Source organism: Fundulus heteroclitus, chromosome 2 (assembly GCF_011125445.2).
Source record: "Fundulus heteroclitus isolate FHET01 chromosome 2, MU-UCD_Fhet_4.1, whole genome shotgun sequence".
Taxonomy (NCBI): Eukaryota; Metazoa; Chordata; class Actinopteri; order Cyprinodontiformes; family Fundulidae; genus Fundulus; species Fundulus heteroclitus.
The window spans coordinates 13,539,035-13,671,956 of record NC_046362.1 but is presented as its reverse complement, the minus strand read 5'-3'; the positions used below and the strand labels follow the sequence as shown (position 1 = coordinate 13,671,956).

Below are 132,922 nucleotides of genomic sequence, written 5' to 3'. Positions count from 1 at the left end.
ACCGTGCGGAGCGTATTCCAGTTCTGAAGGAATGGACTGCTGTCAGACCTTAAAAAAACCAGGAGTGCGACGCCCTGTACAACATGCTGTTAACTCTGAGCAGAAAGGACTTCGGTGTCGGCGTCAACCTCTATAGCCAAAAACAGAAAACTCCACCAGAATTTGAGGGCAAAGCAGAAATAAGGCAGAAGGAGCCCTCCAGCTTCAATGATAGGCCTGTCAAAACGCATCCTCTTACTAATCATTCACACGTCTTCCTGCGTGACCGGCTTGAGCCGCCGATCTTCTTTCAACAACACGGAGCATTTTGATTTTATAACACTTCATAAGTTCGACCATAGCCGAGGGGTAGAGAGAGGAGTGGGTCGTCTCGGTTTTAAGATGCGCTTCCAACATCTGAAATTTGCTCTCTTTTGTCTACGATGTTCAAATAATGAAAAAAAAATGTCTAAACAAATATTTGCATTATGTACCTGTTATTTCCAAAAGAAAAAGCCTAATCAACAGTCAATTTCAAAACGGGTGCAATGAGATGCCACTTCAAGAGCTTCGGTTTGATCTTTTTTTTTTTTAAAGAAAAACAAACAAACATCATTTAGACAGAGAGGGTAATTTGACTGTGGGGGGTCCCACTTTGACAGAGCAGCTAAAAATGTATTTCCCCACATCTAAAGGAAGAAAAACCTAATTTTCTCCTTCTCCCCCCAAAAAAAGAGAACATTTAGAAAACTGGACAAGTGTTACCCTCACATTCTCCTCCTCACTGAGACCTGGTTGGGCGAGGGGGGCAATAAGAGACCAGAGTGTTAGTCTTTTCCGCAGCAGGGCGAGAGAATACTTGTCAGATGAGGTCAGCGAGATGGTTTCTCTGAGAAAGATGATATATTCCCAGTAAGTCAGAGAGGGAAAATATTCTGAATCAAACAAGAATGACCCAAAGAAATGTTCCCATGCATAGTGGTGGCCGCTCCTTATCCGTCCTCTTTAGGGTGGGTGTGTACCAGCCTGGAACCACAAAAAAAAAAAAAAAAAAAAAAAACGTTGTTGATGGATTTTTGCAAAAGCTAATTAAGACTCCAATTTATTTTTTTTAAACATTTACACACCGTTCTTTTCATGAATCTGCACGAGGGATTTGTACGACTGTTGTGCTCTGGCAAGATTGTACTGGTTCTAAAAACACAAACGACAACCGTAAGAGACAAAAAAATTAACAAACTTCTTTGCAAATACTTCGCCTTCAGTCTTGGAGGTACACTAGGTTCAGCTATTCTCACATGCAGCGCCGTGCAAGAATATCTGCACCGCTTATCCATCAGAGAACTACAAACTGGGCTCTATTGTGGTGGACCAACACAAAGTACATCGAGGTGCGCTGGTATTTTTCGTACGCCGTAAGGTTTTCCTCTCCCGTCGGATCGGAGGACCCTCTCCCATGTGTCTGCTGTGCCACTCTTACGTAGAGGGTCAGATTCGTGGAGCAGTAGTTGATAGTTCATAGTTGTTAAGACACAGACGGACATTTTACCAGTGCACAAGTTAAAAAGTCGGGATATCATTTTGTAACCTAACCTATCCCTGACCGGCCTTTATGACGCCGTTTGCTTCGCGGGTGTTGTCAAAACAAAACTCAGAGGACACAATACCTTATTGGCTCCAAACTGGACTCTGGCTTTGCCTTTAACCAGAGTTGCATTTATCTGCATAATGACAGACTCTATTGAGTAGGCACTGCTCCAGCCCTGAAAACACACACAGACGAACAAATGAACGGAGCTCCCTGGCTACTAGGGATGAGCCAAGCTTAAAAAATGTGAGCGATTCAGGCACATACCTGTTTTGTGAGAAGTTCCATGCACAGCGCTCCTCCTCCCAGGACATAACTAAAACAAACAATGTTATTAATTAATGAAGGCACAGCAACAGCTTAAATATAACAATAGTAAAAGGTCTGAGCTCCAGTAATATGACAAGTGGTGGCATTTCATACCCTCCGGAGAGCACAGGAGAGACAACCCGTACAAAAGGGGGGTCAAAAGGAAAGTTATCCTGTCAGATGGCAGAAAGAAAAAAAAACATGAGTTAAGGAAAGAATGTCCAGCTTTCTCCCTAAAACAACATAAAAACATTTCCACTTGACTCACTTTATAAGAGAAATTGAGCAGAATGAATTCCACTCCTTCCTTTTCTTTTAAAACCTGCAAGTCGCTATGCAATGGACTATCTGGATCTACCCTGAAAGGAAACACAAGTCAGACCCAACAGATTAGACAATAGCTTCAGAGGCAGGTCATTAAAAACACAAAAAAAAAAAAAAAAAAAAGCCACAAGCAGAACTTACTTCCTTAACTTGACGTGCCATTCATAAAGGCTGTCATTGACTAGTTCGACCGAATAAATACCTGAAAAACGAGCGGGGGAAAAAAAAAAAAAAAGCTTTTTATTTCACCTTTTGTAACATGTCAGAATAATAAGCGCCACAATTAAAGGATAACCCCCGTACTCACCTGTCTTGTAACTCTGCGACCTGTAGATCTCCCTGAGTTCCTTCATTAAGCGATCCGAAGCTTGCACTGAACCAGAGACTGCACCCTGCAATGTTAACGAGGAGGTTAATTAAAGGGCTTCCATACGGACGGGTAAGTCGTTCCAAGACATTAACCCCAAAAAAGGAGCCCACCGTTAAGCACAATAAGGAGTATAAATAAAAACACACAAGATAACAACCTCTCCACTCTGTTACCGCTCTAAGCCTATTATAGAGCAGCATTAACAGAAGAGGCGCTTACATTCAAGTGATCTTGTCTCTGGTTTTTACGTATTTTTTCCAAGATGGCCAGATTTTCTTTTTCTATCCCATCGTCTTCTGACTTTTTGCCCTCTGGGGGCTCCTCTTCTTTCATCTCATAATGGTCCAGGTCTTGGTCCAGGTCTATGTCCTGCTGCAACACACCGACACCAAGTTAGAACGTCAACCGGATGAGTGAGCCTTTCGTAAGGCGACTAGGCTAGAAAGACAGAAACGTTTGTAGGAACCTCTCCCATTTCCTCCTCCTCTTCCTCCTCAGATGTCACCTCGTCCGTCGGGCCATGCTGTCGGAGCGTAAAACATCACAAGTTAATGAAGAGTGAACGTGTGACGGGGACGAACGCGCACAGAGCTCCTGTTTTCTGGGCCTACCTTACGCTCCTGTGTGATGGGGCAAGCAGGCAGAGGCTGGTCCAGCATTTCCACATCTGGATGTTGTGGCAGATTGTAAAGCCGACAGAGATCACAAATAAGCCGCTTCAACTGCTGAAGAAGCTAGAAGGTGGAGCGAGATAACCGATTGTTACTAAATGGGAAATAACCAGTGTTTTTTTTTATTATTAGATGTACAAGATAGGTCACCAACGTACCAACGTGCTGCCTTTCCTCACATCCTCCAAGCGCTCCAACACCTCAGTCAGGCTAGGATCATCGGAGTCAACAAACCATATTGGGGATGTCGAGGGGTAGGACTCCTGTAACAGAGGTAATAATGGATGCATTTAGTGACAGCTGGTCATTTTTTACCCGTCACGTTTGAAGGTTTGGTCATGTCGTGACAAAAAGCAGCCACCTGCCGAGGGACTCTTCACGCCCGTTCTGACAAATGCAGTGAAAGTAATTATCCTATTAGCTACTCGGTGATTACAGGGTTTCCCTAAAAACCAACAAGCAGCAGGCCTGTCATTGTGGATCGACCAGGAGTCATAATCTGTCCCATTTCGTAAGAGTCGCCAGGCCCAAATCAATAAAAAACAAAACAAAAAAACACAATCAATAAAAACAGGCCATATTATAGTTTCACATTAATATACGATTCAATTACAATTAAACATAAAGTTGAAGCATTTTAGCAACCACCTCCTTCCTTAATCAAACTAATGATCTATCACGTATATACGACGATGCACAATGCACTGCAAAAATAGAACTAAAAATAAGTCTCTTTTTTTTAAACTAGTGTATTTGTCCTTGATTTCAGCAGATAAATAAGATTATCTGCCAATGGAAAGAGTAATTTTAACCCTAAAATAAGATAATTAGACATACTGCATTTGAAATAAGTTAATGAAGATGAGTTCTTCCCATTTTAAGTGCAAAAACCTTATTCCACTGGCAGATTATCTTATTTACCTACTCAAATAAAGTACTAATACACTAATTTCAAGAAAAATTTTACTTATTTTAGTTCTGTTTTTGCAGTGTGGTTGCGTAAAGGGAGACAAAATTCAATTAAATTTTATTTATATAGCGCCAATTCATGAAACATGTCATCTCAAGGCACTTTCCAAAGTCAAATTCAATCAGATTACACAGATTGGGTCAGATTATACAAATTGGTCAAAAAAAGTTTCCTATTTTAGGAATCCCAGCAGTTTGCATCAAAGTCTTGACAAGCAGCATTCACTCCTGGAGAAGCGTAGAGCCACAGGGAGAGTCGTCTGCATTGTTGATGGCTTTGCAGCAATCCCTCATACTGAGCAAGCATGAAGCGACAGTGGGGAGGAAAACTACCCATTAACGGGAACGAAAAACCTCCAAAAATGGTTTGTTTACAAGCACAAAATGTAATTAGGTAGAGACACGATGGCAGCAGATGAGTAGAAAACACAAGTATGACAACATTTAAATGACACATTGAAGCTTCTGTGATACTGCTCCTTTTCCTGCCATTTATATGTGGGGTGAAAAAAAAAAAATGTTACAATAGCATAAAATGTGATAAAATAAAGAGCCGTGTCTTTGAAGTTTGGGTGTCGCTCATTATGGGCCCCGGTTTTTCATAACGCATGTACACTGGGATAAAAGGTCTGAAATTCAGTGTCAGGAACAGGGGAGTTACGTTTATCAGGAAGTCATCATTTTTACAATAATTCAGGTTCAACTGACAGTTAGGAAATTAAAGTTCAATGTTTTGAGAGTTTCCCTCAGGGGGAGAAATCCTTGGCTAAATTAGGTCCAACTGGGGTGAACGGCTGGAGTTACGCTGCGTTCGAGTCGTGCTGGGCGCTGATCTGCGGGTTGCTCAGTGTGAATGCACCTTCAGGGACCGTTGCTTTTCTGACTCGGAACTGGGAAAACGTGACTTCTGAGCACAACCAGAACACACCGACCGACGGTCACCCTTCAGGTGAGTAAAGGGTCTGCATAGCATAGCAGAAGATTACAGATGGAAATATGGGCTCATTGCTGCGGAGCTTTAGTACGGCTGCTGGGAATTGGGCAACAGCAGCAGCATATACATGTTTAGGGCTGGGCGATGTGGCTTGAGAATAAAATTATGCCAAATCCAATTAATAGACTTTTTCCCCCTGCTTTTCATTTCACTAAAAATAAATTATTTTAAAAACTCGCTTTTATGCCAAGCATCTCGTCGACCTGAATTCAAAGTGCAGCTAAATACAAGCAGTGAAACAAGATGGCGACCCTGCCATTGTAAACATTGAAAATATGCCCAGCCCTAACGTGTAGTTAGTATGTTGCGATGCTTATAGCGAGGGGATTTTCCATTGTCTACCAAAAAAAAAAAAAAACACACAAAAAAACAAAAGAAAAACGAACAAAGAGAAAACATTCTGGGGCAGCACGGCACCGCCGGAAATTACACTGGCCCATTTACCTTAAAGGTAGTTATTTCCCTAACCCTCCGAAACACATGGCAGATATGCAATACAGTCACAGGGGTACGGACTGGCCCTTTATTTTTAATAGTGACGAATTTTCTTCAAATGTGGCACTCAGTTTCAGTTTTATTGTGTTCAGAGTGACACAATTATTAAGTAAAAGTGGCTAAAGAGTTTTTTTTTTCCTTTCTTTTCTTCTGGCTCCGAGTTGTTTCAAACCAAATGTCTCAGCACAGACAGCCGCCCACTGAACAAGATGATGCGTCGTCAGCGTGCCGAGGAGAAATAGCACCTCCAGCATGAATGATAAGTGGCTCTGAAGCGTCGATTAGACCCGAGGCTTCAGTCAACCTCCGTTTATCCTCTTCAAGACTTAAAAAAAAAAATCCTTGTGCTTTAACTTGAATGTGATGACTGTCACCTTAAACACGGTGACAAACTCCATCTCTTATTTGTTCGTACGTGGCTCTGACTTTATACACAGTACATATAACGTTAAATGTCCACCACAGAGCTAAAGATGGCAGATCACTGCTCTTTTAGCTTGACTTTGACGGCAGCGAGATTTTTCCTTGGACGGCACCCTTAAAAAAAAAAAATAATAATTGTGCATACTGTTGTTCCCAGCTGGCTTTTTAAAATGATGCGGCCAGATGCTGGACAGCCGCTCCGTTTAAATCCGTTCTCGATGGGTGACAACTTGCTTTGAGCCACTCGGGCATAACCTCGATAGCCTGTCCATTGCTGCGAGGCATCTGTGTTCAGCCTACGGTTTCCACAATTGCTCACACATTTGTCTGACTTCAAAGCACGCCGCTGAAAGAGCTGGTGGCGAGGAACGGAAAAAAAACGAAAAGCTGAGAGCGCAGAGCGGGCCGAGGCTGTTGAGGTAGGGCTACATGAAGAAAATAGGTCACAACATGCCTGCTATAACCAAAAGCAGATTGAGTAAGCCTGTGTTTACCTATGTTTAGAAAATAAGAACACCCTCCCTGTTGATCTGGAGGCAGTGAGTCAACCCCATCAGTTGCAAACACACATGAAATCAGGAGGATTTGTCAAGCTATATATGATGAAAATCACCCAGTGAATCATCCCAGAAAGTATTAAGTTACATTTCTGCTATATTACCCTCTGCTTTACATCTATTACACAAAGCAGACGATAACACCTATCTTAGTAAACTCTTAGTGCATTGCATCCTCTCAGTGGGCAGACCAGTCATAACTATGTTCAGTGTTAGCAGAGTGTGGTCACTATTGTGGCAGCCCACCTATCTGAGCCCCTCACTGGGTTCTGATCTTCTCACTTTAGGTCAGATCTTTGACAGTTTGCTTTTTGGGGATAAACATGTGAAATCTTGGCAAGAACGTTTGACGTGTTTAAAACCTGCACTGCTTAGTCGACGGCATTAAATTGGCCGTCCAAACTTGGTGTTGTTTTACCACATTACTTTTAAATACCAACAGGTTTTAGGGTTTCCTCTTTTTCACCTCCGGAATATTGGCTAAATCCGTAATATCCTGTCCAGGAGTGACACTGAAAAGCTAGTCCATGCATCGGTTACCTCAAAGCTGGATTATTGTAGTTTATTTTACTGCCAGGAGGTCCACAAAATACAGCTCAAAGCCTCCAGCTGATCTAAAACGCTACGGCAAGAGTTAGGGCTGGGCGATATGGATTAAAAAATAAATCTCCGATTTTATCATACCAAATCCGATAAATCGATTTTTTCCTCCTTTTTGTTTCATAAAAAGAAATTAAAGAAATTATTTTAAAACCTTGCTTTTTATGTCAAGCATTTAATCAGGGAGTTGACCTGAATTCAAAGTGCAACTAAAAACAAGCTGTGAAACATGCTTGTAAAACAAGATGGCAGCCGTTGCCATTATAAACAATGAAAATATAACAAAACATTTGCTGCTAGTGGTATTACACATTGAGCTAAGAACAGGCTTCACTGCACTTGTGAACTTCAAACTAAGTTAAAAAAAAAAGTAAATAAGTGAATGAAGTACCTCGTATTTCCACTTAACAATATTTTGACAATAATTTTGCCTAAACATATATTCAGCATCACATTCTCTTCATGGAAACCCAATGAGTGTATTGGCAAAATAAAATCCAGATTTTCCAAAAACGAAATCTTAAAGAATTGTAAATTCGAATTAATCGATTAAATCGATTTATCGCCCAGCCCTAGCAAGAGTTCTGATGAAAATTAAAAAGAGATTTCTCCTAACATAGCTTCCCTTCATTGGCTTTTTGTTAAATCAAGAATAGAATTTAAAATTCTTCTAACGTATAAAGCCCTTAATAATCAAGCTCCATCATATATCAGAGCTCTGATTACCCCGTATGTTCCTAACAGAGCACTTTGCTCTCAGACTGCAGGTCTGCTGGTGGTTCCTAGAGTCTCTAAAAGTAGAATGGGAGGCAGATCCTTTAGCTATCAGGCTCCTCTCCTGTGGAACCAACTCCCAATTTTGGTCTGTGAGGCAGACACCCTGTCTACTTTTAAGACTAGGCTTAAAACTTTCCTTTGTGACAAAGCTTATAGTTAGAGTGGCTCATGTTACCCTGAGCTACTTCTATAGTTATGCTGCTATAGGCTTAGGCTACTGGAGGAAATAATGGCCACTTTCCCCTAACCTGCTACTTTCTCCTACTACTCTCTAATGTTGTATTGTTTACGGTTATTTCAATCCTTGACTTTATGTTCTCCATCTCTGTTTTTCTTCCTTATAGGAGCTACACCTGGCTGTTTAGCGGTGACACCATCCTGCTGAGCTACTGTTTGTGTTCTCCAATAGATAATACACTTGGCCCCATTATTTCAGAGTTTAGCCCCATTTCTCTCATGAACATCACAATTGGCTGAGCTTTTATTACAACTAACTTTCATCCTCTGGATCTGAAAACTTACTCAAAGTTTATCTACTGAGCTGTGTTTGGTTCTTAGATATAACCACCTACGGAGCTGGAACTGCCCCCTTACTTTCCTCCCACATAGAAAGTAGCCCTAGATCAGTGCTTCTGTGCTCCTTGTTTGTGTCATGACAGACTTGTACAACATTAGGTTTGTGCAATACATTGCAAATCTATTATCCCAATATCTCCTTGTGCAGAAGCAATGCTGCAAAGAACTGCTTGGACAGTAATAAGCCTAATAGGTAGCAACAAAGCAATCAATCAGCAAGTGTTTGAAATCAGCCAATCTAACCTAGATCAGGACTGACTGGCCCCTGGTAGGGAAGACCTAAATTAAAAATGGAAGTCGGTACACAACTGCACTGCATCGTGGGATGCCTGGGCATCGTGAAACTGGCTTCTACTTGTTTACATATCCTTCATAAACAACGCTCTCTTTGTTTTCTGGTTGTAAAACGTTAAAAACACGCTTAAAATGTGCAGTGTCGTTAACTGTCACTTGTTCACAAGATCGCTTCGGGAAAAACAATGATGGATTGACATTGGGGATTTGAGCCAAGGAGCTCGGATCTCTGAAATAATATTTCCAAATCGCAGAGGTCTGCAATTTTTGGCTATGTAACTTAAGAATTAGTGAATCAGACGCATCCTTTAGCTGTCAGTAATATGTTTAAAGTGGGTTTGCCTCCACATGGAAGGGAAGACAGTTGCAGCAGTGAAATAATCTAATTTTATAACTTGTTTTAGAGTTTATATAATCATACTTTTTAAACCAGAAACTTTCAGGAAGCTCACCATAGCAGTAAGTACAGGTCAATCAGTTTACATAAACTTGTTTGTTGATTGCACTTTATAATCAACAAGGATTGATGTCCAAATCAATTAAAAGCTGTTCTCTTGAATAATATTCTGATTAATAAAAACATTAAGAGTTCTTGCTTTAATAGACCTTGTTTACAGACATATTTATCTAGAGGCCATTTTTGTTGCTTGTGGTTAATGCAGAGAAAAGTCAAAATCAAATCATAATTTTGGTTGAAATATATCGTAGGCAAAATGCAATCATTTCTGCTCCGAGTTGAGACACAGTGGCTCTTTTAGCACCTTATCTGCACACAGATGAAACAGATTGATTTGTTGTTTGTATATGTTTAAAAAGAAATGATAAATTAAACTTTTTAGCAGCCTGCTAGCGCTAGCCTAGCCAGCTGAGGCTAGCAAAAATAACAGTAGTAAAGGAGAGACATTAGACATTACATCATAAATTGTCCCTCACTCCCTGGAGGTTATCGGTGATATTTCATTATAACTAAAGTAATTTAAATGTAATAATAGGCATGTGTGTTTCTCAAAGCTTGTTATACTGTTTCACACGTAGCTTTTAGCAGGCTACGCTAAAGCCAGCTAGCAATAGCCTAGCCAGCTAAGAGTAGTAAACAAAGTGAAAGCAAAGGATTGGTTTTGTGAATATTCCCTGCTTCATAGATAAATTAACCGGTAAGCCCCTAAATATTTACAAATGCAGAGCGGATGCCGGGCTTTAAATCATTTTAAACACATTTGTCCGGCAGACACCAGAGCTGAGGAAGAGCACTGTGAGGTGAAGATGTCGCTCATGTACATCTGAAGTGACGAGTTTTCTCTTTAAGATGGAAAATTCGGAGACCTTGGACCCGCTCAAAGCTGCTTTATCCGTGAACATTTCTGAATTATTCGCTGGTATGAAAGCTAACTCTAATAACGAGATAGAGAGCAAGCTTGGCTTGTGGGTGTGCGGTGGTAGGTCAGGTAAATCCTCTGTCCATTTAACACGCACACACGGCTCAATCCCACAGATCCAAGAGATTTTTTCGTGATAACGAGCCTTCTGAACAGGGTCTAGCTTATCTCTTTAGCATGGTCCATTTTTTTAAGCACTTTGTGTCTATCTCTCACAGCACAGTATCCAGATCAGCAATGTAAACAAAAACCAAGATGCCCTGGAAAATAGCGACCGCATCCCACAATGCATTGCAAAAATCAGGTGCCCTTTCGAGCCCCATTCATACATGTTTCTACAAGACATGGTTGGATTGTTGCAAAATGGATGGAGAAACTTGAGACCCTAAATTGTGTTACTAAATATTATTTCATTAATCTACTGTTTTTTTCCCCTTTCATTTTCTTATTTTTTTTTTTGCATGTTGAGTTGACAGGTTTTGGGTCATCTTATGTTGCTTTTTCCAAAGACCTATATATTAATTAAATTACATTTACAGAGCCACACACCTTTGAGAACTCAATATCAGACATAGTTTTAGTTCTGATAGATTCTAACTAAAATGGTACAAAGATTCCTGCAATTGTCTTAATTAGAAAAAAAATATAATTTCCTGCTATTTATAGCTCCCTCCCTAACACATCCAATTGTCTAAACCCCTAAATTCTGTCTGCCACGTTTTACCGCTACAGTAACACAACTCCACACTTGTTATGTTACTGTGCAAACAATAACCTCTGGGAGCTCCCAGTAAACCTGGTCTAATACAAGCCAAGGCTCCACCTTTTTCCTTTCAGCAGCCTTCTTCTTTAACACCACCATTGTGCCACTGCTTCAGTGTACTAATGCAACACCGGGGCCACGCAAAAAAATAAATAAAAAATAAAAATGAGTTGATTCTAACCCGAGAACTCATTTTTAAGGAAAAAAAAACCCCGAGAGAAAGCTGAAATGTGTGTTTGTGCAGCGAGAGACGGATGTGGTCAGGGTGTCAGAGAGCTTCTTCATCTGTGCTACCTGAAGAAGCAAAACAAAAAACAACTGCTGTGACAATGGGGACATTCAGTTCTTAAATCTGTCGTCAGCACTTTTGGGATTTGAAGCTCGCTTAGTGTGAAAGTGACTAAAACACCCTAATAATAAAGAAAAAAAAATGATATTAAAAAAAATGGCGATGTGCTAAGAAACCATCTCTTTGTGTCATCAATTACATACATCCAGAAGAACAAGTCCCGTATCCCCCCCCCCCCGCGTTGCGTACGCGGAGCATCTAATCGTTTCCGAGTATCAGGATAACATAGCCGCTGTATTACGTGTCCAAAAGTTGGCTAACGGGATCGGTCTATTTACTGGAAAGGTAGAAAACAACATTCCATTAAACCGCGTCCAGTCTGATTACGACGACGCATTCATTAAAATGTTTCACAAAACAACTGCGACGAGGCGAGAGGCCTCCGTGTTTAAAACAACCCGTCCATTAAGAGCGGTAAATTAATTCAGTAGAAAAATAAAGGGGTATGTTGAAGCGGTAACGCAGTTATTTTTTTGGCTAACAGAAGAGCTAGTTACTTTCGGTTGATATGCTAGCGAAAGCTACCGCGGCGTCGTTACTACCAGACGTTTTGGTGGCATTCCCTGAATGTAACAAGCGAATTCAACCACTTCGCGGCATTATCTTTTCACAACGCAATCTATATATTTTTTTAATTACATATCAGTAAATGTTAAAAAGACACAAAAGCGAGCACTTAGCTCGCAGTTGCGGTTGTAAACACGGTGGATTCGGTGGAGTGATTTAGTTTCAGATGATAGTCAGATCGCTAGCTTGTGCGCAGAGCTGGCCTCAAACTCACCGTGATGTTGCAGTGGATGATCAGCAGCTTCTCTCTCGTTACGTTGAATTGGCAGCTCAGTTCGTCGGGTTTCCAGTCAATTATTCGGAACCGCTCGTGATTTGGGTCAAAAATCGACTCCAGGAACTTCAGCTCGGCCTTCAGCCCCGAAACCGACATCTTCTGTTCATCTCAAAGCACCAGGCCGCTGGCGGAGGGGAAGTCAGGGCGGAATGCGACCGCGCAGTGGAGTCGCCTCTTCGGATCTCGCATGTTAGCGTGAGAACAACAACAAAGAGCCGGAGACTGAGCTTTAGCCATCAATAAGTTGCGCATTTTACAGTGGCGTTTCACAAAAATGACGCATTTAAAAATAAAAATAAAAAAAGATCATTAGAATAATCTCTACTTTCCGGGATTCCCATTCACATGACAGTGAAGATAATAATAATAGTAAAAGAAAAAAAAATAAACTTTAGAGATGGGGTAAAAACTGTTGGTTAATGTACTCTGATGTACTCAACACAGACACTAATATATATATATATATATATATATATATATATATATATATATATATATATATATATATATATATATATATATATATATATATATATAATTAGTCAGCCAATACATATACATACATATACATATATATATATATATATATATATATATATATATATATATATATATATATATATATATATATATATAATGTCAATACACACACGTATAAGTCGCCGTGAATGTACATATGACATCCTCTGCCTTATTTCTTTTTGTATTTTCTTTTTTTTACTTTTTCTTACCTACTCCTTTTGATCCATGGTATATAACGAGGACACACTGTATATATATGATGCACCTCGTCCTACTTGACACCTTCCTCCTATGATTACTGATTACTGAGCCGATGTGACATGTGAATTTCTCCAATGTGAGATTAATAAAGCCTATCTTATCTTATCTTTTATATATATATATATATAACGTCAAGTATAGACTTGACGTTATTATGTACTAGCCACATCATCCACAATTACCTCTTATAGTAATTAAATTAAAACTCACCCATTATATAGATACATCACACACACAGTCATACTTAAAATGTTTATTTCAGGTTACATAATGGTCATCATTTACAAATAAAATACACCCCAGGCATAATTGAGTTTCTCGGGAACTTACAGTATTGTTTAAAGCCCATTTAAACAACTATTTTTTAACACATGACATGGAGGCAATCAGTCTGTGGCTCTTCTGTTCCATTAAGGAAGCCAAGGTAGCTTAAATTGTGGCCTTCGACTTGTCTGTGTTGTTGGCTTGGTGATCTCTGATCTTCCTCTTGACATTGTTATGGGGTTTAGCACAGGCGAGTTGGCTGGCCATTGAAACTTTTATCATTAAAAAAAAGGTAGTGGTAAGTGTGGGCAGGTGTGTTGACATTCTGTTGTGCTGTTGCTATCCCAATTGCTTAAACATCTTTTCTACTACATGTTTTTCTTCCACTTAACTTTCCATGGATATGCTTGTATATGGCACCCCGTGAACAGTCAGCTTCTTTAGCAATTTACATTTAACATGCCCTCTTTTTGGAGGATCTCGATGACTTTCTGATTGTCCCTGAATGCTCATTCCATAATTTCTGTAGTAAAGATCTTTTTTCTATCAATGTTATGTCATCAAATGTTCTGAGAGACTGAACCATGTCTTTCCATTAGTTGTAAGCCAATTTCTGAAATATATCACTTTGTATATGAAGAATGTCAACACAATATTTCCAATGGTATTGCCTACAGTATTTATCTGAATTATGATGATGCAGCCATTTCCTTGGCCACAGGTCTACACAATCCAGCTTCTAGGCTTGTAGACTGTTTTACAAACACAAAACTCAAAAGCATGAGTTGCTCGCAGGAGCCTGGTACCATGATCAAGAGTCAGAATCTTTATTGTAATTATGTAACCATTATGACATGTTGGTGAGAAACCGGCTCACAATTCACACATAATCCGCTGGCACAAAACAATACATAAAGGATAGGATGCCACCTGTACAATAAGTCCAGTGGTAAAATTTTCTCACTGATTATTCCAGTCAACTGTTGCATTGTAATGAAGATGCAACGATTGGGAATGACAACTTAGCCACAATGTGCTACATAAATCACAGAGCGGGCTCTATGGCTAATAGTGGGCAGATGGTGCAACATTATGCAGAGTCAGTAGCTACAAACCTCCAAATTTCATGTGGCCTTTATGTTAGCTAAACTGCTCCTATAGCGGAGCAGTTCTACTCAAACATTGCAACACTAAGACCAGAACGAAGTGTTAGATGCAGTGGTGTAAAGCATGACATTCCTGGACTGTAGAGTAGTGAAGGGTTGTTGTTTGATTTGACACATCTTAAATGTCTCTCTGGCAATCCAGTCGAGAGGTTTTGTGAATGACAGTTGCCAGGAGAGCCTGATCCAACTGGGCTGAACACCTGTGGAAAAAAATATAGTGGAGTGAGAAAGCCTGACTTTACAAATACTCTCCTTGAAGAATGGTCAGAAATCCTGATGAACACATTCCAAAACCTAGTGGAAAGCCTTCCCAAAGTAGTTGAAGCTGTTATAGCTGCAGAAGGTCGGCCGACATATTAAGCGGATCAAGAATGGGCTGTTAATCAAGTTTTTATGTCTGTAAAGGTAGACAAGCGAATATGGCAATATAGTGTATGAGTTTCCCAAGGCAAAGAAGAGGAGGGAGATATGCCTGTATGCAGATAGGGAAGATGAAAGCCAAGAGTCTAGGGTAGACAAAAGAGGAGATTTATGGATGGAGGTAAAGTGGACATGAAGGTAATTGGTGTGAGAGAAGATGCAGAAGATAGGGTTAGATGGAAACAAATGACTCGCTGTGGTGACCCCTGTAAAGAAAAGTTGAAAGAAGAAAAAGTGTGAGTTTCCCATTTTGCAATAAATTACTGAAGTGAGTAAACTTTTTGATAAGATGAAGTTGTTAAAATGAACATATTTAGATAAAGGCATAACATGCATAGCTGCTTCTCGAACTTTCCCCTCTTCAAATGAGCAAAAATGTCTAGTGTTATTCAAATAGTGTGTTGACGATAAAGAGGAGCTGATTTTTTGACCATTTGATAAATAAGATTGACAGAGGGAACGGGGTTATGTCCAGTGTGGCAATTTTATAGTTAGAAACTCTCGGGGTGAAAACAAACAGAAATGTTAAAATCCCAATAGCAGTGCCGGTGTTATCATAAAGATGATTAAACCAACTTATATCTAGTTTTGAATAAATTTGAATGCTTATACTACTAATACAATATAATTGACATTAGCTGATTAACATTAACTATTACTTTAACTTATATATCGAATACTATTTTAGAAATTCTTTCATTTGTTTCAGGTCATTGTTTCTTTAAGTGACCCTTCAATTCAGTAGGCTCTGTGCACAATATGGCGTCTGTCAACTTCCAGATGATGCGTGTTACCTTGAGCACCGTCGGTGTTATTATCCTACAAATAACTTTTAGCAGGCGAGCATTGGCGTTATTAGTGAACAAAAAAGGTTCAACCAAGGCATTTAACTTATCAAAAGTTTCAGGGCTATACTGCTACTGTAATGATCGGAGTCAGAGGACCCAGAATTCAGCCAGACCAGCAGAGGTTAAATTAAAAAGAAGCTCTTTAATAACAAAATCAAAAAACAGGGGAAAAAGACAAAAAGACCGTCAAACCAAAAAACGGTACAAAAATAAACAGACTAGCTGGACAGGCAGGACAGGAACAGACAGAAACAGGATGGATCAGATCACTGGAGACAAGGGGTCAAAAATCCAGACAAACAACTAAGGTAGGCTTAAATAAGAGGACGGAACAGGTGAGCAGGGCGGGACCAATTAACCAAAACAGATGAAAGCAATTAAGGGAACATACAGACTAATAAAGAATAAACCTAGGATAGAAAGCAAGACAAAGACTAACGAACACGAGCTGACATAAAATAATAAGACCAGATAACTTAAAACAGACTAAGCATAAATCCAAAACAATACAAAAACAGAAATAAATCCTTAGACAGAAAAGTTGGCTAACTGAAACAATAACCTAAACCACAACAGAACGTTACTGCTGTGTACCTTGCTGTACCAAATTGTCGCTCTATAATCGGAATATAAGGTTCCATTCGTTCCCGGTTGTTAATGCTGTGTGTTTGCAGTGGTTCACTCCCAAAAAAAAGGTACCCGAGTATGTAGCCGGCATTTCCTCCTCCTGGAGAATCGAGGAGCCTGAAGAAAGGGGCTGTACCTGTTCTTTTTCAGTGGAAGAACAACTCATTGCCCCCTCCAAGGCTCAGTGTGTGGCAAGGCTGTCCTCCGGTGGATAGCCCTCCCGCAGACCCAGCAGAGGACCCAGACACAGAGATGGATGTGACCGTGGCTCCAGATCATGACTATTGTGTCTGCGTGATGACGGGACAATTTGCCAATGAGTTGGTAAATGAAACTGAGGGGCTGCGCAGAATCATTGAACAACTTCGAGTCCAGGCTGAGGAGCTACAGCTACGAAGCCGCTTTTGTTTGCAGCGCATTGCAGGCTCAGATGATGACATCTGCTTTTACACCAGGCGCATTTTTACAATTTTTATAAGTAGTTTTTATTCTTAAAAGTTTAGTTTTGCAAGATAAAAGAAGTGTAAGCGACGCACTTCCTAGTAAAGGCTAACCTAGCGTGTTATTAGCATCAGCTGTCTCTGTCTGCTGCTCCAAACAGCTTCTGCTTCGTCCTTCAATCGCAGCATGGACAGTAGTAAAGATTTCACTAATCACTGTCAGTCAAACATAAAACTATAAAGTGCATTGTTGAAATGCAGTTACGAGGTGTGTTGTTGAGGCTTAATGCACAGAAAACTGGGACAGAAGTAGGGCAAACAGTCCATTGTTTACCTTCAGGGTACATACAAGTCTTCATATTGGCATATTGGTGTACGTCGTTGATATTGACTTTAGGCAAGTCTTGGAGGCAGCAAGTGTAAAAAAGTACCATTGTTTCTCTACCACGGAGACAAGGACAGGAAGCCAGCAAGTGGAAACTAAGAAGGAAAGAGCATGAACACTGCCATTAGGTGAGCGCGTCAGAATGATTGGCATGAGGGACAACCAGTAGATAAGACGACACCCCTGGAACTTGAGGGACAGAGAGAGGTGAGTATGGGTGAGAGCAGGAACAAAACTATGACAAATACATGCCCTTTGGACAGAACGGCAAAGATCGGTTAGAGTTTTTATAGGCCTGCATATTCTTCTAATAAAATCACCCCTTAATTTATCACTTTTAATAAACTGTCATTTCCAAAACCAAAAAAGCATGCCCCAAAAGGGGGTCACCAGTCTGTGTTAATTTTGGGGCAGCAGGTTTAAAAGTTTGGGAACCCCTGGTCTAGATAACACAAAAAAATAATTAAATTATTTTCAGAAGGAAATATGTTGTTTGTTGAATGTATTCTGAAAGGTTCTCTCCGGGTACTCCAGCTTCCTCCCACAGTCCAAAAACATGACTGTTAGGTTAATTGGCCTCTCTAAATCTTCCTTAGGTGTGAGTGTGTGTGTGAATGGTTGTTTGTCCTGTTTGTCTCTGTGTTGTCCTGCGACAGACTGGTGACCTGTCCAGGGTGAACCCCGCCTCTCGCCCAGTGAACGCTGGAGATAGGCACCAGCAACCCCCGCGACCCCATGAGGGATTAAGTGGGTTGGAAAATGGATGGATGGATGTATTCTGAAGCCAATTTTAAAGATACGGAGCATGAAAGAAAATGTCTATATTCCTAATTCTGAGTGCACTATAGGAGCATTTTAGTAAATAATTATCACAACTGTCATGTATAAAGATGCAGTTTATCCAATAAAGCCATAAATATATAAAAAATAAAGATACAACTATTGTTGATTGTGAGATTATTTACTTGGAAGAAACCTGGAGAACTTTCTTCAATTTAGTTTTTCAGCATAATGCAAAAGGCTGTATAAAAGAAACAAGTTATTAAAAGTAACAGATTAAAAGAGTGTTTTCGCAACCGTAGGCTACTTCTTTAAAATTGTTTTATTAATGCAATGGCGTACTTTTAGCTCAGTTCAACAGACAGAAACTGTTCTGTCGTGTCCCGACTTAACACTAGGTGGCGCCGCAGATGAATCTGTGGTGAACCTAACTTGAACTGCTTTGACAGTTCAACGACCACTGCATGCGTTTTACAACACAACTATTGTCAGTCTGTGACCTGCACCACAAACAAGGAGGAGCATTCAGCAGAGGACAGTGTGCTTTCCAGCAACTCTACAGCTGCTGAAGCTGAGAACCAGATTCAGGTAAGAGCATTTAATATTGCAAAATAAAAAACTGAGTGAAAAACCATGAAATGTGCGTCAGCTTTGCGTCTTATGTAAGTGTCAAAGTCCGATATGTCATAAAACACTTCACAGAAATACTTTTTGATTTGTGCCTTCAAAACGGCTTAAGTTTGTTAACCATATCAGATGCGATATTTCTTCTGTTGAAATTTGGAGAAGTTATTGTTCTCAGATAGCGTGTTGTTTTTGAACAAGTAATGATACAGTGGGTGTATTACAATGAAAATGTCAGTAAAATGTCAATGAATGCCCTTTGTTAAAGGAGAGTATTAACGGAGAGAAAGATTTTAAGGCGAATTCGTAAAAAGTAAAGTGGACATATATAGAGCATAAAATATAGTAAAAGAACAAAAATAAATGAATAAAAAAATGGGACTTTGTATAGTTTAACCATTTAAATAAAAAAAAAACAGTTTTCAAGATAATGTATTTTACTTGTGAAATAAAGAAAAGCTAAAAACCTTAATTCTGGGAGAAAAACGCATAACAGGCAGCAATGACAACAATGCAACAAATGTCCTTGTTTTTAAAGCATGAATCGCTTTATTATTATTATTATTATTATTTTCTGGTATGTTTTGTTCTGTTACACAATATAAAATAATAGCACACAGTTGTGTATTTGCTATGTTATAAATGTGAAAACATTCAAGGGATATGAACAGTTTTCAAGACAATGTATTTTACTCATCTTTAAGGTGGTTATTTTGGACATTTTGGCCCATCTGCGTCCAGAACAGAGGATTTCAGACCTCTTTAGCTCATGAACTCGAGGCTGATTTGATTTATAATGTAATATTTATTTTATTCGTAATTAACTGTCAATAAATTGAAGTGTTTCTAAAAAAGGGTTTGTTACATGACAGAAGTTCACATTCACTATTTGTTTTATATGTTAATTTCTACCAAGGTATAGATAGAAGATAAATCACATCTAAGAATTAGAGAGAAAGGGGGAAAATATAAAATAGTCCCCCTATCCAAAAACAAACAGAAGTTGCTTCACTGACTTGAATGTCTGTATTTTCAAGGTATCCTGTGATCAGCATGAAGATGCCTCATCCCTCGTTTATCACCTTAACTCTGCTGGCAATGCAACTATCGAGCACATCAGGAGGAAAAATTCTGGTGTTCCCATTGGATGGAAGCCACTGGATAAATATGAAAGTGATCATAGAGGAACTGCATGCCAGGGGCCACGAGATCACCGTGCTTCGGCCCTCTGACAGCTGGTACATCGAAGAAAAGTCCCCCCTCTACACCTCCATAACTCTCTCCTGCCGTGGCGGATTTAAGGAAAACTTTGACACTAATTTATCTCAACAGCTGGAGATTCGGCTTCAGATGAAGCCGGGGCATTTTTGGTCCAACTTTTGGGCTCAGATGCAAATGCGGGGGGTGCTGCTAGACCAGTTCTTCCAGTTTCATAAGGGATTGGGTGATGTAATTACGCACGTTTTTGAAAATGAAGATCTGATGCAGTCTTTGCATGCAGACAAATATGACATGGTCCTGACGGACCCTGGCATTGGCGGCGGGGCGATGCTGGCACGCAGACTCCATCTTCCTCTGGTGTTTAATGTCAGATGGACCATTCAGGGTGAAGCTCACTTCCTCATTGCTCCCTCACCTCTCTCATACATTCCCTTTACTGCAACTCAGCTCACAGATAAGATGACTTTCCCTCAGAGGTTAAAGAACGTCTTGAGTTACTTTATGGGGATGTTTACACTGTCATACATCACAGAACCTGCCTACAAACCAATTGTCCGGCGCTTCTTTGGCCCCGATGTGGATTACTCAACCTTTTTCCTCGACGCCGATATCTGGCTTATGAGAAACGACTTTGTGTTTGAATTCCCTCGTCCTACAGTGCCAAATGTTGTCTACATGGGAGGGTTTCAGTGCAAGCCCCCTAAACCCCTCCCTGCTGATCTGGAGGAGTTTGTCCAGAGCTCTGGAGAGCATGGGGTTGTCATAATGACTCTAGGAACATTAATGAGCAACTTGCCTCAGGGCATCTCTGAAGAGATAGCTGCAGCGTTTACTCAGCTGCCTCAGAAGGTCATTTGGAGGTATACAGGACAAAGACCAAACAACCTGGGCAACAACACGCTACTGGTCAAGTGGCTGCCACAAAATGACCTCCTAGGTCATCCCAAAACTCGAGCATTCATCACCCACGGAGGCACCAATGGAGTTCAGGAGGCGATCTACCACGGCGTTCCAGTTGTTGGACTTCCTTTGTTCTTCGATCAGCCCGATAATCTATCCAGGGTCAGGGCAAAGGGAGCAGCTGTGATCGTAGATATCGCCATGCTCGACAGGCATATATTCAAAGAGGCTCTGATGGCAGTTATCTACAACTCCACCTATGGCAATACCATGCGGACTCTCTCGAAGCTGCATAAAGATCAGCCAATGAAACCTCTGGATCAGGCTGTGTTTTGGATCGAGTACGTCATGAGACACAAAGGAGCCCGTCATCTCCAGACACACTCCCATAAAATGTCCTGGTTTGTTTACAGCTCTGTGGATGTCTTTGCAGCTTTGCTAGCAGCAGCCCTGCTTGCAACGCTCATCTGGATTGCAGTTGTCAGGTTTCTGTGGAGGACGATTTTCAGTGGAAGAAAAACTAAACTTCACTAATGTAACAATAAAAATGTGGATTTCTTTGTGAGGAATAATAAACAGTGTTTTGAAGCGGAAAATCAGCATTTGTTATTTTTTAGCTACTTATATAAAATAATTCAAGTCAAGGATATAACCCCAATTCAAATGCAATTGGGATGTTGCGTAAAACATAAATTAAAACAGAAAATAATTATGTGCAAATCGTTTTCAATCAATATGCAATTGAATACCTAGAAGGATTAGGCATTTAATGTTCAAACTGATAGACCTATTTTTGTGTGTGTGCAAATATTCACTTATTTTAAATTTGATGCCTTCAACATATTAAAAAAAAAAAGCTGGAACAGGGTATGTTGACCACTGGTTACATCATATATGTATAGGTTAGCCATGCCATGGGCACTAACACACCCCCATGCTGTCACAGATGCTGGCTTTTGAACACTGTGTTCCTGACCCCACGTGTTAATATCCTTCACACAAGAATGTTGGCTTTTATTGCCATGCTGCCTGAGGGATCGAAGGTCACAGGCATTCATTGTTGGTTTTCTGCTTTGCCACATAATATATGTGCAATTCAATTCAATTCAATTTTATTTATATAGCGCCAATTCATGAAACATGTCATCTCAAGGCACTTTACAAATTTAAATTCAATCATATTATACAAATTGGTCAAAAATGTCCTATATAAGGGAACCCAGTTGAGCAAGAGAACATATAGTGCGATATCTGTTTCAACGTGAAAAAGTACTCACAGCTATCTGTGATGATCTACAAAATAGGTTAAGATGAAACAACTTACGTGTAATCCAGATACCGGAAGGGAAGGAAGAAGGAGAATTTGTTGCTTCCCAAAGTTCTGAAGCTACCCCCAACATGGAAATCAAAATCGAAAGACTCCACCCTTCGTTCCAGTCCAGACCGGTAGATCCAACGGCACCCCTCAGATTGATTATTGTGAGATTCATTATGGTCATTGGGACAATTGCTGGACTAAAAAAAAAATTTTTTGTTTGTTTATGCACCAATCAGTGTGTGGACTCTCCTAATGAGGCTGATTGAAAAACACCAGTTCCTTGTCAGCACCGCTCCAATGACAACACATGACCAGGTGACCTCAAAGAAAAGGACAGAGTGATGAGAACAAGAAAATATTAAACTTAAACTAATAAACCGATCACTGTAAACCTACCCAAAATACTACATTTAAGAATTTGGACAACAGTTTAGAATATGGAAAATTAATAAATACAGCACCTGCTAGTGAGGGGGTAAATCCCTCACAGACACTTATGAGGAACTGAAGCACTTCAGACTCAAGAAAGGAAACCCTGCTGCTATTATAAAGGAAAACACATTTATTTGGAGCAACATACATATTGCAAAATAATTTTTACCATTTTCTCTTATCTGTCTGATTCTGACTCTAGAGGGCGCTGTTTCACCGACCCTTCCATAACTCCTGAAACAGTGGAGCAGAAGAGAGGGATGAAACTTTTTCAACTTGTTCACCTCATATCAGATTTTTACGGAGCCCCTAAAGGGACATGGAGGGGAAAAAAAACTATTGCGAGATCTCGCAATAGTTATTGCGAGATCTCGCAATAGTTTTTTTTCCCCTCCATGTCCCTTTAGGGGCTCCGTAGATTTTAATAGTGACGTTAATTATTTATACAAATATTGTTTCCTTTTAAAACACCAAGCATAGACTAAAACAAATCGCAGGAAGTTAATGTAGGATATCTGATTTGCAATTAAATGACCTATTCCTGATTTAAAAACTGTATATCAAATAACATAATATTCCTCCTATTAACAGTTGTTAGGTCATTGAGCCTTATGGTTTGTATATTTTTCCCTCCATTTGGGACTGTGTAGTTTGTGCACTTGAGGGGAAATATGTTTTTACTGGAGGAGTCAGCAAAACAGCGGTCCCTAGAGTTGCAGAATTTCATGCAAAATGGTTTAACACAGGACTTTGACAACACCTTTGCTTCTTCATCAGCCATTTTCATTTCCTCAGCACATACAACAGTCTATTACAGGCTTTTCTGTCAAACTCAGAACAACAGCAGTCTTCAAAAATACAACAGAACAGTAACAATAATAAAGCTAATAAATGTTTAGGCTACAATCATCGTTTTATAATAATTATATTACTTTAGTGAATACCAATGTATATCAGTGGTATTTTAATGCAGGCTGATGAAACAACCAATACACTCAGATAAGGAAACAGAATCACTCATAAAACTTATTGATTTCTGATCATTGTGACCAATGACTGAACAGAGAAGGCACTAGGATTAACTAAGTTGACCTGGTCAGGAGCAGACTAGCTGCACAGAATAAATTGCCACAGCAACTTGTGTCACTGCTTTTGTGAAATCGAGTCTAGGCTTTATTCAGACAAGATATGTAGAAAATCCCGGCTTGATCCTCTATCCTGGTTTTTTGAAATCGGCCTCAGCTCTGCACTACAGAGCACTATTTCCAAAAACCAGCCACCACAGAGACGGCTTTTTCCTCCCGGCCGCCAGTCTGATGAACACTCAACAGTCAGAGTGCCCAGATTGACACAATACTTATTTGCACCAATCTAACAATGTCTTCCTTTTTTTTTTTTGTAAATGAACTCTAAACACAGATGTTGACCAAAAAATAGTTTTATTTTCCCTTTTATATATTCATATCTTTTTTTTTTTTTTTTTTTTTTTTTTTTCCCCAGTGTCCTGTCTAGCAATGTGGAAATAAAAATTGATATCTTAATGCCAAATAGAGCTCGACAGATTTTACTTTCACAAGTGGAGCAAACAGCTTTCGCCATAATGCTCCGTTTGATTTGTGCGTGTAAATAGCTTTATTGTGATTCCTGCAGGGAGAATTTCAAATTATATGGACACTACAATGGGAAAGTAGGAGAGTAAAAGAAAAACAAGAAGAGAAAAAAAAAGAGAAAGAAGAGGTGAAAGAAAGAAGAGATAAAAGGAAGAGAATGATAAAACGTCCTCTGTCTGCTCCATCACCTGGAAAGAGACACAAAAAGAACAGCACAACCAACAGACATAAAGCAACAGATACAATCGTGTAACACCTTGATACCATTGCTAAATCATATATATTATTATTTAAGCTGACATGTGTAATGTGATACCTAAAAAAGAAAGTGAAAGAAAATAAATAAATAAATTATAGCCTTTCTGTATATAAGTGAGCATTTAATACCTGGGACCCAGCACCTGTGGGAGATTGTGAGAGTGCACTAGTTTAGGTGAAAGTTATACAAAAGGAAATAGCTTGATAGTGATTGTGGAGAACCGAAGACCCACCTTCCCCGAGCACAGAGGCAGGCGTCAGGGGACCCGTAACCCCGGACTTCCAAAGGGGCCCCCAAAGCAGTGCGCCTGAGAGGGGCCCTCACAGGAAATCTGCAACCCCCCCGAGGAAAGAGGAGAGACGACCCCGAGGAAATCCCCCAGCCACCGCAATGCTGACGCCCCCAAGAGCCGCGGGGACGAGCCCGTGGGCTCTGCCGGCAGCCGGCCGCGCTGAAGTGGTCCTGGCCATGGGCCCTGGGGGCCAGAGGCCCCAGGGGCGCCCCGCCCCCGCGGCAGGGGCCCCGGCCACCCCCCAGGGGGCCAGGCCCCGCGAAGCCACCGCCGGGAATGGGCCGGCGCCCACCCGGGAACCCGCCCCAAACCCGAGGACCGTCAACGCGCCAGAGGGTCAAGGCGCCCGCCAACGCAGCGGAGGAGGGCAGGACGTGGGGGGATGGGCTCCGCACCTAGCGGAGACTTGAGATGATCTTGGGAGAGGGAGCGGACCGAACCCGAACCTGGGGGAAAAATACAAAAAAAACCAAAAAAAAAACTAATTCACACCATCCCTCCCTTGTGCCCCACTCGCCACACACAGACACACACAAAAAAAAGGGACACACATTCCCACATAGCATTCACATCCAAAAATCCCAAGTGGGGGGGTCACCACAATTCAACAATACGACTGCCTGTGCCCGACCCCCGGCCCCGCCCCCGGACCAGACGCCCCCCGGACCAGGTCCCCCAAAGAGGGGGGGCCGACACGACCCGTACGGGCCATCCGACCAGAGCCCCCCATCACCCACTATATACCTAATAAACCCCCTCCCCGACCTTACCCTATATATTCATATCTAAAATGTCTTCATTGAGAACAAAGTGGAAGCAAAAACAAATACCTTGTTTATATGCACAAACTTGGCAAATAAAGCTTATTCTGATTTTATATCTAAAGGACCACTATCAGCTGACTTGGGTTTATTTTTTCAGTAATTTCTTTTGTAGAAAACATAATATTCACTAAACATAATGTCACCCTCGCCCAATAACGACTGCACATGTGCCCCACACCCCTAGCAACCCTGCACTGATAAGCAGGTCTAAGCAATGGATTAATGGATGTCTCATGTTAACTAGGAAATCATAACAATACAATTTATGAATTTTTGTTGTTACATGAAATCCTACCAATCTGTATCTATTAATCTTCAGTTTGTTCATTCGAGCTTAGAGTCTTTGATTAATAATTCTATTTGGGTCTGTTTTTATGATTAGCATTTTGTTATGTTCAGTAGTAGCAGCAGTAGTGAAGGTTAGTAATTTTCTGCTTGTAGTTGTGTTGTATGATTAAGTGAAACACAAGCAATTGTGTGTTGTGATGGCAGCCTATGCAAAGTGTAGCTTAGAGAAAGGTTAAGTCACCACGTGACCTATCACCTATGATCTGTCACACTGTGACCAATGACCACATGACCTGTGTCCTAAGATTTACGACATGTGACTTAAACCTATGATTTATCCCCCCAGATCAAAAACCCTAGGTTGATTTTGCGTGGATGCGCTGCTCACTTGGGCGGATTGTACAGGGACGAACCTACATGTGTTCATGATGTTGTCTGCATGTTTCTTTTTTTGTTTTTTTTTAGTTTAATTTTTTTGCATTCTCACACTGTGTCCTGTAGAGAGACAATGCGAGATATGCATTTTTTCCCCTTAACTCTCCTAATGTATTTTTGTACTCTGCAAATGGTAAATGGACTGAACTTATATAGCGGTTTTCCAGTCATGCTGTGCACTATAACCACATTCACCCAATCGCTCTCACTAACGCACAGACATTTATACACCAAGACTCAGTAGGCAACTTAGGGTTGCCTTGCAACATCGGGTAGACAAAGTAAAGTAAAGGCAGACAAATAAAGCAATTCAGTTGAATTAAAACTTTTATTTATAAAAAGGAAGCTGAATTTAAAATCAATATCATAAAGTTTGTTCAGTGTTTTTATTTTTATTTTCATACTTTTGCAAATGATTATTTGGATTATTAACAAGTTTATAAGGAAGTTGACAAATGGCAGTCCAGTAAAATTTCTTTCTGTTGATTATAATAACAGGGCAATATGGAAAAACTATGGACAAAAAAATTAAAACACATTGAAATCTGAAAACAATTGAACATAAAGTATAGTGCTGTTAAAAATGTTACTTTTATATGAATACATAATTGCAAAGCATTTAGAAAATATAACTGAAATTAACATTTGGGATAGTATGGTTATGAATACTTAATCATCTTATTAATCTTAAGGCACACAATTACATTGTTTTAATCAAAATACTTTCTTATTTCTTTTAAGGTTGTTGGTTTAGTTCCATTTGCTCATTCTCCTCATTTCTTGGATCTTCCGGGTTTTGTTCATTTTTACAGCAGCTGCAACGTTTGGAGGCACACACACATAGCAAATAAATCGCGGTCAGCCCAAGTACTGTCCAGAATCCAATGAACTAAAAAAAACAAACAAATAAAACAATTAACATTCAAAAAAGTGAAACACTTAAAAAACAGATTTCATTAGCTTACAAAAACCATTCACCTAAATTGTTGGCTAGTAAAAATCTTTTGAATTGCCATTGCTTCTTACCTGTGATTCACTATACAATAGCTGGGTTTTGGCCAGGAATTCCTGAGATGAGTTGGCTGGTTTACACCACTGCTGTGATGAAGCACTTTGAATAACTTCATACGTTCCTGACCAATCCGTACGTAAACAGGCATAATAACGACCATCAATGAACAATATGAACAGCCATGTCGCTGTTGGAACAATGGTGACATTTATGCGATCAGCGATTGATTTACATGGTTTACAGAATGGGCTAATTGCCAATGCTAGTAAAAAGAATATAAATGGTGGAACAATGAAAAATACTAAAGTGAACATTATGTTGTATTTAGGGTCGCAAGGACAAGCAAACTCCAATCCCACTAGTATCTCAGCTATCGACTGTAATATTGCTAAAATAAATAAAGTTGCCAGTGGGCTGTTTTTAATTCCTTTTGTCGCCTGAGACAGCCATTCCCTCGTCAGCTCCATATTTAATGCCATAACTGGGGAAACAAAAGGAGAAAAAGTGAAATTAGGAGAAGCAATAAAAATACTGTTTTGGAATGCGAAACTAATTGCGGTTAAAAATTATTTTAACACTTGCTGTCAATTTTTTTTTCATGGGAAATGTACTCTAAGCAACTTCATTGACAAACAAGGGTGTGCATGTTCTTGTACTTGCAGCTGAGTGAGAGCAAATATTTTTAAATTTCACTAGTAAAGTGATGAAAGAAAAAAGGTCCTCACTTTTTTTCTTGGCTAGGGTTTTTCAAGGTGTCAATTAGGTTTAGCTTAGGTATAAACCGGTGAAGGTTAGGTTTAGGGTTAGGGTCAGGGTTAGGCCACAGAAAGGCTTAAAGATGAATGGAAGTCTATGGACAGCAAGGTCCTCACTATCTAATTATACAAGGATGTGTGTGTGTGTGTGTGTGTGTGTGTGTGTGTTAGAGACAGAAGCGAAGAGGGGCGATGAGACTGATCTTCTGTAAAGTTTGCCTTATGTAGCTACATTTTGAGCTTTATGAGAAGGTTTTTTGCCCCAGTCATGGCAGAAATGACGAGAAGGACTTTAATAGTGTGAAAACGTTGACTTTTGATCACAGTGAAGTTATTTTATAAGCTTGATATTGGATATTTATGCTCTGCTGATACAATGGCGTGTTCTCTAGATTTTAGTGTCTGTAAAATGAGAGAAAGCCTTGGTAAATCCGTTGATGTGGTACAGCGCGTCTGCATATAGAAAGCTGACGTATCCCTCAGGCGTGGTTCATGCGTGTAAATAGTAAAATTATATTCTGGTTTGACCCTCTCCGCTCATAGTGTTTTTGACATAAATGTCGCTTGTCGGTTTTCCTGGACTATATCGGAAGAAAACTTCTCGTTTCCCTTTGCCCAATTATTGAAGAACTGCATGTTCACATCAAAACTCCGCTCGAGTGTACTCAGTTTGACCCTAGCCTTGAGCAGGGCAGGAGAAACTCGGGCTGGCTCTGATAAAAAATTAGATGCTTAAATGCTCACAAGCGGGTGGGGCCGAGTAAAGCCCGGCCAAACCAAACCGGTGCAAAAGGGGCTTTAGCTCGACACCTTAACCTAGATGTTGAATACGTTCACCCTATTAAATAGGCTAATCTTACATGTCATAATGTCCTAAAAATTAGTGGATCGTTTCCAGGTTCTACAACAAAATCTTACTTCAAATGTATGAACAGTTACAACAGATTCTGACAGATTAAAATCAAATACATTAATTTACCAGCTAGTAGAAATGACCGAAATCCTATTATTGTGTTGGCATTTTGACCCTTTTGTCCTAGACTGAATTCTCTGTCCTAGTGTTATCCCTGCCCCAAATTCAATGCCATTTGCTCTTCTATTTACAGATACAAACATCACTGAGGATCCTAAAGATTAACCAGTTTAAATTAAATAAGTATTTTTACCTGATGGCCTGAGTCACGATAAATATCAGGAACAACAGAGAACTTTCAGAAGTTTCCGTTTCTTCTGAAGACAGGCGTGCATTTCCTTTTGTAAGTAGGAGAGTGGAGGAGGAGTTATGTAACTAACCAATCGACTGCTATTTCGAGGAAGAAAATGTGTTTAAATGCTACTTGTTTGACATATTGACATATATTCCTAAGTAATTAATTAATTAGTAATTAATTTGTTAATAATTAATATTTAATGCTAACAAACACACAAAGATCATCAACCTACCAGGTGACAGTAGTTCAGGGCAAAGCTGCCCCAGAGCTTTTAAGATGGAAGTCAAGTATTATGTTATGGTCCCCATTAACTTTTAGATTTGTATTTGTAAGGTCAGGTGAATGCTTGGTCATCAATCTAAGGCCTGTAAATATTTAACAGCGTTACATGGAATAAAGATAGCATTTAAATATGTTTTAAAGGTATGTTTCTCTGGATAATGATAGGAACACCTGAAACTTTCCTTGAAAACATTTAGATATATTTTGTCTGCTCAGCTGCGATGCTCTTTAATATGAATCTCTTGAAGGAACATCAGCTGCAAGGTTTAGCAGAGAAAGCAGCTGCTTGTTCCGTACCCTTGTAGACCACCTTTGCAGAACAGTTCATTTCCTGGAGAGGAAATGAACTGTTCTACATAAACTTGCAACTCTCCAGAATGTTGCTGCTACTGATGTGAAACTTCTGTAGACTTCTGTATAGGTGTAAGATGCACTGGTGGTTTGTGGGTCCACATACCCATCCACCCCCACAAAAAAACAAAAACATTTTGACGATTTAATTATAGATTATATTGAGGTTACACCAGCAGAAAAGAAAGAAAATGCTCTGGTTATGGTAGAGATGTTTAGTCATGTACCCTCCGAACTAGGGCTGTCAATGTTGACAGATAAATGTGCATTAACACAGTATTTTGTTTAACGGCATGAATAACGCAATGCTTCTGTGCTTTTTGGACCTCGTCTATGTTGTAGTTTAAATGTTATTTTATTTTCTGTTTTAGCTGTTTGTCTAATTTCTTAAAAGGTTGTGGAGACACTCCACTCTATCCACTCTTGTTCTCTTATACTCTATGTTGAGAACAGCTTTGGTAGCGACTGATGGGGAGAGAAACAAGGAGAACCTTTGGAGTTTTTCACTGTAGTACACAAAAAGGAATGAAGCAAAGTGTCACGGTTTAGGTTGTTGTTTATTTGTTTTGGACTTTTCTGGACTAACTAGTTTTCACCCCCCACAGCCATCTGTACCCATCCAGTCATCTCAGTCCACTCCTCAGTCTCCAGTCAATCAGATCAGCTCCACCTGCTGCCACTAATTACTGTCAACTCTGCTCACCTGTTCACCTTCCAACATATTCCAACATTGAATTGTGGTTAGAGCAGTGTGCTTGCGCTTTGAGAAGGTTGTAAGTACCCGGTTTGATCCCCACAGCTGGCACTCTGGGTCCCTGAGCAAGAATCTTAGCCCCCGATTGTGCCACACAGTGGCAGCCCACTGCTCCCCAAGGGGATGGGTTGAGATGCAGAAGTGAATTTCTCCATTGTGAGATCAATCAAGTTCAATTATTATTATATACATGCCTCTTTCATCCACTCTGCTAGAACGTCTCCTCTTGCCTCCTGTGCACTGTCACAGTGTTTCTACCAGTTCCTGTGCTCTGGTGACTGAACTCTATTCCCCTGCTCAGCTCAGATGTGTGCTTCTAGTGCATGTGTGTTGCTCAAAGTCTGCCTTGTTCCCTATGAGTTCCAGCTGCTTGTTTAGCCAGTTCTGGTGGTTCCTCGGTCCGCATCGTCTGTTCTGGTCATCTCCTGTATAAATCTTTTTTGATTTGTCACTGCCTGCAACCCCCGGTCAGTCTGGGCCTGCTTGCCTCACCTGCTTACTCCTGCCTGCCTGTTTTGTCTGCTACTACTCATCTTTTCAATAAACTTTTTAAAATGTGACTCTATGTCTGGCTGATACCGAGTTCTCTGAACCCTACTCATAATAGCAAAACATCTTTTCATATGTGGTTATTCACTAAAGAAGTTGCACAAAACTTCTTTGATTAAGTAAAAAACGTGGAAAAGGTAAATTTTCAAAATGAAAAGACATGAAATGATTCCATGTTCAGCCTGTTACAACTGTCCTGATTAAAAAAGGATTTATTATGAATAATAGTAGGAAAGTCTGTTAATCTAGAGGTTCTACAGAGTTTGAGAATTTTTGGTTTTGAAAAACTCCTCCCAAAAACATTACCTCAGTAAAAAAAACTTGTCATCATAGTGTAAGTCAGTTTTTAAAACCTTTTTGTTGTTTTTAGGGATTTGCATGTGTGAAAACCTCACAAAAATAAGTCTTATCACTTAGCACTTTATAATATGAGTCGTAGTTCAACACCCCATTGTTGCATTTTGTTCATTATACTTTATTTATTTCCTCATTTTAATCCCACTTAAAATCTTTCGTTTTCGTTTTTTTTTTACCTTTCCTCCATGAAAGGATAGGTGTGGAGTTTATGCACCACAAACAAAGACAGAGAGAGATCCTGAAGGAAATTTGAATATTTAGTAGCATTAAATACATACATACATACATACATACATACATACATACATACATACATACATACATACATACATACATACATAAATAATCAGAATCAGAATCAGACATACTTTAATAATCCCAGGGGGACATTGTTGTTTCAGTACAATCGGCATAACATGAACAAACAAACATCACAAACCTTGCTGCCAAGGTCAACCGCCTTACGCGGTGCCCACAGGGCGCAGCCATTACTCTGTGAAAAGATAGAGGCCACAAAAAAAGGGAAGGTGAGAAGGTAAAAAACATAACTCAAACTTTATCCTATAACAGGATACAATTTGAGATATCAAAAAACCTCTTGCACAAAAAGCACAAATAATACGAGACACATATAGCAGAAGGAATCAAAGATAGATCTCTCACTTCTGCTCAAAACAGATGCCGAAGTGAATGAATCCGTCTATGCCGCGGACTCCAGACTAGGGTGACCAGACGTCCCCGATTTCTGGGGACAGTCCCCGTTTTGGACCACCTGTCCCTGGCTAAAGCTGTCCCCGGAAATGTCCCCGATTTTACAGAGGGGGAAAATGTTGCATGTAGACTGTTATTACGGTAGAGCTGTTGCACGCCGAAACCGGTGTTAAGGTAACTGGTTACGCTGCGGTTAACATAAAGATGAGGAGCAGAGCGCACCACTAGAGAGGCGGTAATGATGCTTTTGGATGTCAGCTGCTATTAAAACATTAAGAAGAAGAAGAAGAAGAGCGCACCACTTTTAAAACAGAAGAAGAAGAAGTGGAAGTTCGTTGTCACAACCGGTGGCAACTGCTGGGGAGCTGCCCAGTGTTATGTAAGTGCGTTAATTGATTTTATTTGGATCGGACTGATCCTGTGATAAATGTTTTGTTTGTGTCCAGGTTAAAAAATAATCAATAAAAAGTAAGACAAGACCACGAGTTGCTGCTCACAAGAGTAAAAGACACTTGGATAAAATGTAACAGAATTATTGAAAACTCTTTCTAAGGCACTAATCTGGTATGCTGGTTCTCCAGGGATCAACAAGGGTTCGTCTAAAGATGTTTTAGAACTGATTGGTGACCTTTAGTTTATATTTCAGATAGTCATTATAAGTAGAGTTATTACAAGTTGTTTCGCTGATTTATGGTTGTGATTTATGAGAATAGACTTACAGTTTTAGGTTTGGCTTTTCTACTGCTCAGTTTGGATATATGAAAGTTTCTCATGAAAAAATAGGAGTCAGTAACTGAATGAGATAAGATCTGCATGATCTGAGAACGATGGAGTAAGAGATAACCACCTGTTTAATGTCCATTCATTATGTTGTTTTTGCTTGTAGCTCCAAATATTGTGGTAATTTTTAGTATTTAATCAGATGAGATAATAATAAAAATAATAATTGGAAATTTTCATGTTTTACATTCTAATGTTTTTGGAAGTGATTTTAATTATATAATGTCTCTGTTTTAGAACAATGGAAGATTGATACAAGAGGAGAGAGGCAGAAGTTAGGAAGACAGAAGATTAAATGGGAGCGGAGAAAAATAGGAACACTGACGGAAAGAACTGTTTACAAGAAGGGAGAAAAGTTTACTTACAAGAGTATTAATAAAGTTCAAGTGATAAACTATTGACATGATTTGAGTGATAAACTAACATACTGAGTAATGTAGTGTACAAAGTATGCTATGTAAAACAGAGTGACTCAGGTTTGAGTTGAGAAGCCCAATGTCTGAGGATATAGCCTCTTTCTGAGTCTCTGCACTGAACATGAGTTTCAATGCACTACCCTAGCTGTGGCAGAATAGATAGGTTATTTAGTTGTATTTTTTCTTGTATTTTACAAATTTCTGTTCTGCACATAATACTTCCTCTTCTCCTCTTATTTTATCCAGACCTCTCAGGCCACAGTGCCTGATTACCGTGGCTGATGGCTCTTCAGAGCATGAGTAAAAGACCAGAAGAAACCAGAGATGATCTCATGTTAGCTGACTCACTGACCGGAGTTAGCTCACCTTATAGGAGCAAACAGTAAACTTGCACATCAACTACTACCATACGCATACACATAATATAGTTATACACACTTTATGTAAATGTATACATGCTCATGCTGCACTACACACATACAACACAATCACTTGCATTCATGTCAAGGGTATTTTCAAGTCTGTGCTTCTTTGAACGTGTTTAACACCTTTTTACCTTACATCACCACAATGCATTTTCTCGTCCCAAACGGGCTCTATGCACAGCTCCACTTCTTCCTGAACTTCATAAATGGTAAATGGACTGAATTTATATAGCGCTTTTCCAGTCATGCTGTACACCCAAAGCAAACTTCAGCAAACCTCCTTTGTTTCCTGTCTTTAATTACTGGACAGACTGATTAATCCAGGTGTGTCTAACCTCAGTAACCAGCCAGACACACCTGGATTAATCAGCTTGTCCAGTCATGTACCGCGGAACGCATTTCAAATTGGTCGGGCCCATCAGTCCGGCGCGCATGCGCGAAAAACCCGGATGAAAGTGAACTACCCATTTATTTAACTTTTTTTCTGACGTTCCAGCACACACGCCCCAGATTTATTTCCACTTACAATCATTATATTACAGCTAACACAATATTTACAGAATAAAAATACTTTAAAAAGAAAAGTCAAACTCACCCCTGCTCTAAATATTCCTGAAAATGTGTCTCCGTCTGCCATTATGCTGGATGAAGTCCTATCCTCAAAGCAACCACTATGGTCAAAAAAGATCCCTGTGTGTGGGCGCACATCAAGCTATTTAGTCTTTTCTGGGTCATTGTTGATCTCAGATAGGTCTTGATACGACGGAGGGACGAGAAACACCTCTCAGCACTTGCAGTGGACACCATAGACATCATATTCATGTCTGTGGTGGACACAGCCTTAAAGCTAACTAAGCTAACGAAGCAAACGAAGTAGCGGTCATTTTGTTTACATCACATGACACAATCAGCCAATAGGGTAGTTCACGCGTGACGTCAGCGCTACGTCCAGTCCAGGTCCGGCGTGTAGGCACAAACAGTACTGTTCTCGTCTACTACATGACAAAACGGGTGATTTAGAGCGTACTTTTACTTCGTTTATTTTTGGAATCTAAGCAATGCCCACGACTTGTTGCACAGAGAGGCATTCCAAATCATTGGATGTACGTTTCTGTTGTTTACCGAAGGAGGAAGGACGAAGAAAGAAATGGATATTTTCAATGAAAAGAGCGCAGGCAGACACTCCCAATGGACTGGGGGAGCCATCATATTACGACAGAATTTGCAGTCTACACTTCATCTCCGGTAAATACAACTTAATTCTGCTCTAGTCATTGTTCTACTTAAATAGCGGCGGAGGGGAGGTGGCGATCGCTACACGGGCCGCTGTCTGGAGCAGTTTTTCTGTTTGCGTCCGCCATTGTGTTCGCCTTTTGCCTACCAGTCGCGCATGCGCGAAAAACCCAGATGAAAACAATAGCAGTGAACTACCCTATACATTTTTAGATGGGATGATTTATCGCTTTCTCATTGGAGAATGATGCTGCTGCCATAGACTATTGTGCATTTGAAAAAATAGCTATTGAATAATTTTATTTTATTTATATATATTATTTTACATGTTTGATCATCAAAAGTAGGTAGGGCCGCGGCCCTACCGGTTCCGCGGTCCTTGCTGTCCAGTAATGAAAGACAGGAAACAAAGGAGCTGCTGAAGTTCAGGAAATAGTGGAGCTGTGCTTATAGCCCATTAGTAGGAGAAATTAATCTGCTTCTTTGAGATTCACAGGCTCCTGATGCGGCCAGTTGACAGTAAGAAACATATATCATCCTTTACATGCAGGCTTCACCGCTACTTGTTTTTGATGTTAAGGCTATTTTTCATAGGTACGTAGATGTGAACAAAATAAGTACTTGTTGCACTTTTTTGAAAAGGTGGGGGAGCTCTGTCTCCACAGACAGCCACAGGCACAGGCTATATCAGGGGTGTCAAACATATGGCCCGCGGGCAGGATCCGGCCCGCCGAACAATTTAGTCCGGCCCTGTGGCTAAATGCATTATCATTATATATATATATATATATATATATATATATATATATATATATATATATATATATATATATATATATATATATATATATATATTAGGGCTGGGCAACGATTAAAATATTTAATCGCGATTAATCGCACTGATTAATCGCGATTAATCGCGATTAATCGCATTGTATTTACAAACTCCAAGAATGAATTCAAAAGTAGTGTAAAGAGCATTTTTATTTTAATGTTCTGCTGCCATATGAACAAAAGTGTTGTAACATTTGTAGCACTTATCAGTAACACATATTTAGTGTAAAGCTCAACTTAAACATGTAAAACAAAAAATAGCAATAATAATAAATTAAAGCTAATTGCCACTGACAGGGAATTCTCTTTATGGGGAAAAAATCTACCAAAAACAGGCAATTTCTGAGGTAACAGCAGGGAGCAGCATTACCATTTTATGTTCAATACCAAAGTTTAACTTGGCAGTGGTTACAACTAACTTGTTTCTGTCATATTCCATGCTGGAAGAACTTTAAACTGAAATGCTTGCTAACTCGATATGCTTGCGTTTATTTGACGTTGACACGCGGTTTTTTGTTGTTGCTTTCTCGCGCGCATATAGTGAATGGCAGGGGGAAAACAGGCAAAAACACATGGATACTTTGAAACGAGAAGCGACTTCACCGACGGCGTCGATGCAGACCCCCCCGCTCCGCTCCGCACAAAACTTGTTCCGGCCGCCAACTCACCGCCTCGCCTCGCCTAAGCTCGCTCGCGGTACCTGCGGGAAACACCGCCTTCCGCATGTCGGCTTTGTTTTTTTACCCAGCACCTTTCTTCCTCTTTGAATCTGAGGCTGGGCTGACAGCGAGGTTATTGGCGCATTATCGCCACCTACTGTTCTGATTCAAACCCCTACACCGCAGCAACAGACCTTCACAAAATAAAAGCATGTGATCAACATGCGTTAACGCGCGTTAAAGAAAATATCGCCGTTAATAGTCTAACGAGTTAACGCGAAATTAACGCGTTAACTTGCCCAGCCCTAATATATATATATATATATATATATATATTTTTTTTTTTTTTCCAGTGTCTGTCTGGCAATGTGGCAATAAGATGCCACAAAGAGCTCATCAGATTTGACTTTCACAAGTGGACAAGATAAAAGGAAGAGAATGATAAAACATTTATTGAAAAAAACATGTACTTCGTTTAATTGAAAATATGCAGTTCCTATATTGTCCACGAGGGGCACTGTGTTTTAATTAGCAGATAAAGCTTCAGGTGTGGAAAAATTCAAATCATTTCTTAATTTTTATCTGTTTGATGTATTTTATCACGCAGACAGTGTTTTTAAGTTCCAAAAAATGTGAATAAATGTTTTTCAACATTGTATAATCACTGTGAACAGTTCTTATGCATAATGCACAAGTAAATGTTTAACTGAGTAAAAGTATTGTTGAAATTGCACATACTTTTCTTAAAAATGCTGAGATTATTCATAATATATTGTGTAAAAGTGAAATTAACTTAATATAAAAATCAACAACAGACCCACATTTATTAGTTCTATTTAATCTTGTAATGAGTTTACTCGTGTGGCCCTCTTGAGATCAGATTAAGCTGTATGCGGCCCCTAAACCAAAATGAGTTTGACACCCCTGGGCTAAATGTTTGTATTTACTGTTTTTTCTTTTCCTCATGCTCTTTGGGCCCCACAAAATTGGAAAGCCCTGCTAACCACCCTTGACCCCTCCACTCCCACCCCCACCACTTTGCCCCAGCCCAGAGACACAGTTCTAGTTTTCTATTAATAACACAATCGATTTATTCATTTTATTAATCTTAGGATATACTAAAAGTGTGGAGAGGCACATTCCTAGCTTTTACACTTGATTTGTGTTGTTTAAATATTAATAAATATGTAAAAATAAATGAAACCATTACTGTCCCCGTTTCCTAATTTCATCTTGATGAGATGTATTGATTTTTATGTACGAGCTATAAATGTCCCCAGATTTGATTTTAGAAATCTGGCACAGGACCCACTTTCCCAAACTGAGGGCCAAATCTGGACTGAAATCGCCGCTGCAGGGCCTCAGACTGGCCGATCCCAACCACGTTGCGGCTGGCCGCATGTCTGCTGCTGCTAAGCAGGTAGCTCGCTGCTGAAAGAACCATCATATCCCCTGCTTTCCACTGCTCTCTTCCTTGGATGGCCAAAGTGAACCAAGTTCACACTGAGGTACCGACAGGTTTGGCAGAGGATGAGCAGGGAGAGTTAAATGGTTTGTTTGGAAAGCTTGTGTAATGCATCCACATGGTGTTTTAAACACAAAGGGGCTGAGCGACATAGCTCCCGTGGCATGTTGATACCATGCTATTGCTGATGTGATTCAAATGTGTTTTTATGGTTATAACAAACGTTATATCCACAAGGGTTTCATACATTGATGGGATATTAATGTTTATGTTATCCGGCTCACTCATTATGGCTAAAAATAAAGCCGAAGTTCTTAAAGTTAGCGCCAAAAGTCTGCTAGCCTGAATGCTATTTAGCGCCCGGTGACTTCAGGTTTCCGGATATTCAATTACGGTCGTTTCAAGCTTAAGGCTTGTTCGTTTGGCTCCACCGTCGTTAGATAGTGCTATGAGCATTATTATCACATTAATATTGAATATTAATGTTGATTTAAAGGCGTTTTATTTAACTTTAGGATTATCCAATTTTAGCGACAGATCGCTACAGCAATCCCTAGCCTTCCGGAGGTATAATCGCATTAATAAAATTGTGCGTCCCTAAGGTTAAGGATTTTACTGAGCAAATCATTCTTTAAAATGTTATTTCATCAAATAATGTTTTGTGTAACTCGGGATTTGCATTGCGAATGGGTTGAAACACATGCCAAATGTTGTTCAAAATTAGTTAAGCTAATTTAACTCCATTCCATGTTCTGGATTTACAGAATTATCCTGATGATGACCAACCACTTTGTTTTGTCTTTTGTGTCTTTTTGCATGTACATAGTTCCATAGCTTGGCTTCCTTTTTATCTTCATTTTGCTCATTAGTTTTAGTTAAATTTCACTAGCCTAGTGGAGAGGATTTGTTGATTGAAATATAGTGTTACTTCAGATAAACAGCGATGTATAGTGATGTTCTCTGGATGTTTATTTTATTTAATACATTTTTGAGCTTGGAGAGAAGTTGTCACTCGTTTATTATATATGAGTGCAGAGTTTGCTGTTAAAAGTGTTAAAGTGCTCAAATCATCCCTTTCAACCATTGTCCTGATGTCAGCTCTCAGGTTGATATCCACCAGACAATACCTAACAGACAGAGAGTTATTTATTAAACATTAAATAACTTTAAACAGTGTATAATTGCACAACAAGTTTCAGGTCCTGTTTAGATGAAGAACCCAGTGAAATGTTAACATCTCATGGCCTCCGGGGAGAAACCATCTTCCGAATGATTTTATGAATCAATAAGTGATGTGGATGCTTCTAATGCACTTCTGCGGGGTTCATAATACAATAAAATGATGCATCCCTTTAGCTTATTAACCCATAAATAACCCCCCCCCCCTCCCCCCACTAATTTATGTTAAATTGCCTTACATATTAAAATCCTTACATGTAGTCTATATAAATATGTGCTGTATTAACTTGGGATCTACTACTAGAATAAAAACAGAAATTAGTGGTTTATTGACCTTGAATATATTCTGCTATTTTTAAAAAAGTTTTTGGTTTCCATTGTAGGAAGCTGACTAGGCACTCTGTCATTTCCCTTCAACCCTAATAATTTTGTTGGGTCTCTATTCAACAACTCAGCTACAGCCGAGAAGACAGATCATTTTATAAAGCCAGAACCAGGGTTAGTGTAGATGATGATAATAATAAATGATGGTGGAACCAGTAGTGTAGATCATAATAATAACTGAGCCTATAGAGGGTGAGGATGATGAGAACTGAGCCCGGAGTGTTGATAGCCATAACCTCCTCAACTCTTCATTTCTGAGGAGAGTTGTTTGGGTGAACCCTGAGTTTTTCCTACTTCTAAGCTGAGATCTGCATAAGGACACGTTGGAAAAGGCATGTCGTTTTCTGGAGGAGCCTGTATGCTGGAGCACAAATACTCTGTCGGGAGAGGCTGATCAGACAACAATTAAATGTCTTTTTAGGTTTTGTACAGTGGGCTGACAGGAAAGGGGGTACAAGAGAGGGGGAGAGACATGCTGCAAAGGACCACAGGTCGTTTTCTGAAGCTGTCATTGATTTATCTTCATATTCTCAGACCACACATTGCTTTTCTAACATGAGAGAACGCTCTCAGTTCTAAAAATTGTTTTTGTGCTGCACTTAATTTTTATGCCAACGACAGCTTTTTAATAACATAAGATATGCAGAATATATTTCTGAGGCAGCTATATTTCGCGATGTCAGGAATGGTACTGTTGTACATATTGCCAGTCTATCAAAGAGACAGACAGGACAAACAACCATTCACACACACACACACACACACACACACACACACACACACACACACACACACACACACACACACACACACACACACACACACCTAAGGGAAATGTAGAGAGACCATTTAACCTAACAGTCATGTTTTTGGTGTATATTGATCGTTTGAAGATTACATTTATTATGAAGGCATACCTTGCTTTGTGTCATAGAAGACGTGTCATGAATGACTGTTGACAGTGAAGAGCATCTTGCTAATGCTGGAGAAACTTCCAGAATTTGTGCTACATACTCTTGCATGATTACTCGAGGGAGTCTCTACGCCAGTGGTTCTCAACCTTTTTTGGGTCAGCGTCCCCATAACCATTATCCAAGACCCTTACCGCCCCCCATCAAATAAGATATAGGGTACTTGCACTGATTATTATTATTATTATTAATAATAATAATTATATTATTGCTATTATCATCACTGTTGCTATTATGATTATTGTTGTTGGTTGTGAAGTTATTGAAAATCTTTAAAAAAAGCACATCACAGCATGAAAAACAGATCTATTTAGTTTTCCAGGGAACATCTTTCATGTTCCATGATTTTTGCTTTCACACCATCGTTTATTAGATGCATTAAAGAAATGACTGATGTTAAAACTTTAAAGTTCACAACACCAATTTCTAAAGCTGCAGAGAAAATTGCAGCGGCGCCAGCTGACATCAAGTGGGTGTTACGCTGGCTGATGGAATTGCTGCGTGGCTAGAGTTGAAATTCAGCAACAATAATAAACATTATATTATTCATAGGGTTACAACGCAAATATAATGTAAAACCACACAAACACAGTAAGTAGATTACTCTACTTATTTGTATTTTTTTTCCTACAGAACAGTGACACAAGGTGTATGTTTATTCTGACATAATCACCTTTTCAGATATAATCACGAAAATTATACATATAATATGATTATACATTCATTTTTAGTGTAACAGTTACGTCACAGAGGCCACGGAACGTGCATTCCTTTGTATATGCCTTAGTCATGTACTTTTTCTCAGTGAGTGTTCTCAGTGAGTGCGTACATTTTTAAAAGTTTTCAAGGAAAAAAATAAGACACCGAGGCGCATGTCAATGACATAACCTGTAGTGTCCCAATTCTCCAATTTTGCATGCTTGTAACCAGCACACTCGAACCCTTATGTGCACTTCCACCAGGTACACACTTTACAGAGGGATGTAGTGAGTAGTGTATGATTTTCAGGTGGAAGTCACATGGTTACAGAGGTGCAAGAGAAAAAACGCCCACAAGAGGGTGCAAACACTTATAAAGGACTGGAAGAGCAGTTTACCAGGTGTATAAATGCTAGAACATCCAAGTTATTGTAACCCAAGGTAAAGCCTGTGATTCTATGCATCATTAGTAATTCCTAGTATTCATCAGTCGCATGCACTTGTTCAGCCAATACGATTGCATGGATTGGAAATACAAGTTTTCCCCACTCAGATGTGAGGGGGAAAGCAAGATACAGAGCTGCTTCTGATGCCAGCTTGGCACCATACAGACAGAACTGTGAATAGATTAGACCACGTGACCCTTTTTGGGATTAAAAGGATGACAAGCTACTGAAAATCACACCATTGCCTACTGGTCTGGTAGGACGTCCACACAGCCTGTGCTCTGTTCCCCTCCATTCCTTATTACTCTGCTTCACACAGACACACCACACGTTCCCTCTCAGTTGTGGACAACAGCACATAGAAAATAATATAGATAATATAATCATGGACTGTACTCCTGTGTGTCATTGCTTGTAACAGTGCTGATTTGTGCCATGTATCAATGGGGAAATTTACAAGCATAAATTGTGTTCCTGTGTTCAGTTAACTTGCTATAATACTGCACATTTGACTGCAGTATAGTAAGCATCTGGGGTATTGTGTTTATTTTGGTTTGTATTTTTTTTCCTTTCTTTTTTTCCTTTTCAATTACATGGTGCCTGTCTGGAGGAAAAAGTCCTTATATTTGTAAAATATGTGATGATTTTAGTTTCTGTACAAATAGTGTCATGATTTGGGTTTTTGTTTTGGTTCATGTTTATTTATTTGATCAGCTATTCCTGTTCCACCTCAGGTTTTGTTTCTGTTCTGTCTGGTTTTGGATTCTTCAGCTTTTGTACTGTTTTAGTTTATCCGATCTTTGTATTAGTTCTAATTTTAGTTCTGTGCTTTGTTTATTATCTAGTGTCCTGTCAGTTATGTATTGCTCCCGCCTTCGGTTAATTAGTTTCAATTCCGCTCACCTGTTTGTCCGTCTATTTAAGCCTCGCTCCCTCCTTAGTTAGTTGTCGGGTCGTCGTCCATCATACCATGCGTGCATCCCCTGTTTCCTGGTAAGAGCTCCCAGCATCTTAATTACTTTTTTGAAACATGTTTTGTATTTTTCTGCCCAGTTTCTGTTTACCTGTCAAGTGTCGCCTGGATGTCTGCCTTACCCCTTTTTTGGATCCTGTCTGTTGCCCGTTTGATTCCCTCTCCTCACCATCCCTTAATAAATCACCGTAAAGAGCATTTCTATTGTGTTGGTTGAATTCCGGATTCATCTCCCTTCAAATTCATGACAAATAGTACACAGACCTTTTAATTAAAGGTGGGTTAAACTCTCAGGTCATGTCAAGATGATTCTGTGATTCCTTTAGGTCACCAGACCATGGAAATGACTGTTAAGATAACTATTAAACATATCTGTAAAACTTCCAGATAAACCCTCATAAAAGTTTTAGTCAAGTGGTATACATCTTTTTAGCATGGAAAAGCTGTATTTTTGTAATATAAAAACTGTGGAGTGCTCATAAGAATGTAATAAATGATATAGAACCAGAAATACAAAGAAATGCATCCTTATAAAGTTTTATTGATAAACACACATCAAACACCAATGACCCAGTTAAGAAACAGCTGAAATATGATTTACATGTGCAATTTCTTTTTCATTTGACCCTATCTACAAATATGTTTATTCTCTAACGGAAAAAAGACACTCAATTTATGCAAGTCTCTACCTAATGCTAATGGTAGTAAAAAAGGCACAGGGGGACATAACTATAATACTTTTCCAGTGTGTGGACAGCTGCTTCTTGTGTTTGGTCATACAGAGCACACATTTCCTCCTCACATAGCTTACAGGGCGCTGGCAAATGTTCCCCCAATACTTTGGGCATACCTCTGGCCCATCTGGCACATCATTATTACAAATGAGGGGGAAAAAAGTTATCTTGTGCGACTTGCAGTACTTCACATATAGCAACTTCACATGTAAAATTCATACAATATTGTACACAGGCCAGTCAAACTAGCTGAAGTAAAACGAATTGACTTAGAATAATATTATAGGCACAATTTAGTTTTCAAAGAAAGCAACAAAGAAACCCCCAGTAAAAACCTAAAAAAAATTATCAAAAGACTACTAGAAATGTGAGTTTTACATGGTCTATCCACAATGCTTGGATAAACTGCCAGAGGGAAACCAACTTTCTATAATAGATACAAATGAAACAGGAGCAGAATGCATCATTGTTTGATCCAGATTTACTGTGAATTTATATATTTTACGTTGTTATTCATTGCATATAACAATTAGGTTACTTATTCTTCAACTGGATCCAGACGCACAAGGTAATCTAGCTCCTCATCTCTCTAGGCCTGGTGCATCTTTTTCTGCTTACAGAAGCTTCTGTATTAGTTGACCCCAGTAGCTGTGATATAATTTTCTCAGTTTGGGTGATGGGGAGATTTCTCTGGGGCCTCTGACTGTTTTTACTACCTTCTAGATGGGTTAGCGTTTTCCGTCGCGAAAAGGCCCAGGCTGGTCCATAACGTTTCCCTGTTGTGATTTGTACATATGGATATATCAATGGATGTTTTTCCAAGGGAGACTGATGAACAAAGTTACAGGTAGGAAGCCTTTGGGTGGACAGTTAAAGAAGACAAATTTGACCATAGTAGTATAGAGGCTTAGATTACCCAGTCTTATGCAAGTTAAAAGTAATGTGTAGGAACCTAAACTAGCCTTTACTTAATTAGATGAACATACAATTATAGATAAATGCTGTAACTGTAATGTTGTATGATGGAAATTGTTTTATGGAACCATAATGTTGATTATTGTAAAATGTTTCCATAATATTTGTCCAGTTTACTAGTTTTACTAGTGTAACAAATAACTAGGAATAATATTTGTGAACTAACTAATGAATTAAGTTTCTGTCCTAAGAAAAAACACAAACCTTTTATCTAATGGTGGGTTGAAATGCCCATATGTCATGTCATGATAATTCTGTGCTTGCTTTAGGTCACTTGACCATGGACATGACTGATAACTGCTAACATACCTGTAACACTGCTAGATAAAACTTGATGTCTAGTGCCAGCAATGCGGTCAAGAGTCTGTCAGAATGTTTCATGGCATCAAGAATGACTCATCAAGATGTAAACAAATGTAGAAGGGTAACTCACCCTGATGTAAAAGCAATATTATGCCCCCAGAGGAATGGGAAAAATTCCACCGAAGTGGGCGGGGATGATTGGGATGGGAAAAAAAGGGGGGTGGGGGGCAGGGTGACAGCGGTAGTCATGCCACTGATTTTGAGGTGGAGTCTTTGTGGCACGCTCCGGGCCAGAGCCTTATCAGTTTGACCTGTTGGCTCAAGACACTAACTCATCTTAGCCTAAAGCCGGTGCTGCCGAGGCAGTGGAGGACGGATCCAGTTATATATTATCATATTTCTTTCCCGCTTTGTAATCCAGGGCAGGATCACTGGAAGCTTTGCGCATGCATGATTCATGTGAAATGTAGACATGGAGTGGAGTTGGTCTCCTCTCTGCTCTCTTTGCTCTGACTGCAGGCAGGTTTCAGGTTGAGGCAGCAGCTGTCTGCCTGTGAGATCGCGCTTGGGGAAGTGTGAACAGGCTCACGTCAGCACAAGCTGCTGCCTCAAGACAGTAACTGCAGGACAACTGTTGTTTTGAGAATGTAAGGTCACCAAAGCCGGCAATAATAGAAAATGTTATTGCCAACTAATCTCTAATGAAGCCTTACCAGCAAGTCTATAAAGCTTGGAACTCCACACTACTTCAGACATTTTGAATTGAGAAAGCTTCTTGGATGGGAAGTGAAGTGTCATCAGCTTCAGAACAGAAGTCCAGTTGCTTTTTTTTTTTTAACCTTTTTTGGATTGATCATGACCTGGACTACTGATAATCTTCACATACTGTCTCACTTCATTTACACTGCCTTGCACAAGTACTAATACCCCTAGAACGTTTTACCATATTAGGTGATTTTATCACATTAGAACCACAATGTATTTTGGTGGGATTTTGCTTGAAAGACCAGGTCAAAGCAATATTTGAAGTTAGATGCAAACCATGCATGTTTTCCAAAATCAAAGTATACGTATTCAAAGTTTGCAATGCCTTTTTATTCAGTCCCAATGCATTGCTTATTAGTGAATTCACCTGTAAGTATACATGTAGATTTATTCTATGTTAATTGTAAAATCCTGAAGATGTTTCCCAGTACTTATGTAGAGTGTTTTACCTTTTGGCGTTACGTCCTCGTTAGGTGGAATAACAGAAGTACACAAGATGACACTGAGGAAATCAGCAGCGACTGCCGGTATAAGCTGATGGGTACTATTAGTTTGAAAAGCTTATAATATAATATCAATAAACAGGGATCTCTTATCAAAGCAAATAGTTTTCTTGGTGGTCAGAAGCATCCACCCTTTAGTGTTTTTGAACCATTACCCGCATTTAGAAGGTACTGATTTCCAGTCATTTCTAAAAACTGGACAGACAGGCTTTCATACCGAAAGTAATTTGTTTCTTAAACAATGTTAAAGCACCATGTTTTAACGTGTTCTATTAATGATCAGCAGGCCTAAACTATTAGACTGTATATGTTTCTTTTATGAGGAACATGTTTTAATCCGTTATGTCTTTATTATATCTTCTGAACTCAGATCACCCTAGTACATTATGGGGTAGTATGCATGGAAGACATGAGCTGCAAACAATGTTTTTGTTATCTATGTTGTCTTCATGCTGTCTGCTGTTAGGTATGTCTGGATGGAGTTTCTGCATCTTATTTTTTTTTTTTTTGTTGACATTAAGAAATGGTGGAATAAGACTGAGGTTGACCATAAAAGCATAATGCAGAACGCATTTGCATGGATCAAATCCTTCTTTACACTGTAAAAAGATCTGTTTTAATTAACTGCACAACTCTTTATGAAGGAAATTATTCAATAAAGGATATTAGCCCTTCTAGTCAGTGTTTTCTAATCAACTTTTTTCTTGTCCATGAAAAAATTAGTTTTTCCAAATGGTTGCTTAAGGGCCTTGCTTATTGGTTTTGTCGTAATTAATATGACAGTTTTACCATACAGTGATTGGTTATAATGAAGTCAAGTTCTGAACTCATACTAATGAAGTAATTATTTGATTAAAGTGTGTGGAGGATTTCTAAAAGTTTCAGGCCCTCAAGGACTGGAGTTTCACACCTTAGACATTTAGGCTTTCAGCCATGTCTCTTATGTTGTCCCCATAGGGTACTTTAGAGAACTGGGTTTCAGGCTCACAATTTAGGATTATTCCCCCCTTGTAAAATTGGAGTGGGAGCTTAGTCAATATTTATAGATTAAACCTTTTCTCAATGAATGCTGCGCTCCATCAGGGTGCCTGTGAGGAAATAGACATTTTACCAGGTTGTCTTAGTGAAGAGAGAGTTGAGTCAAAGGGCAAAGCTTTAATTTTACCCATCAGTCTCCCAATGCTTGCCTACGCTCATTAGCTGATGTCATGAGAGTACACCTGTATATGGCTTCTTCGATTGCTTGACTGTACTCAACAATTTGGGATAAGGTGTGGAGCCAAGTGCTAAATCTCTTAGGATGTTTTCAGGACACCTTGCCATGAAGTGACTTGCTGGAGGGATTGTATTTCACAGCTGGGTTGAGAATGTCTTGTGATGACCTGGTAGAGGTAGCTGGGAGCAGGGTGGGACTGGGGAGCTCTGTTTAAACTGTTGCATCCATGACTCAGTGTTAAACAGGAAGTAAAGGGTGGATCTATATTCTCTTCTTGCTAAGAACATCTTTTCTTAACTGCAAGGACTTTTTTATTCATCTATTTTGTCAATGAAGAGACATACAGTGTATTTACTGTACAATAAAGATAATATTTCTCAGAAGGTGTTAAAAACATTTAAATTGCTGTTGGGTATACATTCCAATGTGATATTTTGATTGTTTCTCCTAACCTTCTCTCTTTTTGTTTCCCCAATAGAGTTAAATATGGATCTGAAGCAGAAATGCTGTCTAGAGTGACAGAAGAAGCCATAACATGGCTGGTAATAGTGTTCATTGATGGTTGTTATTATGCCCGTTCATTGACCGATTGGTCAGAAAAGTATGAAATGATTGAGAATGCTGACCCCCAGAAATGGTGTAAACCAACCAGCTCATCTCAAGACTTACTGGCCAGAACCCAGCTGTAGTATTCTGAATCACAGGTAAAAAATTATGACAATTGAAAAGATTTTTCACTAACTAACAATTTACATTAGTAGTTTTTGTATTCTAACGAGATATATTCTTAAATTTGTTACTCTTTTTTGATACTGTTTTTATTATATTTGTCAAGCACAGAACAGAAGGACCCAGCATTCAAGGCGAACAAACAGTTTATTAGGAATAGGAACCGAGCGGGTGGCATCTGTATTTTCAGCTGGAACCTCTGGTCTTAATGTCCACTACTGGTCCGGTGACGGGAGGAGATTCCAGCTGGCGGGCTGCCAACAAGACGCAGCAGGTTGTGAAGCTCCAACAGTCTGAGATGCGAAGGAAGCGAGGATCGGTGGACAGGCAGAAGGTCTGAACCGTGTAGACGTGTTTTGGGTTAAGCAAAAGCCGAAGTTGGTAGTCAGAACCAGGAGGTCAGAAAGCCGGTGAAGTGCCAAGGGATAATCCAGATCGCAGTCGGGTCACATTTCAGGGTTCGGTACACGGTCAGACAGAGATCAGGTGAGCAGAACAGGTCAGGAACAGGTAGTTAGAGAAAAGAATGCTGGTATAAGTCGATCACAAGGAGGAAATAAACTGGCACTGCTGTCTGGTGTAAAAGCTTTTAGTTTATAGTAGTGGAAGCAGGTGGAACAGATCTGTGGTGATGAGGAATAGGCGGAGCTAAGCAGGTGTGTGATAAGAGAAATAAGACCAGGCAACAGTACCGAAATCATGACTATATTGGGTTCTGGGCAGCATTTTTATGGACCTTGTTTTATCTGTCATCTTTGGCTGGCTCCCTATCCGGTTTTGAGTAATAAAATCTGGGATCTCCAAGAAATAGAGGAAGCGAGGAGATTGAACTGTGAACCAAAAATCTTCAAGGAAGTTAGAAACAATTGTAAGATATGCCAACTTCAAAACATTTGGTGTTGCTGTAATTGTATGCCTGACATGTATTAAGACCGGCTAATTATTCATAACCATACAATCTGAATTTCCGATTATGGTTTTCTGGATGTGTTGCTATTCTATTTTGCAATTATTTTTTCATAAAAGCACTATTTTCAATAGAATTATGATTGATCGTTTAATTATTTTCAGAACACCTATCTTTAGTCAAATCGATTACTGCAACATTTTCACAGGTCTGCCAAAAAAGTGGATCAAACAGCTGCAGTTGATCCAGAACGCTGCTGTCCATGTCCTCACTAAGACTAAGAAAGTAGAGCACATCACCTCAGTTCTAAAATCCTTACTTTGGCTCCCTGTATCTCAGAGAATAGACTTTCAAACAATAATGATTTAAACTTTATTGATCTCACAATGGAGAATTTCATTTCTGCATTTAACCCATCCCCTTGGGGAGCAGTGGGCTGCCTCTGTGTGGCACCTGGGTAGCAGTCTGGGGTTAAGGGTCTTGCTCAGGGACCCAGAGTGGCAGTCTGTGGGAGTTGAGCTCAGAACCTCTGGGACCCAAGCACAATGCTCTAACCACTAGGCCATCAATCCCCCCAAATACTGGTAATCCTGTTAGTCTATAAATCACTGAATGGCTTAGCACCAATATACATTACAGACTTGTTGCCAAGTGTATTGATCCTCCAGATCACTCAGGTCTTCTGGCTAAGCTCTACTCTGCTTTACTAGAAGCAGACCCAAACATGGAGAAGCAGCATTTAGTTCTTATGTGCCATTTATCGGGAACAAACGCCCAGAAAACTTGGTTCTGGACGTTTGTTCCAGATAACTTCTGAAACCCCGAGTTTCCTTAAATCCTTTGTATCTCGGGTTTCGGCACCATTCTGTGGTCCGAAAAGGGGCAGGAGCAGGTAAAAATCTCTCCTTAAAATATATTATCAACGTGACTTCGGGAAACAGGCTTTGTCCAGCTCACTGGAGAGAGCATTTATTTGCATATGGCATTCATACAAAATTGACACAAACCTTGGTCTCTCTCAGTAGGAAATACAAACGCGAGTTTAAATGGTCAATTCTAAAAAAAATGTTACATCTTGATGAGACATTCTTGATGACTTGAAACATTCAGACAAAGACTCTTGACGACATGTCTGGCACTAAATGCCAGGTTCTATCAGGGAATTTTACATATGTCTAACAATGATCCTATCAGTCATTTCCATGGTCAAGTTACCTAAAGGAATCATAGAGATGTCTTGACATGAGCATTTCAAACCACCATCAGATAAAAGGTTTCTGTGGTGTTAATACAGAAACTTAATTCATTACATTTTTCACAAGTATAAGTACATTTTCAAACACAGCCAATGTTTATAGGATTTCCATTGTGGCTTTTCTAAGATTTAATGAAAAACCTTCAGTGAAAAAAGTTCAAACAGTTTCTGTTTAGCTTGGAGGGCATTCTGAGAAAAAGGAACACAGAAACTGAAAGCTTTCTTTCCCTTTTCAGTTCAAACCTGTGGTACAGAGAAGCACAAAATGTCATAACAGCTATCAGTTATCTGAAGAAAAGCACACAAGTTGGAACCAAACCGATAAGAGTATTGTGAACCAGGTTCATTCAATGTGTATGTCACCTTACACTCAAAGAAGACATGCCAGCTTTGGCACACAGTGGTGGGTAAGGCGGCTACAACTAGTGATAAACCTTAAAGCACAATGGTACAAAGGAGTCAAGGACTGAAAGCAACTGGTTGAAGCACACATAAACACAACATTGGCATAATTAATTGCAGGTAAAATAAATTAGCAGTTATCCAATTCGTATGACATTTAAGGAAGAAAGATGCTTTGTTCTGATGTTAAATTTTGTGACGCAATGTGCGTTTAGTGTTGATTGCTAGTTTCCTCTGCGTATGCACACTTCTAGTGTTTATGTATCCAGTGAGCCTCGGTGTTAGCCCTTCATTAAAGCTACACAGCTCTTACTGTATATTTTGAAAATTACTGAGCTTTGCATAAAGTTAACTGTCTCATAAGTTTATCAGAAGAAGAGAAAGGCCTCAGAAGAAAAAAAAGACCAGAATGTATTTGGGAGATTCTTTCACGCGATCCCCCTGAGGGGCGGAAGAGCAGGTAAGATTGTCTTGAGCTTGTGCAGTTATTCAAAAAACGACTTGGGGGTTTCTTACCTACATTTCCAGAAAAATCTTTCACATTTTTTTTAACTTGAATAAGCAGTGGATTGGTCAGTGATGTAACTCCTCCTTCGCTCTCTTACTTACAAAAGAAAAGTTTGCAAGTAAGTCCTATAGTCAGAAGAAACTGAAACTGGTGAACCTCCTTTTTTCATCATATACAGTTGTGTTTTTTCTCTTAAGGTTTATGGTTATGTTAATTGTTCTTTTTTTGGGAACCAACTCTATTTATTGTTACTAGCTGGATAAGCCTCATATAGCTGTAATTTGACCTGCTGAAAACTTTCATTCTCTTGTAATTTTGTTGTTGTTCCTGATCTTTATCTTGATTCACACCATCAGGTAAGTATACTGTCTTCAGTATACTATCTTCACTTAAACTGGTTAATCTAAGTAATGTATTTCTCTAAAAATAGAGAGGCAAATGGCATAGAAGTTGGGGCAGGGGTGAGTGGAAACAAGGAGTTAGCCTAGGACTGCTAAATTCACATGTGAAGGTGTAGTTGAAATAGCTAATATATTTGTAAGACTGACATGTACATTGAACAGAAAACCAGGAATATCAAAAGAATAAATAAAAAAAAATTAGGCTGCACTGGAATTTAGGCTTGCAATGCACATACCACAGATAAAACAAATGACCAGAGCAAAAATGCTACTTTGGGTGGATGAGTCTTTAAGGCAGACCAAAGAGATGAAGGCTTGGTAGACAAGTTCGTAAAGTGTATATATATATATATATATATATATATATATATATATATATATATATATATATATATATATATATATATATATATATATATATATCAGCAGTCAAATTAACTTGAGTAAATCTGACATATTTATGCATCAACAGCTAACTTCAGGCTTCATGTCATATATATGAATATATATATATCTATCTCTCTCTCTCTCTCTCTCTCTCTCTCTCTCTCTCTCTATATATATATATATATATATATATATATATATATATATATATATATATATATATATATATATATATATATTCTATATATATATATATATCTATATATATATATATATATATATATATATATATATATATATATATATATATATATATATCAGCAGTCAAATTAACTTGAGTAAATCTGACATATTTATGCATCAACAGCTAACTTCAGGCTTCACAATGCATATAGGAACGATAACTCTTATCATATTGGGTTTTATGGATCAGAACATGATTCACTTTAGTATACCATGCACTAAAATTATTTAGATCCAACCCTGAGAGAATGAAAATGTCAGGATACTCAATAAGATTTAATCACAACACAAAATGTGTATGCCAGAAGTTCTGGCATTATGCTGGTCTGAATGATAAAGGTAGGTTGGTGCAAAACAAAAGAGCAAATAAGCCTATGGTGGAGTTGTTGCTGGAAAGTAATCCGAAGGTTTTATAAGACCATTTTGAAACATTGTCCACACACTTGGAGGTCCACCATTCTACTGTTAGGAAGCTTATTCACAAGAGGAAAACAGTTGTGTACCAGGACATGAAAAAACCCACCGCTTACACTAAATAGAAGGACATTTTCCAAAGTTACATCTTAATACTTCTAGAACAATGCACTTTGAAAAGATGAGAATAAAGTAGAGAAAACTGGCCATTTTGCAGAACACCATGCTAGCAGAAAACCTGTTTCAGAAACACTGTCAACCATGGTGGAGGAGAGGTAATAAATTTGGCTTGTTTTGAAGGTACAGAACCAGAGTATGTTTCAGTCGTTAAACTCCTCAGTACAGTGAAGACCTTTAGAGACAGATGTAAGGCCACCCAGCAGATAAGGTTTGGCAAAAACTGAATCATTAATTTAAAACATCCCAGAAACAGATTAAAGCCTAAAGCAGAACGATGACCCTGCTTTTTCTTACCTTTCCATGTAAAATGTTTTTGTTATAGGTTTGCTGTTCTGCTTTTAAATGTGAGTTTTGGAATCCAAAGTCAGATTCCTTGTTTGTGATTCTGAAATTCAGTGAAGAGTCAAGTTGGTTGGGAATGTAAATTTATATTTTGACATGTTTTACATTTCTATAGTCTAGACTGAAGACACACCTTTGTAAAGAAACTGTCTCCCCTTTCTTCCATTTTCTTTGTATAACATGGTATACTTTGTTTGCCGTTCTGTAAACATTTAACTCATTGCTTCACTTCATTTACACTGCCTTGCAAAAATACTAATACCCCTAGAACATTTTCACATTTTGTCACATTACAACCACAATGTATTTTGGTGGGATTTTGCATGAAAAATCAGGTCAAAGTAATGTTTGAAGTTAGATGCAAACCATGCATGTTTTCCAAAATCAAAGTATACATATTCAAAGTTTGGAATGCCTTTTTATTCAGTCCCAATGCATTGCTTATTAGTGAACCCACCTGTGTCTTCAAATTCAAGTATACATGCAGATTTATTCTATGTTAATTGTAAAATCCTGAAGATGTTTCCCAGCACTTATGTAGAGTGTTTTACCTTTTTGTGTTACGTCCTTGTTAGGTGGAATAACAGAAGTACAAAAGAAGACACTGAGGAAATCAGCAACGGCTGCCGATATAAGCTGATGGGTACTATTAGTTTGAAAAGCTTAGAATATACTGTAATATCATGGGTGCGATTTGCTGGGGGGGATGGGGGGGATCCCCCACCCACCCTCTTGTTGTGATTTCCCCCCCTCTGGTCATTCATGTTTTATCCCTGGGGGATACATTCTTCTAACCTGACAAAAGCCAGCTGTATGTTGCTCCACCTAGCTCCACTCACATACATCTGGGACACCGCCATAGGAATTGCCTTTACTGAAGGCTGGGCCTTATAAAAAATTCTTGCATATGATTGGATAAGCCACTTGCCTGTCATCTTTATTGACGTGCCATTTCAACCACTCACACCGAAGCTAACCCGTGACGCTGATGAGACCGAGGCAAGAAAAAAAAAAAAAAAAAAAAAAAAAATTTAGAAAATAATAATAATGTGTTTGCGGGTCTAGTGGCATGCGTTTTATTGACAGTGAGCTGACAGGAAGAGGGGGGAAGACAGGCGGCAAAGCGCTGCGGGTCAGAGTCGATTCCAGGCCGATGTTCTTTTAATGAAACAATATTAGGTAGATTGGACAACGGGGATGAATTAGCAGCATCAATGTTAACGCTTGCTTCCTCAATGCGAGCCACCATTGCTATCAAATCAGTCTCACGTCATGGTCGCGTCTCCACTACGTCACATCTATGAAATGCCAGCCCTGCATCCTGATTGGCCAGACCATAAAATTGGTTGGAGAAATCACTTTCTACCGGCGATGTCCCAGATGTATGTGAGTGGAGCTAGGCGGAGCAACATACAGCTGGCTTTTGTTAGGTTAACATTCTTCCTCCTTCTGATCTGAATAAGTAATATTTACTTAATGTTTAATGTTCTCTGTCGCTGTGAGGGACTTTCGTCATTTGGAAAATGAGTGCAAAATGTCCCGTAAAGACGTTTTATTCAAGAAAAAAAGTAAAAAAAAAAAAAAAAAAAAAAAAGTAAAAAAAAAAAAAAAAAAGAAAAAGTAAAAAAAAATCATAAGTATTATTCCACCTGCTCACGGACCGCAGAACCGGTAGGGCCGGTAGGGCCGCGGCCCTACCTACTTTTGATGATCAAACATGTAAAATAATATATATAAATAAAATAAAATTATTCAATAGCTATTTTTTCAAATGCACAGTAGTCTATGGCAGCAGCATCATTCTCCAATGAGAAAGCGATAAATCATCCCATCTAAAAATGTATTGGCTGATTGTGTTATGTGATGACCGCTACTTCGTTTGCTTCGTTAGCTTAGTTAGCTAGTTATTCAAGTGCTGAGAGGTGTTTCTCGTCCCTCCGTTGTATCAAGATCAACAATCTGAGATCAACAATGACTCAGAAAAGACAAAATAGCTTGATGTGCGCCCACACACACAGGGATCTTTTGACCACAGTGGATGCTTTGAGGATAGCCAGGGGCTTCATCCAGCATAATGATAGACGGAGACACTTTTTCAGGAATATTTAGAGCAGGGGTGAGTTTGACTTTTCTTTTAAAAGTATTTTTATTCTGTAAATATTGTGTTAGCTGTAATGTAATGATTGTAAGTGGAAATAAATCCGGGGCGTGTGTGCTGGAACGTTAGAAAAAAAGTTAAATAAAAATTCGGTGCTGATTTTAATTATAAAATGACAGACACATTTATCATGCTCAGGGACCACAGCCTATGAGAAAGCAATAAATTCTGGTGTCTAAAAATGGATTGGCTTGTCTTGTGTCATGTGACGCAAATCAGTTGTCTGATCAAGGGGATGCTGGTGTTTTATGTGTATGCGGGCACGTGCGTATGTGATGGGTAGTGGTATTGAGTATTGCCTGATGGGCCCGACCAATTTGAAATGCGTTCCGCGGTCCATGCACCTGCGCTTTTCTGTAACAAAGAAGGTCGTGGAGGGGTTGTTGACCATCTCCAGCAGTCAATGAGCGAGAGGTGGGGACACAGAGTATATAGGATTGATTTATATTGAATGTGACAGTGGAGTTATGTACAGGTGTGAAGAAGATGATGTAATGATGAAGCTGCTGTCTTTTGAATTAGCTGCAGTTTATGGAGGGTTTTGAAATTGTAAAGTGGAAAGGTGAGTGGACTGTGGACCAGTTTGGCAAAAGTGTGAATGAAGAACTTGCTTGATGCTGCAAATATGAAAGTTAACCAGGTGATGTTATGGATGTGGAAAGTGAAGGAGATTATGTAGAGGGCTGTCCAGGATGGGGCCAAGGCTCTGAAGCTGGAAGGTGGAGAGATACAGGAATTGTCAATGGAAATGTCAGATTTGGTTAAAGTGGACTTGTTGCAATAAGCAAATGAGGTTACTAAGGTGGCATGACGTCCATGGCCCGGGAATATATGGGCTGACTAGAAAATGTTTTCAGTCAAATTGATTATTTTTGCTGTAACCCCTGAATATTATGGATTTTTTAAAATTGATATTAATACATGTCTTGTGTCCTTCACATTTGTAAATTAATTTTGTTGTTTGTTTTTAAAGAGTGTTATTACGTTTTCTGCTCAAAGCGGTTAAAGTAAACTAATACCCACTCCCGAGTCCCGACAGTAGATGGCGCAAGTTTAAAAACAAAAGTCTAACCTACTGGATCTAGCTAGCTACCCGAAAGAGCACCTGCTAGCTAACCATTATTAATAAAACTTTTATTCATTAGTAAATCTTTTTAAATAACCCCCCCCCTGTTTTTTTTTGCAGATCGCACACTGGTAATTTCAATAAACAAGGATCTATTATCAAAGCAAATAGTTTTCTTGCTGATCAGAAGCATTCTCCCTTTAGTGTTTTTGAATCATTACCTGCATTTAGAAGGTACTGATACCCAGCCGTTTCTAAAAACTGGACAGACAGGCTTTCATACTGAAAGTAATTTGTTTCTTAAACAACGTTGAAGCACCATGTTTTAACGATCTATTAATGATCAGCAGGCCTGAACTGTTAGACTGTATATGTTTATTTTATGAGGTACATGTTTTATTCCATTATGTCTTTATTAAATCTTCTGAACTCAGATCACCCTGGTACATTATGGGGTAGTATGCATGGAACACATGACCTGCAGACAATGTTTTTGTTGTCAATGTTGTCTTCACGCTGTCTGCTTTTTGGTATGTCTGGATGGAGTTTGTGCATCTAATCTCTGGGAGAACATTTCTTGTTCCTTTTAAAGTGAGCACTTTGATGTAAAGTGAGGACCTTTTTTGGTCCTCACCTTTTTATGGTCTAGGGGTTAGGTTTAGGACTAAGGTGTCAATTGGGTTCAGGGTTAGGTCATAGAAAGGCTTGAAAATGAATTGCAGTCTATTGAAGTCTAGGCACGGTCCTCACTTTGTATTTTAATTATGTGTGTATGTGTGTGTAATGTGATTACACAATGTCATGTCATGGCCTGTAGGAGGTAGCTTGGAGCTAACATTACTAATATCTGAACGTATATAGTAGGTCAAGGTAAATAGTTTTTTTTAATCCAAATATTGATTGATCGTTAAAGATTTTCCAGCTTAAAATCCCCCGCACTCGGGGGATTTCAGAGATATCAAGTCGTAAATTAAAGCTTTATTTAAGATATTTTACCTCAGCTGTGGTAGCTAGGAGAACACGTTAACAAAAAAGATTTTAACTGTAGGAAAATGAATTTTATCGGCTAAATTAGGCACAGACTTCCTTTCTGCGACCAGCGGTGAAGGTGGGAGCATTGATCAAGATCAAGTTGCCTGGAGCGGCCAGAGTAACCAAAGGAAGCTGTTGTCTTGCCCAGGGGATTTCAGAAAAACAAAGTTAATATTTAAAGCTTTATTTTAGATCTTTTGCCTCAGGCATGACTGGAGGGAGGAAAACAATTTTTAACCGCAGTGATATTATTTTTATGGCTTTGATTTCGTGCTTATTACTGTGCATTGGGCTGCTCTGTCAGCGGAGGGAGAGTGAGGCTTGACCGTGTTTGAGCTCTTTTCAACGACCACCTATGTGAAAGCACCTCGCTGCTACCCCCGGGTGATTTATACAGAAAGACGAGCTGGCAGCAGGGAAAGGCAGTCAGCCACTGCCTTGTACCGCAAGAGGTGGATGGATGGACACTTCGGAGACAAAACTTAACAGCTTTCAGTGTGAAATGAGAGAAAGCTTTGATAAATCCACGGATCTGATACAGTTTGTCTGGGTATAGAAAGCTGAAGTGTTCTTTTTCTTTTTTTTCCTCTTCAGGTGTGGTTCATGGTTTGAAAATTATAAAATTTTATCTCTGTTTGACCCACTGTGTTCATAGTTTTCCTTAATATTAATATTGTTGCTGTTCAGTTTTTCTAGACTTCTCAGTGAAATTCTTGTCATTTCTTCTCACCCTGCAGCCAGTCACTGAAAATAGGGGCATTCACTCAAAGCTCCTCTCAAGTAGGCTCGCATTGGCCTTACTCCGTGTCTTCCACACGGACCAAAACTAGTAGTTGGTGACACAGGAGAGGAGCCTCAGCAGGGCCGCAAATACCCAGGTGGACCCGGAAAAAAAACTTAATGCGTTGAGAGGAGCCTGATAGCTAAAGGATCTGCCTCCCATTCTACTTTTAGAGACTCTAGGAACCACCAGCAGACCTGCAGTCTGAGAGCGAAGTGCTCTGTTAGGAACATACGGGCTAATCAGAGCTCTGATATATGATGGAGCTTGATTATTAAAGGCTTTATATGTGACAAGGAGAATTTCGAATTGTATTCTTGATTTAATTGGGAGCCAATTAAATGAATGCTTCACAAGCGTTAATTTCACAGTCAGTAAAGGCTGTGTGCAAAATGGCAGAAATGTCTTTAAATGACATTCAACCTTCTTCAGACTGTATGTTTGGCATGTCTAGATCTCATGTTTAGAATTGCTTAATTGAGAAACTTATATATATACATATATACGTATATTTTTTAGTCATTTGCCAACCATGGACTTTGTCAGACGCAATTTGAGCAGACTGAAGAACTGCACAGGTGAGGGTACAACTAGAGACAATTTCACGTTATTATATGTCATATAACGTTTGACAATAATAATTTGCTCTGGTCAATGTATGAATGTAAAACAAACAGGGGGATACAGCAGACAGAGAGAGACTGGCCAGAATGAGGAGGGCAACACAGAGATGGAACAAGAATCTGGTAAGAAAGGATGAAGTGAAGACCTGTTTATTGTGGCCTATTTCTGTAAGCTTGACTAAACATTCAGTTTAGTCACGCTTTCAGCTTGGCTGCTGACATATACAATGCACTTCCAAAATGACTTAAGGTCCAATAACCCTGCATTTTTATCAGTGACTTTTGGTAATGTTAGTTTTGCAAGTGAGTAGTAGGTTGATGCTCGATTATCTGAGTTTTAAATGGTGCCATTTGCAGCAGCTGGTTTGGATCGGTGGTTCTCTATAAAGCACCAACGTAGGATCAGTTAGTGCACTGTGGGAGACCCTAACCAAACCAAATCTGCCTTGTATTGATGGAATATTTTGTGGGCTAATCACCTAAAGATGAGAATGTCTAGCTCTACCCCAGCCTGGGAGAGAGAGATGTCTGGGTATTTCTGAGTAGGGTCATTTCTACTGAAAAAGACTGACAGACTACACTTCCCAGCAGTCATTGCGGCTGACAGGCTAAGCTAGTTAGCTACTATTAAGCTTAGCCTGTTAGCTACCCCTCAGCTCAGACACAGACGCACAAAGGCACAATTCTGTGTCACTGTCACTTTGATGTTTCTCACTTGCCACATATTATCATTGCCATGCTATGAGATAAGACTAGTGCCGCAACAAGGTTCAAAAGGTTATTTACATTAGAAAAAAATAACAATTCCAGGCTGCTTTGTATGCCAGCACTCAGAGGAGAGGTAAGTATTAGATCCACACTCAGAAAATTGGATTCTTAATGTTTGAATCATTACATGAGGAGAAGTGTTTGCGGTCAGCACAGTGTGGAGAAGTAAGCACACCACGTCAGGTTCAGATGCATTGAAATCAGTAATAAGAAATGGATCAAGGTTGAATGATTAGGGAACCCATAAACAATGCTCCCAATCCACCAAGTACTGAGACCCAAGAACCCAACATCGGACATCGACTGCCCTGTGGATAGTGTAGCCCAGATAGCTGTTGATGATTGAGGGGGTGAAGGGAATGTGGCAGGAAGACACAAAGCGCTAGACTGGACTGAAATAATTTTAGAGTTGTGGAATACTAGGTGCAACTGGAGATGAGAAGGAAGCTTAAGGCTAACAATGGATGGACCGATGACTGATTTGATCCTGAAAGAACTCCCCATCCCAAGTTACTGTGTTTAATGTTAAATCTGTATACATTAAAATACACTATTATCATACAAATTATAGGGTAGTTCATTGTTATTGTTTTAATGCGGGTTTTTCGCGCATGCGCGCCGGACTGGTAGGCAAAAGGCGAACACAATGGCGGACGCAAACAGAGAAACTGACAAGTTCTCCACGTATTTTTCTTCTTTAGATAACGTACTACAAGATCGTTTTAAGAGGAAGTTGATGGTTGATGGTATCAGATTGCCAGATCCACACAGCAAAAGCCTGAAGGGACGGAGTGAGTGTGTGAATTGCTGGCCAAGGGTTCCATACGGCGACATACAGCTGCCTTATAAACACGGCAGGCCAGTACACACGAGAGAGCACGAAAGCCATGAAACCACTGGACGGCTACAATTATTTTATATCAGGAAAAAGGCTCCAGCAACGCCCGCAATGCCATGAGGGTTTAAGCGGTCAGAAAATGGATGGATGTAGTTCACACGTTTGTGCAACAGCACAAAGCGGCGTCGGACACAGGCCGCGTCTCAGCAGAGGTTAAAAAAAAAAAAAAAACATTTTTTCACTACGGATTATTTAGGTGTTTTTGTCTTGTTGAAATGGGTGGCGGTATTGGCGACATTGCAGCGTAAACACAGAAGTACTAGCGCCCGTGAACGGGGGCGTAATAGCAGCAGCAGCTGCCCGTGAACGGGCGGAGCAGCCGCTGCCTGCTCCGTCGCTGTTGTCTGAAGCAGCAGCCGCTGCCTGCTCCGTCGCTGTTGTCTGCTGCTGCTGCTACCGCTTCTCCGGCCCGTGTAGCGATCGCCACCTCCCCTCCGCCGCTATTTAAGTAGAACAATGACTAGAGCAGAATTAAGTTGTATTTACCGGAGATGAAGTGTAGACTGCAAATTCTGTCGTAGTTTGATGGCTCCCCCAGTCCATTGGGAGTGTCTGCCTGCGCTCTTTTCATTGAAAATATCCATTTCTTTCTTCGTCCTTCCTCCTTCGGTAAACGACAGAAACGTAAATCCAACGATTTGGAATGCCTCTCTGTGCAACCGGGAGCACAACAAGTCGTAGGCATTGTTTAGATTCCAAAAATAAACGAAGTAAAAGTACGCTCTAAATCACCCGTTTTGTCATGTAGTAGACGAGAGCAGTACTGTTTTTGCCTACCCGCGGGACCCGGATGTAGCGCGGACGTCACGCGTGAACTACCCTAGTATATATTTTCATAACTTTGCGCAGAAGTCAGACTGCAAGCGTAGCATCGATCTAGTCGGTGAATCTCCAAACTCAGTCGTGTCCTCCACTCCGCAGAGGACGAGTTTCTCCCCATTGCAGTCCCAACAAAACACCACGAACTGAGTTTTAAATCTGAGAGGCAAATTTTTACTCAGCTTGTGGGTCTTTTGGGCCCCATGCCTGGCTGGCTTGTCCAGGGCGGACTCTCTCTCGGAGTCTCAGTCAAGAAGTGGAAAGACTGAGTCCCATGTGGCTCGTTGGGAAGGCTGTTCTCCCCAGCCACCCTCTCCTCCAACGTCTCTAGGCAAGAAGTGTAGAAAGAAAGAGGTGTAGTCTGCTCTTATGGCAGGCTTCCCTGCTGTGAGGGGCTGTCTCTGCGTGGATGTGAAATTCCTCTGCTCGCGACCCCCTTTTGATTTGTCCTCTGGTTACATGTTGCCAATTTAATCCGATTTTATATTTCGCATCATGGCTTTATTGGCACAACAATGTTCTCAGTAAACTTGCGGCACAGAGGCAGTCATTCGCCTAAGAGCTGTGAGACTGTAATGACCCGAATGCAAGGAGATGCTGGAAACATCACATTTGTTGAGAAACCATCCGCATATGAAGGTGGTGTTGGATATTGTCATGATGTGTGCCAAACGGGACATTTCTCTTAGGGGGCAGAGAGAAACCAAAGAGCATCAGATTCTGTTTTAGGGTAGGCAGGCTGTGAGGCTGCTGCATCACCTTGAGCTTGAACTGAGGTGCACATGCTCAATTTAGTCACACGGTAATGTCGGTGCGTAGTTTCAATGGACATTGTTAAGGTCTTGTAAAATTGGGAGCTTCAGCACAGGCCCCTCATTCCTCTTTCTCCCTCTTTAAAAAGAGCGCTTTACAGTCTGTATTCATGCATTTTCCCAGCTACGGTTATCCTTTGCGCACGGCACAGAACTGAAAAGAATAATTATTTCCACTCCCCCTCACCACCTTAACTGGGTATATTTGAACATAAATTTTGCTGGGACTGGACAATCAGTTCCCAATCAATCAATCAATCAATCAATCAATCGATCGATCGATCGATCGATCAATCAGCCTATTGTTTTTCAACAGCCGTCTAGGCTTTGTTGAAAAGTGAGGCACAGTGAATCGCAGCGGCGCCTACAGGGCTGTGCCTCTAAGAAGCCATTTCTCAGCGCTATCACAAACCTACTACGAACACCTGAGAATTTTAATGCTATCTCCATTTTATTATGTCACTGTTGAGTTGTCTGCAGAGGAAATGTTTCTGTATCAAAATGTTGGAACAAAGCCTTTCAGAAGGAGATGACAAAGCCAGCACCAGCAGTTGCATTAGAAGTTGGAGACCACATTTTGCAGTCCATGAGCATCCTATCGCTAGCTACCCTCTTCGGCCGAGATTTAATGTCATAGCTTTTGCTCGACTGCTTTTATCATATGTTGAGTTTTTGTAAAAAGGAAGACTGCCCTTGCCATTTCATGAAAGGGACAGAAAAACATACACATACTGCCATATATAAGATTACACTTTCTTAGAAAATTTACACGGGAAATGTTAAAAAATAGTTTTTATAGATTGCTTTGCCGCAGCTGTCAACTCAAAACCCACATTTTTCAAAACAGTTAAAGCAGAGGCCTGAACAGTGGCAACAATGGTCAAAATTACACACTTTGTTTGCAAAAGGCTCCAACTCTGCCAAAACATTTAAAACATGAACCAAAAGCAAATTTTGCCCTGAAACAATACAATCTGCACTCAAATGTTTGAGCCCTTCCAATCATTCATTACACAAGGGGCAACAAAATACAGAATACCACACTCAATGTGAATCAGTGCAGCATTGCTGGTTCATTGTAGCCAATGACTGTACGCAGCTTACATGGCAGTGTCATTTGTAATCAAATTTGCCTTTTTGCAAAAAATTTATCCAGAATCAGATATGCTGTGATCCAAATTTTATTGATTATTCATTTTTTTTTTCAGATTGTGGCTACAAATTAAATATTCCAACAGAAGATACTAGAGCTGTCTGTCTCTTCTAGTCTCTTCTCTCTTGACGAACAGGCCACATGGCCTCATCTTCATCACACTCAATATTTTTCCTTGTGATGCACCTAGGGAAAAAACTTCTTGCATGCCTGATCCATCCTTGACATGCCTCTGCATCTATATCATGGGCAGCAGCAGACATTGCATTGAGCAAGGGCATCTGCTCATAGGGGCGGTGATCATATACCTTTCATCTCCATGCACTGAAGAATTCCTCTATAGGAATAGATAGAGATGGATATACTGTATAGCAGCAATGCCTGATCTTTCGTTGAAAAACTCTTACAATGGATGCAACCTTGTTTCTATTGAAAGAAGTTTGGACTCTTTGTCCCCCCCCCCCCTCTAAGTGAAAGGCCATGATTTACCACATGATCAATCATAGTTGCCTGAATTTCATCTGTAACTTCAGCCCTTCTAGCTACACCGCCACCTGGCACACGGATTCCTCTTCCTCATAATCTTCTTCCCCTAACCCATCCACCTCTTACTCTGACTCTCATCTGCCTTAGACCATCCATGCTTGCAAAGAAAAACACACAACATGGCACCTTTTACATAAAGCCTGCAAACTGACTGCAAATTGAAAAATTGTGTAAAGAAGTGTCAATCACATGCTTCAGTGATTTCATTCTGAACAAGAAGTTTTTAAGAGCTTGCAACATATAGTTTCTGTTTTGCTACCACAGCTAAAGCAATGGAGTTTGGACTGCATGAATGACATCTGCATTAACTGTTTTGCAAAAGGGTTGGGAAAATGTGTCAAACCAATGAGAATGGGTTAACTCATTTGCAAGAGGTGTCTTTTGCTCTGCAGAGATGGTGATGATGAAAACTGAGAGGCTGCCAGTTTCTTCAAACAGGTCAAAGCAATCAATAAAAACTGTAATAAAAACATGTGATAGTCATAAGAAAAATGACTGGTTATTAGTTGTTAAATATACTTTCCAAGAGCCCTAAAAGATGAAAATACAGACAAGTATCACGGATTATATTGCTGACTGTGATTGCTCAGCCACTAGGTGGTTTCATGTGCAAATGAAATTAACCGTTTCCCGAAGCAATTGGCTCAAGTGGTTCAATGCCTCATGAGGCCTCATCTCACCATCACTAATATATATTTATTTTTCAGTAAAATATATACATTATTCTACACCACTCTAGACATTTCTGTCACACACCCTGCGGTCCGAGCGCTGCACAGGCACAAAGAAGCTGTGATATATTTTTATTTATTTAAATAGAGTGACAGTGAGAAACAGGGTTGTGGGCGTTGCAAAAGAGTGGCGAGTCTAGACATTAACCAGTCTAAACATTAATCAGTTTGATGAAAAAGTTGTAGCTGCAACTTTTAGAGGCAAATGTGAGCTTAGTCTTGCCAAAAACTGAATAATGAATGGCAAACATTCCAGGTATAAATGCAAATCTGAAGCCAAATGCCAAAAAAACGAAAAAAAATAAATAAATTTAGGCGCACCATAAACCAGGTTTCAACTACATAATGGCCAAAATGCGCTCGCAATCAAATCTGTACCTTAATTAGTGGGTTTGTAGTAGCAGGTAAATTAGTGTATTTGATTTTACTCAGAAAATGTTGGCATTGTTCATAAACCTAAACTTAGATTTTATTTTAGAACCTGGAAAAGACCAGATAATTTTTAATATGTTCTGACATGCATAATCCCAGAACTGGGTTTGCTTTCTTTTTACAAAGTGAAGCACTGTAAAGACTTAAGTTGGTTGTTAATCTAAATACATATTTTGCATGTTGTTTTGCATTTTATATCTTCTTGGTCTAGATGGAAGACACACCCTCTTAAAGAATCGTTGTTTCATCTTCTGTTTTCTTTGTAAAGCATGGCAATACTTGGTTTTTCATAACACTGTGTGATGAAAGGTTTTCTTTATGACTTTTCATTAACAGATATGAGCTTTTGCATGTTGGGGAAACTTTTCTCATCCCTTTTTTTCCTGTTGCAAACACTATTTTAGCCATGGTACAGTGCTTATATGAAAATTACATGCACATTGTTTTGTTTGTGTATTTTTAAATTTGGGATTAAGATTGGGGCAGTGGCGACACCAGGAAAAAGTATTTAGCCTAGGATAAAGGACCAAATTGTTTTCATAATAATATGATTCCAGTAGTTGTTGCTAAAGGTCTTCAACAAGCTGATACATTAGTGTATTTGGTTTTAATCTGTCAGAATCTGTTTTGAATGTTCATACACTTAAACCTAGATTTTCTTTTAGAGCCAGGAAAAGACTGGATTTTTTTTTATTTATTTGAAATGTAAAATCCTAGAACTGGGTTTGCTTTCTTTTTACAAAGTAATTTGCAGTAAAGATTGAAGTTGGTCATTAATGTAAATGCATATGTAGCATGTTTTACATTTTCTCAATCTAGAACGAAGACACACTCTACTAAGAAATGTTTGTTTCAACTTTCTTCGGTTTTCTTTGAAAAGCGTGGTATACTTTGTTTTCACAAAACTTTGTGGAATGAAAACTTTGCCTCATAACTTTTGATTGCCAGCATTCAGTAGCCTTTCTAAAACAAAAAAGACTAACACTTTCACAACAAAAGTCATTAGTTTCAGTAATGAAATAATGGGTTTTAACATGCAAGGTGTGTTTTAAATCAAACTGAGCACATTTTAATTGGACAAGGCATTTAAAATTCCTTTACCATGAAAAGAAAGATAATACTTTAGCCCAGGTGTTCAAAGCATTTAATCTTGCAATCAGGTTTATATTACAATACAACATTTTTATTGCTTCTCCTAATTTCTCTTTTTCTTCTTGTGTGTCTCTAATTATAGAGTTAAATATGGATCTGAAGAAGGAATGGCTCAAAAAGCTGACAGAAGAATTTAAAAAAAGCCCACTGGCAACTGCTTTATCTTTTGGATTGATCCAAGTGATATTTGAGAAGCTGGTGGAAGTGGAGTTTTCATGCCCTTGTGACTCTGGATGGAACAAACATCGTACCTTGGCATTTTTCTGTGTTCCACCAGTTATAATTATGTCACTAATGGTTATGATTAAATATCAGGGTCCATGTGATTGTTCAAAGACATCAAAGAAATCCGCCTGCCAAGCCTTTGGCAACACCATCGTTCCAGCCATAACATGGCTGGTAATAGTGTTTATTGATGGTCGTTATTATGCCTGTTTACGGACCGACTGGTCAGGAAAGTATGAAACGATTGAGAATGCTGAACCCCAGAAATGGTGTAAACCAGCCAACTTCTCTCAGGAGTTACTGGCCAAAACACAGGGATGGTATTCTGAATCACAGGTAAGAAACAATGACATATCAAAAGATTTTCACTGACCAAAAATTTAGATGAGTAGTTTTTGCATGCTAATAAGATGTATTTTAAAATTTGTTTCTATTTTTTGGATGTTTTTTTTAGTTCATTGGATTCTTGACAGCAGCTTTGTTGACCTTGCTGTATCTGATATGTTGGGCTGGCTTCAAGTGCTGCTGCAAGGAACAAAATCCAGAAGCTTCAAGTGAAAATGAAGAGAATGAGCTGGTGAACACCTCAAGATGTTGAAGAAATTAGAAACATTTGTATGATATGCCAACTTTAAAACATTTGATATAGCTATAAGTGTGTGCCTTATATGTGATAACATTGACTGTTCATAACCATGCAGCTCAAAATTTGTATTGCAGAAACAATTATAGTATTTCTGCTTTTTGTTATTCTATGTAATACTACTACTACTACTACTACTAATAATAATAATAATAATAATAATAATAATAATAACGTTCGTTATATTTTATAGCTGTTTTCCTATTATGTATTCATATAAAAGTACTAATTTTATTATTTGATTATATATTTGATTTGTATATATGACTTCTATATTGTGTCTATACTTTTTCCATATTGTCCTATTTTACATATGTTTGTAAGTCCAAAACATATATTAAATTCCAAGTAAGCACATTTTATCAAACTACTATTTGTGAAGTTCTAAACATGTTATAAATCACAACTTCACATGCAGGAGCATGAAAATAAAAGAAACAAATGAACAAACTTCATGATAATGAATTTTAAAACTTCTATATCATAACTGAAAGTGTGGCTTGCTATATTACAATAAAGGCAAGAAAAATATTTTTATCTTTGAGTTTTTTGATGGACTCATGATTGAGGTAAGGAGAAATAGTTAAAAAAATATTCAATGGGTGTGTTTCCTGAAAGTTAAGGTAAATGTGTTTTTCTTCAGTTTTAGAGCAAATTGAATCTTAGGCCATTTTTCATTTCACATTATTCAGTGTGAATGAATGCTATGGAGTTTTTTTACTGCCAAAACCCAAGAGCACAAATTTTTTATTAGAAAAAAGAATTTCATCTTCTTGAACTCAAAACTTGCAATGCTCACATTCAAAACATAAGCTTTCTTTCAAATATATTCTCTTCTCCATCAAATCTTTGTTTCTGCTCTCAGATTTAATGCTTCTTGCACAGATATTTTCTCCTCTCGCTTGCGTCCTTCTCTTCGCACACAAATCCCTCTCTGCTCGAGTCTAAGATACGCTTGCAAACCTGTAGGCTCAGCTTGTGGATTTTTTTGCTCTCTCTGATTGGAGTTGGATCGTCGCCTAGCAACCTTTCCAGCCAATAGAACGACAGCCTCAGAAAGGGTGTGCTTGCTTAACTCTACTGAGCGTGCCTGTGGTACAACACCCTTCATAAGAGTGTCAGCTGAAACTGCTATTCATAGTAGTTTTGTGGCCATTCATAGCTCGATTCAGCAAAGTTCAGTAACTATGAATAACCCAAACGATTCTGAAGTGAGTAATTTGAAACAATCAGTGTAGGCACTTGCAAAAACAGTTAACCCTTGCGAGCCAACGAGTCGCCTCAATGAAGTCATCACTTTTTCTGCTTTAGTTTAAACGCAATTTAAATTTCTTTATGTCCAATTTGTGTTATTTACTGATTGAAAGACCAGCTATTTCTAATATAAGAACAGTGTAGGAGACTTTTGTTTTAACTTGATGAAAAGTAATGACATACTGATCATTTTTCACCGACTGTACACATAAGATAGGTTTAAACGGCAAAAAAACACGTAGTGCAGCATCCCAGTCATTCAAACGAATCCTTCAGTCATGTTTCTTGAATATTAACGTACCTAATCATGAAGTATGATGGTAATCTAATACCCCGCAGCACCTTAACTAGACTCTGCCGCGCTTCATAGTCCGTTGTCGTAAATCATCAAATATTTCTGTCTGAAATCATTAAACTGACCACGACAGAGTGAAAATGGTAAAAATATTTATCTGAATATTGTCTCATACACGAGCTGTTTATTTCATATTTTCTGTAATTGTTAATTTAATGGCTTTTTAAATAGCTGGAAATATGAATTCTGCTTCGGTCAGAATGTCATATCAGTGCTGATTGGCTCCTATGCCCGAAATTAAAATAATTATTAAAAATATGTTTATTTTCATTGATGTGTCAATGAAATAAATGACTATTTAAATACACGAATAAATATGGAAATAAAAGTAAAATAGATATTAGTGTACTTCATGAGTTTTTGACTTCTATTTCAGTCGAGTTTTCATTGCAAGAAAGTGTGAGCAAACTAATTATTCGAAATTTCCAGAGACATGATGGACAATGAAAAGACAGGTTAGTAAAGGCAAGGCAGGTTTGTGTTGATCCAAGATTCTTTTGAGGTTTATCATGCTGTGATGGAAAGTCCAGACACTCCATTAAACTGGATAAAAATGTGTTCAACAACAAATGTATTTGGCCCTCAGAATCTTCTAGTTCTTCTCAGAAGAAAAGCATCTTAGAAATGAATGATACCCTCTGTGTCATTGCAGATCAGCCTGTTGAGATCAGCCTGTTGCCAAAGAACGCTCTTGAATTTGATGAATACGTTTCTGCAACTTTTGCAGAGGCCTTTTACTCGGAGGGAAAACTTGTGCCAGGGACAATAAGAAAGGGATTTGTGTATTTTATTCATCACACTAAAGCAAAGCACGGGAAGGACTACATTAGTACAGCTAGACATTTGCTGTCAATCACAAAGCAAAAAGGTCTAATTTCAAACACTGAAGAATTCAGTCTTGATGCTGTAAAGAGTGCTGTAAATTGTGACATTAATGTCATTTATTCAAAACGGTGTAGGTACTAGATCGGCTCGGGTGGTCAGATCGACTCGGAGCCCTTAGCTTTCTGATGACGTCACTCTACATGATTGGTTTAACGTTTGCACAATTACGCAAAACATTGTGATTGGTCTGGACAACTTACTAAAGTATTTATAGCGGGGTGTACGTTGTATTCGAGAGCGGGATTGCGGTTTGTAAACGAACAAATTTACAAAGAAATTCTCCATGGTCCCTGCGCCTCCCGATGACGTCACATTATGGCAACACCACTCAAACAAACTACATTGAGCCCGCAGTCTACATTTGTAACAAATCAATTTTATTTAGCGGTTTCTTTTTTCAGAAAAGCTTCAGGCTTAAAGATGAACAAAGAAAAATATGAAATCTTAGCAATATTTTAAATAATAAAAAATATTTAAAATACTTTTGTTCAGCTGAGAATGAACACTTATGGACATAAACCAACAGTCAGATTGCACACTATCAGTTTAAATTAATGACATTAATCTCTATGGTTACTTAAAAAGTATAATGCCATATTTGTTTTAGTAATTTAGCAAAAACAATGAAGTCTGATAAAAGAAGAATTTAAAAATAAGACATTAGATTTTTGTCTTCTTCCAAATTATAAAATACATGTCAAAACTCTAAATAACACAGCATCTCTTATTCTAATGTTTTTATTATAAATACGTTTTAAAACAAATGTGATAACTGTTATAAAGGTAATTAATCTGAAACAACAAAACACTGTTTTATTATTATCAGCCTGTGACCACTTTATGGAAAACTCTTTATGACATCCTGACTACAAAACAACTGATCATTAGACTCTGTCTCCCCTCAAAATGTTTTAAATTGATGTGTTTTGTTATGCCAGAAACCTGTTTGAAAAGAATCCTTACTTCCTTTACCACAAACCAATGAAGATGTCTTGGTAATAATCTAACAGTTCTCTGCACCTTCTCAAGATGGCAACTATGACGACACATAACCTACCACCTTGCGTGATGCGTGAGGATAGCCTCGTGAGACCATCCTGATCTCGCGACCTTTCAAGGTTTCACTCGCAGATCAGTCTGTAGTCCGTGGGCCAGAATCTGTAGGACGCTTCCTTAAGAAGTTTCGTATGAACTGTCAGGGGGCAGCTTTCTTCCACCGGGAAAAGTTGCTACACATAGCAGTGAACTCAAAACACCAATGTTCCCACGTTTTCACTTGCACATTAAGAAGTTATAGCCGATAAAAAATCTAAACTGTGGCGCTCCGGTCGAAGAGGTCACGTGATTCGATTTTTGCTGCTCAGCCAATCAGATCGCTGTATTGTCAGCTGTGCGCGTTCACCAGTTCATCATGGCTGCGCTCGTAAGATGTTTGTATGCATTTGTTTCCAGATGAAGAAAGCCCAATAATCGCATTTTCTGGTGCCAGCTTGCAGATATCTTGATGGCAAGGAAAAAGAAAAAGCCCAGACCATCCATCCATCCATTTTCTAACACGCTTATGCCTGCGTTCGCGAGGTGCCGGTGTCTATCTCCAGCTGTCAATGGGCCCCTTCGGAATTTGTAGAAGTTTGTATTGTATTTTTGAAATCACACAGCTTTGTGAAGTCTAAATATTTTAAATATCACATTCTAATAAAATGAAATTGATTTTTTTAAAACTCCTAATACATTGTTCTATTTTTAAAAGAGACATATCTCGTTTTCTTAATATGGTTAATATCTCTAAGTTATATGGTTCTTGGTTGAATTAAAATATTATTAAATCTGATAATTTTGGCTGTACCTTTATTCAGTGTTCATTTGATCACACGTGAAATCCGCTCTATATGATCCATCCATGCGGGTCAAAAAGAAAAGAAAAAGAAAAAAGACGAACAAGCAGACAGCTGTGATGAACTCAGGAAGGTGGATTTTTGGTTTAAGCAGACAGACATGCGACAATCTAATAACATAAAGCTAATATTTTCGTGACACATGTGGAAATGACCACAGAGCCGTTTTCTTTCTCATAACCTGTTACATTGAGTGATCAATCGAGTTTTAACCGACATGGCAATCCTTGATGATCGCACTAACAAGTGTTACATTTTCATTTTTTTCACACTAACTGAACGACAATGTAACGACACCATTGCTATATTTCGTTAAGAAAAGTAAAAGATCTTCATTTCCACGCCTAATAGGTTGTAAATGAGGCGGAGTTGACTGGGTTCATTCCTCCAGCTGAATGCGCTCTTGGCGCAGGGAATACAAATCTGCCGTGGATAAGTCGTTTGGCACAACGACACCTGTCACCTGTGCTATTCTAGCGCAGCAGGTCTTGGTGATATCACAGTAAATTGGGCAAAAGTCTGGACTATTTCTGCCCTGCGATGGACTGCCGACCTGTCCAGTTTATACAACGCCTCTTGCCCATTGACAGCTGGAGATAGAGACCGGCACCTCGCGAACGCAGGGATAAGCGTGTTAGAAAATGGATGGATGGATGTTCTGGGCTTTTTCTTTTTTCCTGCCATCAAGATCTCAGCCAGCTGGCGCCAGAAAATGCTATTATTGGGCTTTCTTCGTCTGGAAACAAATACATACAAACATCTTACAGGCGCAGCCATGATGACGTGGTAAACTCGCTCAGCTGACAATACAGCGATCTGATTGGCTGAGCAGCAAAAATCGAATCACGTGACCTCTTGGACCGGAGCGCCACAGTTTAGATTTTTTTTATCGGCTATAACTTCTTAATGTGCAAGTGAAAACGTGGGAACATTGGTGTTTTGAGTTCACTGCCATGTGTAGCAACTTTTCCCGGTGGAAAAAAGTTGCCCCCTGACAGTTCATACGAAAAGTCACCCTACAGATTCTGGCCCACGGCCTACTGGCTACTCTCCGTTAAAGAAAATTTGGAGCCGTTCACCAAACGAACGTCCAGTCAGCGTTGGCTTTGAGGCGGGTTGAGGTGTGACGCAACGAGGAGCGTCAGTTCAGTCTAAAGAACATGGCGGCTTCAGCCGATGAAAGTAGCGTTAGTGCGGCTATCGAGCAAGTTTTATCGGCATTACAGAGTATTTCTTTGCTGAGCTAACGAGCCTTTACCTGCAGCAGCAAGAGTAGCTTGGCTTGTGGCTGTGTTTTCGTCGTCGCTCTGTTACAAGCTACGACGAATCTGATTGGTTTATTTGGCCCGTCTATCACCAACATAGGCCAATCAGCTAACCAGTATTTTCGCCCCTTCCCAAAATTACTTCAACGGAAGGTTTCCAGATGGATATGCGGAGCAAATCTATCTGGCGGAGTCAGGTAAGCTTGAGGAGCAGGTCCTAATGACATCTTTAGTGCCCAGCTAGTGTATAGGGCGAGCTTTGGAAAAGGACCAGTCTTACTCCTGAACAAAGATTCAAGCAAAATCCGCGAACGGGTTTTTTTTATAAAGTGAGGAAATGTCCTGTTTTTTAAATTACCTTCATTGGTACGCCACGCTGCGTGTGACGTAATCCCTGAGCCGCGTCAGTGTTGGCAGCCCTGTTATTAATCAGAAGATAGAGTCCTCCCTCGCGCTTGTCGGCCGCGCTTGTCTCTCCCCCCCTGCTCGGCCGCGTTTGCCTTACAACACCTCTCCCCCCCCCGCTCCGAGGTGTCCTGGTTTTCCCAAATGAAAATATGGTCACCCTAATTCGAAGTACCTCTTAAAGTCGACCTCCTGCATATGAAGAGCAGGGATGAACTTGCTTTGAAAGTTCTCGGTCCAGCGAGAAATCGAGCATGTGCCACGTGGGGAATCCCACCGGGATTAAACAGCTGTACGTGTCTCCACAGTTTGGCGGAGTGCCAAGAAAGTAGGCAGATTCTTCTTCTTCTTCTTCTTCTTCTTCTTCTTCTTCTTCTTCTTGATTTTTATTGGTGGTTGGCCAAAAAATGTTTAGGTGAGCATTACCGCCACCAACTGGTATGGAGTGTGGACCGCATGACAAAAAAAAACAAACAAAAAAAAAAAAAACTATATCCTATTATACAACCTACTCTGTTTCAAAAACTCAAATATGACCTGGTATCCTCTGCCTTCTGATTCCTTTCGCAATAAATCAACAATATCAAGTTTAATTTTCATGTTACTAAGTTTACTTGTCAACCTGTTTCTCTGAATCCAATATTTATTACAATTCAAAATGACATGTTCCACAGTCTCATCTTCCCCACAGTCACATTTTCCTGTCTGATGTTTACCTATCAAAAATAATGATCTATTCAATCCAGTGTGTCCCATTCTAAGCCGTGAAAAGTAGGCAGATTTCAGAGCGCCCAGCGCTTTTAAACCATATCACAGCTATCATAGACATAATATAAGAGTAGACGCGTCATTGCGCGGGTTCTGCCTATGCTGCGATGCGTCAGAGCGGCCGCCATCTTAAATGTGGCAAATCTGCAGTTACTCAGTCACTTAAACAGTATCAGAGGGACTTTAATCTCTGAATATACTTTGTATTCGTAGTATTTCTTTTTTGTAATATTACAAGTTTATTTTCGTATCCCTTTAGCTTCATTCTCCTGAATTTATTCTCCTAAAGAATAAAAATATTTAAAATAATCTAACCTGGCCCTATTACTCCAGGAGTGAAATAATTCTGCAAACTGATTATTCTGGAAATGTTCCCCCTTAATTCTCATAATATGATGTTTTTATCATAACATTATCACTTTTGTTTGTTTGTTTATTTTTACTTTATTGACCTAGGACTTTTTTTCCTCATATTATTAATTTTACCTCTTTAATACTCCCCTAAAAAGTCTGTTCCTAAAGGTTCACATGTGACACGGTTTTATGAAATAATGTAGACCACAATGTTTAGATTTAACAAATTGATCCTTATATTCATAACACATTCACAAATATATATATATATATATATATATATATATATATATATATATATATATATATATATATATATATGTGTGTGTGTGTGTGTGTGTGTGTGGTGTGTGTGTGTGTGTATTTATTGCAGCACAGGAATGAGGCATCTTCACTGATCCACGTTCACAATAACAGAACTCAACTTTTTTCTGCCACATACAATATGGCGGTGACGTTGACGAGCGAACCTGCGCCCTATGACGCGTCTACGTATATGATGTCTGTGGTAGCTATGGCCAGTGGCCATTTTGACCGTGTTGCATGATGGGAGTCGGTGGCCATTTTGACCATATTGCATCATAGGAAATGTGATCTGTCATGTCATAAATGGTATAACAGTTTGAAATAAAGTTGAATATCTTATTAATGTCATTATAGTATTGAAATGTTATATACATGCAGATGTGGCAGATCTAAGCCATTATAGTCTATCTTTAAACAAGAACTCCATCTGATAAAACCTTCTTTGGACAACATTGAAAAATCTCATGCCGAAAAGCTTTATGTTCACTGTCTGATTTATTGTTGTCTGTTATTCTTTGTTGAATTGTGATTGCATATTTAAATTATATTTTTATGTGATATTATTATTTTTGTGCTTATTGTGAGTTTTAGAAGGTTTTATTTTGTATTGGTTTGCTGTTTGAGAATGCACATTTTCTTGAATAAAGTTCTGAAAAAGTATTAGGAGAGTATTTAAAAGAGGTAGATTGAAATGCACTGCAATGACACTAGATGGCAACACAAGATATAGATATTTCTGTTTTTGACACTGATCTTTTATGGGAGTTTGCAACACTCACACACACACGCACTCACACACACACACACACACACACACACACACACACACACACACACGATAGAGTTTTGTTATTATTGATAACGCACAGATCAATAATGGCTATTATTTGTAAATATTGTTGACCTGAAAGCTATTTTCTAAAGAAAAATCAAAACAAAAGCTTGCTTCAATCTAAAGTATGGAAAAAAATAAGAAAAATGTGCTGTCAAAGTGTAGACAATAATATTAATCCAAATGTAAAAATTATTTGTAATCAAATGTTAACATTCTTCACCACTTCTACAGATTTTTTAATGTTGCAATTTATCATTACAGCTTCATACATGTTTGACCACAATTTTCTGTTTAACATCTGCATTGCTGGAACTCATTCAACCTGAGTATGTGAGGTGAAGGGAGTATATGACGTGAAAAATGGCCTAAGACGCGCTTTGTACTAAAACTGAAAATGCATTCACCTTAACCTGCAGGGAAAACACCTGTTGAATAGCTTTGAACCAGATGAACCATTTCTTGTCATACTCTGAGGTCTAGGTGCAGGTCTGGTTTTCTCCCTCTCTCTCCACAGCAGGGCGTGACGGGCAGGTACATTCCATCAGGGCTAATCACAGTCCTTCTTAAGGAGCTGGAACCAGGAGGAGGGCGTCAGTTCGTTAACCCTTCAGTGTGGTACAGACCTACTCCTTGTCTAGTCCTTGTTACCTTGAAACCTGAACCTAACCAAGCCTGTATTTTTATTCCTCCTGGAACCCTGGATCTTACCAAAGAGACACCAAGCCAAGAACCGCAGAATCTGGACCCGTATCAGAGTCAGTCCTCTTCGGTTCTCCACAATCACTATCAAGCTATTTCTGGATAATCTTCACCTAAACTAGTGCACTTTCACATCTCCCACAGGTGCTGGGTCCCAGGTATTAAGTGTTCACTTATATACAGTAATCTTATAATTTATTTATTTATTTATATATGTTTTTTCACTTTCTTTTTTCAAATATCACATTACACATGTCAGCTTACATAATAATATATATGATTTAGCAATGGCATCTAGGTGTTATTCGAGTGTATCTGTTGCTTTATGTCTGTTGGTTGTGCTGTTCTTTTTGTGTCTCTTTCCAGGTGATGGAGCAGACAAAGAAGGTTTTATCATTCTCTCCCTTTTATCTCCTCTTTCTTTCACCTCTACTCTTTTTTTTTCTTTTCTTTCACTTTTTGTTCTTCCTTTACTCTCCCATTGTCATGTCCATATAATTTGAAATTCTCCTTGCAGGAATCATAATAAAGCTATTTACAAGCATAAATCAAGTGGAGCACTATGGCGAAAGCTGTTTGCTCCACTTGTAAAAGCAAAATCTGTCGAGCTCTATCTGGCATTGAGACATCAATTCCTATTGCCATATTGCTAGACAGGACACTGGAAAAAAAAAAAAAAAAAAAAGAGTCAGCCCTCCCACCTTTGCTCACCTGCCTGTCCCCCCTCCAACCGACCACCTGGAGAGAACTAACTGGACCCGTACCGACAACCTGGACTTCTGGACAGCACTTCCTCAAGATCAAATCCAAGCTTCCTCCTCACAGAGCCCAGAAGACCCTCAACTCCCCGACACCCAGTTCTTGTTCAAACTACAACCTGACAATAAACACCTTAACTAAACTGCCTGCCTCCGTAATTGCTCTCATTCAGAGTCTTTCATCCAAAACCATATCAATTCTCCTTACCTCAGTCAAAATGCTTTCACAAGAACTACAGTTAAAAAACATTTTTTTCAAAATTTATCAGAGAATCTAGAAATACATTTCTTGTTTTCTTTTAATATATGAAAAACTTTCAGTTATAAGGACGAAATATAATAAAATTTGTTCAGTATTTTTTATTTATTTTTATGCTTCTGCAAATTAAGTTTTAGTTATTTACAAATTTGTTAAGACATTTAGGATCTTGAGAAATAGCAGTATAATAACACTCTTTTCCTTGGATTATAACAGGACAAAATGGAAAAACTATAGGCAAAATTTACAGACATAGGCAATCTTCAAACAACTGAACATAACGTATTGAAAATAAGAATTTTATATGAATATATGATTTAATAGCATTTAGAAACTATAATTGAAATAATAACATTGGATTGTATGGCTATGAATACTTAATCTTATTATATGTAAAGCACATAATTACATTGTTTTAGGGTTGCCTTTTCTTACAATAGTTTCTTATTTCTTTCAAGGTTGTTGGTTTAGTTCGACACGCTCATTCTCTTCATTTCCTGGAGCTTCTGGATTTTCATTATTTTGGCTGCAGTGGCGGCTGGAATATCTGGAGCCGTACATCCATACCAAATAAAACACGGTCATTCCAAGTGCTGTGTACAATCCATAGAACTGCAAAAAACAAACAAACACAAAAACAGAGAAATCAAAAAATATATCTAAGAAGCATACAAAAACTATTAATCTGAATTGTAGATTTGTTAAAATCTTCAAAATGTTATTTTTTTTACCTGTGATTCAGCATACATTAGCTGGATTTTGGACAGTAATTCCTGAGATGAGTTGACTGGTTTACACCAATACTGGGGTGCAGCATTCTCAATTATTTCATACTTTCCTGTCCAGTTGGTTAATAAACAGGCATAATAACGGCCATCAGTCAACAATATTACCAGCCATAACGCTGTTGGAACTATGGTTATATTTAGGCAATCGAAGATTGATTTACATGGTTTACAGAATGGTCTAATTCCCACGGCTAGTAAAAATACTATAATTGGTGGAACAATGAAAAATACTGAAGTGTACATTCTGTTGTATCTAGCGTCGCAAGGGCAAGAAAACTCCATTCCCACCAGTCCCTCAGCGATCAACTGGACTATTCCAAAAAAGAAATTAGTTGCCAGGGGGCTGTTTTTAATTTCTTTTGTCACCTGAGACAGCCATTCCCTCCTCAGCTCCATTTTAACTCTATAACTGGGGGAAAAAAGGAGAAAAAGTGAAATTAGGAGAAGCAATAAGAATACTGTATTAGAACGCAAACCTGATAGCAATTTAAAATCTTATTGACATCTGCTGTGTATTAGCTTTGTTTTCATGTTAAATGCACTCTACTCCTCTTCATTAACAAGTTATAACGTGTCAAATTTGACAATAAAAAAACAAACAAAAAATAAACATCTCTTGCAATCAAGAAAATATGTAGTCAGTATGAAGAAAAATATCCATCCATCCTTTACTTCTTGTTTGACAATAGGCCATGGATGCAACAGTTTAAGCTAAGGTCCCCAGATGTCTCTCTCCAAGCTACCTCCTCCCTGTCATGAAAGGACGTCCCCAACCCAGCTGTGAAATACAATCCCTTCAGCAAGTCGCACCATGGCAAGCTGTCCTGAAAACATCGTTTGAGTTTCCACTTAAGCCCCTTTTCCACTGGCACTACTCAATTTCGCCCTCCCTACTCTGCTCTGCATAGTTCAGCTTTAATCAGTGCTAGGGCTACACAATATTAGTATAAGTTGCGATAGCGATATAGCTTGCCATGAATACAGAAAAAAGCAATGCGTTAATGTTGTGCCATCAAGTGTGCTTTCTGTGAAACTGACATCATAATCAAATCAGTGGTGGTCTGTCTAAGCTGTGCAGGAGAGAGCTGACTCAAGATGGCGCAGAGCGGTCTCCTCGCCAGACAAAGCTGATCCCGCTGCAGTGCTGAGTTTCACATGCCGGAGAGCCCACTATGACCGGGGGCCGCCTTCTAACAGCTACGTTTTGGGGAAAGTTAAATGGTTTATTTAGAATGGTTTACGTAATGCGTTTTCTTGGTGTTTTTAAACACATGGAGCTAACCAACATAGCTCCCGTTAGCTTCTTCGAAAAACACGGCATGCTGATGTAATTCAGATATGTTTTTATGGCTATAAGAAACGTTATCTCAACAAAGGTTTATACATTGATGGAATATTCATGTCTGTGTTTTCCGGTCCGCTCATTATGACCAAAATAAAGCCGAAGCTTTTTAAAATTAGCGCCGAATGTCCGCTAGCCTAATGCTATTAGAAGCACTCACTCTTCCTGAGTACACAACTTTACCACGTTTTTACCTTCTCAAACTTTTTTTGTTTCATTAAACAACAAATGTCAGCAAACACATTATGAGCACTTAGATCCTGAATTCAGGGTGCTTAAATAATTAGCTAACACTTATTGCACTCCAGGTGGTTCTTTGCAAAATGCACATTGTTATCAGTAAAATGTCCATAATGATAGATTTGTGATATGTTGTGCAGCCCTAATGGGCATGTGTTGTTTTTCAACCAGCCAAGAAATGCCTGGAAGAGGGAACAACCTAGAGGTGTGGCTTTAACCCCCATTCACGTCTTGTTTGCAGCAATAACACTTTTGAAAAATCTGGAACCAAACCCTCTTGTTTCCCCTTGCCCAATCGCTGAAAAGCAGTGTATTCATGTCAAAACTTCACTCGAGTTTCTTTGGTTTGACCTTCCTCCTGAGCAGGGCAACCCAGAAACCCAGGACCTGAAAAAAACTATTGCTGAAATGGCTGTAAGGGGGCAGAGCCGAGTAGAGCCCGACCAAACTGAACTAGTGCAACAGGGGCTTTAGCTCCAGACCCTAACCTAAATTTTAAATACAGTCACCCTGAAGAAGCAAATTTTACATGTCATAATATACTAAAAATGGTGGGCGATTTCCAGTTTCTATAACAAAATCTAACTTCAAATGAATAAACAGTTACAACAGATTCTGACAAATTGAATTCAAACACACCAATTTATGAGCTTGTAAAAGCCCTTTAGCAGAAATTACTGAAATCACATCATTGTTTTAGCATTTTTACCCTTGTCCTAGTGTCATCCCTGCCCCAACTTCTATATAATTTTTCTATTTACAGATAAAAACATGATTGAGGCCCCTAAAAATTAACCAGTTTTAATTAAAAAAGTATTTTACCTGATGGCCTGAGTCACTATAAAGATAGGAACCCCAAAGGACTTTCAGAAGTTTCAGTTTCTTCTGAAGATAGGCGTGCATTTCCTTTTATAAGTAGTAGAGTGGAGGAGGTGTTATATGACTAACCAATTGACTGCTATTTCAAGAAAAAAAGTGTTTTAATACTACTTCTTTGACATATTATTACAAAGTAAATAATAATAAAACAATTTGCACTATTAAAGGTTAAAGTTGTGTTTACAAGAAAAAAAAGAGAGTTCCATGTCAATCTAAAGTCAAAAAGCAAAGCTTTAATTACACACAGTGTTGTGAAAAAGAAAGTAAACCATGATTTACAAACGGTGTGCCTTCATTCTAGACCAAGGAAATGTAAAGCATGCTAAAGAGGCATTTACACAAACAACCAACTTCAGTCTTTAAAGTGCTTTACTTAATAAAAAGGGAGCAAACCAAATTCAGAGATTTTACGTGCCAGAACCTGCAAAAAAAAAAAAAAAAAACTTTTCCAGGTTCTGATATAAATCTAATCACAAGAGCATTAGCATTCAGAACAGAATCTGATAGAATAAATGGTAAATGGCTTGTACTTGTATAGCGCTTTCTAAAGTCCGACGACCCCAAAGTGCTTTACACTTTGATCATTCACCCATTCACATACTGACGGTGGTGAGCTATGTTTGTAGCCACAGCTGCTCTGGGCAGGCTGACAGAAGCCAGGCTGCCATACATATGCACCACCAGACCCTCTCACCACCGCCAGCAGGCAATGTGGCTGAAGTTTCTGGTCCAAGGACGCAGCGACTGAGACGGTCGGAACGGAGGATTGAACCGACAACCTGGCAGTTACAGGTCACAGTGTGTTCTGGCACTGTTTGAAAAGACTGCCCGAGTAGGATTATTTGTAGAGTAAATGCTGCAAGTGAGCAGGATTGGTATCTTCGAGCACAGAAAATGAGTTGAATTGCGCGACAGCAGTTCGAGAGATCACAGTGGCCGAAAAGGTGCAAATACATAAATGCGCTGCAAACCCAAAAACTACTGCAAACACAAAACACATGTAAAGGAAAAATGCAGCAAAAGATCACAGAAATTACAAACACAAAGTGTAAACATGCAGCAAACACAAATGATGCTGATGCTTACAATTACACTTGTAATTTGATATACCTATATTAATAACAATAATGATTAGACAGTGAAAGATTTTAATGGGGCTGTATCAGTGCTTGTATTTGTGTCCATGTTAAAGTGATTTTGCATGTGTGCTCCTATACCAGTGTGTGTGTCTGTATGTATGCATGGATGTGTCTTTTGTTTCAATATGTCCACATTGTGAGTCGGTTCCACACTTCTTTCAAGACTTCCACATATAGTGCTTTGTAACATTTTGTGGGGGTGGAATAAGTTCAAGAACTTCATCAAACAGGTACCAGTTTCATCCTTATGCAGCCAGAAGAATTGATTTGACCCAATACAATGCAAACATTTGACCTGGACATGTGTCTCTTGTATGTTACCTGGATACAAATCATGATTATATCTGAGAATACACCATTTACCAATCAGCTCTGAACTTTCCCACTGGTTTGTTTTCCTGTATTTCCCTCACATCAATGGCTGTGATACAGCCAGTTCCGTCTTCAGTCCAAAACTGAAACACTGGGTGTTTAAGCACTTGCCGTCAAACTGCTTACGTGTTGTGCACATGGAACTTATATCCCGAACCATCAGTTCTTCTGGAGCCAGAGTAATGACCTGGTGAATTGTCATGGTTCTGGGAATAGACAGTATCTTTGGCATTTTCCGGGCAGCACAGGAATGAGGCATCTTCTCTGATCCACGTTTATTACAACAGAACTTAACTTTTTTCTGCCACATACAATATGGCGGTGGCGTTGACGTGCGAACCCGTGCCCAACGACACGTCTACGTATATGATGTCTATGCCTAAACGGACATGGAGAAAAAAAAAACTTTTGCGAGATCTCGCAATAACTATTGCGCGATCTCGCAATAGTTTTTTCCCCCCTCCATGTCCCTTTAGGGGCTCCGTAAACTTCTGACCAAACATTTAAGAGAAGTTTTTCAACCATATGTCAGTTTTTTGCATCAAAATCTCCAACTACCCGTCTTTGTCTTCTGTCCGTCTTTCGCAGCAAGTGTTTTAATTGAACATGAGCTCAGTGCAAGTTCAGCTCTAAACACAGTACTCCAATGTGCTAATAGATGTCAGTAACATGACAGATCTTGTAGTCTTAGTAAACACTATAAAATAACAAAATAAGACATCCTTTTTCTGCGTCAGCTACACACATGTTCTTAAAATAACAAAGTTTTTCATAACTAATAGTTTTCTATCTTCTTTTTATGAAACGGTGTTGAGTCATTTAGTTTGACCACCACAATATCGCAAGATAAATGACCATATTGGAGAAAAATGGGAGCATGACAAACAGTAGTTTGATAAAATGCACTTCCTTGGAATATAATATATATGTTTTGGACTTGCATACATATGTAAAATAGGACAATATGGAAAGAGTACAGATAAAATATACAAATCCTATATATTAATTAAAATATACAATCAAGTAATTAAAATAGTACTTTTTCCTATGAATACATAATAGGAAAAACATCTAAAAAAAATAACGAAAACCTTATTATCATAGTTATAACAAAAAATTATAAAAAAAGCAGAAATACTATAAGTGTTTCTGCAAGACAAATTTTGGGCTGTATAGTTATAAACAAACAGTTAATGTTATCACATGTAAAGCACACACTTACAGCTATACCAAATATTTTAAAGTTGGCATATCATACAAATGTTTCTAATTTCTTCAACATCTTGAGGTTTCAATCGGCTCGTTCTCTTCATGTCTTGGAGTTTCCGGATTTTGTTCCTTGCAGCAGCACTTGAAGCCAGCCCAATATATCAGATACAGCAAGGTCAACACAAATGCCATCAAATTTCCAATGAACTAAAAAGCATCCAAAAAAGAGAAACAAATACTTCTTATTAGCATACAAATACTACTCATCTAAATTTTCGATCAGTGAAAATCTGTTGATATGTTGTTGTTTCTTACCTGCGATTTAGAATACCATCTCTGTGTTTCGGCCAGTAACTCCTGAGAGGAGTTGGCTGGTTTACACCATTTCTGGGGTGCGGCATTCTCAATCATTTCATACTTTCCTGACCAGTCGGTCTCTATGCAGGCATAATAACGACCATCGATAAACACTATTATCAGCCATGTTATGGATGAAACCAAGATGTTAATAAAGGCGTGGATGGCGGATATACATGACTCACGTATTTCCTGAAATTTAACCATAATTAATAGCAAAAAAACTACAGCGGCTGGAACCCAGAGAAATGCTGAGGTGTATAGTTGGTTGTACCCAGAGTCACAAGGGCATGAAAACTCCACTTCCACCAGCTTCTCAAATATCACTTGGATCAATCCAAAAGAAAAAGTAGCTGCCAGTGGGCTTTTTTTAAATTCTTCTGTTAGCTTTTTGAGCCATTCCTTCAGATCCATATTTAACTCTATAATTAGAGAAACACAAGAAGAAAAAGAGGAATTAGGAGAAGCAATAAAAATGTTGTATTGTAATATAAACCTGATTGCAATTTTAAATGCTTTTAACACCTGGGCTGGAGTATTATCTTTCTTTTCATAGTAAAAGTATTGTAAATGCCTTGTCAAGTTAAAATGTGCTCATTTTATTTTAAAAAATACATACATGTTAAAACCTATTACTTCAATACTTAAACAAATGATTTTTGGTGTGAAAGTGATTGTCCTCTTTTTTGTTTTAGAAAGGCCACTAAATGCTGGCAATCAATCAGTCAACAATTAACAAAGTTTTCATTACACCAAGTTTTGTGAAACAAAGTATACCACTCTCTTCAAAGAAAACTGAAGAAAGTTGAAACAAACATTACTTAGTAGAGTGTGTCTTCATTCTAGATTGAGGAAATGTAAAACATGCTACATATGCATCACATTAATGACCAACTTTAATCTTTACTGCAATTTACTGCACTGCAACCTACAGCAACAATCACATAGTGAAATTTGCTGACGACACAACTCTGGTGGGTCTCATCACCAAGGGTGACGAGACTCAATACAGGTAGGAGGTCGACCATCTGACCACGTGGTGCAGGGACAACAACCTCCTGCTGAACGTCAGCAAGACCAAAGAGATTGTTGTTGACTTCCGGAGAGGTCACACCCAACACCTGCCACTGACCATCGACGGTGCTGTGGTGGAGAGAGTGAGCAGCACCAAATTCCTGGGGGTGCACATCAGTGAAGACCTCTCCTGGACCACCAACACTGCATCACTGGCGAAGAGAGCTCAGCGCCGCCTGTACTTCCTGCGGAAACTCAGGCGAGCAAGTGCTCCACCAGCCATCATGAGCGCATTCTACAGACGCACCATTGAGAGCATCCTTTCTAGCTGTATCGCTGTGTGGGGCGGAAGCTGCACTGTATACAACAGGAAAGCCCTGTAACGCATAGTGAACACAGCTGGAAGGATTATTGATGTTTCACTCCCTTCCCTGAAAGACATTTACATTTTGAGTGATGCAAGTCACCCCGCTCACAATCTGTTTGACCTACTGCCCTCTGGGAAGAGGTACAGAAGCCTGCGCTCCCGCACCACCAGACTCACCAACAGCTTCATACACCAAGCTGTTAGGATGCTGAACTCTCTCCACCCTCAGCTACATAACATCCTGGACATTGGACCCACAGATGGCTGCCTTGCACTACTCCACCTGCACACTTGTACACTTTGCAATTTGTTGTTGTTGTCCTGAAAACACAACATTTCTGCTGCTCTTACATAACTTGCACCACTATGCCACTTTCTTTCCTACTAATGTCAAATGGAACTACCTCAGCCTTTTATTTTATTGGCCTGAATTTGCACTACTATTTTATTGACTGTCTATGTACAATTTAAAAACCAAATTTCGCTGCTCTTATTTCTTCATTGTATGTGCCCTCTTATTTACTTATTTTTTGTTTATCTGAATGTTATGTTTGTCTGTGTACTTAAATTGGTAAAATATGTCTTGTCTTCACCGTGGGATAGTGAGAAACGTTATTTCGATCTCTTTGTATGTCTGGAGCATGTGAAGAAATTGACAATAAAGCTGACTTGACTTGACTTGAATTTACTTTGTAAAAAGAAAGCAAACCCAGTTCTAGGATTTCGCATATCAAATAGATAAATAAAAATGATCCAGTCTTTTTCTGGATCAAAAAGAAAATCTAGGTTTAAGCGTATGAACATTCAAAACAGATTCTGACAGATTTAAACCAAATACACCAATGTATCAGCTTGTAGCCCTTTAGCAACAATTATTGAAATCACATTATTATGAAAATAATTTGGTCCTTTTTCCTAGGCTAAATACTTTTTCCTTGTGTCACCCTGCCCCAATCTTTTTCCCATTTGCCCCTCTATTTACAGATAAATACATCACTCAGGATCCAAACGATTAACCCGTGTAATTTAAGCATGTATATTTACCTGATGGTGTGAGTCGAGATTAAGATCAGGAGCAACAAAGGACTCGGTTTCTTCTGAAGACAGATTTACATTTCATTTCCTTTTGTAAGTAGGAGGGTGGAGTAGGTGTTACATGACTAACATTTCCACTTCCAATTCAAGAAAAAAGGTCTTCAAATGGTACTTCTTTGACAAATGATCCCTAAATTATGTATAATTAAATGTAATATCTACTAAGATTTCCTTCTTAATAGTAATAAGTTTAACTAAAATACACAAACAAAACAATGTGCATGTAACTTTCATCTAAGCACTATGCCAAGGCTAAAATAGTGTTTACAACAGGAAAAGAAAAGAGATGAGAAAGGTTTCCCTAACAGGCAAAAGCTCATGATATCTGTAAATCAAAAGTCATAAAGCAAGGGCTCTGTCACTTTTACGCAAATAAGCTGTAGTTAACCTCGCCCCCTCCCCCGCCCCCCCTCCCCATAACTCAATTTTTACACTCACACTTTATGCACAAGAAAATGGCTGCAAACAGATAACCTAGCAAGTCAGATTGACAGATTGATAATGTGTAACACTCTACGTTCTGCACATTATCAATATGGGACTGCGCCTATCAAATCAGCTCAGAGAAAAGAGGGACATTCACAGAACTTTGTGAGTTGATTGGGTGAAGCAACATCTAGTGCTAACAAAGGTTGGTTTCAGCCAATCATGGTATAAAATGAAAATGTTATAGCAGGGGCCGTGAGAAACCACAACAAGTTACGCTGGACACACTGATTTGAATAATGACAAACATGGATTCTGACAAAACATATGTGATAGCAAAAGCTACGCCACCTCTTGCTTTCATCACAGCTGTATCTACTATAACACTGCAACGTGGTTGGCCAACCAGCTTGTTTTCAAGACATGAACAAATCACAAATTTATTGCCAAATAAATGACTTGTACTTGTATAGCACTTTAACTAGTCTTAACAACCTCCAAAGCACTTCACACTATAGTTTAGTCATTCACCCATTCACACCCTGACAGTGGTGAGCTATGTTAGTAGTTACAGCTACCCTGGGTGAAGTGTCTTCACCCGCACTTGGGCAACTGTCTTGCCCAAGGGCAAGTATCTTGCAAGTGTCTTACACAACAACAGAGACAGTCTTACACAACAATGGAGACAGTCAGAGCGGGGGATCGAACCGGCAACCCGGCAAATGCAGGACGAACTCCCTTACCTCTACGCAACCGTCGCGGGGGTGGCTTTTTCTAAAAAGTGCAAATACGCGCTTGAACTGTTTCTATGAGTAGTAGAGACACAAATGGAAGTACAAAAACTGTATTTTGCATAATTGGTCCCCTTTAATGCCCAGTAGTACACATAGGGTTCTTTAAAATATTTGCACAGCACAAAAATTCTTTCATTCCAAATGGGCATATATGCGGATGAAACAAGCAGCACATCTTAATATAACATTATAGTAATTATGACCTTTAAAAAAAAAAAATCTCTTTTTGGGGGTTTGGGGTAGTGCACTATTGGCCCCTGTGGTGCAACCTAAGCTTTTGCCTATAATGTTATTTTGTTTGTCTTAGATTACTTTTACTTTTATACTATATAAGTAGTTTGGAAACCAGTGCTTTCATACTTGTACTTGAATAAAAAGCTTTGTTTGATATTTCAACTTCTACAGAAGTGGTTTTAAGCCATAGTATGTATATTCCTACCTGAGTAATTATTATAAATACTTTTGACACATCTATAGGTTACTAACAACTGTAATCTTCTCAGTTCCAATTGGATGTCTCCCACTTCTACCTGCAAAGCTACCACAGAAGTTGTCTTAAATACTCCTGTACAAAGTCATAATGCCTGAGATTGAATGTGAATTTAGGTTTTTAGGAACTGTGTCTGCTGCTGATTCAAATACTTCACACCTATAGTCTAGAACAGACCAACATAAATAGCTCTTAGTGCAATATTGTTGGTACCCACCCACTCCCTGTTAAGGATCTCATTATATTTAGAACTTTGTTACATTTATCTAAAACTTTGCAGTTTTCTACACAACTTCCCTATTAGTAATTATGCTGATTTCAATGAATGCTCTTTAGCATTTCAGAGTAACGGAAGAAAAATGCATACAGTTCTCTTTTACCTGGGTAAATCAAACCTTCAGGTTTTAAATTGCGGGTCTTTATGTATAAAAGGGGTATAATGTGAGAAAAACTCTTTTGTCCTTCTAAAATACCTTTTTGTGTATGTGTAACTCTCTCTTTACTAATCACAAAGAAACAAATAATGTAATTTCAGGCCCTAACCTGGTATTGCATGATTTTATTCCCCTCTGAACTCTCTGATTCGTTGTAAAAAATAAAATAAAAAATTGACTGCATGACAAATTTAAATAGTCCTCAATGGGACGAGAAGCATTTGAACAGCTGGAATTGGATTTATAATCTGCTCTTGTCTAGGCCTCCCAAACCTTAACAAACCATTTGTACAAGCAGTGGATGAAAAACAGAGGTGTCACTTCTGTTTTGCTTCAAGAACTAAATGGTTAAAAAAAAAAAAAAATACTCCTCTGCAAAACAAGATTCAGTAGGGGCTGTTCTGCCAGGATGTTTACGTGCAGTTGCTGCAGTGGAAAAATATCTGAAGATGGAGAAACCACACATTTTGCTGCAGTGTTAGAACAGGCCTGCAACCCAAGATCTGAGCTTTCTACAAGCCCTTATAAAACACCAATCTGGTACCATTTGTTGATAGTTCTCCACTTCTCATGACCCTGGCACAAATTGTGTGGATTTTGCTGTTTGTTCTTTGAATAAAATTCCCTCCTGTTGCTCGGTTCCTAAATATTTCCCTGCACAAACCTCTGAATTCATTGCCCTGACTGAGGCCTGGAAAATGGCTGCCAGTCAAACTGTCAACATTTACACCGATTCCAGGTAGCCTACGCTTTTGGTGGTGTTCATGACTTCGGAGCACTTTGGAAACATAGAATGTTCTTGACATCTGATGTGGAGCTCATTTAAACTCTATTTAGGCTTCTGCTCCACTGGATGAGTAGCACATTTACAAACAGGTTCAAGGTGAAAGGAAGGATCAAGAAATCTTTATTGTTCCCTTAGGTCAATTTGCTTTACAGCCATCTCTGTTGGTAAATGTGCCACTCACACTCACTTTTCTCACGTTGTTGCCTGGGTTAACCACAGGGCACATATAGCAGCGAGAGCAGTTGCTGCTTCTGCACGCTTGTTTGTCACTTTTGCAGAATAATTTCCTCTCCACCCCTGCATGAATTTGCCACTCTACAGAGTTTTGCAGCAGCTGATGAGAAACATCTGAGGATTTGTGCAGGTGCAGAATACAATGATGGTATCTGAGTTGGCACATCCAATTCCACAAAACCTTTGATCAATTAATTATGAATTTTCTGAGGTAACCCCAGCTGAAAGGAAGATATAACTGAAACATAATTTAATTAAGTTAGTGATCCAACTTTTCTGGACCTTCCACTATTATCCCACTGCGATGTGCTTTCATTTGTGTTTTCTTTTCTCATGTTCTGTTCATGTGTTAACACCAAAACCTAAAAGGAGACTAGAAAAATGCAAAAGCTGGATATGTGGCCGACCTGAGCAGCTGACCACAAAAGTGAACGACAATGAACTACTGCATGTTTGTCCGTACAAAGGCAACTCAGTTTTGGTTCATAAACATTGTATGCTTAATGGTTAAAGGGTTATGCTTGACGCTACTTCTGTCATGTTTTTGTTATGACTTATGACCAACATGCAAGACAATCTCAGGTAAAAATAGCTGTTAACACTGTGAGTTTCACTATCACCGCCATTACAACATCTTTGTTGTCGGGGGTTGTAATACTTTTGCCTGTTACCATGTGTTCTGTTTGTTTTGATCCACTGGCTTTGATCTGCTTCTCTGCGCTCTGCTCTGCTTGCTGGCATGGTGACGCCACCTACATGGATCTCACTGGCCCTGCATCAGTTCCACCTGTTACTTTATATAAACCTGCTTCTCAGAGCCAGCCTCTGCCAGATTCTTGAAAGCCATTGTGTGAGTAAACCATTGTGCGCTCCTTGATTGTCTTGCCAAGTTGTGACCTTGTTTGGTGTGTGGATTTCCCTGTCTTGCCTCGCCGATGTTGGATTCTCCAGCTGGCATCTGAATTTTGGACATCAACCCTCTCTTCTAACTCCTGATCTGGCCTTGGTTTATTCCTCTTGATATTTCTGTTTGTTGCCCCTTAAGGTTCTGACCTTTTCCCGGATTCTGGATACCTCACTGCCAAGCCCTAAGTCTGTTAAGGCTGAGCTCATCATCTGAGCGCTCGGACCCACAGATCAGTTCCTCTGCAACCTCCTGGTAATTGAGAAGGGTAGTGGCATTTATTCAGTGAACATCCACTTCCACTGAGTTGATCTTGGGCCTCTAAACTCACTTTTTCCTTTACAGAGGTTCCCATGTGTGCTCCCAGTAGGTTCCTGACCAATGGTGCACCGATGCACTGGTTTGTAGTGTTTTTTTAGTTGCGCAAGCGGAGCAAAAGTCGGACATCCTGAGACGAAACTATGGAAGTTTGCTAACTGCCAATAAAAAATCCAAATTACTTATTAAGTTAGAAAATCATTTAATTCAATCAATTGGTCTCATGTAGCCCCTAAACGGGTGACGTTTTCAGTCAGCTAATTTATCTGGAAATCAGTTAACAATTCACCTGATTCAAAGTGTCTGAAAACAAAGTACCACTTTCCTGAACTGACGTGTATTCTCTCTGACCGCAGCTCGGTCTGAGCTAAGATGGCCGCTCTGTCGGCACGCCTGCCACCCGATGACACGGCGTCTACGTATACATGTCTGTGGGCGTCTACGTATATGATGTCTATGCCTCTAGTGACTCTTTTTCAAAAAAGCGACTAGCGACAAATCTAGCGACTTTTCTGGTGTAACTGCCGACTTTTGGAGACTGACGTGAAAGCACGTATCGTACTCTTGTCCTCCAGCGGCAGGGGCTGCCGTGGGGTGCCTCTCCCATTCTAACCCCGTTCTCCCGCTCCCGCAGGAGTCCCTCTCAGCGCTGCTAACGTTATTATTATTGTTAGCTGGCTACGATGCGTTAACTCCATCCTGTACATCCGATTTGAACTGAAGCTGTCTGGTGAGGCTTGTTACGAGCACCAGCTGCCTGATCATGTTTTGCAGCTTTTTTGTGAGCAAGCACAGCCCGTGGGTGTGGAGGGAAATATTCCCTCTTAATCTTCCCTCTAAAATAATAATAATTACCATTATTTTCTTACATTGCCTTTGTAGTTGCTCACATTCTTTGTAGTCTTTTTTGTTCCATTTAAATTGTTAATGTTAATGTAATTGTGGCACCTACAATAGGGTTACCACATTTGTTTAAAATTTTATTTGTGTTTATTTGGTGATTTTTAGTTTCAGTAGTTTGTTTTCTCTGTAAAAGTGGGGGGCGGAACTTTTGTTTCTCTCTTGTTGCGCTGGGAGCGGTAAAGGGGCGCACGCCTCCGCTGTTTCTCCAGACGTGATTTGGGAGAGAAACGATTCGCATCCTGTATCCTCACTTCTCCTCTTTCACTTGCTTAAAACAGGTTAGTAAATCACCAACGACGGTATTTCTCCCACAGCGTCAATAGACCCCTTGCAACCACGTGACTCCGTTACCCAGAACCCCTTGCGTGGCGGCCATATTGGTTGGCACGCCATTTGACGAAATGACGAGTTCTCCAGGTATTTTTCTTCTTTAGATAACGTATCACAAGATCGTTTTAAGAGTAAGTTGATGGTTGATGGTATCAGATTGCCAGATCCACACAGCAAAAGCCTGAAGGGACGGAGCGAGTCTGTGAAATGCTGGCCAAGGGTTTCGTACATATACAGCTGCTTTATAAACACGCAGGCCAGTACGGACAAGAGAGCACGAAAGCCATGAAACCACTGGACGGCTACAATTATTGTATATCAGGAAAAAGGCTCCAGCGACGCCATGAGGGATTAAGCGGTCAGAAAATGGATGGATGTTCAGACATGTTTGTGCAACAGCACAAACAGAGAGGAAGGCCCGCCCGGTAGGTTAAAAAAAACATCACTCACTACGGATTATTTTGGTGTTTTTGTCTTGTTAAAATGGGTGGGAGTGTCGGCGACATTGCAGCGTAAACACAGAAGTATCAGCGCCCGTGAACGGGCGGAGGGGAGGTGGCGATCGTTACACTGGCCGGAGAGCCGCCGCTGTCTGGAGCAGCAGGAAGCGGGTGCTGCTCCAGACAGCTGCGGCTACAGCAGCAACAGCGGCTTCTCCGGCCCTTGTAGCGATCGCCACCTCCCCTCCGCCGCTATTTAAGTAGAACAATGACTAGAGCAGAATTAAGTTGTATTTACCGGAGATGAAGTGTAGACTGCACATTCTGTTGTAGTTTGATGGCTCCCCCAGTCCATTGGGAGTGTCTGCCTGCGCTCTTTTCATTGAAAATATCCATTTCTTTCTTCTTTCCTCATCCTTCGGTAAACGACAGAAACGTACATCCAACGATTTGGAATGCCTCTGTGTGCAACCGGGAGCACAACAAGTCGTAGGCATTGTTTAGATTCCAAAAATAAACGAACTAAAAGTACGCCCTAAATCACCCGTTTTGTCATGTAGTAGACGGGCTGTCAGGCTAGCCTGCCCACCAAGATGGAGGCGCGCACCCCCGATTACGTGACTGTGACGTCAGATGCAAGGGGTCTATAACATGCACATCACATCATGTGGCAGATTATGCAAATTAGGCGATGACGTCATTCAGCGACTTTTAGCACAGCCAATAGCTACTTTCCCTACTGAGGAGTTGGCAACACTGACCCTGGCTGCTGCTACAAGGACATGAGACGAGGAGGATATCAGAAGATACAGATACGCTATCAAGTGTGTATGAAACTTTCAGATCATATAGGGTTGGAGATTATTTCAAAGATAATTTGATTACATTTTTAACGGAGTTGAAGTTCCAGTAAATTAAAAAAATAAATCTATAGGAAAAGGGGGCTAAAGCTTGGTGCACCGTTCACAATCTCCAGATGGCTAATGCTAACTACCTTTGGTGTAGTTTGCTTTATGTAGTAACCTCGCATGATATATTTTACTCGGCTAATTATATGTTATACATGCACACACTGTCTTTTGTTGGCAATGGTTGGCATGAATTACATCGTGAATCCCCAAGTATAAGATTTCCCTTCGGTCCGCATGTTAACACGTGGGGGGCGCACGATCAGAGTGACATCGACCTCGCATTAGCTCAGAGGTGTCAAACGTGCCCCGCGGGCCAGTTCCGGCCCGCCGAACGATTTAGTCCGTCCCGGTGGCTAAATGCATTATCATTATTCAACAATGATTATTGAAAAAAAAACCATATACTTCATTCAATTGAAAATCTACAGTTCCTATATTGTCCACGAGGGGCGCTGTGTTTTATTTAGAGCAGACAACATGATGCAACACTACACCGTGTAACCCATAGACATATATAAAGAGTAGACACCGCATTGATTACGGCCGCCGTCTTGGGGCAGTCAACCTCCTACCATAACCTGCTGGTTTAAGCTGAACAGACAAAGTATGCCTCAGCACTGTGCGGTGTATTTTTGTTTGAATCGACGGACTATTGACATCAAGGCTCAAGGGATAACTTTTCACAAGTAAGATGAACAGATATGGTTTGTATTTTAGATTAGAATGTTAATTTTCTGTGTTTTTGTCCACCAACGAAAATCAAGCTAGCTAATGCTTGGTGCTGGTGTCGTGCCAAACGAGTTATTCCCGACAAAATAGGCAAATTCAAATAAGACTTCATGTAAATAACAAAGTCCCTAACCTTGATTTAGATTAACTGTTGCAAGAAGGCAATTCAAGAAATAAAAGAAATTCTCTTGTGCTAACATTTGCCAGCAAATTATATATACATAGATGTTACGACTGCATTAAATCCTTGTAATTCACCCTATCAAAAGTAAGACACCTCTGATATCTCATAGCCAGCTTGAAACACAGACAACCGAACAGAATACTTTTCAAGCTTACTCACCACTTCAGCAGCTTTGGTTTATTATCAACAGATATACATCAAACTCTCTTGCTGAAGTAAGGTTGTAAGAAATTTCTAAATTTGAAAAAAAGAAAAAATAGGAAGAAAATAAGAATAGGAGTCTCTACATAAAAACACCGTACAAAAGATGTCTGTTATTTTTTTTATTTGTTTTACCACCAGAACGGCAGTTTGTGTATTTTATTTGCATTATGCAGATTTGTCACTAACACGGACCCTTATTTTGAAAACCCAAAAAGGAGTTTGCCGTGACTAATTGGCTCTACTTGCACACCTGTGACACGTGCACACCTTTGATGGACGTGCTAATTATGTGAGCAAGACGGGGGTATTAGTAGAGAAGCTGTGCTGTGGAGAAGCAGCAAGAAAGGAAGTTGAAGATGTCAGTTTGTTCTTCATTTCTACTTCTATGCCTGGGTCAGCCAGCGAGGTATGTTTTTTTTTTTTGTATGTTAATATAACTTTATTTGTTTACTGTCTTACTGTTACTATAAGTTTATGTTGTATTTCAGGGCGTAAGTGGCGTTGTAAGATGGTGACATCGTATAAGCTGTAAGACGGCAGCATCATGAGCCTGTAAAGACTGTGCAAAGAGAAATAAAGACATCTTGCCATCAGTCAAACGAACTCTTTTTACTGACATCTGAATGGCTAAAGAAGAGGTAGAGGTGACAATTTGAGTTTGGCGATACTTATCCATCGAGTTTCTAAGATGACCTGTTCACTGCATGAAGTTCATATGAAAAACTTTTTTTCTTTTTCAGGTATTTGTCTGTCATTGGTTTTGTCATTAACATTGACACATTGAAGCTGATGGTTCCTTAACTGCTCCAAATTCAGTGATATGTCCTCACATACATGTTCAGCCAAGATCATTTGGAGCTCCTATTTAATTCAATCAGAGCATCAGGTAAAGTTTATATTAACTGAATGAATAAATGTTCTGAAGATGTATTAAAAGTACAGCAAATAGGTTTTTCTGGAATGTATGTAAGAAACCTAGAATTGGTATTAGGTGACCATGTCACAATGATTAATATGTGGGACAACCAGTAGATAAGATGATGCCTGTGAAACTCAAAGCCGAAAGAAGAACATCCACTATACCTTTAATGAATATCTTTGTGTCTGATGAATTGTGCATGTATTGTGTGTCTGTTTTCCATGCAAGGTGGCTGGAATAACAATCCCTCCACAAGCCAGTTCCAGTCCATCTTCCGCCATCTGATGGTTCGGTGTAGTGTCTCACCTAGTGAGACAGGAAACGTAGCAGCCCAAGACAGCACTGTGTCCCTGTCTGCTGTGGAGATGTCCTTTGCTGAAACTGCTGAGGATCACCCATCTCCATTTGCCAACATTTTGGCTGTTGTGTGTGACCACAGCTATCTTCCCACTAATTTCGGTGGTCTGGTGGAAAATGCTCTGGTCTACATAGCAGGATTTGTAGTCCTCCAGATTCTGCAACAACTGAGCTGTGATGTGTGTTTGGCAATCTTGGTCAGAGAAGTTGTACCGTCATCAATTGATGAGAGCTACCACCTGCTAACTCTGGAAAAACAATGGTGGCCAAGTGATTCCATCACAAGGCACAGTGAAGGTGCTGGGAGCTGCAGAGAGGGTGATACGCAGAACTTCAACAAAGCAACTTTCAGGGGTGTCGACTGTCACACACATGTCTGTGAAGAGATTGGGACAGAGGATGTGTTCTTGCTAGGGCAACACATTGAGGACACACAATTTGGCATTGACAACCATCATTTAAATTTCTTGTCATTACTTGTGTCTGTATTTCTCCACATTGCCAAAGTCACCTATCATGAACCCCAAAAAGGGAACACAAGAAAGTTCTGCAAAACAGTCCTTTTCAGGGTTTTTAGCTAATATTAGGTAGAGAGATCTGTGTCGCTGGGATCTGAATTAAAAATACCACTGAAATTTAAATGTTGTATGTTTGTACTTGCTCTTTGAGTGTTAAAATATATTCAGAAAACATTTTTAACCTAAAAAAATCATTGTCATTATTTCTATACAGTTGAAATGTCATTTGTTATTTTCTCTTTAAGCTAAAAATTCAAATTAGTATTTCAAAGTGATTACATTTTAAATACCAATTTTTCAGTTTAATCTTTCAGTGTTAAAAAAATCTGCATATAAAAAAATTCAACCTTTCAAAATTCAAACTCAATATTTTCACCCTCCTGAGATTCAACTTGCTCCATTTCACTGTCTTAAATCAGCGTTAAAATTTGGTGTAAAAAGGGAAGGGTTACCTCAGGTCACAGACATTAGCAATGGATTGTGGTGTCCAACCAGTGTTGCCAACTCAGCGACTTTGTCGCTATATTTACCGACTTTTCAGACCCCTCCAGTGACTCTTTTTCAAACAAGCGACTAGCGACAAATCTAGCGACTTTTCTGGTGTCACTGGAGACTCTTACGTGAAAGCACGTATCGTTCCTACTCTTGTCCTCCAGCGGCAGGTGCTGCCGTGGGGCGCCTCCCCTGTCCCAACCCCGTTTTCCCGCTTCTGCAGGAGTCCATCTCAGCGCTGCAGTCAGAGCCACAGCATGTTTACCATAGACATAATATAAGAGTAGATTCCGCATCGACTATGTGCGCTCGCCGGATTTAGGGGCGGCATCTTGGGGCGGTCGACAGATCAGCTCAGTGTAATGTGCTGACCAGGCAGAGAATCAATTTTAATTATTTATAACTTGTTGAATATTGTTTTTTTGCCTAAAACTGTAGCTATCATAACAAATGGTCCAGTGCGTTTTAAATAATCTTAGTGGGGTTAAAAGTAATAGAATATTCTGACAGGATGTACGTATGTTTCAAACCACAGCCACTCATACATTTTATGTATTTTTTATTACTATATAAACAAACACATTTGTACATGTACACATATATATGTACACATATATATATATATATACGTTCCAAAAAGAACCAGTGATAGGCGAAATCTGTGAAGTAGTATTTTTTTTTTTTTACAATTTCTTTACAATTATTATACAATGAAATACTCCATAGTACATTAAAAACTAAAGAACAAAACCTTTTTACAGGCCCAAGCCTTTGTGTAACAAATAAAAGTACTGTATAGATGCTTTTTTTTTTTTTTTTACAAATAACTATTGTGCTGTAAAATAATTTGAATCATGAATACAAACTGAAGGCTTCAAATTGCCCTAACGCGACCCAAGTCATTGGATCAGAACGGGAGAAAATGAAAAATTATTATGAAAACAATACAAATTACAGTAGGACAAATAGTGACTCCCATGTATTTCACTAACCTGGCGAGCCAGATAATTTTCGTTCCGCTTAGCTATGCCTAGCTTCACTCACATCCATCTGGGACCTCTTCCATAGAGAGTGATTTCTTCAACCAATTTTATTGTCCAGCCAATCAGGACGCAGGGCTGGAGTTTCATAGATGTGACGTAGTGGAGAAGCGACCGTGACGTGACTGTTTTGATTCAACAATAGCGGCTCGCATCGAGGAAGAAAGCGTTAACATTGATGCTGCTATTTCTTCCGTGTTGTCCAATCTACCTAATATTGTTTCATTAAAAGAACATCAGAGAACGGCTCTGAAGGCTTTTGTTGGTGGAAACCATGTTTTCGCCCTTCTCCCGACCGGATTTGGCAAGTTTTGTTTTTTTCCTGCGTCGCTCTCATCAGAGTCACGGGTTAGCTTCGGTGTGAGTGGTTGAAATATCACGTCGATAAAGATGACAGACAAGTGGCTTATCCAATCATATGCAAGGATTTTTGATAAGCCCCAGCCTTCTGAGACGCCATTCTTATGGATCAGTCCCAGATGGATGTGAGTGAAGCTAGGTGGAGCGTTGTCAATCTGGCTAGGGTCAGGTTAATAATCTGAATTTTTCTGTCAGTTTGCATCACATTAACCAACTGAATCTGGTCGTGACTTAGAATGAAGGACTGCAGAGGAGATTAATTTCTTTGCAGTTAATAAAAGATTACATATTTAGACGGTACAATTAAGCTATATTTCTATTAAGCCCTGCTTGATTTACTGACCAAATAAAGATGTACAGGTGCTCTGCTGCGGGGATAGAACACCTGCAGTTTGTATCTCAGAGGGAAATACGTCCCCCGATGCGCGACAGCAAGTCCTCATACTGGGTCCTGGACAGACAGCTGGAAGCTAGTCAGCTAGCAAGAAGGTAATTAAGACACATGCAATAATACAACATTAATTTACAGCTACTAAGTTATAGAACTTCAATCATGAAGCACAACCTCCCTGAAACTAACCAAAGTCGGTCAGCAGGTTAATATTGGCGGGTCAACAGGTTACAGTAATATTAGCAGGAACAAGCCATTCTACATCACCACGTTTCTCTGCTCTCTGTCTGTATTGGCCTCTGCTGGGCACACAAGGAACTACACCCACCCAATTTAGACTTAGACAGCTTTATTTGTCATTTTGTATGCACAAAGTGCGTACAGAACGAAATTTCGTTTGCATACAGCTTGAAAAATCACTGTAAATTGCACTAAATTTCAGGATAAAGATGCAGCAGCGATTTATGTAAACAATTGAAATGTAAAAAATGTAAAACAATGTAAACAATGCAGGGGAAATAGACAGTGTGCTATTCACGGTTAAAAAGAACACCACAAACCCACAGCCTTTTAGTGGTGCTTGATGTAAAGAATATTATATGTATTTGCACATAAAAATAAAAACAGAAATCACAAACATTGATCCAGGAATCCTTTCTATGTTAGATGGTAATAGCAGATGATCTGCCTCCCCAATGGTATCACAACTAACAGAACGCCAGACCAGGTCTACCTACTATGAAGCTTTTTCCATTCATTTAGATATTTAACCTTCTTGAGTCGGCGGTCTTTTGGGTTTGTTTTTGAATGTGAAGTCGCTTTTTTTTGGCTTTGCTGTTTTCCGACAGAACGTCTTTTTCTGGTTATTACGCCACGCAACAAGAGCTATTCTTCTGCTCAGTTTGAGGCCTCTACATTTCAATGAACGTTTAAGCTGTTCTATGCTGGGATGGATGTTGAAATGTAGCTTCTGGGACGTTGTCATCTTCCAAAATGATTGGTATTGCGTGATTGGTATCATGATTGTTGTTGCCATTCTAGTTTACACTCTTTTTATCCAACCACCCAAGCTGTCTTCGGGAAAATATGACGCCATTTGAGGAGTTAAAAAAGTTTTTTTATTTTTTTATTGGATTCAATTAATTTTGTTAATTTCAGAAAATGCCATATTTGAAAAATTACAGCATAGGTAGTCTTGCGCTCAGTACAAAAGGTTTAAAAGATTAAATTTTTCTGTTTCAGACCGAACGGGCCATGGTCTGTTTTTTCTTTTCTATATGAATGTGGTGTGAGGGTGCACGTGCCAAAATTGATGCAATCTTGCCATCCCCACCCTGAGTGTGGACCCAACGCAATGTTGCGTCGCAGCAACATTTTTGTAACTTGGCGCAGATGGCGCTGTGTAAAGCAAGTCTATGTAGCACAAAAAGAAAGATAATACTCCATAGCAGGTGTTGAAAACATTCAATTGCAATCGGGTTCTAATACATTTTTATTGCTTCCCCTAATTTCACCTTTTCTCTTTGTATCCCAAATTATAGAGTTGAATATGGATCTGAAGAAAAAATGGCTGTCTAGGGTGATGGAAGAATTAAAAAACAGCCCACTGGCAACTACTTTATGTTTTGGATTGGTCCAAATGATATTTGAGAAACTGATAGAAGTAGAGTTTGCATGCCCTTGTGACGCCAGATACAACCATTTGTATACTTTTGTATACGTTTTTCTTTGTTCCCCCAATTAGTCTTTTTACTAATGTGTGTAATTAAATGTCCATCATCTAAATCGCCCTGGAAGACCTTAAGTAGTACCATCATTCCTGCCCTAACATGGCTGATAATAGTGTTTCTTGATGGTCATTATTATGCCTGTTAATTGACTGATTGGTCAGGAAAGTATGAAATGATTGAGAATGCTGAACCTCAGAAATGGTGTAATCCGGTCAACTCATCTGAGGAGTTATTGGCTAAAACCCAGCTATGGTATTCTGAATCAGAGGTAAGAAATAATTACAAAACTGATTTTCACAAACCAGCAATTTCTATTAGTAGTTTTAGTATGCTGATGAGATATGTTTTTACATTTGCTTCTCTTTTTTGTTTTTCAGTACATTGCATTCTGGACAGCACTTTTATTGGTCTTGTTTGGTTTGGTATGTTTGGCTGGCTCCAGATGGTTATCCTGTTGTACGAAAAATTAACATAATCTGGAATCTCCAAGAGATGGTGGGAGTGAGCAGCTGTAACATTGAACCAAAAATCTTCAAGGAAATTAGAAACAATGGTGAAATATGCCAACTTCAAAACATTTAGTATTGCTGTAATTATGTGATTACATGTCATTAGATTGTATCTATATAACCCCCACTTCTTATTATAGTTGAAGTTTAAAAATGTTTTGCAGTTATTTTTTAATGTAAAAACGTTGTTTTCAAAAGAATTATTCTTGATGTTTGATTGTTTTAAGATTGACCATGGTTTGGATATTTTGTCTATTTCTTGTAAATATTGTCCTATTTTAAATATGTACGTACGCCTAAAATATAAATTGCTGATTCAAAATAATCAAAAACAACCACGATAAACCACTATTAAAAACACTGCTACTACTAATTAAAACAGAAAACAAAAAAAACAGAAAACAAATGGAAATAAAAGTCAGTAAAATGGATTAAAGGTAGAGATAGCAATTTGTAATTAATTTACAGTTGATTAAATCCTACTGGATCCAACATTGAGCAATCACCATCAACATAGCAGAGGAAGAGGACACTGGCTCTCTCTGGAGTCGCTGCAACGCCTCTGGAGCTGCGGTGAACAACACTGTTATATTTTTGTCAGCCTGTGACCACTTTATGGAAAACTCTTTATGACCTCCTGACTACAGAACAACTGATCATTAGACTCTGTCTCCACTCAGTGTTTTAAATTGATGTGTATTTTAAATAAAGTTGCATATGTTATTAATGAAATTATAATAATTAAATGTTATATACATGCAGATGTGGCAGATCTAAGCCATTATAGTTTACCTTTAAACAAGAACTCCATTTGATAAAACTTTCATTGGACGACATGGAAAAATTTCATCACGAAAACCTTTATTATCACCTCTCTGAGTTGTGATTGTATATTCAAAATATATTTTTATGTGATATGATTATTTGTATGGTTATTGTGAATTTTAAAAGGTTTGACAGTTTTAATATGTTATTTTGTATTGGTTGCTGTTTGAGAATGTAAATTTTCTTGAATAAAGTTCTGAAAAAGCATTAGGTGTCATGAACGGAACAGAATTTGAACCAGACAATAGTATTTAAGATTAAAGACAGTTTATTAAAGAAGAGGTTGTGGGTGTTGAAACCGGGAATACAGACTGGCAGTAATATGAACAGGGCAACACAGAGCTCATGGTCGATAAACAGTCCTAAGTCAAAACCAGGTAATCAAAAATCCAGAACAGAATCCGAGCGCAGAGTCGGGAGACATATCCAAGTTTGATACACGGGCAGGCTTACAGGCTAGACAAGGTCAGGCAGACTCGGTGGTCAGGTAGCAGGTCCGGTTCGGTACAATGGCAGGCAAGGTTAAACAGACTGGAATCAGGCAAGCTCAGATAGTCCAGGAACAGGCTAGGTCAGGTACACAGGTTGGCAATCAGAATCTGGCAGGAAAAACAGGTATACAGGGGTTAGGCTGGCTCAGATATCCGGAGGCAAATCGGGTCGGTATCAACAGGGCTGTCAGAACAAAGCGCTGGATATGATTCACTGAAAGGCTCATAATAGTCTGGCACCAAAGAGATGAGTGAGGCACATATAAATAGAGGAGTGCACAGGTGACCGGAGTGAAAACGAATTATAAGGTGACAGGTGAGACTGATCAGAGGAAGGACGGCAAGAGAGATGGAACAAAGCTGATTGGTAGAGGCTGGTGACAGGGGAGTGGCTGGTGACTGTGAGGTGAGCAGGTTGATTACTGAATAGCTGAATAGCTTTGAACCAGATGAACCATTTCTCCTTACCTCAGTCACAATGCTTTCAAAAGAATTACAGTTAAAAACATTGTTTCCAATATTTATGAGAGAAACTAGAAATACATTTCTTGTTTTCTTTTAATATAGGATAAACTTTCAGTTATAATAAGGAAGCAGATTTTAAAATGCAATATATTAAAATTTGTTTCGCATTTTGTTTTTTATTTTTATGCTTCTGCAAATTAAGTTTTATTTATTAACAAGCTTAAGACATTTAAAATGTTGAGAAATAGTGATATAATAACAATCTTTTCCTTAGATTATAACAGGACAATATGGAAAAACTATAGATAAAATATACAAAACTTAGGCAATCTTCAAACAACTGAACATAACGTATTGAAAATAGTACTCTTATATAAATATATAATTGAATAGCATTTAGAAAATATAATTGAAATGATAAGATTGGATTGTACGGTTATGAATACTTAATCAATCTTATTACATGTAAAACACACAATTACATTGTTTTAAAGTTGCCGTATCTTACAATAGTTTATTTCTTTCAAAGTTGTTGGTTTAGTTCCACACGCTCATTCTCTTCATTTCCTGGAGATTCTGGATTTTCATTATTTTGGCTGCAGTTGAGGCTGGAATATCTGGAGCCATACATGCATACCAAATAAAACATGGTCACCCCAAGTGCTGTGAAGAATCCATAGAACTGCAAAAAACAAACAAAAAAACATCCACAAAAAGAGAAATAAAAAAAATATGCCTAAGTAGCATACAAAAACTAATGATCTAAAATGTTGGTTTGTTAAAGCCTTCAAAATGTTATTATTTCTTACCTGTGATGTAGCATACATTAGCTGGGTTTTGGCCAGTAATTCCTGAGATGAGTTGGCTGGTTTACACCAATGCTGGGGGGCAGCTTTCTCAATTATTTCATACTTTCCTGTCCAACTGGTCCATAAACAGGCATAATAACGGCCATCAATCAACAATATTACCAGCCATAACGCTGTTGGAACTATGGTGATATTTAGGCAATCAAAGATTGATTTACATGGTTTACAGAATGGTCTAATTCCCACGGCTAGTAAAAATACTATAATTGGTGGAATGATGAAAAATACTGAAGTGTACATTCTGTTGTATCTAGAGTCACAAGGGCAAGCAAACTCCATTGCCACCAGTCCCTCAGCGATCAACTGGACTATTCCAAATAAAAAATTGGTTGCCAGGGGGCTGTTTTTAATTTCTTTTGTCACCTGAGACAGCCATTCCCTCTTCAGCTCCATATTTAACTCTATAACTGGGGAAACACAAAGAGAAAAAGGGAAATTAGGAGAAGCAATAAGAATATTGTATTAGAACGCAAACCTGATAGCAATTTAATTATTGCTTATTGACGCCTGCTGTGTATTAGCTTTGTTTTCATGTTAAATGCACTCTACTCCTCTTCATTGAAGAGTTAAAATGTTACCAATTTGACAAAAAAATAAAATAAATAAACATTTCTTGCAATCAAGAAAAGACGTAGTCCAAAATATCCATCCATCCTTTACTTCTTGTTTGACAATAGGCCATGGATCCAACAGTTTAAGTTGAGGTCCCCAGATGTCTCTCTCCAAGCTACCTCCTCCCTGTCATGAAAGGACGTCCCCAACCCAGCTGTGAAATACAATCCCTTCAGCAAGTCGCACCATGGCAAGCTGTCCTGAAAACAACCTAAGTGACTTTGCACTTAAGCCCCTTTTCCACTGGCACTACTTAATTTCGCCCTCCACACTCTGCTCTGCGTAGTTCAGCTTTAATCAGTGCTAGAGCTACACAATATTAGCACAAGTTGTGATAGTAATATAGCTTGCCACAAATACAGAAAAAAAGCAATGTGTTAATGTCTTTCTACTTTAGGATCATAGTAAACATGAACTTCAGATAATGTGTAGTCTAATCAGCTACCAAAAAACAAAAACAGTCATCATTTCCATCTCAAACAGCAGGTTTTCTTGAAAAGGTTGTCTCTGTCAAACTTGTGATGTTTTGGCACCAAAACAACTTAGCTGTAGTTTTTTTTAAAATGAACTTTACCACGTCTTTACCTTCTCAAACATTTTTTGTTTCATTAAACAACAAATATCACCAAACACATTATGAGCACTTAGATGCTGAATTCAGGGTGCTTGAAATAATTAGCTTATTGCACTCCAGGTGGTTCTTTGCAAAATGCATATTATCAGTAAAATTGCCATAATAATAGATTTGCGATATATTGTGCAGCCCTAAAGGGCATATGTTGTTTTTCTACCAGCCAAGAAATACCTGGAAGGGGGAACAACCTGGAGATGTTGCTTTATTCACGTCTTGTTTGCAGCAACACTTTAAAGAAATCTGTGAGAAATGATGAGGGAAAAAACAGTAAGTAGATCAATTTAAATAAAAAGAACAAAAAAAATTGTATCATTATATTTGCTAGATTGCTCAGGATGAACAAAACTGCAATCTGGCTGCGGTGGATGAACTCAGAGGTGAGATGGGATAAAATCTTGGATGTGCACGCTCGCTTCAAGGTGGAAAAGTCCAACAAATTCGGAATATTAGATTCACCACATGGAGCCCAGCAACAAAGACTTCAAGGCTGACGGAAAATTTGTGCAGCTTGCTCTCAAAACAAAAAGTGTATTTTGCGTGTCCCTCCCACGGACTCACATGTGACATCTAAGCCTCCTCTCTGCACATCTTTCAAGCATGAGATTGGGCAGAGTAGGGCTCTGGTATGAGGGTAGGTTTCGCTTTAAATTTAGAGCTTTATGAGGATGTTTTTTGGGGGAAATGGCAGACTTTAATAGTGCAAAACCACAGACTTTTGACCACAGTGAAATTAATATATAGGCTGTATATTTGATATTTGCACTGTGCTGATTCAGTGGAGTGTTCTTTAGCTTCGACCACGAGGGCAGCTGCCACTGCAGCAGACTCTCTGCAGCGGCATCCGCTCTATTCTTTCTCCTTCTTTCTGCACATGCTGGATGGATCAGGGGCCATGAACAACATTTTGAACCAAACACCATGTGGAGACAAAACTTAACAGCTTTTAGTGTGTGTAAAATGAGATAAAGCCTCAGTAAATCTGCAGGTCTGATACAGCACATCTGCATATAGAAAGCTCAAGTGTTTTTTCTCTTTTCTTTAACTTCTTTCAGGCGTGGTTCATGGTTTTTAAATAGTAAAATTATATTTCGGTTTGACCCACTCCATTCACAGTGGTCTGTAATATAAATCACTCATCAGTTTTTCTTGGACTTCCTCAAAACAAAACCCTATTGTTTCCCTCTGCCCTGTCACTGAAAAGCAGTGTGTTCATCTCAAAACTCTGTTCAAGTACTTGGTTTGACCTTCCTCCTGAGCAGGGTAACCCAGAAACCCAGGACCTGAAAAAAACTGTTGCTCAAATGCTCAAAAGCGGGCAGAGCCGAGTAACCTGGTCAAACCAAGCCGGTGCAAAAGATGATTTAGCTTCATACTTTATCCTAAATGTTAAATACAGTCACCCTGTATTTAACATGAAGAAGCAACTTTTACATATCAGAACATACTAAAAATTACTGGGTAATTTCCAAGTTCTACAAAAAAATCTAACTTCAAATGTATAAACAGTTACAACAGACTAAACGCATTAATTTACCAGTTTGTAGAAGCCCTTTAGCAGAACTGACTGAAATCACATCATTTTTTTGGCATTTTTACCCTTTTGTCCTCAACTGAATCCTTTGTCCTAGTGTCATCCCTGCCCCAACGTCTATGTAATTTTTCCCTATATTTACAGATACAAACATCATTGGGGGTCCTAAACATTAACAAGTTTAAATCAAGAAAGTATTTTTACCTGATGGCGTGAGTAACGACAAAAAGCAGGAACAACAGAGGACTTTCAGAAGTTTCAGTTTCTTCTAAAGATAGGCGTGCATTTCCTTTTGTAAGTAGGAGGGTAGAGGAGGTGTTATGTGACTAACCAATCGACTGCTATTTCAAGAAAAAAAAGTTTTTAATGCTACTTCTATTACATATTATTACAAAGTAAATAATACAATGATTTGCACTATGCAAAGGTTAAAGTTGTGTTTACAAGAAAAAAAGAGTTACATGTCAATCTAAAGTCAAAAAGCAAAGCTTAATTTACGCACAGTGTTGTGAAAAAGAAAGTAAACCATGAAAACGGAAGACATTTGAAACATGGATTCGTTAGTAGGATGTGCTTTCATTCTAGACAAAGGAAATGTAAAACATGCTAAATAGGCATAAACAATCAACTTCAGTCTTTATAAAAAGGGAGCAAACCAAATTCAGAGATTTTACATGTCAGAGCATATAAAAAACACAAAAACTATTTGACCTTTTCCAGGTTCTGACAAAAATCTAATCTCAAGTTTATGAACAATCACAACAGAATCTGAAAGAATAAATGGTAAATGGCTTGTACTTTACGGTCATCAAGTGTTTTTGGATTCGTAACTACAACTACTTTAGATTGTTTACGCGGGTTCGGAGTGCTTCGGGCACAAGTCCCAGAGGCTCAAAATGTAGCGAACTCGCCAAGCAGCACACACCGAAGGAGGAGCAAGAGTAGGGGTTGTGACCGGTGGCAGAAGCGCAGCTGTTGAGATGGGCTAACAGCTAAGCTAAAAGCTAAGCATTCCTGCCTTGAAACCTCTCTGAACTCTCTGATTGATTGTAATAAAAATATGTTTGACTGCATGACAAATTGAAGTGGTCCTTAAATGGACGAGAAGCATTTGAACAGCTAAAATTGGCCTTATGATCTGCTCCTAGTCTAGGCCTCCCAAACCTTAACAAACCATTTTTATAAACAGTGGATGAAAAACAGGCATGTGTCACTTCTGTTTTGCACCGGGAAATAAAATGGTAATTTTTTTTTTTTTTTTTTTACATACTCTTCTGCAAAACAAGATTCAGTATCTGCTGGTCTGCTAGGATGTTTGTGTGCAGTTGCTGCAGCGAAAAAATCTCTACACTACACATTTGTGCTGCTGTGTTAGAACAGGCCTGTAACCCCAGGGCTGACCTTTCAAAAACAAAACAAAAAACAAACAAACAATAAAACGTCAACCTGGTACCTGATTTGTTTGTTCATTGCATGAAATTTTCTCCTCTGCCTCGGTTCCTAAATATTTCCCTGCACAAACCACAAAATTCATTGCCCTGACTAAGGCTTGGAAAATGGCTGCAAGTCAGACTGTCAACATTTTCACCGATTCCAGGTAGCCTACGCTTTTGGTGGTGTTCATGACTTTGGAGCACATTGGAAACATAGAAAGTTCTTGACACCTGATGTGGAGCTCATTTAAACTTTATTTAGGCTTCTGGTTGAACTGGATGAGTAGCACATTTACGAACAGGTTCAAGTAAAGTTCAAGGAATCTTTATTGTCCCCTTAGGTCAATTTGCTTTACAGTCATCTCTGTTTGTAAATGTGCCACTCACACTCACTTTTCTGACTTCTGACCTGCCTTGGGTAACTACAGGGCAGATGTAGCAACGAAAGCAGCTACTACTTCTGCAATCTTGTTTGCCACCTTTGCAGAATAATTTCCTCTCCGCCCATGCATAAACTCGAAACTCTACAGAGTTTTGCAGCTTCTGATGAGAAACGTCTGTAGATTTCTGCAGGTGTGAAATACGATGATGTTATCTGAGGTGGCGCATCCAATGCCACAAAACCTTTTTATAGTTTCATTATGAAGTTTTCTGAGCTCACCCCAGCAGAATGAAAAATATAACTGAAACATCATTTAATTAAGTTAGTTGTCCAACTTTTCTCGACCTGCCACCATTTGTGTGTTTTCTTTTCCCATGTTCTGTTCATGTGTTAAGACCAAAACCTAGAAGGAGACTGGATAAATGCAAAACAGGATATGCAGCTGACTTGAACAGCTGACCACAAAAGTGAGCAAGGTGAACTACTGCATGTTTGTCTGTACAAAGGTAACTCAATTTTGGTTCATAAACATTGCATGTTTAATGGTTGCTGGTGAAGATTCTCAGTGATCCAGCTCATGATCATTCCAAAAAAGAAAAGAAAAGAAAAACCTTTTTTGAAGAAGAAGTTTTGCTTCCCATCCAGAAAGATTTCTCAATTCAAATATGTGGTGTGGCATTCCAAGCTTTATATTATTGCCCAAAAAGGACCCGTCATGACTCAGATAACATGCAAATTAAACCGAAACAGGTTTACATTGCAAAGGGTGGACCTGTTTCATTAAGCGAAACGTCATCAAACTTCGGAAAAAAACGGCCAGTTTTTTTTTTTAACTATTTTTTTTTTTTTTTTGGAATGCTTAATGGTTAAAGGGTTATATGTGACGCTACTTCTGTCATGTTTTTGTTATGACTTACGACTCTGTTTTTTTTTTCAACTCTAGAAGGATATACTCTTAAATAATGCTAGAAATCTGAACAATAGAGAATCGAAATAAGACTCAATTAAGTTTAGTTGGTAAATCAATATATGCAATGATTCTTTGATATCACAGTTTTGTCTTCCCCTCTATCCACAACACGTGTGCTGTGTTAACATTTCAATAATGTTAACCACAAAAAATAATGTGGTCATTTTTTTATTTATTTTTTTTGCATTAATAAATTAGGTTATCAATTGACATTTTGGCTATCATTGTCAGACAAGTTTTAACACCAGACAATTAAAACTTAAAACTCATGATCTGAACTAATTCAATGAAAATATAAAAAGATAAAACTGAAGAAACACAACCAGTAACATGATGTAGCACAACCGTGGATACTCCTGGAGCGCCACCTGCTGGCAGAAAGGAAAGGTCCGGGGACACGGGGGATCCCTTCACTTAATAATAATCGTTATTGTCAGTGCAAGATTCATTACAATCGAATGTATCCTCTGTGTCTAAGGCATCCCGTAGGAAGCAGTGAGGTGCCACGCCCGTGAAGCATTCTGGGGTCTTGCAAAGGCTCTTGCTCCGGGAAGCAGATTGGCAGTCAGACTGGGAGTTGAACCTGGAACCCAGCCTCTCCAGGACGAGAGCGCTCTGCCCAGAAGGAAAAAGGAAAGTAGAAATGGGTCATAACTGCTGGATACTAACAACTCTCTGAAAAGTTGTTGTTGCTATTATTGTTATCAGTAATTTCTATATAAGTAAACTTTAATTGATTGAAAGCACAGTAACTGTTTTACGTACTAGAAGTCGCTTGTAGCCTACTCGAGAGATTAATTGATGGCAGATGCCAAAAAGCCATAGCAACAGCGCTCCACTTGAATAAAATTAAGCAGGACGAGAATCGACAATAAACATTTCTAGCGAGCATTTCTGTAAAATGAACGTGACCAACAAAAACACACCATCATGGTTTTGTTATCCCCTTTGTAATTGGACATCGCGTAATAACGAGCATTGGTCCTGCCATCCGTGAGTTACTTCGAAATCTCGCGGGATTTAGGATCTAACAGCGGATTAAAAAAAAGGTGGTACCTTCCTTGGCAGCGGCATCATCAGCAGCAGTGACACTGACTCAGTAGAGCCGCTCAGGTGGACGGCAGCAGCACCGTCGCCGGCTCCCGATCCTCTACCCAGCGACACTTCCCCTCCTCCTTCCACGTCACTCCGCAGGAAGCGTCTGGGAGCCTCGGCGAATCCGTCCCGCATCACCGCCGCCACCACCACCGCCTGGGTCACCTTTTCAGCGCTCCCGCACCGGCATCTCTCCGGCAAACCCTCCTCCGAAAGAATGATCCCCGGCAAGCCGAGAGCCGCAGTCATGTCCTTATCGGTGGCGATATTCGGGACGCTGATGCTGCAGTCCGTGTCTTCCCAGAACGGTAGGAGACGTTCTCCGCTCGGAGAAAGAATGCGCGCCTGACATTCTCACGTCAGGGCCGGAATGCGGTTTTTAAGGGTGGAAATAAACGCCTGCAGTGGCTCATTTGCAGACATATTTAATTAAATATGACAGATATTTTTTTAACCTTACAGGAAAATTCCTCAACGTTGCTGTTGGATAGAAATAAATAATAATAAAAAAAACTAACTGCGCCCATGAGAAGGAAAACTGAAATAATAATAATAAAAAAGGCTGTTTGTTTCCCGAGCGTTAAGCTGAAGGGTCAATGAATCATTAATGGGTTACAATCTGTTTTTCGGTAAGCTGAAGTGGGCCAAACGGAGGCCCTGAACGGCGTCCCTAAAATGTCCTTTGACGTGTGGTGTTGAATACTGAGCGGCGCAGCCGGTCAGCAAAACCACAGGTTCCTCTCATTAGTTTGGGGGATAAAGCTGCGTCCTGAAGTTTAAAAATCCCTCCCCCACACACACATGCATGCCCGCAGTCAGCTCCCATCCGTGTGCTCAGACATCTGCCTCCTCTCTCTGCATCAGTCCATGCTGCAAACAGAGCTCATCATGTAGGTCCTGAGTAATTAGATGTAGGACTTCAGGAGTACGGCTCTGTAAATAGCATCGGTCCATTTTGCTGCATGCTTCTATTTTTAGTAGAGAGCAAAAGAGAGAGAGAGAGAGAGAGAGAGAGAGAGAGATGCTGCACTGGGAACCAAGGCTTTAATGTCCCACAAATCTGTTAACTCCTCTCTGAGATGTTCTGTGCTGCAGAATGGGATTGATCTTCCAGCACGGACCCCCTTTCTTGCTCATAAATCTCATCCCCAACAAACAGATTAAAGCAGCACAGCCCTTCTCTCAGCCGTAGCTGTTGCAGCCGGGGTGAAGTGCTGCTTCGATCGCATTACGGGCACCGTGTGAGGACGAGTCAGAAGCTTTGGCCTCCCCTGGAGTGGCCCGCGTGTGGGACTGCGTTACGCATCACCTACTGCGCACACAGCCGCCTAACATCTGAGGAATAGCTGATGAAGAGCAGGCTTGCTATGTGTTCGCTTTGAACCGGACAGAGAGATGGACGTTGTGATCTTAGCGTTTTCAGGTCACCGTATGGCATCAAGCAACAACAATAAAGGCCGCCGCAAGGCGCCGTGCAAGACACACGGGTCCAATTGTTATGAAATTATAAACACTAACAGGTCAAATCAATACAATTCAGCACAATTAGATCTCAAGTATGATGCAGTGGAGGTGAAGTCAGCTGATTGTGTAATACTGCCGACCGGTAAGAAGGCCGCAGGTCATTTTCACAGCTGATGTACGTTCTGCATTTTCTGTTTTCCTAGGCATGACTTTTTAACGCCAAGGGAGTTTCTATGATTGTTAAATATTGGCATTGACGTTTCCTGCTGATTTGTATGTCATTCAAAGCTGAGGAGCAACGACCAGGGCAACCCTGGTTCTTCATAAGGTTTTTATAAAAGCCACGCAATTACCAAAACTGATTCATTTACTGAGATATTCAGTCTAAAGGGTGACTTTTTTAAAAAGGTAGCATGGAATCTGAAAAGACTTCAGTCTGGCTTTTTATTTTATTTTACGGATTTTCTTTTAGGTAAAATTATTTTTATTTCATTGAAACATTGACTATGCCAAAATGTGCTGTTGGTTACTCAATAGAAGTATTAGTTTATAAATCAGAACTGAAAATGAAGCTTTTGCAAGATGATTTGCTTCTATGCATCAAGGTTTATCTTCTTAACCTTTATAGTAAACTCATGAAATGTATTTCTATATCTATTGACAAAGGAAACAAATGTCAGATTGTCAGTATCAAGGAGAAATGGGGCGATTAAAAAAATATATATGTGTGATATGTTTGCTTGAAGAATAACTTGAACAATGACTCTCGCCATGATTTTATGAATCTCCCCATTATCTGTGCAGTGGATAAATAGTCGCGGGTCCAATTAGTGTTGCTGTTATATTTAACATCAAAGACAATCTCTTGTCTCCCACATCTTTGAAGCTCAGAGCTTTTTGAAACTCCCCGATATCCTATTTTTAACAAGCAAAACTCTGAAATCAGTAGAATTAACTGTTAGTGAAAAATTCTAATATTGTTATCCAGCATTGGTACATGTTTGACAGATAAAATATGAGCTGTTCGGACATGACTGCAGATGTGCACTTCAATAACGTTGCCTTGGTGACTTACGGATGTCTGTTTAAATGGGGATACATTCCTGTAGATTTATTTGTCAGTGTTTTCTGATTGCATTTTGAGCAATTTACTGATGACTAGGTAATAATAGTTACATTCTGTGAAATAGTAATTGTGTTTTAATTGCTCATAAGTAAGAGGTCGCTGTACAAAGATGAAACATTACATACAGTTCCTCACATAAGTGAGTAGCCTACACCCCTCATATTTTTATAAATATTTTACTATACCGTTTTATAGGGCTGGAAGATAATTCAATAACAATATATATCGATTGATAGACGTATGTCGATGATAGAAAAAAAAGAGTCAATAAAAAGTTCAATAGAACAGTTTTCCTTCCTTTTGCATTCTAGCCTATCATGTAGGTTAATATTACAGTCATTACATCCTCCCAACCAATCACAACACAGACCCAGGAACGCTCCGACCACAAGCTCCGCCCCCTTCAAAGAATTTAGAGAGCATGTTTGTTTTTCATTTTTTGAATACTTGCAGTTTTGGTAAAAAGTTAGTGGAATAAAGGGTTGAGTCTGTATTCAGTGTTTGTGTGTTCTGTATCTAAAATAGGTCGCTAAGCAACAGCATAAAATGGCCTGCACTTAAAATATATGTTTTGAATTTGTTGATAATTATCGACATCGATCAGTATGATTTCTATTATATCGATATGCTTTTTTTCTATATTGTCCAGCCCTACCTTTTTATGGGACAACACTGAAGATAGGAAACTTTGATACAATATAAAGTGGTCAGTGTTCAGTTTGTATGTCTGTAACTTTTCTGTCCCCTCAAGAAAACTCAACACGCAGCCATTAATGTCTAAACTGCTGGCGACATAAGTGCATACAGCTCTAAGTAAAAATGTCCAAACTGTGCCCAATTTGTCATTTTCCCTCCTCGGTATAAAAATAGACGTACAGTATGAGTTCTGCCAGCATTGTTGCAGAGGTTGAAGGGTTGGGAGGGTCTGCCTGTCAGTGAACAGACCATACGCCACCCACTGCATCAAATTGGTCGTCATGGCTGGCGTCCAAGAAGGAAGCCTCTTCTAAAGATGATGCACAAGAAAGCCCACAGTTTGCTGAAGACAAGCAGACCAAGGGCATGGATTACTGGAGCCAGATCCTGTGGTCTGATGTGACCAAGATATATTTATTTGGCTCAGATTGTGTCCAGAGTGTGTGGTGGAGTAAAAACACTAGTACGTCTTGCCCACAGTCAAGCATGGTAGTGGGAGTGTCATGCTGTGGGGCTGCATGAGTGCTGCAGGTGGCTGGCAGCTACATTTCCTTAAAGAAACCATGAATGCCAACATGTACTGTGACATAAGCAGCATCCTCTCTCCTTTAGACACTGGGCTGAAGGGCACTTTTCCAACATGATGATGACCCCAAATACACCTGGAAGACAATTGCTGCCTTGCTAAAGAAGCCAAAGGCAAAGGGCTGGACTGATCCAGCATGTCTCCAGACCTATAAGCTCTACTGAGCATCTCAGGAGCGTCCACCAATAGGAGGCGGAGGTCTCTGACATCCACCGGCTCCTGGATGTCCTCATGGAGGAAAGGAAGAGGATTCTGTGGCAACCTGTTAAGCTCTAGTGAACTCCAGGCTCAAGAGACTTTAAGGCGCTGTTGGAAAATAATGGTGGCCACACAAAATATGGACACTTTGGGCACAATTTGGGGCATTTTCACTTTGGGATGCACTCACTTTAGTTTCCAGCAGTTTAGACATTGATGACAAAGTGTTGAGTTATCTTGCTGTACAGTGACTACTTCATATTGTATCAAAGTTTCATATTTTCAGTGTCCCATTAAAGGGTATAGTAAAATATTTACAAAAACATGAGGGGTGTACTCGCTTTTGTGAGGAACGTTATACTGACTGTGGAATATAGCTGTTTTTTTCTGCTGCGCTCACCTTTGACCTTGGTCTTCACACTTCAGTGGGGCTGCATTGCATTCATTTGACTCAAAAAAGAACATAAACCTTATGACTGTAATTTTTTTTTAGATATTTTTAATGCTTTAATTGATACAAGACTAAATGAAAAATAACGGGTTGATTACCTAGTTCCACAATAATGCATGTAAGATATTAGATATAACCAGTGGCCCAGAGTAAACTGACATCAGCCTCCACATGACCACACCCTCTGACATTTACAGCTCAATGGTGTGGAGGGACAGGGCCACAAGCTCAGCAGTGTTGACACATCTGGTCTATCGGAGGCGACAGCACCCATCTCTCAGCACTTCTGGGCTGAGAACTGAATTTTCTTTTATTCCCCGTAGTGCTGGAATCTGTACGGCCTATTTTTGAGCGTCACACTTTCTGTCTTTGACGATCCACCGAATCTCCTTGGCGGCTCATTTTCCTGCTTTGCTGCCGAAGTGCAGTCCTATGGAAACGGAGGGGGTCTATCACCATGCGCCTACACGCTCCCCAGAGAGCAGGAGCTGCGCAGCTTGTATAAATCTCTCAGTCTCAGGCTCTCCACGCTGTCTGTAGCCCCTGTCCCCCTCCTCGTCTTCATCTTTTCTGTTCAGCCACAACCCGTTGTTTTACTGTTGACGTTTACATCAAATAGAGAGGGATTTGAATCCTTTAATAGTAGTGGTGCTTGTTTCCTGATGTCTAATCAATGAGTAATTATCTAGAGATCTCTAATGATGTTTTCATTAAGCAGACATGAAGTGCTGCACATGACAAGGTCACATAAAAGGACTTTTTTTTTTACATTTCAGCGCTGCACCAAGCGGCTGCAGATATCATTAATTGGACAAATTAGGTGAGAGGAGCCTCGAAGGGACGTCCCGGCAGAATTGAATTAAGGGTTCCCAGGAATAGCAGCAATAATGGCTCAGACAGACGTGAGGTCATGTCTTCAGCTGCTGACTAAAATGCAATGCATTAGTGATCCTTATAGTGTCATGTGGGTTTTTCATATTTTTGTGTCACAGGGGTTGAGGTTATTGTGTGTTTGTTTTGAATAATTTGTGAACTTATATTTAAATCAAACAAAAAAACGTCACTGCAGGCGCATTACAACAGACAAAAAAAATAAATAAATAAATGAAAGAAAATGATTTTATTACATTTTTATAATGGTATTTAAAACTTAAGATTTAAATATGTTAAGCCAGACTAATATTCTCAAAGCTTAAAAGATAAATAATTTATAGGAAGTTCAAACAGTTTCCCCACCCATCGTTTTCTTGCTTTTAAGACACGCCGTCTTGTTTATTTAGTTTCTTTTTTTTTTCCTTTTCTGTTTGTTGCTGCCTGTTTTTATTTAACCATTCCTTATTTAGCCTCTTTACTTTTCTTTTTTTTTTTTTTTTGTTGATTGATCTCCGGATATGCCACCCAACAGCGGGCTTTGTGAAATCCCCTCTGTCCGAGACCAAGCTCACAGGCGACACCTTTGAGCTGTACTGTGACGTGGTAGGTAACCCCACCCCAGAAATCCAGTGGTGGTACTCGGAGATCAACCGAGCGGACTCTTTCAGGCAGCTGTGGGACGGCGCCCGCAGGCGCCGGGTGTCGATCGGCACGGCGTACGGCGTCAACTCAGTGAGCGTGCTGGGCGTTTCGCATCTCACCCTGGATGACGCCGGGACGTACGAGTGCCGAGCTAGCAACGACCCTCGGCGTAACAACCTCCACCAAAACCCAGCCACCACATGGATCCGAGCTCAGGCCACTGTAACTGTGCTGCAGAGTGAGTGGTCAGTGTTGAGCAACCCACCCACCCAGTTCCTGTGTGACTCAGCCTCCTCTCAGAACTCTCCAGAGGACCAGTAGCTTCCTCCGTAGGTGCCATCCTCCCCTGCAGATCTGAAAATGAAGGAAAGCAGAGCCTAGTTGTATTATCGTCTGCAGCTCATCCCTTTTATTCGGTCAGTCCTTCGATGTCCATCCATCCTGTAGAGCCCACCTTCCCCCTTATTCCCTGTGTTCATTCCTTTATCATTCCACACATTTCTTTGCATTTTTCTTAACTTGGAATTTAATTGTCTTCTTTAAATTGTAGGTTTGACTTGCTTGTTTGTGAAAACAGAGACAAAATACAGGAATCACCATGAAAAGAAGTTAAATAGATATTAAGTAGATTAAGCCACAAGGTGAAAATGCAGCAGTAATCCCTTTGTTACGGTAAGATAAGGTATCCAACGTTTAAAATATGATAAAGATCAATACCACCATGGAAGAAATAAAAACACTATTTTCTAAATCAACACATGTCACTGCAACATATCAAATAAATAATAGATAATATTTATAATTCTTTTCTTATATCAACAATGTTGATTCTCCAAAACCAGTTAACTCATATAGTTTTTAACCAACAAAAGAATAAATAAGTTTAGAGCTATTTGAAAAGGAAACAGATTAGAATTATTTACCAGATTTTTTTTTAAATTTCCTTACCAAGATAAAAAATAAATTCTTATTAGATTAAAACAAAGCAAATTTTAACAGTGAGTCCAAAAATTCAACATTTTTTACATCAACCTGCACTAATGGGCAAACATAGATTTTTTTTACAGAATCCAAGTTTCAGACAACTTTTAAAATTAAGATAGAATCCTAAACAAAAGTAATTTGAGCAGCACAACCTGTTATTTTTTTTTATTCCTCATTTGCTTCACATATGCATAATGGATAATAATAATAATAATAAACATTTATTGACTTTTACTTGCTTTTTCAACATTTCCTTTGTTATGTTTGCTTAAAGAGTGGTGATATCAGGATGCCTGGTGGGACTAGTCTGTATATTCTTGTTTACATCTTCCCGAAACAACAAATCGGGGCAGGCATTACATTTTTCTTTGCTGAGCGGTCTCTCTTTTACAGAGCCATCGATTTCTGTCACCGATTCGTTCACAATCACTGCGGGGATGGACAGCATCTTGTTGCAGTGCAATCTGACCAGCGCCTACAGTGCCCCGCAGGAGAGCTACTGGATGAAGAATGGGGAGGAGATCGAGGGAACGCGCACCCCAAACAAGAATGCTGAATATAGGTGGAGACGTTAATGCATGACTATAAAATGCAAGCTCTTGGCAGCCTGCTGTGGCTAAACGTGGGGTTCTTTTCTGATCTGCAGGCTCAACAGACCAAGGGGAGACGATGCTGGAGTCTACATATGTGTCTACAACTTTGAAATGGCCCCTTCTGCTAACGCCACCATCGAAATAAAATGTAGGTGTTTATTTATGAGCTGCGGGCATATTTGCCGTTTCAGGGCCACATTTTGATCTGTCACCAGTCAAAGCTGCCTTGAGCCCTCGTTGGCCTGTCACGTGGGGACCTGTGATTTCAAACGGCTCTGCTGGCTGCTCAGGGGCAGCCGGCGCCCTTGACACCTTCATCCAGCCAATGCCCGGCTCAGTGGCAGCAGATGGTGTCTTGTTTGCCTGATGGCAAGGGATTATGTCTCAACAGTAAAATCCGGTCAGCCTTTTCTGCTGTCACACATGCATCGCAATGGAGGCAAATTAGATTTTGGGAAGGTGTACTTATTATTTGAATGGAGCATTTCTGCTCATCTAGGCAGGAATGAGTAATTTCCTAGAGCACAAAATTCATAGATCAATTCATAAGTCTTAACATTTAAATCTATCACATGCTTCTTAATGGATAGATTAAATTTATGACGGATATATTTAATGTTGAATTTAATATTAGGCTCCATTAGTATGCATTCTGTCAGCTTAAAGAACAACTGTCATTTTAAAGCTTGTCATGGGGGAAACTAACTATAGATGGACAACTACATTACAGCAGTGCAGTTAAAGCCTCACAAGTACGGACAGATTATGTGGAGTAAAGTGAGCACAACCATTGTTGGGCTCTCTAATATTGTGATTGCACATTTGTTGGGGAGTACAGCGTTGACACTAATTGACATCCAAATAATAATGCTGGTTGAAACTGGAACAAAAAACTTTTTATCTGCCAGAATTTTGTTGCTTTGAAAAATATTTGTCTGACAACAGGTCTTTCACCACAATGGTAAATTACAGGCAGACTGGACTCACTTTTGTCTATTTTGTGTGTTGCTGGTTTGTTGGGTAACTGTCAGTTGTAATCTCTTTTTTTAAATATAATTTTTAGCTGATCTTAGCTCCATAAACTTAAAAATAAATAATATGGCAATGAGCTACAACCCTGAGGATAACTGGAATGGAAAATTTGTCAAAATAGTTAAGCATGCCACTTCTAAGCAGTGGTCGTGTGTGTATGGAAATAATTATGTAATGCTGTGTAAATATTTTGTAGCTGGTAGTTTTTTTTTTGGTACATTGATGCCATTACTTTTGTAATTGTGGACACATTTTTTCTGGTTTTATTGTCGCTCTTAACTTTCAGTTGAAAATACATTTTTAAAATCTGCAATATATTCTGTCCATTTCGTTTTAAAGGAATGTCCGTTTTTTTTTTTTTGTCTTTGTTTCAGCCGCCCCCTTGATTACAGGCCATAAGCGTAGTGAGAATAAGAACGAGGGCGAACGCGCTGTTCTCTACTGTAAGTCTGTGGGCTATCCTCACCCCGTCTGGACCTGGCATAAGATCGACCACACTGGCCCAAGGGTATTTCATAGTTTTATGAATTTCATTAAAATGCATTTATTTGTTAATTGTATGTTTATTTTTGATATATTATTTGCTGCAATTGAAACATATATTACTATTTATGGAAATCCTATTCATGTGTTATTCTTCTTCTTCTTCTTCTTATTATTATTATTTAAAAATTACAATTACATTTTCCTATCACTGATAGCTACGAATATGGAATTGGTAATAGTCATGGTCACTCTAAGTTGTTTTTTTATGTTAAAAGGTAATGTGTAAAAAGAGGTATGTATAAATAATATTAGATATTAATCACTAGTTTATTTTATTGCCTACATTACATGCATCAATGCATCTGCTGTTCCTGCTTGATCCCGTGGAGGGTCTTAGGGGGTTGGAGAATTTCCCAGGTGATAAAAGAGGAAGAGGCAGGGTACATCCTGTACAAGCTTACATGCCTTTAGAATAAAACACAGCAACTTAATTCACATAAAAGATGGAAGTTGGAAGAAAATCTGATGAGCAGCTCAAAAACCCACACAGACAATCCAGCACATTACTCCTTTTTTTTGCTTTTAAAATCGAAACATTTAAATGATCTTTAAAATTTTTCTAAATACAACACAAGCCAATACCAAATGTTTCACTCAAAGCAGTGCATTAAAAATCCTGATTGGAAAAATCAATACGGGACACCTCCTAAGCCTCTAAAACCCCACCATTGTGAACAGGATGTTACCACATCTCCCAAATCCAAGTTAAAACTGTTAACTTGCATGACTCGAACAGCTATCTGAGCAGAAGGTAGGGCTGAAGATTAGGAAGTCAAAATCCACTTTAGTTAAGCCACCATTTGTTTAGCGACTGTAATGTAATACTGTGGGTTCTCAGAGATTCCTTGTGAGTCAGCAATGAGGCTCAGATTGTTCATTTGTTTAAGTAGAAGTGACCGCTGCATAAAAGATAATCTAATACGTATAGTGTATTTAAAAAAAAAAAAAAAAACAGAGTTAAACACTACCTATTCCACCACAGTCAAACCAAAGTGAAAGAATTAATAACATTAACTAGTGGAAAGTTGAAAATAGTCCTGCGCACCTATTAGCACCCCCATAGTAGGTGTAAAAAGCCTGAAAATAAATAATTTCCATCACACTAGAGTCATCCCATGCCGGAAAAACGAGCCGCTGTTCCACCAACCCTACTCGGTTTGGCCAGTCCAGTTCGGCTCCTCCCTGCTTGGTTTATCTTTACATCGTTTGTGTTTTGACCGACCTAGAAATGCCTGGCAGATCGAAACACCTCCTGGCGGTGGCTTTGAGTGGTCAGTAAGAATTGAAAGGTTAAGTTGGGTCCGTTTAGCTGGGGAGTACAAAAGAGTACAAAAGTCAATTTAAAGGAGTTACTTTGTGTTGGGCAAAATCCACAGTATTTAATTTATTAGCAGCTCTGAGAAGTTCTATGAAGTTAATGTGCCCTAACATTTTTTCTTGAATACATTTTACTATTTGAAATCAATCAGAGTGTCTAGGAATGGAAAAATAGGTAGAAAACAATCTTTTGACATCTTGAGTGGCAAAGTCTTTATGACATACTCCCTGTTGTGTGAAGGATGTGTGGTGCTGTGGTTTCTATTTCTCAGGCCATTGAACCATGTTCAATTACATGGTATCGTGACCTCTTTGTCATACCAGGAGATTTAGATAAAAATCTGGTGGAGTTTGCCAGAAAGCTAAAATCTTTCCTCATTGGGTCTTTAAAAGGGATAATCATACACAACATTTAGTCAAGTCAACACAGAAATTTCTCATTAGACACCAAATCAACCTTCTTCGATGGTAATCTCAGACCTTAGACCTAAAACGTACTGTACCCGTGTGGGGGTGGGCTGAAGAGAAGGGCGCATAATAAAGGAGATGGTACTATGGACCATGTAGAAAGATTGCACAGAAAGAAAAGTTAAAAGATTTCTCTGTGTGTTTAAACCTTGTAAAATGTAATAGTAGAAGACTAAATGCTGTCCTATTGACAAAAGAGGGATGGACAGAGCATTAACAGCAGGGATGCCTGGGAATTTAACGCTGGTGATATTGTTGGAACTTGTCCTTTCTTGATGTGGGATATTTTCCCCTCTGAGATTTGCATTTTTATCAGTATCTCTGTGCCTTAATCTCACCAGGCAATAAGGAAAAAAAAACATATTTTACGTCTATTTATACATCTTTAGCAATGGTGCCAATAAAAAATCTGCATGGTTCTGCATCATCAACAATTAAATAACCTGCTTTTATGTTGCCAAACCTTGAGGAATTCTGACCAAATATTTGTCCCGCCCCTTTATCAGGATATTGACAACACAACCGGGCGCTTCTTCACCAGCAGCAGGGAGAACTACACAGAGCTGCAAATTGCCGACCTAGACATCAACCTGGACCCTGGCGAGTACCTGTGCAACGCCTCCAACGTTATCGGCAGCCACAATGAGAGGTCTGTGCTGAGGGTGCGCAGCCTCTTGGCACCGCTGTGGCCGCTGCTGGGCGTTTTGGCTGAGATCATCATCCTGGTGGTCATAATCGTTGTTTACGAGAAGCGCAAGAAGCCAGAAGATTTACAAGACGGTAGGTCACCAGCTGCGATGTTCAAGTGTCAAGTGTATGTCTGCAGTGCATTTGGGGAGAGATGTTTAGGTCTTCTTGTTAATCTTTGATCTCTTCAGTAGCTTTTGTGTTAAGTCTTACATTTTTAATCGAAGAGTCCCTTTGTTTAAAGAAGGCACAACTTTTCGACTCTGGTTTGTGTTCTAGTTATTTGACAGGGAGAGTAGAGAAGTCACTTATTAAAGCGCTGCAATTGCAGTTAATAATTCAGTCTGGTCATGAAGACCCAACACAGACACTGTTGCAGAAGGCTGCACTTCACAGAACAGTGCTATCTATTTAATATTAATGAGTAACCTGATCTTGCATTCTTGTAGATGTGGACTTTTTCAATTATTCATTTATTTCCAGGGATATTGTGACTTTTTTATGCTTCTGGAAACATAACAGGGACTCTCACTGTATAGCTGGACACTCAGCAGTGCCACTGTGTGACTCTTAATATTATTAGCTACTTTGTTTTTGAGGGTCCAGGTACATTATAAACTATGTATTAATGATATTTGGGTGACCTCCTCTCAAACATTTTTATTTTGTCTCATACTGATTAAATCCAACATACAGCGAGTGACTGAACAGCCAGGGCTGTGTCTTGTCACTGTATAGAAATACAGAATTTTTAAGGTTAAAGAGAAATACATAGCTGTAGCATTTGGGAATGCTAACAGGGTTTCTACGCAGGACTGGAAAATATGAAATTACATTTTACAGAGACTTCAGGGCTGGATAAGTATGGGGTAAGGAAAACTGAGTTTGATAAAATGTTTGAGTTTGCAGAATTTGTCATGTTTCATTACTGAAAAAAGAAAACAGAGAAAAAAAAACACTGTTTTATCTTCATTCATATTAAGTTTGCCTCCTTTTCTTTGATTTACCACATCTGAATTAGACAAAGACTGGTATGAGTTTCTCATTGTATGATAACCTTGAGTAAAAATAGCATGCTATCTTGGAACCACAAGATTTACACAATAATTTTAAACATAGATCCAGAGTATGTTTCAGTTTGTAGGTGTTCCATTAGTTTCGACCCTAAAAAAGATTTTTGCAACAGGAGATATTTCCAAACGCCTTAATTTGTCTTTCCCAAATATCTAAACTCTGACCTGTAATTAAGCATACATAATCTTATTTGGTCTTTGTGTTACAGTGATATAATCATTGTGGGTATATTTTGGTAGAGTATTTTCAAATCCATACAATAATAACTGTTCTTCTAAACTGCAAAAAAAATAACATTTCGCCTTTAAGAAGCGTTTTCACAGTAAAAAAAAATACAGCAATACTAAATAGCTACCTGATATTTAAAACTAGAGTTGCTGTGGAGGAAACTTGTTTCAGTCGCTGAGATCAGTCGTAACCGCAGCTGATGACCCTATTACATTCGAGGCCATAATGGCCGTGTATGAAAGTTTTACGTCCCATTTATGCTTGCCATCAAATACCCTGATGGACCCCTCTTTCCATCTTCTGCGTTTATATCACACGTATTTTGGCCGGTCATTGGGTGAACGTCCATGTCCAAAAGCAAAACAAACGGAGCAATGCCACTGGTAAATGTTGGGCCAGTGTGGCACACTTTAGTTCACGTCTATTCTGAGAAATGAAAGAAGAGGACGATGAAGAAGATGACAGAACTGGTGGAACGTTTCCATCCACAGACATTTATTTAATGGCAGCCTACTTTTATTGCTCTTTCTGTAAATGTAAATTATCACGGCTGCTTCCACAGCCACCATGTTCTCTGAACAGTTTGGGATATAACTCAGAACTGCCCTCTAGTGGATGCAATAACCATAACAACTTCATGAAAATACATTGAAAGGGAGGAGCATAAACAGGTTCCTTTAAAGTGAATAAATACACATATCGATCCATGGGTGAAAGTGTGAAAAAATGCATGGTTTCACAGCACCTGTGATCGGTACCGTTAGCTTTGAGTTAGCCAATCACATCATGCTAGCCTGCAATACCAATTGTGTGGGTGACGTCCATTTTAAATGCGTCAGGCCTACTGGTCTGCAGAGAATCTCATGAAAACATGCTTAGAAAGTAGGAACGGTATGACGGAAAACATTATCAATTTTGAAATAAAGTGAAAATGTAGTTTTATTTATCCCAAATCATTGACTGTTTTGGGTTCAGTTGCAAACACATGAACGTACACTAGTTCAAAAATATTAAAAAGATACATTTTCTTCCCTTTTTTTTTTTTTTTTTGCTCGACACTCTTGAATCAGTGTTTTTAACTCGTCCTGTGATTCCTAAACTAGATCCCAGAAGCACCTTTATTTATTTTGAACAAAATAAGTTCATCTAAATCATAAACTCTCATAAACTGCTTTGATCAAACATCACAATCTAATCAAGATTTAGGAAGTCCAAGAAACAAAGATTTTGAAACAGTTAATTCAAATGGGCCCTTGTCCTTTAAAATCCCACTGCTGAATCAGAAATAGTTCTTGCTCAAATCCCCAGGATTGTATCTTTTAACTGTCAAATAGAAATTTTATAAGAACCCAGTGTTGGACGCAAAGGATTTTAAATGGTTGTGGATCAGGCGAGTCACACAGCAAGGTTATTTTCTTAAACTGAAATTAGTTTTGGCTGATGAATGTTTTGAAAGACTGCTGTAACATCTCCCATCCTCCTCCTTTTCTAAATTGCATAACCTAAACCATGTTTGTGGTAAGTGTGAGACTTTGCATGCTGTCTGAATTTTAATGCACACTCAGCCTCATCTTCCTCCACTTCATAGCACAGCTTAAGTTTCAGTTTTTTTTTGTTTGTTTTTTTGTAATTTTCCAAACTGATTACTCCATATGTGTGCAATACACTTCCAGTGGCAGCAGCTAGCCAGTGTACTGAAGTAAAGACGGTTTGTGTTTATCAGTCACTCCTGCTGTCTGTTTCACACTGCTTCTAACCACTAATAGAGGGCTGATATTGATGGAACTGCTTCTCACGAATCTCGGTGAACTCATGCTTGTCTATGCATGACGGTAGCATATTGTTTAAAATCGAACCTTTGTGTGTAATCTTACCTGCTCATGCATTTACATGTTTTTATTTCATATTTTTACTGTTAGTGATTCAGTCAGGGCTTTTTTTCCTTCAGCGTGTGAGGCTCTTCTTTAGGCCGCATCTTCGCTCCATCACAGTCTGTAGAAGATGTAGCAGAAATGAAAATGCTCTGTGTGTTACAAGTTCACCTCTTGTTATTTCATTAGCGTTTTACTCATTTGCTACTCCCTCATTTCTCCGTGTTTCTCCCTGCTGCCACAGATGACGACCTAGCTGGACCAGTGTAAGTACAAATGTTCGGCCTGTGCTGCCTTGTCTGTGTTAAGCTTTGTGAAGTAGTGTGTGTTTTGTCGTAGATTATCCTGACTGTAAATGGTGTCTCCAGATCTGGGTCAGAGAGCATACGGTTGCAGTGTTACTGTTTCAGATGTCAAATAAATCTCCGGATTGTAGATAGCAGAACAGGCCTGTTTTGAGTCAAAGGTTAACATCGACATTGTTGACGTAGTAATAAATGTGTTTTTATGATGCTAAAGGGGTGACCGTTTTAAACCTTAAACTTGGTTATCCCCATTAGGCATGAGCCTATATTGGGTTTTCATGGAATAAACCTTGAGTAAAAGCGTCAAAATATCATAGTTTTCCAAAGAAAAATGTATAGTATATGTAATGTTTAATATATTTTAATTTTTTTATTTTCTTTTATATAAAATAGTTTGCTGACAGAGTTGACATAGTTTCAGCACCATGACTGTTTATGATTTTGCAATCAAAAATATTCATAAATAAATAAATAAATGTCTCTCCTGTGAAAAAGAGATGCGTGTAAGAGCCTTGTTTCAGCCACCTGACTGGCTGTGTGCAGCAACAGGGACACTGCTGCCATAATCTGTGCTCCATACAGCCTGAGAATACTTTGGTCCCTCTGGCATTAATCTGGAAAATGTCTTCCGTTCAGCCAGTTGAACTACAGTGTGCAGCAACATGTTGTTGTGGGGTAACTCTGATTTACTCTGCACACCATACATCTGGAGAAAACGTTGGTTTTTCCGATGCATGTTTAAAATTAGGAATGGAAAATTTTCTCTTTCTCTTAAGCAAGGGAAAAGAACAGAGACCGTCTTTCAGCCATCTTACCAGCAGTGTGCAGCAACGGGTGCCTGAGCAACCAGCAAAAAAAAGAGAAACTTTTGTGATTTGTTTTGCATTCTATTAAAAGCAGATAGGAACGATAAAATGTAACGTTTTTGTAGATAGACTGATTAATTATCATGCCTTTTTTAACAATAATCCTCACTGGACAGGTTGCAATGGAATAAATTCTCTAGAGCAATAACAAAGCATCATAATAAATAACATTATAATAAAAAAATTATAACTGGCTACAGATGTAGTGCATGCCTCCGTAGATGAACATAGATCTTGTGTCCATTTTATCACCTGTCCACCATCTGCCAAGACTTATTGTTGTTATTAGGAAAGTTCCCACAATAACCCTGTCATCATGAGTACACGGCACAAAATGTATGCTTCCTGTTATCGTTCCTAAGTTAATACAATCAAATTAATGAAAAAAAACTAATAAAGCTGTAATATACAGTATGTGACATGTCATAATTTAATACCCTGGTAGCGCATTCGCTGATCTGGTTTACCTGACTCGTCTGAGCTTCACTTGAGGCTCTCTGTATGTATCTTGTAAAAAGTCCTCACAGTGTTTTCCTTGTTGCTGGAAAAGAATTTTCACTGTACAGTTGCACCCAAAATGAAGGCACCTCTGTGGCTATTTTATATACTATACATTGTAATGTTACAATTATTTTATCCAACGGAAACACTAAATCCCACTTTCAATGACAGCTGCAGTCTCGTAATTATTCAACCCGTGAATATAAGTCTTCATAAGGGCACTCATTTGCATTAGGTATGGTCTCAGGCACGCCAGTTAAGAGCTTTATTAGTTCCATGAGGTGGCTTTGAGATAAAATACCTAGACTGGTGATGGTAATGCTTTATTTCATGTTAGAATTAGGGCTACTCCCAGAGAATTAAGGCTAATAATAATAATAATAATAATAATAATAATAATAATAATAATAATAATAATAATAATAATAATAATAATAATGCGTTGGATAAACAAGGAAAATAATTGAAAAAAGGAAAGCATGGAGAGCATGACAAAGACCCTGAATGTTGGGATTGATGCTGTTAGAAGCATAATTTGCAAGTTTAATGTTAAAAAAACAGTGGCTACAACCTCCTGGACATGGCAGAAAGAGAAAACTATCAATGACTGCCACCAGCTTCCTGAGGAGGCAGGTGGTCAAAACCCTTTGACCTACAGCAAGAAATCTGCAACCAGACATGGTGGCAGCAACCTCTGAGGTTTCAGCTTCCCCAGTGAGACAAATATTGAACAGTAAAGGGCTTCATGTCTTGATGAACAACAAGACAGGTACCAAAGCTGACCCTATAGCTTAAGAAAAGTCAACTCCAGCTTCTCAGCAAAAAGCCGAAGAGGTTTTGGGATGCTGTTCTGTGACCCGATGAATCGAAGTTGGAACCTTTTGGCTGCATGGATCAATGGTAAATCTGGAGGAGGAAGAATAACACATGCTAACAAGTACACCCTGCCTACAGTGAAGCATGTTGGTGGCTCAGTGATGCTCTGGGCTGAGGAATCAAGATGGCTTCAATCAAATTATATATATATATATATATATATATATATATATATATATATATATATGGAGTCTGTGAAGAAGTCCAAGCATACTGTAAAAATCCCGACTTGGTTTTAGAAGCTAGAGTAGTCTTCATAGTTGCCTGACTTGACTTGTACTGAAAATTTCTGGGATGATTTGCAGAACACAAATCTAAGATTATGGGTGAACTGGAGGCCGTCGCCCACGAGGAGTCAGCTGAGTCCTTTGAAACGTTGCCAGAAACTGATTTGAAGCTTTGAATCATGGTTCCTGAAAGTAATAACAGCAAAAGGGTGCCCTGCTGACTACCAAAGGATGCTTGTCATGAAGGTGTTGAATATTCTAAGATTTGTATTTAATCTGGAGAAACGCTTGTAATATATTTTTTGCCAGTAAATCTTATTTACAACAGGGGGTGAATAATTTTACGTGCAACTGCAATTGGAAGAAAAAATACAAAATAAGATAATTATCCGCAGTGTTGATGTTCCTGTCATACTGTTAATTTATAAAATAACATTCATGTCATCCTACAGTGTAATGACCTAAATTCTAACGGACTAAATTACAGTTACCCCACAGAATCACAACAATCTCAGCTAAAACGATAAGTAAATAAAATGTTGATAATTAATGGGCAGTTATAAAAAAGTAAAAGATAAAATGTAATACTGAAATACCAATATTGCATTTTAGCCACATTAACCGAATTGCAGAATTTGATTTGATTTGCTTAAATATGGAACAAGCCCTAACAAAAAAGGCAAGCAGATCCCAGTCTGGAACAGGATGCACTGAAGGATAAAGATCTGACTCCCTCCCTAAAAAGTGAGATCTGATTACAGTTGATTACTTATTTAAAGTGTGGCACAAGCATTTGGCTTAGAATCTGGTCCAGAAAGAAAGCGGATAACTTTTTGTTTTTTAAACTGACCCCCATATGTTGTCTCTTTAATCAGAGATTGCAATGCAAGGTCTTTGCTTTGATGACTCTATCTTTTATGTGAGATGACAACTGACTGTCATTTACTTCCTGTTTAAGGAAAACTAATTCAACCAACAACCACAAAGACAAGAATCTCCGTCAGAGGAACACAAACTGAGAAACCTGTCTGAAGAGTAAGTATTTATTTATGAGGGGTAATGTTAACTTTGGGCCTAGAGATGCACTGAGAAAGGCATTAAGTGACTGGTATCCGCCGATATTTAGCTTGAACGGTGAGAAATGTCCACGATCTTTTTACTCCGATCAGTTAACACCACATGAAGCCCGGTAGATATGTGATTTCAAAAATTGTCTCACTGTAAGGATGGTTATATATAATAATTTGTCCCTTTTTATTATGGAATTACGTCTAGCAGATCTGACAGACACATAAATGGACAGCATGTTTTGGCTGTTTTGGACTTGGAAGGCGAAAAGAGGAGGATGAGGAGGCGGAGGTGGGAAAGGAGGGAAAAAATCATACATCTGTCGCAGCCACAGTCATACTTCACCGACACTGCTTGATATTTGTCATAGGTTGGTTGGGACAGAACTAAATGTGTGCTTGGTGTGTCTGTCATTAATGACCACCAGTGCAAGATAACCAGAAAGTCTCTTCTTGATGAAAGATTTTGGCTAAGATGGCTAATAATCACACAGTCTGAACCCAGCTTTAACGACGACCAGGTCACACTGCTTTTCTTCTTTCTTGATGAAAGGAGTTAACTATCAAAAAGTATTAGTGAGTTGTTTACAAAAGACAGAGGAAGCAGAGATGTGTAAGCAGCTAATTAAAAAGCCTTTGTGTTTGCCGCTATTCGTTAAGACGTATCTGTGGTTCTTTCAGAGAGCGAGACCCAGAGCAGATCAATGGAACAACAGAGAAGTAGCTCTGTTTAATCCTTCTGTGCCTCCCATCTTCCCGTCATAGAACATGTTGAATTTTAAATTGTCGACCTTTTAGGGATCTCAGTTTTAGGCTGAAGAGTTGCTTTCTGTAGAATAAACGCACAGAGACAGCATCTTTTGTAATTCTAATCACGATTACAGTGGCTCGTAAAAGTATTCCCACCCCTTGAACATTTCCACATGTTGTCACATTACACCCACAAACATAAATATAGTTTCTTTTATTGACATCTTATGTGAAAGACTAACACAAAGTGGTATACAATTGTGAAGTAGAAATAAAATTATATATGATTTAAGAAAAAAAATGTTAAAAATAAACAACTCAACTGAAAAAGTATTCAGCCCCCTTTCTCTGAGTGCAACCAGTGTCCTTTAGAAGTTGCCTGATGGTTAGTAATGACTGAATAGAGTCCACCTGTATGTAATTTAATCTCAGTACAAAGACAGCTGCTCTGTGACGGCCTCAGAGATTGGTTAAGAGAATAATGGGGAGCAAACAGCACCATGGACTCCAAGAAGTTGTGGAGAAGTTGAAGTTGTGGAGAGGTTTAAAGCAGGCTTAGGCTGTAAAATGATTTCTCAAGCTTTGAACAGAGCACTGTTCAATCCATCATACGGAAACGGAAAGAGTATGGCACAACTGTAAACCTACCAAGACAAGACAGTCCACCTAAACTTACAGGCTGAACAAGGAGAGCACATATCAGAGATGCAGCCATGGTGACTCTGGATGAACTGCTGAGATCCACGGCTCAGGTTGGGAATCTGTCCACAGAATAACTATTAGCGGTGCACTAATGTGGTCTTTATGGAAGAGTGGGAAGAATAAAGCCATTGTTCAAAGAAAACCCTCAGAAGTCCCGTTTGCAGTTTGCCAGAAGCCATGTTGGGGACACAGTAAACATGAGGAAGAAGATGCTTTGGTAAGACAAGACTAAACTCTGAACACACCATCCCCACTGTCAGATATGGCGGTGGCATCATGCTCTGGGGGTGCTTCTCTTCAGTAGAGACAGGGAAGTTGGTCAGAGATGATGGGAAGATAGATGGATCCAAATACTGAGTAATCTTAGAAAAAAACCTGTTGGGCGCTGCAAAAGACTTGAGATTGGTTCCAAAAAAAGTAAAAAACAGCAACTGGACTTGTTTTCCGTAGTTGAAGACGTTTCGCTTCCTCTCCCGAAAGCTTTCTCAATTCAAAAAGTCTGGAGTAATAAGGAGTACCAAGCTTTATACCTTTACCTAACAAAGGCCTTGTAATGGCTTAAGCCGGGCGTACACTGTACGAGTTTTTCCCCTTTTCGGGCCGATTCTTCAGTCGTGCGAGCATTTTTTGAATCGGGCCGAATTTCAGCTTGATCGTAGAGGGGGGGAGGAGGGGGGACTGGCTTCTCACGACTACCTCCCGATCAGGAATCGGACGATCGTGAAAATCAAACATGTTTGAAATTCAGTCGGCTGTCGTGAGGTTTTCGTGAGCGCATCCTGCTGTTCAAGCAGAGCTACGAGGGGGCGCCCTCCCCTCTTCTCCGTCCCCGCCAGCGGAGGGAGGGAAGCGGGCGTCCCTGAAGCAACCTCCGGCCGGTGTTGGGGAGGGCGAGCCGTCCGGTCCGCGCAACGCGCGGTCCGCCTGTTTCGGCACTCCTCCGCTTGCTGGGGGGGCGGGCCAGGCGACCTGCCGTGCCGCGCGGCCGCCGGTGCGTCTCGTCTCTCCTCTCTCCCCTCCGTTCCCCTGACGCCCGGTGCCTCCTGCGGGCCTCGCCAGAGCTGGGCTCGAACCCCTGCTCTGGGTCCCTGTCACCTACCGTTGCTCCCCTGCCTCTGCCACCACAGTGAGCGGTCCCAGAGGGGACACGACGTACAGTGTGAGCAGTCCGGTCTCGTCCAAGCGTCGCGCCGCACAGATCGTGAGCGGTGAACTTTTTAAACCCCGCGGTTCCGTCGCACAGTTTGAGATGTATATAAGTACCACGACTGAAAAACTCGTACAGTGTACGCCCGGCTTAAGATAACATGCAAATTCAATCGAATCTTGAGATTGGAGCAGAGGTTCACCTTCCAACAGGATAACAACCCTAAACATAAAGCCAGGGCTACAATGGAACGGTTTCAAACAAAACATATTCATGTCATTAGAATGGCCTAGTCAAAGTCCAGACCTAAACCCAATCGAGAATCTGTGGCAAGATCTAAAAACTGCTGTTTACAAACACTCTCTGTCTAATCTGACTGAGCTTGCGCTGTTTTGCAAAGAAGAATTGACAACAATTTCCGTCACTAGATGTGCAAAGCTGGTGGAGATATACCCTAAAGGACTTGGAGCTGTTAGCGCAGCAAAATGTGGTTCCACAAAGTATTGACTCAGGGGGGGGGCTGAATACTTTTGCAGAATGCTTTTTTTTAGTTTTTTATTTGCTAAAAAAAGTAATCATGTATATTTTTCTTTCTATTTATCAATTGTATGCCACTTTGTGTTGGTCTTTCACATAAAACTCCAATGAAATAAATATATGTATGTTAGTGGTTGAAATGTGAAATGTGGAAAAGTTCAAGGAGTATGAATACTTTCGGAAGCCACTGTAGAGCTATATACAAGATGGTCAGTTAAAAATATAAACAAAGCAATCATTTTGATTTGTTTTTTAATTTTTTTAAACTGAATTAGCATTTTTGAAAGGAAGGTAGGAGGAACTTTTTTATACGGAGCTCTTAATGAGAAATAGCAGTTGGTTTAAATTTTATTGGCAGGTAAATTTTGATTAAAAACCTGAGATCAGTGCATCTCTAGATGGGCCGCTAGCTCACAATATGACATTGCAAGATAAAGTCTTCATCAAAAATGTTGACAGACTGGTTTAATGATCTGACACCTCTCTATGTTTGCAGGTCTCATTATTCATGTACTGACCATATGAAGGTAAACAAGAACGGGCTCCATATCAGTCACTCATAAAATCTATCTGCCATTACAAGAGTTGGTATGGGGGATTTAAATGAGGCATGCCTTATTATTTTATCGTGTGAGGGTGTGTGACATGAAGGTACTCGAATCATTACAGAGTTAACATAACCACTGTTGCTGCATGCAGTTGTTTTAGTTTTTTTCCCCTTCTTAATTACTAATTTTATATTTTTATTACTTATAAGGTAATGCATGCAAAACGTTGACCTTCTGTTTGACGCAGAAATGTATTTCCGTCCTCCTTTTTTTTCTCCTTGAGGTTGTAGAAACTGTACTGTGAAAAACTAAACTCTGCAATGTAAAAGAAAAGATCACCATAATCTGGTATGACAGATGTGTATAGTTTTATCTTTCTTCTGCATACCATTAATTCATTTTATTATATCATATAAATATATATATAATATATGTACATCACATTTAAGGGCTTTGCAATGTCCCTCTAAAATTGTTAAAAGTTTAATTTACTTTGTGTATGTACTGTATGTAATAAATCACTATAATTATGTATCAGATCACAATTAATATAAAGATTATTCATATCATATGATGCACTTAAATGTTAGGAATTACGATGAACTGTACAAATCTACTTTAGTTAATCTGTACTAATCATTCTAACATCTTATTTTGTATTCATGTGTCTTGTACAGCATGGCTATTATCCTATGCAATTATTATCCATATCAGTATAAAGTCAAAGTCATTGCAGCTTCTTATTCCTCTGTGACAAAGCTTTAAACTAGTAGGATCACCGTAGACCGTCGATGGCATACGTTCACAGCTGCATGAGTTCTCATCAGCTGGCATGAGAGGTGGCGTGAGAGAGCCCCATGCCAGAGCTGACACATGTCAAGAAATTCCAGGACTTCAGCTCATTTTTAACAATAAATATATTAAGACAAAAAAAAATAATCTTCTGTTTCATTGTTTAGTATGTTTGCTTCGTTTTTTTCTTGTATTTTTTATTATTCTTGTTTTTTGTTTTTATTTTTTTCTTGGGGGAGGATACGGACCCACGCTCTTCATGAAAACATTTGGAGAAGAGCTCCATCTAGTGAGATTACGGGGGATTTACAGCTGTCAGAAGAGCAGGTTGATATTTATGTCTGCTACAACCAGATCCAACAATTTGGGAGATTTTTGTGCGCAAATAAAACAAATTCTCCTACTCCAAGTGCTCCAAACACATACAACGACTACCATCTACAACTTTTTCATTTTATTGTAAAGTTTAAGTGTTGTATTATCTAAACAGAGGAC

General features: G+C 39.3%; 3 protein-coding genes and 5 long non-coding RNA genes across 11 annotated transcripts; 3 read left to right on the top strand and 5 right to left on the bottom strand.

Moving 5' to 3' along the window:
- Positions 1 to 971: 971 nt before the first annotated feature.
- On the bottom strand, positions 972 to 12,460 carry LOC118556559 (ubiquitin-conjugating enzyme E2 Q2-like). The gene is given in 14 exon segments (XM_036148342.1): positions 972 to 989; positions 992 to 1,005; positions 1,107 to 1,173; positions 1,647 to 1,742; positions 1,835 to 1,883; positions 1,991 to 2,049; positions 2,145 to 2,235; positions 2,342 to 2,402; positions 2,508 to 2,592; positions 2,790 to 2,942; positions 3,037 to 3,093; positions 3,182 to 3,304; positions 3,400 to 3,504; positions 12,196 to 12,460. Coding segments are annotated over 14 exon segments (1,137 nt in total). The 5' UTR covers positions 12,355 to 12,460.
- Positions 12,461 to 18,383: 5,923 nt separating this feature from the next.
- On the top strand, positions 18,384 to 21,312 carry LOC105938554 (UDP-glucuronosyltransferase 2C1). The gene is made up of 2 exons (XM_021307488.2): positions 18,384 to 18,559; positions 19,633 to 21,312. The coding sequence occupies exon 2, from the start codon at positions 19,649 to 19,651 to the stop codon at positions 21,248 to 21,250; it is 1,602 nt and encodes a 533-aa protein (XP_021163163.2). The 5' UTR covers positions 18,384 to 18,559; positions 19,633 to 19,648; the 3' UTR covers positions 21,251 to 21,312.
- A 5,255-nt stretch (positions 21,313 to 26,567) lies between these two features.
- LOC105938503 lies at positions 26,568 to 29,213 on the bottom strand. Its single transcript, XR_001167019.3, has 3 exons — positions 29,108 to 29,213; positions 27,201 to 27,667; positions 26,568 to 27,063 (listed from the first exon to the last, which is right to left on the bottom strand). It is a non-coding gene; the product is annotated as an uncharacterized LOC105938503 (long non-coding RNA).
- A 47,850-nt stretch (positions 29,214 to 77,063) lies between these two features.
- On the bottom strand, positions 77,064 to 80,000 carry LOC118566391. Its single transcript, XR_004932981.1, has 3 exons — positions 79,953 to 80,000; positions 77,492 to 77,957; positions 77,064 to 77,372 (listed from the first exon to the last, which is right to left on the bottom strand). It is a non-coding gene; the product is annotated as an uncharacterized LOC118566391 (long non-coding RNA).
- Positions 80,001 to 81,969: 1,969 nt separating this feature from the next.
- LOC118566390 lies at positions 81,970 to 85,857 on the bottom strand. Its single transcript, XR_004932980.1, has 3 exons — positions 85,512 to 85,857; positions 83,045 to 83,508; positions 81,970 to 82,936 (listed from the first exon to the last, which is right to left on the bottom strand). It is a non-coding gene; the product is annotated as an uncharacterized LOC118566390 (long non-coding RNA).
- Positions 85,858 to 93,976: 8,119 nt separating this feature from the next.
- LOC118566389 lies at positions 93,977 to 94,497 on the top strand. Its single transcript, XR_004932979.1, has 3 exons — positions 93,977 to 94,056; positions 94,139 to 94,288; positions 94,391 to 94,497. It is a non-coding gene; the product is annotated as an uncharacterized LOC118566389 (long non-coding RNA).
- A 6,544-nt stretch (positions 94,498 to 101,041) lies between these two features.
- Positions 101,042 to 105,654, bottom strand: LOC118566387. Of its 2 annotated transcripts, XR_004932975.1 has the most exons (5): positions 105,598 to 105,654; positions 104,034 to 104,102; positions 102,557 to 103,023; positions 102,256 to 102,429; positions 101,042 to 101,390 (listed from the first exon to the last, which is right to left on the bottom strand). It is a non-coding gene; the product is annotated as an uncharacterized LOC118566387 (long non-coding RNA). The 2 variants fall into 2 exon arrangements; XR_004932978.1 differs by lacking the exon at positions 104,034 to 104,102 and having other exon boundaries at positions 105,598 to 105,638.
- A 3,691-nt stretch (positions 105,655 to 109,345) lies between these two features.
- On the top strand, positions 109,346 to 132,571 carry LOC105938590 (neuroplastin). 3 transcript variants are annotated; one of them, XM_012880393.3, is made up of 9 exons: positions 109,346 to 109,581; positions 115,200 to 115,547; positions 116,687 to 116,855; positions 116,940 to 117,034; positions 118,293 to 118,426; positions 120,756 to 121,029; positions 124,354 to 124,375; positions 127,843 to 127,919; positions 131,584 to 132,571. In XM_012880393.3, exons 1-8 carry the CDS (start codon positions 109,491 to 109,493, stop codon positions 127,901 to 127,903), a joined length of 1,194 nt encoding a protein of 397 aa, XP_012735847.2. In that variant the 5' UTR covers positions 109,346 to 109,490; the 3' UTR covers positions 127,904 to 127,919; positions 131,584 to 132,571. The 3 variants fall into 3 exon arrangements, with proteins under 3 accessions (XP_012735847.2, XP_012735848.2, XP_036004210.1); XM_012880394.3 differs by having other exon boundaries at positions 109,347 to 109,581; positions 124,366 to 124,375; XM_036148317.1 differs by lacking the exon at positions 115,200 to 115,547 and having other exon boundaries at positions 109,363 to 109,581.
- Positions 132,572 to 132,922: the final 351 nt, after the last annotated feature.

Bases quoted from the DNA above. Each gene is read 5' to 3' on its own strand.
- LOC105938590 (XM_012880393.3), top strand. From the start codon at position 109,491: ATGATCCCCGGCAAGCCGAGAGCCGCAGTCATGTCCTTATCGGTGGCG. The intron at 115,548-116,686 runs GTGAGTGGTCAG...TCTCTTTTACAG, and splicing joins CACTGTAACTGTGCTGCAGA to AGCCATCGATTTCTGTCACC. The intron at 118,427-120,755 runs GTATTTCATAGT...CCCCTTTATCAG, and splicing joins TCGACCACACTGGCCCAAGG to GATATTGACAACACAACCGG.
- LOC105938554 (XM_021307488.2), top strand. From the start codon at position 19,649: ATGAAGATGCCTCATCCCTCGTTTATCACCTTAACTCTGCTGGCAATG.